Below are 137,023 nucleotides of genomic sequence, written 5' to 3'. Positions count from 1 at the left end.
GTGTCCCATGGCATTGATACGAACAGCACTGTTCTGGTTCGTGCTCTTCATGTCTTGGGCTCTTGTGTAGAATGTGTACCCATTGAACTCATATCCCTGGAATGTCGCGATCGAGCCAGATGGACCCCTCGCCAGGAAGGCCAGTTGCTGGTTAATCGTCTCGTTACCCATGAGATGTTGTTGCAGCCATGCGGGGAAATTATCAATGTGATGCCGTGTAATCCATGCATCAGACTTACCGATGTTTCTGGTGCGAACTAGAGCCAAGTGCTCCTCGATGTAAGGAGCCACCAATGAAGATTGTTGTAAAACCGTGAAATGGGCTTTACGGAATAAATTGTTGTCTACCGTCATTACTGCTTTTCTTCCGAGAGTCCCCTTTCCCCGTAGTCTCCTTTCATGGCGTGATTCAGGTACCCCGATTAGGCGAAGGTCTTCAATAAATTCTACGCAGAATTCAATGACCTCCTCTGTTCCATACCCCTTGGCGATGCTTGCCTCTGGACGAGCACGGTTACGAACATACTTCTTCAGAACGCCCATGTACCTCTCGAAAGGAAACATGTTGTGTAGGAACACAGGCCCGAGAATACTGATTTCTTTCACTAGGTGACAAAGCAGATGCGTCATTATATTGAAAAATGAAGGTGGAAATATCAACTCAAAGCTGACAAGACATTGCACCACATCATTCTGAAGGGCTTCTAACCTATCCGGATCGATGACCTTCTGCGAAATTGCATTCATGAAAGAACATAGCTTTGTTATTGTTGCCCGGACATTGTCTTGGAGGATACCCCTTATTATAACTGGTAGCAGCTGTGTCATCAACACGTGATAGTCATGAGACTTTAGGTTTGTGAACTTCTTCTCCTTCGTGCTTATTATTCGCTTTATATTCGTGGAGTATCCAGATGGTACCTTGATGCTCTCCAAGTATTGAAACATACTTTCCTTCTCTGCCTTGCTAAGAGTGTAGCTGGCTGGACTCAAGTAATGGCTGCCTTTCTCCTTTGGTTCCGGGTGAAGGTCGCCACGTTGTTCCATATGCTTCAGATCATTACGTCCTTCCAGTGTATCTTTCGACTTTCCATATACACCTAGGAAGCCAAGAAGGTTTACGCAAAGGTTCTTAGTTAGGTGTGCATCACGTCGATTGCGTGGCGGACGTCCAAGAATTCCCAATAGGGTAACTCCCAAAATATGGAGTTTTTTTTCCACATCGCCGCGTGACCATCTTCGCACTCTATAGGCTGGCTGCCAAGCCCCTTTTCAAACACTACTTTAAGATCTTTCACCATAGCAAACACTGTTTTCCCGCTATGATGTTTAGGCTTCGTACGGTGGTCTGCCTTATGTTCAAAGTGCTTGCCTTTCTTCCGTACTAGGTGGTTTGCAGCAAGAAATCGACGATGACCCATGTACACAACCTTCCTACAGTGCTTAAGATACGTACTTTTTGTTTCATCCATACAGTGAGTGCAAGCCTTGTACCCCTTGTTTGACTGCCCGGATAGGTTGCTAAGTGCAGGCCAATCGTTGATGGTTACGAACAGCAGCGCTCGTAGGTTAAACTCCTCCTGTTTGTCCTCGTCCCACACGGGGACACCTTCCTTCTTCCACAACAGTTTAAGATCTTCGACCAGTGGTCTTAAGAACACATCGATGTTGTTACCAGGTTGCTTGGGGCCTTGAATAATAATCGACATCATTATGTACTTCCTCTTCATGCATAGCCAAGGGGGGAGGTTGTAGATACACATCGTAACGGGCCAAGTGCTATGGCCGCTGCTCATCTCTCCAAAAGGATTCATGCCATCCGTACTTAAACCAAACCGTATGTTTCGTGCGTCCTTTCCAAAGTCTTTAAATTTTCTGTCGATGTTTCGCCACTGTGAACCATCTGCGGGGTGTCTCAGCATCCCGTCCTGTTGACGTTCTTCAGCGTGCCAACGCATTATTCTAGCATTCCCCTTGTTCCTAAACAAACGCCTTAGCCGTGGTATTATAGGGAAATACCACATCACCTTAGCAGGAATTTTCTTCTTCGTTAACTGCCCGTCAACCTTACCTGGATCATCTCGTCTAATCTTGTATCGTAGTGCTTTATAAACAGGGCATGCTTCTAGGTTCTCGTACTCCTCACCGCGATATAGGATACAATCATTCGGACATGTGTGAATCTTCTGAACTTCCAGTCCTAGAGGGCAGACTATCTTCTTAGCCTCGTACGTTGTCTCGGGCAATTTGTTTCCCTCCGGAAGAATGTTCTTGACGAGTTTCAATAAATCGCCAAATGCCTTGTCACTAACACCATTTTTTGCCTTCCATTGCAAGAACTCCAGAGTGGTATCCAACTTTTTGTGCCCCTGCTCGCAACCTGGGTACAACAACGTTCTGTGGTCCTCTAACATCTTGTCCAATTTATGGGCCCCCTTTTCACTTTCGCAGTCCTCCTTGGCATCCTGCAACATCTGACCAAGATCATCCGCAACGTCGTTATAATCAGCATCTCTGTCCTCCTTGCCCGTTTGATTTCCTTCAAATCCAGCGTACTGAGCAAAGTCTGGAATATTGTCGTCTTCTACTTCATCTTCTTCCATTTCAACCCCTTGCTCTCCGTGGGATGTCCAATAATTATAGCTTGGCATGAACCCCGACTTAAACAAGTGGAAATAAATAGTCCTGGATGCAGAATACTCCTTCTGATTCTTACACTTATTGCATGGACAACAAAGAAAACCCTTCTGCTTGTTAGCTTCGGCCACTCTCAAAAAATAATGCACGCCGTCAATAAACTCTTTGGTCTGCCGGTCAGCGTACATCCATTGCCGATCTATCTACATGAAATGAAAAAAAATCGTACACAAATAATCATTCGTACAATAATTACAATAATGACAGTCATACAATAATGATAAAATAATCACAAACTCTTTCAACAGTCATACAATAATGACATATCATTATTCATATAAAAATTATAAAATATTCCACCAAATAATTCTTATTTATTATTTTTTAATTTTTAAATTCTTTTAATTTTCAATTTAGTTTGTTTTCTTTTATTTAAGATTAACTTTCACTATATTTTCATACTCAACTATTTTATAAAACCTTATTTAGCAAATAAACAAAATTTCTATATATTCTTTCTTTTCCCACACAAATTTTCTCTCTCATCAACTTACAACAAAATTTTGGAGACAAAAAAGTATGCAAAACATAGCTCCAAATGTAATATGACAAAAAAAACATTGGAGGATGAAGTTGCTAACCTTTTAGGCACCTCCGATTTGTATATAATCACCAAAGTAAATTCACTATAAATTTTGGCATGACCTCCCCTCTTTTTTGAAGAAATTGTGAAGTTTGCTCTCGGGCTGGAGAAGGAAGAAGGCATATATAAAGATGGGGGATCTTTAGTCCCGGTTGATGTTACCAACCGGTACTAAAGATCACCGTGATCTTTAGTACTGGTTGGTAACACCAACCGGGACTAACCGGGACTAAAGATCAAATATGCCCGTTACCCTTTTTAACCGGGACTAAAGATCATTTTTAGTCCCGGTTTTTGTTGCAACCGGGACTATTGTAGAATTCGGCCGACTGACAAAAGATGGTTTCTGCACCAGTGTCATTTTTAAAAAAAAACTTGATAAGATAGATTGATATAATATCACTCTACAAATATGTTCAAATTCAATTCTCTAAACTATAAAAAATCTAATTTTTTAAATAAATATTTAGGTGAGATGCAAGATACAATGAGAAAAACTCAATAAATTAACACACTTTCCCACTACATGTAGGGTACTATGGTCCTGGGACCTGTGCTCCCGGCAAGGCAAAGGCATTTGTATGGAAATTCCGTAGCAACTGAATCGGATCCCCCTACTCGGAGACAATAAGACAAAGCCAGCAGCTAGGCAGATTGGATGTGTCGATCGGTTGACAGATTCCTGAACAATTTGTTAGAGATGAACAAATTCGCCAAGGAACGATCGATTCAGAGTAGAATTACTAGGCAGTTCCCGTGCATGGCCATGGAGAAAAGGAGATGAAATTTTCACACTGACTCAGACTTCACATCGATCCGTGCACACACGCACCCATGCAGAGCCAAGCCGACAAAATTATAATGGTCATCAGGATATCATCGAATTGAAGAAACAATATTCAAACGCATCCAAATGTAAGCTAGGGGGATCAAGACGACGACGACTGCAAGCATGAGCACGACCAGGTCAATTAGCTAGTGCTCCTAGCCAGCTAATCCAGTACGGTTCTACTAGTAACTTTCAGGAACTATATACTAATTAATTGACACTCTCAACTCTGAACCAAATTGACACTATTCTGATGAGTCGTCACTCAGTCCAAATCAAGACCTGTCCTTTCTTCTCTAAATTGGTCTCTTGACGAAACGCGTCTCTACTATGTTCTTTGTTACTGCTAGCTTGCATGTACGCATGCATGGCTTGGTTGCGACGAAGACGACAGCGACGAGTCCCTCAATCTTCTTGGATCTGAACGCGTTATTCTTTTTTTTTTTTAAAGAACCCAGCAAGCTGGTTTTATATTATAGAAGAAGTGAGAGAAACTGTACAGAACAGAAGGCAGGGGAGGTGTTTCCGGAGGAACTCTTCCTGCCTGCACTCCCTAAAAAAACAAAAGCCTAATCTCTTAACATAATACACTTCACTACCTTGGCACCTGCCATTTCCCACAAATGAAGCTCATCTATTAGCTTGCTAGCAAGTGCCGATGGTGTAGATTCTTTTCCTCTGAAGATGCGATTGTTCCTTTCCATCCAAATCTCCCAAAGCGTGGTCAAGACTACTGAACGTAGCCCTTTCTATTGCAACTTTTCTGTCTCATCTGTTTGCTCGCACCACCAATTGAGGAGAGTGTTGTCTGTGGTCACATGTAGGAAACGTTGCGGTCTGATTTTGCGACCAATGTCCCGCCATACCTGCTGCGTGAAGGGGCACTCCATGAAGAGGTGTTGTACCGTTTCGAGATTTCTGAAACAGAGTTGGCAAACATAGTTTTTTGGCCAGCCCCTGCATTGCAAACGATCTGTCGTCCATATTCTATTTTACGCCAGCAGCCACGCGAAGAATTTGTGTTTCCCTGGTGCCCAAGTTTGCCATACAAGCTCAGCAGAATCTGAAAACGTTTTGCCCATGAACTGCATGGCATATGCTGATTTTGCCGTATACAAGCCACTGGCCGACCACCGCCAGAGGATCGTGTCCTCAGCCCTTTCATGGATCGCCTCTCCTGCGTTGTGGAGCACTTCCCATACGCATATATATTCCTGAAGCAACTGTATTGTCACCCCTCCGCGGATGTCTTCGATCCAAGCATCATTGGTTATTGCCTCAAGAACCGACCTGTTTTTCCTTTTGGAGTGCTTGAAGAGGTTTGGGGCTAAGTATTTCAGCGGCTGATCTCCTATCCAGTTGGATTCCCAAAATTTTGCCTTTTGTCCATCTCCGACCAATACTTTGGTGGCAGCAGCAAACAGAGCACGATCGGTGTCATCACAAGGCAGCGGGGTTCCTATCCATGGTTTTTCCGGGCTTGTCCACTCATACCAGAGCCAACGTAGCCTCAGCGATCGTGAGAACTTCTCCAAACAAGGTATGCCCAATCCACCATGTATTGTCGGAGAACATACTTGCTGCCAATTCACTTTACATTTCCCGCCCAAGCTTTCTTGGTCTCCGGCCCAAAAAAATTTTCGTCGCGCTTTGTCAACATCATTAGGAATCCTTTTGGTGGTTTAAGAACGGTCAGCAAGTAGGTTGGAATGGCACTGAGAACTGATTGCACAAGAACCTTCCAGCAGAAAGTAGACAGACAGGTAGAACACGTCTGACACCGAGCATGCATGGAGCCATGGAGATTATTGGCAGAGTTCAGTTATTAGTCAGCTACTTACTCGTCCTGTAACTGTCCATTGCTTGGAAGTCCGTCTGTTGGTGGTAGACCGATTCAGAAACCTGCAAAGACATCGCTATATATCTAGGCTGGATTCAGAAATTCTGCTTCTTGTTTCTTTCATATACTCTGTTTCCTGCAAAGTATTCCTTTTTCCTTTGATTGTCTCAAGAGTTTGGCAGTCAAAGCATCCACACGTATGCATGCGTAAGCTGTTCTAGTAGTACTAGTAATTAGAGAGATGGACAGGACTAGAATAGATAGACTAGCTTTCGCCATTTCTCGCTTTCGAGTTCAGATATGCAAGTTCAAAGTACAGTTCACCGAGTAAGTAATTTGACCATGAGTTAAAAAAAGAGAGTAAATTGACCATGATTTTCCTTTGTTGAAGGAATCTCAGCACCATCGATTGTTATTCAGCTTATCAATTGCAACCAAATTTAAAATTTTAAAACTTAATTTTAGAGTTTATTTTAATATTTTTTTTATTGTGGTTTATTTTTACCATTGGTTTTTAAGTTGCTATGAACACATATAAATGTTTTATCCATAAACTAATTTTTTGATCGCTGACAAGCATTATGAGTTATAAGTAGCTGGAGGTGAAACTATCGCCCTGGCAATCTGCGTAGTGAATTCACTTGAATCTCTTGGAGATCTCAATCAAAATAATTCTCTTGAGATCGCATTTTATTACCAATGTTCAACTTTGGACCACTCTTTAACCAATATTTTCACTTTAGGTCAAGTAATCAAACATTTGTTTCACTTTGGATCATCCGACTCTCTTCTCAAGCATATGTTCGACTTTTACTCGTCAATGAACTCTTACAGCTACATATAAGACCACATCTTTAGCATATGATAAAACTACAAATATACTGATGATGCATCAAAAACTACATATTTAAGGTGAAGTATCGTAAACATGCAAATTTAGTAACATTCTTATTACAAAACTACAAGTTTATTGTCAATTTAATCATAAAACTTGTATGTTTATAACTCAAACATAAATTAGTGCTAAGAATTTAAACCCCAAAATATATAATTTTGTGATAATTTTATTATTGAATCTGTAGTTTTGCAATTAGCCTTAAATTTTTAGTTTTGTGATAAATTTACTATGTAGTTTAGTGATACACCACTTATATATGTAATTTTACGATAATTTAGTTAAAATATCTATAATTTTGTGAAATTTACTCGTGAATAAAAAAATTGAGGGTGGTCCAAAATGTTATAAAGGTAAAAATACATGGTTCAAAGTGAAAATACTAGTTAAATGTTGGTTCAAAGTGAAATATGGTTTAAAGTGAAAAAATTAAATTTAAAAGGAACTCCTGGAAATTAATTATGCGTTCCTTCTCTTAATCTATGAAGCAATCACTAGTGGTACAGCTGTTCCTCTGTGGCAACACTCTCATTTTTCAAACCACAATGGAAGAAAGGGCAACACAACAGCGTAGCTCCACTACCAACAAAATCCAACTGTACACTGAGATTAGCTAGACCACCAGCTATCAAAAGTGACTGATCTTGTTTCTGGTCTAACACGTACGTGGCTACGTGTACTATTATTTACCCAGCCAACCACAGAGAGTACATGGTCTTGTGTTCATACCAACATCAGTACTAGAACACCAGAACAAGTCAGGCTTGATACTGATACAAGTTTACCATGCATCCATGACTGAATTCTCCAAACGCTGACATGCATGTGTATCTCTCTCTTCTGGCTCAACCTCAAAGGCTGACTTAAAAGTTCAACAGTCCACAAAACGATCTCCAGACGTTCAGGAGTAAGGCCGAGTTTAGTTCCAAACTCAAACTTTCAACTTTTCTATCACATCAAAACTTTCCTACACACATAAACTTCTAACTTTTCCGTCACATCGTTTCAATTTCAACCAAACTTTTAATTTTGACGTGAACTAAACACACCCTAAACAGTGGGAATAACTGAGAACATATAAGCATCTGCCTTCTGTCCCAATTACACAGGTACAAATGGAGCTTGATGAATCAGAATCCAGAACTATACTACCAGAAGGCCTGGCAACTGTCAAGAATCCTGTAACAAATGGGCTCAGTTCCAATCAAATGGGCTGTCTCTGGTTTGTCCTGCAGCCAAATTCATCGACAGGCTGAAACGACACATCTTTACAGTTACAGCCTTAAAAGCCCATAAAAGCAACAGTACCGTATAAGCTGGGATCTTTCTAGCATAGATCATCAAGCTACCATAGCAATGGACCATAACAAAACCCTTGCAACTAGAAGTGCCCCAAAGAAAAGAGTCCTTTCCCACATAGACCACATGGCCACACAAAGTAGATTTGCATGTTTACTCAGATAGTCTGAATAAAACCTTGATAAGAGAGGATTGATAAAACAATAAATCAAAGCCAGGAAAACACACAAAAATGTGTACATAACTCCTTTATCATAACCACAGACACCCAAGTTTTGGTTACGAAGCAACATAACTACTCCCTCTATTACATAAAAAACCAACTTCTAGGTTTAAATCTGGACATACACAGAAGTTGGTTTTTTATGGGACGGGGGGTGTATATGCTAGTTATTACAGACAGCCCAACATGACAACCAAGGGATAGCAAGAAGTTCTAGACCTATGAGGTGAACTGAGCAGTGAGCATACCATATGTTTCCTTATAGGAATTGTGTTGCTGAGGGGCAATGGTCCCCCCAAGAGTGCTGTCACAACTATTTAGCGCCGAAGGTAAGCATCATAAGCCGTTTATTCTGTACCAAAATATGGTTCAGCTAATTTAAAGAAAGATAGTATGAGCTGGACATCACATGTGCCCATTAAATAATTTGTGGTCATCATCAGTAGTACGTACTACATGATGGAAGATACCTTGCATATTCAGATTCCAACAGGGGAAAAAATCGACAAAACGAATTTATGATGGAATCAAATAAAGGGAGATTATTCCGCTAAAAGAATGCTATTGTTGGATGCAGACAATGAGAGCGAAAAGTAATAGGTCATCGTCGATTCTATAAGCAACCAGAGCAGATAACCTAATCTTGGAGTCAAATAATGCACCTAAATAGTGAGAGGCCTTCTGAAAAACTCCCTGAGTTTTTGATATGTCAGAAGTGACATGCGATTGAGTATAACTGAACAAAGAACAGTAATGCATAGTCAATTTCGAAGAAATTTGCAGCTTTATGGACATTTGCGAATATAGGAATATATAATACCCTAATCTTTAGAACAACAGAGCATTATTGATTTTAGTGGCTGATGAGTACATAAAATGGGGAACTTCATAAAAGATGGCAATGGTATTGTAACTTATCTCAATAGAAATGGCTAGTCAGAAGTGAACATTCAATTAGCTGTTGATGCTACTTCTTCTTTGCCACCAGTGATAAATTCTTAACCCACTTTTTTTTTATTAAAAAATGTTCATCATTTAATGGCATCAGATGTTTGAAGTGACAAAATAAAACAACTTTATTCCCAGGAACATGAGAGCAACTATATATTACTAGCTGTATCTTGATGGAGATAATCCAAGGACCTTGTGCACTGGAGCTATTCATTACTACTAGTAATACTTTGGTAGCGTTGTGGCGGTCCTTGTGCCTAGACAAGTGTGTAAAGGCAATGGGATTCTTGTAAATAATCAAGGATGGGTGCATCTTGGGGGTGGGGGAATATCTCTTTTATATCTGATCCTGGAGAAGCCACAAGAGCAGATGATTCCACATTTCCACAATAGTACTAGGATGCAATGTAGTGGTTCAAGATTTAAGTATTCTTGGTGAAGGACCACCAAAATACTGGTGCAAAGGAGTTCCAGGGAATCTGAAACTATGAGTTTAAGATTGAATGTGTTCTTCTCGAGATGAACTTTGGACATAAACAATACTCCACTTCCTATATTAATTGCACCCAATTGATTTGACCTACATGCTACTTGCCCCCAAAATCCACATGAACATAACCATTGCACAAATAGAACATTGATGATCAACCTCAATTATTAGGTTTCCATGTGACCTTGTTCCAAATGGATTTACATTGATCCCCTCCTAAAACTAGAATCCGAGACAAAATTTGATACTAACATCTCTCCTTATAGTTGGCATTTTTACCACCTTTGATAAGCACCTAATAAAAATGAAACAAAATCGCACAGACTGGGTTGCACTACTGAGCTGAGATTTCCACCCCATTAGCTAGAAATGAATATATACTACGGCAACTTTGATCTAAATTTTACAAATACGTAGTATGTGATTTAACAGCCAAAGACTATACACAAGTAACAAGCCTATGGTATCAACTAAACCACAACAACCCAAATTCATCAATTCCTAATCAGTCACAAACTCACAATCTCCGTGCCAGAACACCACCAACAAAGAACCTAATAATTTCAGATTTTTTGTCCCCACCATCTTGTGGATCAATCACTACGACAAGCTTGCACCTTCGTGGTGATTACTAATTAGTGATTAGACCGAAGTTGCACATAAGCACTAAAGAGAACATGGTCCACAAGAAGCAACATTTTGTATACCGCCGCAACCACTAATGCTTTGCTTCTATGCCGAAATTTAATGGTTCGCAATTTCTTTCGACAAAAAATATTCACTTTTCCCCAAGATTGGCAGCATACATACAGATTGAACAGATGTAAGGACCAAAATTTTCATATAAGATTGTGATGGAATGAATGTCATATGAAGTATAATATGCCTCGCTCACTCATCTCACCTCACCTCATCTCGTTCAAATCCCTTGTTCATCAAGAGAAGAAATCAAAATAGCCGGAAACATAAAAAGGCGACTCGAAGGGAATGGAAAATTGAACACGAAAAGAAAAAAAGAGTTCAAAATTTCATCGCGAAGAGCAGACTGAGACGACTCGCCTTCGCCTCAGTCGAGGAAGCCGGTGCGGCGGAGGACGGCGTTGCGGACGCGGTGGAGGTCGCGCCCCTTGAGCGTCCTCCCGGAGCCCTCCAGCACCGAGCTGTGCGCCGCGGCGCGCCGCGCCACGATCTCGTGGGGCGGGACCATGGCCGCCTCCCCGTCCTCGCTGCCCGCCTGCGCCGCCCACATCACCCCCCTACGCGCCGCCGCCGCCTCCGACGGTATCCTCACCGGCGCCGACTTCGCCATCGCCGCCGCGGACGACGACGGGACCAGGGTCAACGCGGCGGTCTCCGGGATAGGCCGCGCCGCGGATCGGACGGCCACGCTCCCGCTCCCGCTCCCGCCGCGCTTCCTCCTCCGCTTCCCGTCCTCCTCAGGGAGCGCCGCGAGGAGGTCCGGGGCGCGGGAGGCAGGCCAGAGCACGTCGAGCTCGAGGAGGTCGCCGTCGGCGGTAGCCGCCGCTGCAACGGCATTGGCAGAGGTCGGTTTCGGGGGCCGGAAGTGCAGGAGGCGCTCCATGGTGGGTTGTCCGGAGGATGATCACCAGCACGGTGAGTCTCCGGCGAGGTGGCGGCGCTCCGGCATCGGCGAAAGGGGAGGTTGGGGTGGACGTGGCCGCGATGCCGGCGAGCGGAGGCCGCCGCGGTAGAGCGGTTATAGGAAGAGGATGTTTGCCTCTTTTGTGGTTAAGCCCTTACAGTTTTACATATTTGCAAAAAACTATGGATCCCAATCGAATTTGATATACACATGTTGATAAATTATTAGAATTATTAAATGTAAATATAATTGCATCAAAACTATTAGTATGTAACTTGTATATAGATTTTTGAATCGCTAGATTTGCTTCAAAATTTATGCAAACGGGAAAGGAGAAAATCATATTGTTTGTACGGATCAGGGTATTTCGTCCCGAGACATACACTTTATAAAAATAGTGTGTTACCATGGGATTGTTGAAAGTAGCTACATACAAATTATATTCCCTCTGTTTTGTATTATAAGACGTTTAACTTTTTTCTAAGTCAAAGTTCTTTAACACTGACCAAGTTTATAGAAAAAATAACAATATTCATAATACTAAAAGTTTTATAATATTAAATATTTTGATAATATGTTTGTTTTGTATTGAAATTGTTAGTATATTTTTCTTTCTATAAACTTAGTCATTCTTAGAGAAGTTTTAGAAAACCAAACGGTTTATAATATAAAATATAGGGAGTAATTAATTACTTACTATACCATAATACTATATTCCCGTCAAATTTTCATCGAATTTTGGCCCGAGGCTTCTTTTTGGCCCATCAGAATTTTGGTACTCAACCAATGCTGGCGGTCCTGCTAGGCCCATTGAAACTAGATCACTGACAGCCTATGTTGGCCCATCAGAATTTGTGGCCCATACTAATCCGTCCATTGGTGGCGATGAAATTTGGACTTGAATCAGAATGACTACAGGCCATTAGTGCCATTTTTAATCATACCATTGTTTTCATAAAATTCCATACCATTATCTCTACTATTATAAAAATTAAATATGTTTTTATTGGTATTTTGGTATGTCATCCGTGTATGGGTCGGTTTTTAAATTCATTTGCTTTTGGAAATACATATCCGTATTTGAGTCGGTTTTTAAAATCGTTCACTTTTGGTAATATAGAAGGAATCATATAAAAAATCTATTTAAAAAAACTCACATTCTAACTTGAGATGATCGGACTTCTAACTGCCGCTCATAATTTTCTAAAAATATATATATCCAAGCGAACTCCCACAATGAATTTCATCTTATCTAAACTATATAACAATAATAAGATTAAAATAGATTTCACCCGTGGCTACACATGGACATTTTTTCTAGTTTTAATAAAATCGACAAAGATATGATTGTATTTAGTTTGTTGCCAAATTTTGGTAACACATGTAAAATTTTTGCACAACATATTTGTTTCATCCTATCAAAATTTGGCAATTTTGTTAACTTGCTAAAAATTTAACATTGTCAAATTTTGGTAAGGTTGATTTTGGCAATAATCGGAACAGACGCCACAACTCCGTGAGGCACGCCTTCGTTTTAGCCTCCCGAATCGAAAGCTTTCGCGATCAATCTCACATCGCCATGGGCGTCGCTGCAAGCAACTGCGGCTTGCAGCGCCGCCGCCGCCGCCGCCCCTCGTCGGACGACCGTCTCGAAGGCGAGCTCGGGCGCAACCTTGTCGGAGAAGTTGTTGCGGTGCCTCCCGCCGGCGCCGGCGACGACGACGACGGACGGGGATCGCCATGGTCGGACCTGCCGCCGGAGCTCGCCGGGATGGTGTTCTGCCTGCTGCTGTCCCACGGCGACCGCCGCCGCTTCCGGGCCGTCTGCAGCGACTGGCGCCTCGCCGCGCGGGAGCAGGTAGCGGTAACGACGGGCCCGAGCTCGTCGTCGCTGCAGCTGCCGCCGTCTCTGCCGTGGCTCGCCCTCGATCGCCGCACCTACCAGAGCCTCCCCGACGGCGAGGTGCACCGGTTCGCCGACGGGCCGGGGATTATGGTGTGCCGCGGCTCGTTCGACGGCTGGCTCCTCTACCACCGGAACGGCTACCGCGACATCAGGAGCAGCTTCCTCTGGAACCCCTTCTCCGGCGCCGTGCTAGACCTGCCGTCTCGCTGCGACGACGCCGCCGGCGGCGAGCCCATGTGCTTCGTCAACGCCACCAAGCGCAAGATCGTCGTCTGCTCGCCGGACCTCGTCGCCGCCGCCGTCGAGTACACCTCGCTGATCTTTCACCTGCCGAACAAGCACTCGTCGTGGGCGAGGACCAACCCGAATATTTGCTGCCATGACATCGCCTTCCACCACGGGAAGCTCTACTCCATCAACAACAACGACGAGCTCTTTGTCCATGAATTCTTCACCACCACCGCCGCCGATCGCGGCGGCGGTTCGGCGAGGGTCACGGCATCATCGGATTGGGCGGCAGTGACCGACGCGCGGCCTCCGAGGGAGCACCTCGGCAACCACGGGTACCACCTGAGGTTCACCTCCTACCTCGTCGCGTCGCTCGCCGGCAAGCTGCTGCTGGTCCGGTGGAGCCTCCCTGACGAGCTGTTCTCCGGCGAGGGGGGGGGGGGCGCCTCGCCTTCTCCCTGCTGAGCAACCTTATCACGGTCAGGGTGTTCGAGGCGGACATGGAGGCGCGGCGGTGGACGGAGGTGACGGACATAGGCGACGACCAGGCTCTCTTCGTCAGCGCGACCTGCTCCAGGGCACTCCGATTGCCGGACAACAATGGCGGCGGCCGCCATGGATTTCTCCGAGGCAACCGCGTGTTCATCGTGGGATCCGATTTGGGCCGACGCTGCGGCGGCGGCGGCGGCGGCATTGGCTGCTGCTGCTGCTCATGCGGTGTGTATGACATGAGCAATGGCAGGTTCAGCACGGTGTCACTGAAGAGATGGCGAGCTGGACATGAGCAGAGGTCGAGGGACACGAGTGTGAATGAAACGATGAGATCTGAGTGGTTCTTCCCATCTGAGTTATGATGAGGCTGCAATGGCTGTAGTGCGATCGTTAGGTTTTTTTTTTTATAATGGAAGAGCAAAATTAAGGAGACATTTTCGGTGTCACATCCTAAAAATTTAAAGTTTAACATGTTATCTAAGGTTATCAATAGTGAAAATATAAAAGTATGCATCTCTATTATAATATATAATTAGAGCACAGGTTCCTCCAGCGAGGAAGAGTAGCACCCCCTTTGGAGATTCGGTCAAGGAACGGGCGTGTGGATACAAGCTAAAGATCACGAGATTAACTAGTATTCCCTCCATTTCATATTTTAAGCTGTTTCACTTTTTTCTAATTACGCTTCTTTAAGTTCAACCAAATTTATACAAAAATATAGAAGTATTTTTAACTTAAAAACAAATATATTATCAAAACATATTTAATGTTAGATTTAATGAAACTAATTTAATATTTTTAGATGTTGCTAATATAAATTATTTTATAAACTTAGTTAAAGAAAATCAAACTGACTATAATATGGAAGAGAGACTGAAACTAAAACTGATTAAGTTAAAACGAAAGCAAAAGAACGGGAGGAAGGAAACCCTACTCCCAACAGAACCCCTAGCCGCGGGCCGGGGAATTCGACCTCTATTGTGGAACCTGACCCCATATATCTGAGGCATGGTTAGTTCCTAATTTTTTTTCTTTAAACTTCTAACTTTTTTACACACATAAACTTCCAACTTTTTTGTCACACCGTCCCAATTTCAATCAAACTTCGAACTAAACACATCAATTCCAATCTCCAATTCCAACAGATTACAGATGGAATCAATTCCAATCTCCAAATACGATTCGATCAAGCAGTCGCACACCGCGCCTCTCTGCATACGTACGTGTACGTCTCGAGACGATCGAGCTAATTAAAATCCGATACACGGACGGACAAAAGAGAAGAATCCATCGTCGTCCGCACGTCCGGCCGTACGTCGACGACGCAGAGCGCCATGGACGACGCGAAACTCGACCAGGAAGTCGTTGTGCTTGTACCTCCAGCCAGCGGCGTGGACGAACGCGCCTCGTCGCCATGGCCGGACCTCCTGCCGGAGCTGGCGGGCATGGTCTTCTGCCGTCTCCTGTCCTACAGAGACCGCCTCCGCTTCCAAGCCGTGTGCCGTTCGTGGCGCCTCGCCGCGCGGCGGCAGCACCCGCTGCCGCCGCCGCTGCCCTGGCTCAGCTTGGACCGCGCCACCTACCAGAGCCTCCCCGACGGCGAGGTGCACCGCCTCGTCCCCGACCCCGACGACGACGAGCTTCCCGGCACCGTCTGCCGCGGCTCCTTCGATGGCTGGCTCCTCTACCACCGGCCGCCGGAGCAGCCTCCGCCGCAGCCGCAGCGCCAACCCGAGTGCTTTCTGAGGAACCCTCTCTCCATGGCCAAGATTGCTCTGCCCAACCACGCTCCCGTCGGGCTCTGCCCCGGCGGCTGCTACGACGCCATGTGCTTCCCCAAGCCCAAGGAATTCATGCGCAAGATCATCGTGCGCTCGCCGGACCACGTCGCCGCCATGACTGACTATTTCATCCTCCTCCACCTTCCGCCCAAGCCGCCGCAGTTGCCGTACTGGTCATTCACGGCCGCCACCATCTCCATCGACGACGGTGGCCTCTTTACCTCGCACCACTGCTGGCGCGACATGGCCTTGTACCACGGCAAGCTCTACTCCATCAGCACCGGCGAGGAGCTCTTCGTCCACGAGTTCAGCAGCAGCGAGGCCGTCTCGTCGCCGTCATCGTCGACGACGACGGCAACGCAGCATAGACCTCGCTACTGCCGCGGCGAGGTCGTGATCGACACAGCTCCTCCTCTCGACGACGACGAACAAGGTTACTATTGGGTGCGCAACCTCCACCTCGTCGAGTCGTGCACCGGCGACAAGCCGCTGCTGATGGTCCGGTGGCGGTGGCGCCTCCCCGCCGTCTACGATTACCGCCATTGGTGCGCCGACGAGCTGAGCAAGGAGATCAAGCTGGACGTGTTCGAGGCGGACATGGAGAATCGCCGGTGGTCGGAGGTGGAGGAGATAGGTGACCAGGCAATCTTCCTCGGCAACACCAACTCCAAGGCAGTCCCGACATTGCCGGATCATGGGAGCTCCATATTCTTCTTGGGATCCATTGTTACTGACTACTGCTTGGATGGGATCATCGATGGCATCGGCGACTGCGCCTACGGTGTGTATAACATGAAGAACGGCACTTTCAGGTTCGATAATCCGGTGTCCATAAAGAGGGATAGGGTGCCTTTAGGGTTAGATGATGATGGATACCCACCTAAACGATGGAGACCTCGATGGATAGCTGATTGGTTCTTCCCGTCTGAAGGACTAAAATGAGAAGCATCGTGCGGCACCGCCATAGAAATAATGGCTATCGTACTTGCAAGTGTATACGATAGCCATTACGCTCAAGTTTCTTGTGCATATATTGAAATAATGGAAAGTACATCTGCAATGTTGTTTATTTATCTTGGTTTTCTCTTTTTCTAGTGTATGGTTGCATACAAATTAACGGAAAAAAGATATTTTCTAACATAAATGTTGACTAGAAATAGCTATATGGCATATTAAGTAGGCCTAAGAATGATTTTAAGCCAAAACAAATACTTAAAGAACTTGTATGAACAAAATGAAACTTGAAGGATCAAATTGAGTCTTTGGTGAAATTTGAGGGACTAAATTAGCTATTTACCCATGTAATTTCATTAAAAGAGATGATGAATATGGAAAGTGTTTTCATTTCTCATGACGATTTGTTGCATGTCATATAAATAGTTGTTAGATTTTTTTTAAAAAAATGATAAAATAAGTTAATATGAAATATATCACTTTAAAAACATACAAAATTAATGAGTAAATTATATCAGCAGTACACGAATTTGTCAGGTAGGTGCAATCTAGTACATGAACTTGTAAAACGTTTGTTTTAGTGCACGAACTTGTTTGGTGCGTGCGAATAAGGTCAAAATCACACGGCAAGATTAATCTTGTTGATTTTGATTCTGTGTAAACACGTGTCTAAGAAGGATAAGCCTATAATAAGACATAATGATTGCATAAAAAATATAAAACTGAGCAATGATGTAAGGGATAGAAACAAAAAAAGATAAAGTGGAAACTAAGTTTACAAATATAACATTTCTACTATGTGCACGCACGTCATCTACTAGTTTATAATTTATAATGTCCAACATAGAAAAACCAGCCTTATCGTGCCATTTTAGCCTTACTTTGCATTTATCAAACAAGTGCATGCACCAAAACGAGCATTTTACATATTTATATACTAAATTGCACCCACTTAACAAGTTCATGTACCGCTATTACAATTTACTCAAATTTAAATTTAACTTTTACAAGTTGTAACAATAATTAATAATAATTACAAATGTAACCACGAATGTACATTAACTAAGTTTAATTTATTCCTTTTTGTTATAAATTATAAAAGTCGAATTTGACCTTACATATTTTTTGATGATATATCTCATATTGATTTATCTTGTCTTTTTTTTTATTTTTTTATAACTACTCAGATAAATATACACGAAACGAGAGGGATATCTACTCATGAGATAAAAATCTATATCCCGATGAATATGTGCTTGGGAAAGTCTGTCTCTATAAAAGACATTCTCTCCTTTTTTTTTTCCATGTCGTACAAAAAGTAGTGTGAATAATGTGTACTATTTGCAGGTCCTATATCACAAAAGAGAAGGTATTGTTATTTCATAATTCGATTCTTACGTCAAATCATAAGTGCTTTATAATTCGCAAGTTAGTTCTTGTTTCAAAATCGCAAGAGATTTGCAACTCCATGCGTATACAACGTCTGCAACATGCAAAAGGAGAAAACAAAAACTTCCGTTGCCGGGAATCGAACCCGGGTCTCCTGGGTGAAAGCCAGATATCCTAACCGCTGGACGACAACGGATGTGTTGACGTATGTTATCCAATTATTTATTAGTATATTTATCTAGGCTTTTATGTGTTTTCTTTTTCCTCTATAGTTTCATGGAGTATTCTGGCAATACAATCCAATACAAATATATTTATGTACATCTCCTGATTGAGAACTACGCCGAACTAAAAACGAAGAGGGTTTTCATTAGTGTCAGGTTTGCTTTGGCAACTTTCCATTGCTAAGAAATACATCAAGTGCATAGAATCAATCTAACATAATTCTATTAACTTTGGAGCAGTTCAAATAAATGTCTGAAAAACACTTCAAATGCTCGATTCAGAATTTTACTGAACCCACAAGTTCATAGCTGAAATACAATATCACCATAAGAGCCTTCATTATACTGAACTCACAAGTGTCACAGCTGAAATACAAGCCATAACCCCATAAGAGCCTTCTACTCTGACTTAAAGTTAGTAGTACAGACAACGAAGCTGATATGCATCACTGAAACTTCCTGACAAGTTCAAGTTTGCGAGCCTGGAAGAACTTGCAACGGCCTTTCCCACTTGAGTCGATCTCCTCAGACTTCCTTTTGAATCCAGTAAAGCCTAAGCTTGATAGCTTGACCTGTCTCTTAACACTACCGTTGCTACCTGCATCTTCTTCAAGTTCATCGGACTCCCTACATATGATTGCATATGGCACAAATTTTAATTGTCGCGAGAATCACAGTTTGCGGCGTCTTATGAAACGCACAGTACCATAAGGCTTCAAAATTAAAACTCACCAGGTAACTTCAATTGCGTCATTGAAGAAGGGCGTGCAAGTTCCCCAGCTAAAACGAACCAAAGACGGGAATCCAAATATCGGATGTTTGTGATCTTCTAACCATTGTTTAGTGGCAGGATCTGCACCATTAATTGAAGGTCTTTAACAAAACAGTCTTTATGACTATATACATTGATAATAGATCACTTACAATGATGAATACATTACCTCCTGGATAACCAGACCCAGTGTTCATGTGCATATTCTGAGCCGTTTCATCAAATACCCAGTTTCTCAAGGCTCTGTCTCTGGTAACCTGCACTAACACATCAAGAGGTCACAACTTTATAATTGGTTTACACTCAGACAAGTTAATGTTTGCTGCATAAATTGTCTACATACATGCATGTCTAGTTTACACATTAAAGTATAATTGGTGGAAAAAAATCATATATGGAATTACCTTCGCAACTATACTTGCTCCACTAACAACTGGGAAAAGGCTATCAGCCTTCTTGGCAACCACAAATTTGATGCCTGGGAACTTTTCAGTCAATTTGATCCTGTACTTCTCCGCATCTCCAACCGTATCAATGTAGACCTTTGCAAGGAGGTAGACAATTGTTGAAACAATTTGTGAGTAATTTTTGGGTTTACAAAGGTTAACTGCATATACAAGATAAACTTTTATCCAATAATATAAGCTCATACCTCTGCTAGTAGAACTCCCATGTCAAGAGCTCTTTTGACCAGACCCATTGCAGAGTTATGAGATATTTCATTCAGGTTAACTTTCGATCTGAAAACAAAGAAACTATTAGTCACAGAACAAAGATTTGCAGTTTAGGTACAAAAGTCAGATACACCTTTTTAACATTTTAGCAGATAGCTCCTTTGGGCATATGACATCCACTTCCCACCCAATTGAACTATTGTCTTTTAGACTTTCAAACAGCTCCTCCCTTTGTTCTTCCTTCAAGGTCTTAGAATCTGCCCAGGAGAAGAACAACAAACTAAGTAAGTTCACTGGTGGTAAAATTCTCTACGTGGTATGGCTGACTGCCAACTTATGAGTTACTATTCATGTTTTACTCTTCATATTATCCAGTACTCAAGGGAAGTCACATTTCTTTTTACCAACTATAGGATTTGAATATTAAATGCAAACATGATGGAATTACCAAAACATGTTCGAGATTTGACTGACTATTGTTTAGCATTCATGCATTATGACAAAATAAAAACGAGATTGTACCACATATAAGCGACGCTTGTAGTGTTTTGAATTAATAGGGTGGAAGTATGTGGAAATGAAAGCAGTTAAATCTTACAAGAATGAGATGAAGGGGAAGGAGAAAATTTTATGAGATAGAGAACCAAGAAGAACATAACAACTATTATCAGCAGAAAAGGTGAGATGTTTGTATCCTATAGTAGTATATTCAAAAGTCCAGTTCTGCACAGACTTTGTAAGAATTAGTATCAGGCTCTTAAAAGAAAAGATTATTTCCATCCTTCTGGCCAAGTCAACCAAAGTTCTTATTCCATAAGTAGGTCATAACACATGATGAGGCACAATGCTGGTTAGCCTTGTATAGTTGTATGTGTTCCAACTTCCAAATCACCACTTTGTATGTTGATGAAACTAAAATTATGTATCTCGGAATCTTATCCTACTTCATGAGTTAATAGTAATGTGCAGCGCCACCAGCAACAAGGCGAAGTGAAGTACTACTAAATATATACTAAGAGACAGGAAAACCGACATGAATACCTGCAAATTTAAGGGTTGCAAGAGTGTCTTGGTAGGAACGAGCGCAGTACATGCAGCCATACACCATTGGACCTGAGGCAGCAACATCACGGAGAGGTCACGATTTCAGTCAAATTGCAACATTTCTGCTCCAGACGAGCAGATCCGAGTTCAGTTCAACACAAGTTGGGGGAAATGTCAGAAACGGAACGTGCCGACACGAGCTAAGATTTCAAGAAAGATTCAGTATTTGCTTGAAACTCTACTTACTGCAGATTTGCGTAACAATAGCTTTAAGAAACAACACAAAGCGGAGCAACACATCAACAAGGAAAATAGGGTAAAATTTCATCGAGAGATACAGTACAAGAACCTATGCCCAACCGAAAGCTAAAATTAACAGAAAAATCTTAGGAGAAAGGGTGGTCACCGAGAACGGGGCCGCGCCCAGCCTCGTCGATTCCCATGAGGCAGGGCTCCTTGGTGGCCCACTCCGGCGCCACCGCTGCCGCCATCTCGGCCGTCTGCGCGGGCGAGCGAGGGGCCGGCAGCTTGGCTTCGCGGGCTATCTAGGGGCCGGAAGCTTGCGGCGCCGGGGAAAGGATGGAACACGGCGGCCGGCGGCGCGGGAGAGGAGTAGACGGCGGCGGGCGGCGGCGCGGAGGAGAGCGGCGGGCGGGGCGGGGCGAGAGAGAACGGAAGCTCATTTCGGCCTCTATTTGTATGGGCCTTGTCTTGCCCAATTATGTACTGTATGGGCTAAATTTCAGCCCATTTGAGATTTTATAGTGTGTTTGTTTAGGGCCTGATACACATTGATGGGATGGAATTTCATAGCGGTTGATCACCTGTAGTTGAAGAGGGAAGAGTGATCTTGCGGCAGGCCTAATCATGTGTATGGATGCAAATCACTATGAGTTCATAACTTTATACTATTTCCTCAATTTCACATTATATGTATTGAGTTTATAACTTTATACTACTTCATCTATTTCACATTATATGTATGTGCTTCATATGTGTCTAAATTTGTATGAATGTTAGTGAATTTAAATCTTATAATGTAGAAGGGGGGGGGGGGAGTACATCCTAAGAACAAACAATTAATTTCTCTGTAAAAAGACAAACAATTGATAGCAAAACTGCATTCCCACATTAATAGCAATACTAGGGCTAGGCAAAAAGCTCGAAGCTCGTGGCTCGGATCGGCTTGTTGCAGGCTCGGCTCGAATCGACTCGAGCTCGGAGTCTTAACGAGCCAAGCCAAGCTAGCTATTTTGCTCGTTAAGCAAACGAGCCGAGCCCGAGCCAGCTCGCGAGTTACTCAATAGGCTCCTTAAACTCGCATAGCTCAAAAATCAGACAGGTAGCCCAACCCAATAAGGAAGCCCAACTGCCCAGCCCAACAACTCAAGTGCCCAGTAAAAACCATAGCTTTGACCGTCGTCAGTTAGCCGAGGCGCCTCTCTTGTGCATGCACCGTCGCAGCCTCGCAGGCTCCCGCCGTCGCCTTCTCTTGCGCCGCCGCAACGCTGCCTCGCCCTTCTCCTTGCGCCGCCAGCCCACCACAGGTTGCAGCACTGCCCTGCCCACCGGCCCCTCCTCCCGCAGGCTGCAGCCGCAAGGGCCGCAAGGCCACGCCGACGAGGCGACGACTCCGGTCGCTCCTCCCGCAGCTGTAGCGCCACGCCGACGATGCCAACCACACCGCTCCTCCCGCCGCAGCCACCGAGCCACGCCGCTCCTCCCACTGCAGCCGCCGGGCCACGCCACTTCTCCCGCAGCCACCGCAGGGCCTTCATGGATAGGGAGCACCGGTTGGTAAGCCGCCGGGCCACGCCACTTCTCCCGCAGCCACCGCAGGGCCTTTATGGATAGGGAGCACCGGTTGGTAAGCATTAAGTTAACGAGCTAAACAAGCTCAACGAGCCAGCTCGCTGAGTCGAGCCGAGTCAGCGTTCGAGCTCGTTAGTCTTAACGATCCGAGCCGAGCTGGCTCGTTAAGGTAATGAGCCAAACCGAGCCGAGCCGATATCCTCCCCTAAGCAATACCAATGAAGCATACAATACACATACCATCATACACTTATATGGGCTGTTTGCATTGAGGAATGAGATGGCCAATTGACTCACTTGATCCTAGTTTGTTCGGTTGGAGGGATGGGATGTGGTTAGTCCATCTCCTCATATCCCCCACAAAAGTACAAACTACTGAAGAGATGGTGAATGGAGTCATTCCACCAAATCCACCCTAGATGGGTTTATTCCTCGAACCAAACAGGCCATGGGCTAATCACATATCAGGCATAGCAATCAGAGCCACAAGATAACGATCATGTGCATTCCATTCAATAGAAGAGCCACAAGATAAAACAATCACTGCATTCCATTTAATAAAATAGCCAGCTTGTTGAACATTGAATTTCAGTGAAGATAAGCAATTTCATGTTGCAATTGTCATGGGAATCAGAACTCCCAATTTTTTTTCTTCAGGATCTCAAGATCAACAAAGATCGTACAATACGATTTTTTTGGTTGCGAGTCTAGACTGATTATGTCCCAAGCTTTTTTTTTTAGTGAAAGCTTATGCCTCAAGCGTTGGTGGCTCTGGTGTAGATTAGCTGGCTCGAATGTACAGACACCACCCTGATGGCGCCTCTTGACTCAAGATCCTTGATGGCCTGTCGAGCGAGCGACCCATTGATCTGGCAAAACATTCAATTTCAATTAATACTGTCAATGACACATCTGAATAGCAGTTTATTCTACTGATAAACAAACTACGTCAAATTGAAGAAGTAGCATGACAACTTTTAAACTTAATTGTCTAATCAAACAATTTTAACAACAGCTTTATTCTCATTTTGCAGTCATGAAAGAGCAAAAAGATGATCCGAGGAAGAAAGCCGTGGAACGTAAAGTACAGAGCAGTGTACATCAATTTCGGGTAGAAGTAATCCACAAGAAAAGAAAGATGCAACAGGTGTAAAAGATTGCTGTGAAGTAAATAAAAAATAATGTAAGAATGTAGATCACATAAAAAAAAACAATATGCCACTTTCGCTTCAAACAACACGCTATATGCGCTGGCATCCTATTATATTACGAAATTTAAGAGTGAAAAAGAATCAAATGTCCTATACTATCTTGTAGTTTCTAATACAAAGAAGAGGGTTTAAGTGTTTTTCCTGCTATCTGATTAGACATTTTTATCACTTAGATCAGTTCCACTGTCAAACTTACAAAAAAAATACCAATTGATTCTGCAAATAAACTCACTTACCTATGATCATGTGAATTCTGATATAGCACAGGTCATGATATCTTGCAGGACAAATATGCCAACCTCTAAACAATATAGTGTTGGTATACTAGTTGCCAGTTGTACTACAATAATACTATTAACCTACACATCTGAACAACAAAACTGCCAAGATCCACCATACATTCCTAACAAAGTCTACCACTGAGCTCCTAAAATGGATAATTGGATCCATGCCATCATAAATTTGCCCATTTCAAAAAATGCTATTACAATGTCTAATTGGAATGATGCCATTATAATTCTGTTGAAATTGGAGATATGCCACTACATACCCCTTGGATGCACTGAGATTTTATTTTGGACTAAATTGCCCCTTATCTTCTACCTCTATCCTCTCCACTCTTCCTCCCATCCCTCTCGATCCCCAAGCATCATTCCCAAGCCCCGCTACCGCCTGTCGCCGGATCCAAACTCAACACCTTGCATCCATCCCAACAAAACCAAAACCCAAAGCGATAGACTTCATCAATTGATGATAAACCCAACAAAACATTATTTGTCTCAAGAAATTTCTGTCCTCTTTAAAAAAGAATCAACTTTTGAGGGATGAATATAGACAAATATTTGTCCACATTCATCCCCAAAGTTGTTTGTTTGGATAGTGTATTACCTAGATGATATATGAATGTCACATTAAGTTATAGTCAATACTAAAATATATACACCATGTTAGGGTCTTAATGACGATAATCTGGTATGCATAAGCATCAAACCTAATATACAGGTATCAAGTCTGGTACGTACCAACTCTGATTCCTGTAGGTACCGAGATGTCATTGTCAAAAGTGGGTTACACTGGAATGCCATCCCGCAAATGGGTTTCGATAAAATACCACTCTCAAATATAGGCAACACGCTAGAATGTTTTTTCTTCCCTTTTGGTCAGTTTTTGCATTTTTTTTACATAGCAAATGGACATAAATGCCCTTGGGCTCTCCTATTGAGGAACAGAAGAGACGAGAAGGGGATAGATCCACCTTGGGTCAGCTCACCACCTGCACATCTGCCGCGTTAGCACCACAGCACACCGCTACAGCTGCTAGCCTGACGAGGAAAGCGGTGCATGAGCTCATGGTGGCCTTTGCTGTGTGGACCTCGATGGGATCGGTGATGAGCGAGATGAAGACGAAGTGACAAGGGTGCATCCACCTCAAATCTCGTCATTATCTTCGTCTTGGTGAGGACATCATTGGCTCGGATATAGCCATGCTTATGTTACACATCAAGCTAAAGGTGCATATGTTCTGTATTAGATTTACACATTATATGTTTGAACAAACGTTACTGCACCAAGTGTTTTGTATATTCTCATTTCCAAAAAATTACCTGCGTGGGTGAAGTAAAGAAGAGCGGGCTCACGAAGTAATTGATGATCAAAGAAGTTGATTGAAGACCAAACCGAGATCTTCCCCCAAGTCTACCTCTACATAACCACGTCACTTCTGATCCTTAGAAGGCAAGAGATAAAGTTCTGCACGTTTTGGATTTGGATTCGGGATAAATGACATCAACTTCAAACGAAACTAGCCACTGATCTAGAAGGAATCTTGGGGCTCGAGTACTTATTGGAAAGCTTATAGAGCCTACTTTTAGATGGTTTTTGGTCCCATGTGAAAATTCCTACTAAGCTATCGGGAATCTGCAAAACAAGCCACGTGCCTCATCCAGCCCGAGTTTGATTTGGGCCTTGAAACTTGTAATTGTGTCGTGGGCTAAACCCAAGGAGGTGGCGCCCTAGGGCTAATCTTAGGACGTCCTTAATCATATTTGTTGAGTAGTCGCCATAGTTTAGAGTTGAGTTTCGGTTAGATTATTTCTGCCATTGCAATTTCACCACTAGTTCGGTTTGTAGAACCCCAACTTCGAGTGCTAAATCATTCATCTGCAATTGAGCTACAATCTACCTTTTTCTTGCTTGTATTCTTCGATTCGCATGCAAGGATTAGCCTTCTCAGTGAAGGCCAATCAGATTTCGGCACGGTTGGTAACTAGAAAAGACATGGTGCTGAAATTGCAAGTTTAGATCGTGTTGATCGAAAGTCAAATCATGTGTGACAAGTTTTCGCCAAATCAAGAGTTATCTTTACCTGATGGAAGATCGAGCATCCTGTTGCCATCAATTGCAGATGAGTGATTAATCAAGAACTCAAAGATGGGATTCTACAAACCGAACTATGAAATAATCTAAGCAAAACCTGCACCACCCCCTTGGGCTTAGCCCACAACACAATTATAAGGTCCAAGACCCAAATCAGACTTGGACTAGATAAGGTACGTGGTTTGTTTTACAGATTCCCGACAGTTCGGAAGGAATTTCGACATGGGACCAGAACCATATCAAAGTAAACTCCATAAGCTTTCCAACGAGTACTCATGGGCCTCAGGAGTCTTTTTGGAAAACGACTAGGTTTACTTGAAGTTGATACTGCCAGGAAGCCCAAATCCAAATCCAAAACATGCAGAACTTCATCTCTTATTTTCTATGGACCAAAAGTGATGTTGTGATGTAGTAGTAGACTTGGGTAAGATCTTAGTTTGGTCCCCAATCAACTTCGATTATCCAAGCACTTAGTGAGCCCACTCTCCTTTACCTACGCAAATATTTTTACAAACGGGAAGACACAAAACTCATGGTGCAATAATGTTTGTTCAAATATAAACTCCCTCCATCCCTAAATATAAGGGATTTTGGTGGGATATGACACATCCTAGTACAACAAATCTGGACATAAGCATGTCTAGATTCGTTGTAACACGTAAATCTTACATAGAAAACATAGAAAACATGCACCTTTGGTTGATGAATAAATAATGTAGCCATGATCATATCCAAGTTAGTGATGTCCTCATTACATCTCCTCCCTCACGTACCAAATATTGGATTCCTCCTTAGTCGGCATAATGAGTGGTTGTGGAAGGATTAGACACCGATGGTCGTGAGCGGCGCTGAGAGAAGAACCGATGGTGGCCAAGCGGATTGGCTAGGGATGAGGCTTCATGACCAAGACATGGCTTGCGATGGAGATGGAGAGGGAGGCCAAAGAGTTGTGGGAGTGAGCGACACGAGCGAAGAGGAGCCTATAGCAGTCACCATTGGCGAAGCCATAGCAAGTGAGCAACGTCACGAGGACAATTCTAGGCTTCATGGCGGCGGGGCCATCATAGAAGCCACACCCACACTGACGAGACACGATGCTCGCAGTCGTCGTCGTCATTGTGTTCTTCCTCCTCATCACCTCTAGCATCAAACTCCTCATGTGGCCTCCTAGTCACCTCCAACCTCAAGCAAATCCTTTGCACGGCTTGGATTTGCACACTGTTTCGTCAATCGTTAGCCATGTGTTGGGATGGAAGCACGGAGAGGAACAACAAGGAAGAAGGGTGCCGGCGGTTCGTTGATGATGGCTAAAAAGTGAACAAGTCAGAGAGAGAGAGAGAGAGAGAGAGAGAGAGGAGATAGGAAAAGAATCCAGAGGGGTATTTGGGTCAGTTCGTCAAGAAAAACAAGGCACACCTCATTCAATTAAGAAGAAATAGCATTCTAGTGTATTGCCCCGTTTGATAGTGGTATTTTAGCGAAACCCATTTGTGGAATGAAATTCCAACGATACCCACTTTTGACAATCACAAAATGCCAATTTTCTCGTAGGTACCAAACTTTATAGTTGAGTACCGGAACTAATACCTACAAGTATATGAATATCATATAGTAGTTGCTATACCTATGATTGTTGGAACTCTAATGTAATAGAAAACTAATCGAAACAAAGATAGCAATTATTTTTTACTATCTTCTCCTTTATGTCATGACATTAATTTCACTTTTTTCATGATTCAAACAGTTGCTGCTACTACTACTGGATACTCCCTCCGTCCCAAAATAAACAAATCTAGTACAGGATATGTCAAACACATAATGTACTAGATTTGTTCATTTTGGGATGAAAGAAATACACACTAGTAGTCCTCGTGTAGGGTGAGTGAGAGTGACTTAGTACTAGTACTACTGCATGGGACTAGTACTATTAGTCATACTACTGCATGCCATGCTGTTCTGGCACAAGATGGGGCATGTGACTCCACCGCATGCGACAAAGGTGCACGATGTGACATTGGGGCTCATGTAGACGACAGGGCTATGAGGAAAGGGTGTGTGAAAAGGTGATATATGAGAGACAGAGATTGTCTCATTACACTATCCCATTCTAAGGGTGAAGGATGAGATATTGTCCTAACTGTATTTCTGATTTTTAATGGCATCGTTCCAACTAGACGAATTGTAATGACATTTTTTTTTCAAAACAGGCAAATTCTTAATAGCATAAATCCAATTAACCCCTTCTAAAAGGAAAAAAAAAAGGAATATAATCATCGCATTGTGAGCCTGTGAAGCAATTCAGAGACAACATGGTTTACGAACTTCCAATGACTCGATTCCAAATTGTTACAGATACTGCTACAGAATCATGGAGAGGAAGACAAAGGGGGGATACATACCCTGAGCCTCTCGGAGAGGACGGAGGGGGTGATCTGCTTGTACTTGGGCACCTCGGAGAGAAGCTTGTCGTAGGTGGCCTTGTCGAACAGCACCGAGTTGTTCACCTTCTCCTTCTGCTTCCCCTTGCTCCACTTCTGCAATTACGCACCACATCCCCAACACACAGATCCAAAAAGGACAAAACAAGTGAGCGTTTGAGACGAATCGAAACAAGCAGTAATTCACAGGGGATCTGGATGACCTTCTTCTTCTGCTTGCCTCCGCCGGACTTGGCCGGCTTCGAGGACGGCGGCGGGGCCTTGTCCTTCTTCGGCGCCTGCACATCACATCACAGAGAAAAAAACAAGCACCCATTACTAACCAATATGGCGAAATCTTCATAGGTGAGGTGGAGGAAATGTTGATTCTCACCATGGGAGGAGGCCGGGCTGGTTTAGGGTTCCGGCGAAGTGGCGGTGGCGGCGGCGGCAAACAGGTGGTGAGGCGTTTGGGTCTGGAACCCTGGATGGAACGAGGCTTTATATAGGAAGGGGAGAGTCATTTGCAGCCGTCGGATCGTGAGATCTCGCGGCTCGCGTTGCATGTAGATGGCCACTAAAGGCGGAAATCTTGAGGGCGTATCAGTTCATTGAAGGCGCTCTTTGACGACAAAGCCATGTATTTTCTGAAGGGAAACAAAGCCTGTATTTTCTGAAAGGAAAATAGAAAAAAAAACACTGAATTGCTCCCATCTCGCTGGTATTTATATAGAAAAATTATTATTATACATTGAAATGGAGAGCAGTTTGTATGTTCCACTTTGCCACCATTTGCGAGTTTCAGCTAGAGATCACAAAAAATGGGCAAGGAACACAACTTATGAGCTAAATTGATGGCCAAAAATACAACATATACCGATATACTAGTACGTCTTTTCAAAAAAAAAAAATTACAACAGAAACTACATGGTGATCACAGCAAACCAGTAGCTCCCCAAAAGCATCCAAATTCTCGCTTCCTATATCTGAATGTCTGAATCCAAGGCAAGTTCTTACACTAACATACATGTAACTGGCATCAAAACACTTTGGTTCAGAAAGAGCCAATGAACATTCATCGTCGACGGAAACCGCGCATTGCATCCAGGTCTCGCCGCCTCAGATTGCCATACTTTCTCCTTCGCTTTCCAGTACCAGCGGCAGCCTGAGTAAAATACAGTATCGCAAACACATATTTCATCAACAGAAGAACAAATGAACATGCCCCAAGGCCCAAGTAATTGTTCTGAGAAAAAAAAAAGCAGCAGAACTTGTTGGAATCTGTGATAGAGGAGGTGCCTTTACCTGCTCTTCTGCCTTGATGGAATCCATGAGGCCTTCCATATCAGGGGTGTCTTGCCCTTGCATAGCACCCATCATTTTCTGCATTTGAGCACGCATTCGGAAGAGCTGCGCAACCAATTGGCTCACCTAGTAGTGCAGGGGGCAGTCAATTGACGTCCATGGGGTTCAGTTTGGTTTGTAGTAGCGCAGACAGATATGGAAATGCTGATGAGATTAAAAAAAGAGAAAAGGTTAAGAATTGAACCTGTCGTTCGTTTTTTCCGGATTCCTTGGCCACTCTTATCCTCCTCTCGCGTGATTCAGCAAGTAGCTCTGGTCTTTCCCTTTCCTCTGCACAAAGGCACGATTAACATTATCAAGACAATATTCATGTAACAAACATCCATCACTATTATGTTCTACGCCATTAGCATCAAGGTGTTATTTCAGTGGCAGGCCTGGATCGCTTGATACAGTCCAAGCTGAAACACTAATTAGATGATGGATTCAGATTTTCAAAAATATCAGTTACATTTGGAACACTACACTAATATTGCAAGAGAATGGGAGGAACAAGCAACAGGATATCTTCAAGATGCCTGTCATTGGTAGACTATACATACCAGGGGTCATTACGTTGATCATGGACTCCATAAATTTAAGGTTTTTCTCCGCTTCACGAATTTGAGCAGGGGTAACCTATTCAAAACACGGAAAAGCTATGGTCTTAATAACATCAAGTATGAAGCTGAAACATAAGCGCCAGTGTACCATAGTGTGAAGATTAGTTCCAAAGTAAAGTGATAAAGGAGCCAATGAGTTCAACAAGTTCATGTTTGCACCTTGTTCATGCCTGGAATCATGCCAATTATACGACTAAATGAACCCATTTGTGCGATAGCTTGTGTTTGCTTCAAGAAGTCATTGAAGTTAAATTTTGCACTCAGGATCTTCTTCTGTAATTCCTCAGCATCTTCTTGACGCATCTACTTGTACCAGTAGATTACACACTATGAGTATCAAATTGTTCTTTAATTAAAGTAAAAAAAGAAAGGAATATTTCACAGAAGCCTGCCTACCACTTCCTGTGCCTTTTCAACAAATGAAAGTACATCTCCCATTCCCAAGATTCGTTGTGCCATACGATCAGGATAGAAAGGCTCAAGATCTTCCATGCGTTCTCCTCGCCCTACAAACTTGATGGGCTTTCCAGATACCTACAGATTCATCATTTCTTCATATTTATTATATGCTACCAGCCAAGGGAACACAAAGTAAAATTGCTGAGAAATGTAGGTGTGACAAAAGTACCAGAATAACATGTAAAGATACAATTGGAAGAGTCACAGATACAAAGTCAAATAACATATAACCCTATTATGGACATTTTTTTATTAGACAACAAATTTGTCAGGACCAGTTGAACTCACACAACCAAACTTTTTTTTCGGTAAGCGAGGAATCTAGGAAGTGGAATCCAACAAAATGAACCGGAAACAGTAATTGTTGCGCCTTCTTAGCAGAATTAATACATTGTTCAGGACAGAATTGGTTTTTATTATTTCACAAAGAACTCTGAACTTGTTCGAGAAAATAAAGAACTCTGAACTAATAATTAGATGGAAAAACAAAATGATGGACATTTGTTTTTCACATTCAACAGACCTCTTTGATACTTAGTGCTGCTCCACCTCTGGAATCACCATCCAGTTTTGTCAGTATAGCACCAGTAATACCAATCTCAACATTGAAGGTGCTAACCAATGCTGGCCATATCAGAAAAGAAATGCGGGTAAGTCGTAGGGCAACTATAGCAGATGATAACGAGTTCAATATTTGATTATCATGAGGAGCAAGCAATAAAATGAACATGATATTGATACTTGGAACAAAAACTTGTACGTGAGGCAAAAATAATATGGGAACAGTATTTACTAGATCCCTATACCCCTGGAAGAACAATGAGTGGTAGCTACGTACATGCAGCTTCTTGTCCAGTCATGGCATCCACCACAAGTAGAACTTCTGTAGGATTTACTGCCCTTTTTACCTCTTTCAACTCACTCATCATGGCTTTATCTACCTAACCATAGAAGGACTAATCAGATGATCTTTTACAAGTGGAAGTACTATGTTAAGTTTGAAACAAAGATAAAACAAAAATTTGTAACTACATAGAAGTGTAAAGTGTAAACTATTGCAATTTAATCACATACATGAACATAAGGCATAACTAATATTTTAAAGTTCAAGATGATCAAGATCTGACATTATAGATATTTTTATGTGAGATGTCAACTGGTAAAAACTAGCAAAAACAGATCCATGTTCTTTTAGAATCATAGCTGAAACAAGAGGAAAAAATTAAAGAAAAAATAAGAATGACCTGCAGCCTTCCAGCAGTATCCACTATGATTACGTCAGTTTTCTTGCTTTTTGCCTCCTTTATGCCATTCTTGGCAATTTGTGAAGGTTTAGCTTCAGTTCCTTCAGAGTAAACTGGAACCCCAACCTATGAAAGTTGAAATGTATTTCATTAAAAAGCGCATCACAGCAATACACTTAAAAGAAGCTGTCATTTTAACTTCAAACAGGTAAAATATGCAGAGTGCGGCAAATTTGAATTTTTGTGTTTGAGTTAAAATTAGTAGCTAGAAAAGGTTTCCAAGACAATACTACCCTGGAAAGAGTGTTGTCTTCAGAATACCTGTTTCCCCAGAATAGTGAGTTGATCAATGGCAGCAGGCCTGTAGACATCCGCAGCAATCAGCATGCAACTCTTCCCCTGTAACCTGAGACTGGTCTATAAGCATTCAATAGTCTAGGAATCTTAGAGTATGCTTAAAGTAGAGGACTAAGGAAGGCACCATTTTCTTTAGATAATAGGCAAGCTTTGCACAAACAGTAGTTTTCCCAACACCTTGTAGACCCGCCAATAGGATAACTGTTGGGGCAGTTTTTGCAAACACCAAATCTGATACCTCCCTACCCATCAACTGTACAAGTTCATCATTCACAACCTGCATCGTTTTTTTTACGTTAGTCCAACCGGTGCTAGAATTACACAGTAATATATCTGACTCTTGTTTCTCTGAAGTGAAAACAATGCATGCTGAACTTATACCACAACATGCACTAATATCTAGTAGATTAACACAGACTTAAATGAAGAAAATTAAGCCTAAAACTATCCAGAGCCATAATGTCATTGTTTAGTATACCTTCACCAGCTGTTGCTCAGGCTTGACACCTCGAATCACATCAGTGCCTACAGCTTTTTCAGTAACGGACTCAATAAAACTTCTCACTACCGGCAAACTCACCTGCAAAGTAGGTAGTGAATTAGAACGAGAAAATGTAACAAAACCATGTAAAGAATGACACCACATACATCTGCCTCCAAAAGTGCTCTTCTGATATCCCGCATTGGTTCAGCGATGTTGTCCTTCGTCAGTTGATCTTGAACCAATAAAGACATCTCCTTGATTCATTCATCTCATTGACAACAAATTTACAACTTACATGAAGAAAAATTGCGTCAAAAACAAAAAGAAACTCACCTGTTCCCCGCAGCTTGTTCCACGCGGACTCCAGCCCGGTCGTGAGCTGCCCAAACATCTCTGCCCGCACAACCAGCCCGCTTCCCCTCTTCCTCCTCCATCCCTGAACGCATCCAAGACAAATCAGCAAAAGCGAAATTTCTCCGGGGCGGAAGAATTGAAGAAACCAAGAAACTAGCAGTTGGGAGGGACCGGGAAGCCGGGTGAGGGGAGGGCGCGGAAGGAGGGGCCGGGGACCGCGCGGAGGTGAAGGGCGGGGACGGAGGAGTGGCGCAGGTGGTGGGAGGCGACGATCGCCTTCGCCGGCGAGCGGCGGGCGGCGGCGGTGGGCGGCGAGGAGAGCGCTAGTGTAGTACTACTGGTGGCCTCCATTTTTGGTGGCGTTCTGCGGAGGGGAGGGAACCAACGGGGAGGATAAGAGAGAGAGGCGATTGTTGAATATGGGCCCTATTGGGCTTTCGGGCTCGCCGATGTTGGGCCCACATATGGGCCTATTTACACTTCAATGTTTTCCCCTTCAACTTTTTTTTTTTAATTTAGGACTTTGCTTTTGTTTTTCTGGGTATGGTAATCCCAACACAGTCAGTACATTTTCGATTTTCCGCATGAATCAGAAAATTCTTGAGTTCGAATGGACATGGATGGTGAAGTTTTGAAATGAACCTGATCCTTCTACAACATATACATTCATGATTAATGTAATGTAAAAAGTCCGAGCATTCGAGTGAACCGATTGCATTGCTGAGTAGGACTGGCTAAGTAACATTACAATTTGGTAGGAAATTACTGTTTCCTATGAACTTCCTGCAGATCTCCTACGTACAAACTAAAAAAGGTAGCAAGACAACATTTTTTTTTCATCTCTTTTTTCTCAGATCCGGGTCTCTGAAGCAAAAGAGCAGTAACTCTGAACTACAACGCTCACCAGCTCAAGAACTAGGGACTGCATCCAGCTCCCTCTGCCTCGTCTTGCTGTGCCTCCTCTTCCGCCGTGCAGTGCCAGGAGGTGCCTGAATGATCATGATGCACAACAAATACAGGCAACCGTAAGTAACCCAGCCAAACTGTAGTGAACCAAATCACCCACACCACCCGAGGCATTGTTAGATTATCACCTTCTCATCGGCGTTAAGAGATTCCATGAGATTCCCCATGCCTGGAAGTGCTTCTTGTCCGGTCATCACACCCATCAGCTTCTGCATCTGAGCACGCATTTGGAAAAGCTGGGCAACCAACTGGCTCACCTGATAGTGAAAAACGGCAATGTGTGTGTGCGTGTGCACGCGTCAGCTCCATGGTAACTGGAATGAGCAAAAAATATTGTGATTGTTTTTTAACAAAGAGAAGACAGAAATTACAACTGAACCTCTTGTTCACTCTTTCCGGACTCTTCAGCCACTCTTATCCTCCTGTCACGTGATTCAGCCAGTAATTCTGGCTTTTCCCTTTCCTCTGCTCATGCCAGAATACATGCAATTAGGTGTCTAGATCTATTACCCATGGAAACAACGTAGTAAGCTTCATTTGGTTGTATAGCAATTAGCAACAGTCCTAGAATCACGAGTAACATACCGGCAGTCATTGCATTGATCATAGACTCCACAAATGCAAGTCTTTTCTCGGCTTCTCGAATTTGTGCAGGAGTAACCTATTTAGAATCAGAACTGATATCAAGTTCTGCCATTTTTCATTTGAAATGTAAACATAATGAAGTGGGATATTGTCAGACTTGAAAGAATAAATGAATTCCTCAGATTCATGTACCTTGTTCATGCCTGGAATCATTCCAACTACACGGCTCATGGAACCCATTTTTGCAACATTCTGTGATTGCTTTAGGAAGTCATTGAAGTCGAATTTTGCACTCATGATCTTCTTCTGTAATTCTACAGCATCTTCTTGACGCATCTATGTGCAACATCATATAAACACCATAGCATCATCACCTTACTGATTAGGACAAGAAATTGAGGGGGGATTTTACAGGAAGCTACTTACGACTTCTTGTGCTTTTTCAACAAATGAAAGTACATCGCCCATTCCCAAAACACGTTGTGCCATACGGTCAGGATAAAAAAGCTCAAGGTCCTCCATTCGTTCTCCACGCCCTACAAACTTGATGGGCTTTCCAGACACCTGCATGGTCCGTTAAGCATTAATATTCGTTGAAGGGCAAAGCAGCAAGCATGCAAACATAGCTTACTACGAACGATTTAATGTTGACCGTATATACATTCAAGTAGGTAGCCAGATGATAAACACTAGATTTTTTTTATATAAATACAGCATAAAAGTGAGAAGACTAGTGCGGAGATTTGCAGTAAATTGTCAATTGATGAAAGAAGCATGTGGACAATAGGAATTTGCAGTTTTGACCAACATAGATGCAGAGTAACTTCAAAGCAAAAATATAAAAGTGGCAGAAGCATTTGTAGATATGATGGTAGGAAAGTTTTCTGGCAAATAAGGACCTCTTTAACACTTAGTGCTGCTCCACCCCTCGAATCACCATCCAGTTTAGTCAATATAGCACCAGTGATACCAATCTCAATATTGAAGGTGGTGACCAATGCTGCATCTCAGAGAAGTATTGTAAGTGGCTGTTGCAACTCTATCAAACAATAGTACTTCTTAAGCTCGTATAAATATAGCAGATAGAACATGTCGCGCTGTAAGAATTTGTCATATAGTAGAATTTGAGAACCGTTGAAAAAATTCTGGTTGTTCGTTGCATTTCTGCTATACGAACAAATAGTGTTGGCCTTTAGTAGCAAAAAGAGGGACTTAAATAGCAAGTGGAACAGTTGCATACCTGCAGCTTCCTGTCCAGTCATAGCATCAACAACAAGCAGAACTTCCGTAGGATTAACTGCCTTCTTCACTTCTTTCAATTCAACCATCATTGATTTGTCAATCTGAATGGCATAGCAATGAGATAAAGATGCTAGTTAAATCATAGGAAGTTCTGTTAATGTGAACTGAAACAATTGTATTGCTATTTTGTGTAAATATATAGTAGCTTAGAACTAGGTAGATCAAAATTCTGTACAAGGTAGTGACATGTCAAGCTATCAACTGAAAAACGAGCAGGCAATGCACAGAACTACAGAAGACTGACCTGCAGTCTTCCAGCAGTATCCATTACAATGGCATCAATATTCTTTCTTTTGGCCTCTTCCACGGCATTCTTGGTTATTTGTGCAGGTTTGGCTTCTGTTCCTTCTGAGTAAACTGGTACACCGACCTGATAAAGCCCAAAACGTTCCCACCTCAGGAGTCAGGACAAACTATAGTAGTGCCCATTCAAAAGAAAATTGTGGCATGATGGGTTTGACTCTTCTTTAAGTATCAGAACGATCTGGGGGACTGTGGTACATGTTATACAGCTGCTATGCACAATTCTTATATGTCAAACAGGCAGCTCATTGTAGTAGTTAAGGGTTCATCAAGTACCTGTTCACCAAGTATAGTGAGTTGATCAATGGCTGCAGGCCTGTAAACATCTGCAGCGACCAGCATACAACTCTTTCCCTGTCACCTAACTCTGGCATAAGTATCTATAGGTTGTTCAGAATATATATCCTACTAGATGCTTGAACTAGAAAGCTGAGGAATGTACCAATTTCTTCAGGTAAAATGCAAGCTTTGCGCAAACAGTAGTCTTCCCAACACCTTGCAGGCCTGCCAGTAAGATTACTGTGGGGCCACTTTTTGCAAATACCAGATCTGATACTTCTCCACCCATCAGTTGTACAAGTTCATCATGCACAATCTGCACCACCGAGTAGGTTATTTGTCCTGTGCTAAAAGCACATAAATTAGTCTAAGAAGATAGTCACCATGTTCATCTAGCACAAACTACAATTAATAACTGAACATTCTAGGGAGAAATTTGTACGCATGTTATGGTTTTGCTTGTGCCAATGCTTTTCATTATTCTTCCTGAGATAAAACGATCTTGAATACGAATACTTTGTTTTAGATAACATCAAGATCAAATATTGATAAAACCTTCATTTTTTATAAAAGTTTCACCCCGAACAAAAACGGTCTGTTAGAATCCAGCCCCTCTGTCAGATTCTGAACAGCATGACATACCTTCACCAATTGCTGTTCCGGTCGGACTCCTCTTATAAGATCAGAACCCAGAGCCTTTTCACTTATAGACGAAACAAATCTTCTCACTACAGGCAAACTAACCTGCAGAAAGCAGGAGCTGCATTAGGACTATTAATTCAGGTGCAAAATGAAACCATACTGAAAATGCAAACCTGTAGTTAACACATTGCACACTTACATCAGCTTCCAGAAGTGCTCTTCTTATATCCCGCATTGGCTCAATGATATTCTCCTTTGTTAGTACATCTAAAGTAAGAAGAGATCGCATTAATTCTTGTGAGTGAGTACTGAATAATACTAGTGTGCATATGAACAATTAAGTACTGAATAATTAAGTACTCCATCCGTTTCACAATGCAAGACTTGTCTATATTCATTAGCATCTATATGAACGTGGACAATGCTAGAAAGTCTTACATTGTGAAATGGAGAAAGTAATAAATGTATGAGTTAATTGCACTTTGGTCCACCTTTTGTTACCAAAGTTTCACTTTGGACTATCCTCTAACCTATATTTTCACTTTGGATTAGGTAAGATTACCTTTGGTGCACTTTGGACCACCCCAAGTCATTTTCTGTAGCTGCATCTACTCTATAATGTTGTAAAGAATTGTCCGTGTAAGTTGGAAAAGATTACCGGTTTACGGGTTGCTGATGTGTTTAAAGTTGGAAATGTTATTTATATATTCCTAAAAAGTTTATGGAGTGGTCCAAAGTGAAAGAAAGGTAAAGTAACCTAGCCCAAAGTGAAAAAATGTGTTAAATGTTAGTCCAAAATGAATCTTTGGTAACAAAATGTGGCCCTAAACGCAATTTACTCTAAATGTATTAACACGAAATTTTCTTGAAGAGAGCATCATCATACGAGAGAATCAAAAGGAGCAGGGTCACTCACCGACGCCACGCAGCTTGTTCCAGGCGGACTCCAGGCCGGTGGTGAGCTGCCCGAACATCTCCGCCCGCACCACCAGCCCGCTCCCCCTCCTCCGTCTCCTCCTCGCCCCCTGCAAAACCCCCCATGATAAATAATCACACAACATGGTATTAGGGAAACAATGCGACCTTCCTCGGAAGACGAGGCGCGCGACACGAGCTCTCCCCCAAAGGAAATGGAGCAACGCACCGGGGAGGGGGCGCGCAGGGAGGCGCTCTGGGCCGCGCGGAGGTGGACAGCGTGCGCGGAGAAGCGGCGGCGGGGGTGGAGGGAGGCGAAGGTTCCCTTCGCCGGCGAGCGGCTGGCGGCGGCGGGGCGGGAGGAGAGCGTGAGCGCCGTGGCCTCCATTGCCGATGAGCGAGCGGAGCGAAGAGAAGAGAAGACGCGAACGCGAGGTGGAAGATAAGAGAATCAACTGTAGGTGGGCCCACCCGGAAAAGAGGAGAACTAAGCTTTTGGGCTTACTGGGGCTGTGTGCTTTCCTGAGAAAAGAAAGGCTTTTCAGGCCCAAAACTATCTGGGCTTGTTTAGGCATATTTATCAGACAGAATTTGGAATTTCTAATCTTAAATTTGAAGTTGATTTTGAGGTTTTTCATCAAAGTTTATATTTCAGTATTTTCTTTTATATCGTTAAGAACACGTATATAAAAGTTTTATTCACATTTTTTTTAAATATGTCGTTTCGCTTATTCCCTGAATAATGCGAAACGATGAGGCCGTTCTATTCCTTCACTTTTAGGTCATGTTCAGTTAATATTTAAGAGGTTGGGATTGTCACACATACTGTGGTGTGAAATTATTTCCCTTCCATTCCCTCCAAACATAACAAGGTTTTATGGGGGAAACATAACACATGGAAAAAATCCACCCCACCTAATGTTTTCACTTTTCAATCCTTTCAGTAGCTTGCTGAACAACCATGGAAAGTTTCATGTGTTTTTCTTAATTCTTAAGTTTGCACATATATTTCCATAATATTCCTAAGGTTTTTTTTATTTCTATATTAATTTTGAAAACCCTACGAACCGAACGAGCCCTACTTTAAGTTTTTTTTCCCTATTGTTGTCTGGTTTTCTTTCCATGCCTTCTCGCTAATAAGACAATTAAAAGGTACACTTAAATTGTTCTTAAAAGTCAAACTTTAAATTTAAGATTGTTTTGGTTATAATCCAAAGAAGGGAATAATTTCATCACCCTCTTTTCAAACGAACAATCTCATCTCTTTCTTTAGATACAGCCATGGCTACAATTAAAATATATTAGAAAACGATCAGCAAATAAACGATAAAAACGATAGATCAATCACAGAAGACACGAGATTTAACGTGGAAAACCCTCCTAAAGCAGGAGAGAAAAAACCACGAGCATCAGCCAGCAAAATTTCTTTATTATATCGGGTGAGGTTACAACGCCGAACGATGGCTTACAAGAAGTACATATAAAGGTGAAACCCTAAAAGGATAACGATCCAAACCTCCGCTTCACTCCGTCCGAAGTTGGCCTTTATACGTGTGTAAATGAATTTGGATCACAACTCAATAAAATAGACTAGGTTGGCATTTGAAAACTTGTAAATAATCTGACTTTCATGTAGCATTGATCATTGCTTTAATCCATTTGAAGATCACACCAGTAGGGTGTCTTTTTTATGATATATTTTTGCCCCTCGATTTCTTTTAGCCTTTGTCTTTTTGAAGAAAGAAACTTGACCAATGACCATCGACTCAAAAGTCTTGGAATCTAATCCTACATTGGTGTGAGTAGAGTGGACCACAAATAGGAATAAGTTAAAAGAGCCAATCAATGAGCATGTATAAGAGAGATCATGTGAGACCATGCATGAGTTTGTATTGTTTATTTAGGAGTAGCCGCAAAATCTATAAATGATAGAAAAAATAAACAATATGTGCGTCATGTTGTTTATTCATAATGTTCATAAGTAACTGTAAAATCATTGATTCGTTAATAAATGAAAATAATATTTGTGAGTTTATGTTATTTACTTAGGAGTAGCCGTAAATTAAAATCATTCATTCATCAGAAATGAAAGAAACAATTCCAACATGGATAATGTTTATATGCTCTTGTGAGATGTATTGTACGACAATTTTAATTTTCTACCGTGTTTCGAAATCTTAGGATTTTTTTTTTTGAAAAACGTAGAACATTCACCCATATAGATATTTCGACATGCAAGTATTCCACCGACAAGTGGACATGCCTCTTTTCGGAGGAATGGCAATAGCCCACCAACGTACCAAGATTCGGAATTCTTGGATGTTGGCATTATACTCACTTTGATACCCCCTCTAATTAAAAACGATACATATTCTTTCTTACTTTTTCAAATAGAAATGGACGCACTTTTGAACCAGTAAATTACTTTTTATTATTCCAGTGTGCTGCAATTGATTTATAAAACAATATACAAAAAATAATGATTTTTCTATACAGCCGACATAGTTTAGAAGGAAATATGTCGATATTTTTTACTATTGGATGTGTATTGAGATTCGTGCATATGGGAAATGGGCTAACAATTCAAAGCACCATCGGGATGGTGCGATGTGGAGGCTGCTTTCACACATATCTCCCCCGCCCCGCTAAGCTATAACACTCTTATATGACTTATATTGATTATACTACAATTATATTTGATGTTTTCTGAAAAAATTTCTTCATAGATGTATAAGATAGTCCAAAAATAATTATTGAAAAAGGGTAATATCTATACTATCTTGAAAAAATGCTAGTGGTAATGGTTATGCCACCCGATCTATTTGACAAGTGGGAGCCACCATCTATCTTGGGACTTGTGTACTCATCATTGTTAATCAACAAAGTACTAGAGTAAGGAGCTCTATTTGCTTCATGCGTACAACACAATCATACCATCGTTAATCAGAGCTTGAGTGTGATGATTTAGTTTTAATCAGCTCATCTAATATAATTAGAGCTCGCTACAACGCACCAGTATTTTACTAGTGATATAAAAAAACAAATTTCCACAACAATAGTCGCACCATTTTTTACATAGAAGCCTACTTTTTTTTTTAGACACAATACACATCATACGGATCCACCACCCAGCAACCATGGACAGACGCACAATCGAATTGAAATGTTCCTTATGAATTGGAAAGAAAATTTCATAGCAAACACTTGATATAACAAAATTTATCTAGCCTCTTAAACTTTTTTTAGATCTTTCACTGCTTTGATATTCAGGTCAGATCGTACATTCTTATTGTACAGAGCGACATGTTCCTATGACCTGACAAAGTATTGTATGTATATGAAATCATATATATGCATCACAAGTATGTTTAATTCGTGCTTCTTGACCAAATTAGTTAGCACAAGATTAATAGATTATAATAGGAGTTAATTAAGCGAACGTGTCGCCGCCTACGCATGCTGCTGCTTCTTGTCCATGCATCTCCTCGTCGTCGATGACGCCGACGGCGGCGGCGGCGGCGGCGAACTGCAGCCTGAGGCGGCCGCCCTCGCGAGTCGCCCGCAGGAGATCCTTCCCGGGGATGACCACCTCCATCAGCACGAACCTCCCCTCCGCGCGCACCGACCGGAAGCACACACTCGGCTTCCCGCCGCGCCCGATCGACCGTATCGGCGGCGGGAACGACGGCGGCGGCGGCGGCGGCCGATTCTCCTTCCCTCCGGCGCCGAAGGCGTCGTCGCCCGCCACGGCGGCGGCGACGTCGCTGGCGTCGTCGTCCACGTCCATCCCGCTGTCGACGACGGCGCCGCTGCCGTCGCCGTCCTTGACCATGTCGTCGGCGTCCACGGTGCTCTCCGACCCGAGCCCCTCGGTGCAGAGCAGCAGCGACGTCGAGCTCTTGAGGCAGAAGCTCGCGCTCCGCTTCACGGTGGCGCCGCCGCTCGCCGGCCTGGGCGGCTTGAGGAGGGCGTCGAGCGAGGAGTCATCCTTGCTCTTGTCGTTGTCGTTGTCGGCGGTGGCGGCGTCGGTGATGTCGAGCCATGACACCGTGCGGCGTGGCGGGGGCGGAGGCGGCGGCGACGGCGAGGGGCGGGCGGCGGCGCGAGCGAGGGAGTCGACGACGGGCGGCTTCTCCTGGAAGTGGAGCTCGCCGAAGATCTCGGTGAAGGACGCCGGGTCGACGAGCTTCTTGCGGTGGGTGTGGTTCCACGCCGACAGCGCCTCCAGCAGCGTCGGGTTCTCCGGCAACGGCTTCTCGAACAGCCGCTTCAGCGCGCCGCCGTCCGCCGCCATGCGTAGTCGCCGCCGGCCAACAAGGTGTTCTTGAGGAGTACGCGTACTAGTAGTAAACTTTACACTGCAAAACTAAGCAAGAAAAGTGAGCATTTGTGTTATATTTATACTACCAGCAGAGACCACCGTAAAAATTATCACCAAAAAAATCATGCCACTTAATTAGGCCATGTTTGAACTTTGAAGTAGGAAATTTCACACGAAATAGTTTAACTTTAGTATAAATTTTAAGAAATTTCCCCGTGTTTGTATTATCGAGGAAAAAAAACAAAGAGAATTGAAGTGATTGAAAAATGAGTGTGTGATGTACTTACCTCCAAATTACTGCGTCACTCAGGGTGAAAGGATGTGCAAGACAGTTTAGCTCTGGTAATTTTCTGTGCTATCCTTCAGAGTGAACAAGTTTGTGTATATATAGTGAGAGAAATCATCGAAAAGAATAAATGTATAGTGATAGAAAAGGAGGGAGGCCAACCCAGAAAAGAGGCAGCGGTTTCTGTGGTTGTGGGATGGAATATTTCTTTCTCCCAAGTGGAGTTGATACTGTATGCAATTTGAGTTCCTACCTTCAAGTTCCCCCTAGGTATAAGCTGGCTGATTGCTTTGTGTAAAAACTCTTTTCCTGCTAATATATTGACGTGCAATCCTTTTGCGCGTTCGCAAAAAAAAATGTATGCAATTTGATGAGGCCTGTAATTTTGCATTATCAGTTCTGCATTCCTTTCAACACTGCTCTGTCAGTGTCGCATGAATACCGAGTGTTCAGAAACTACCAATATGGATTCGAGTCTCTAACTAATATTCTTTTAACTGTAGATGATGCACTCACCGATAATGAGATGTTATGTGGTAATTTCATCAATCTTAACGTATGTTGGTCTGGTTTATTGGAGGTGCTCATAAAGATATGGTTATGTGTGTTCATATGGTACGTGCGCTTATGTATTTGAAGATCTACATTTGTTTTGTGTTTAGAATAAAAACTCTTAGTACTGTCATACATGACATGCTCACATTTTAGGACTGGGAATTTTTCAGGTACCTGAGATAGTAGCCTTGATTTGTGCCTGAAATATTTCGTCAGTGTTTTGGTGATTTTTGATGTGTCTTTTGGTGTAGCCTGGACAGGCTACAGGTTAGGATAGAAATACAGATAAGATTTGGTCAGTGTTCCATTCTGTCCGCCCGAACAAATTCCGATTTCACCTGTTGCAAGAACTGGTCGGCAGGATGGTTTTCGTTCTCTGATCATCTGTGTACTTGTCAACGAGAACTAAGAAGTACAGTATTTACCGACAGGGAATAAAGATGTGAGTGTCACAACACCAAAGGGAGATTTCTACCATTTATAGCTGAGCAATCAGAGAAAGCAAGGTGAAAAAAATCTGTATTTCCTGACTACACCTAATTGTCTGAATTTTGTTTCTGAAACACACCTAGCTGCCTGGATGAAATGACAACTTGTTCTTCGCCACTTTTGTGGAAACCGAAAAATCTTGCAAAGGATTCAGGAAACGAAAAGGAATGAAGGAGAGGAGGTAGAATTCTTTCGTATCGATTGATTGGCAAAGCTCTTGCACTTTACTCTGTTTTATACAAAAAGGAATAAAATCTTTTTTGTGCAAAACTGAAAAAAAAAATCTTGGAACAGATTCAGCAAATGAAAAAGAATGAAGGGGAGAAGATAGAATAAAGCTTTCTGATGCAATGAAAGGACATGCATACGATGTATGAGAGCTCAGTTCAGACACTTCAGTGTTGGAAAACTGTATTTTACCCTTAAACTTGTTCACTTTTTTCTTCCTTTGCAAAATATATACTCATGGGATGGATTGAACAAATGGAAAGGAGAAATAAAGTGCAAGAACAAGCGGTTTTCAATGAATAAAAGTATAGACAATTAATCCGAAAGTTCTTTTCACTTCAAAAGGAACAGGAGCAGCTCTGAAAGTAACACATGATGTGAATTCAGCGGAGTTGATACATTTCATCAGAATAATTTGACCCGTAGTAATATAGGACAGGATTGACCAATCCGAAACAATTCATTGCAAGAGCAATGCGAATAAGCACAGCATATAACATTCCTGAACTTCCATACACCTGGCAATAAAGAAATGTACTATGTACGAAGGAATCAAAATTTCTTTGTTGCATTCACAGACAACCTCATGTACTCACAAACAAGACAAAATAAGTTAGCCGTATCAAAATAACATGATCATGATCCAACAAGAAACAATAAGCATAACAAAATTGAAAAATGTGCAAGAACACCGAACTCGGTCTTAAGGAAACATTGGGTAATCGATTACATGACAATAAGGGGGGCAATAACAATTGATTTCACCTCCATGCTTCAATTCGTTCAATCTTGGAGTTTATCCGGCTTACAATGCTCGTGCCTTTTGATTTCTCAGCTGAGGAAGTGGCACTCGTTCCAGACTGCCCTTTGCCCTTTCTTGTCCTCCTACTATTCAGGCTTCGGCTTCCCTTTCGTTGAAGCGAGTTCGCAGCTTCAGCACAGACAGGATCAGCAGTAGCAGGCGGATCAGTCAGAGAAGGTCGGGAGCAACTACTGGAGCCCTCTATGATCGTCTGAACTTCACTTGTCTGTGCAATGGAAGCAGCAGTTTTTCCTTGGACAGGATTAACCTCAATAGGATTGTAGCCGGTGCCATGTGCGGGACTGTTCAGAATGGGCTCCTCTTCGACGAAAGAGGGACGCCTGGATTCTTCCTCGAGGAGAGACTCAAGTGTGAGACAGGGTTTATGGTGTCCACTTTCATCAGATGGGTCCTTATGGGGCAGAGATGTGTCCTCCAGATTGGACTCTTGTCTACCCTTGAGGGTCTTCTGTATTAGCATCTTGAGAAAATTCATCACTTGCACCGCATACATCAGTGCGGTCAATGGATCTGACATCTGCATTACATATGTGCACGACAGTAAGCATCGACCACACTTAAAATCATAAGTTTATTATTAGGACAGTGCATTACCTGAGTCATATTTGGTGCAAAAACCATAGCAATGTTGCGAGCATTCATCTTGTTTATCTGTTCTTCTTGGACAACATCAGCCATTAAATTAACTGCCCACTCAAGTAAAGCTGCTTCAGCTGGTGGAAGGCATTTGGCGACTCGAGCACAATCCTCTTCAGATTGGCATTGCATCACCTGTTCAGGTGGGATAGAATCCAGCACCCCACTCGGCAGTTCCCTAAACCAGGCCTGGCAGAAAAGGACAAATAGATGGAATGAGATCCCTATAGATTTTTTATTTTGTGTTATAAAATTATTTCGCTCTATAGAATATGTGTGTTTCCTAGTTGACAATTCTCAGGGACACAAAACTAGTAACTTCCAATAAGTTGACTGCACCCCTTAACTGCTTCTATAAGCAAATCAAATTCACAACAGAAACTTACTACATAGCACCCAAAAAAAAAAAAAAACTTGTGGAAATATATCTGGTGTGAAAAAAGAGAGGGAGGGAGAAGATTGAGTTCCCTTCAAAAGCAAAAGTGTGGGTTCTCTGGTAGGTGGTAGCTGTTAATATGAAACTCTATAACTGAAGATGAACACATCTGCTAATTAATAAGTTCCCAAGTGAAGAACATGCAATGCCCTAACACAATATATGCGACAATGAAGATAATGCAGTCAACAGATTCACGTAAGATACATGACAGAAAGAGGCTTACTTTGATTAGACCTGACAAACAGTGAATATCAATGCCATCCGGCACAATTCCACTATTTAACTGATCTCTCACAAACTCCTCCTGGCTATTCTCTGCATTTATACGAAAAATACCTTCTGCCTGCAAATTACAAACAAGATAAGATTTCCGTCAAAAATACAAATAAGATAAGAATTATTTGGTCAGAACAAAGCTACAAGCCAGTGATTAAAAAGATGTAACTATAAATGCTTAAAAATCACACCCGAAGACCGCCTTGTTCATATAGACGTCTTTGCATCATCAAGAGAATCGTTGGTACACTGTTTCCTCTGGAATCGTAGGAACATTGCATTGATTCTGTTGAAACGCCAAAGACACTTGCACTGCATTTTAAGTTTTGATCAGCTGACAAATACCAACAGCTGGTGTAAACATGAACAAGAACTAAATTCTAGAGTATATTTATCAAAAGTACAGTGTCATTGCCAAACACATGCATCTTGCAAAAGTAGGATAATATGATACCACCATATGAAAAGGAAAGCACATCGCCATCAGCATCAAAGATTTTTTTCCTTTCTTTTTTTTTTTGAATCAATTCAAGCATATTGTAAATTGTAATGAACCGTCTTTTAACTGTTCGGGTGGTGCAAAGGAACACTTTGAATTCTTACAAAAGTTATACCAGGATTCCTGCAAATCTTTGCATGGTTAAAAGCATGGCATCGGTATAAATATGTGAACAAAATTCACATTATTATTTTGGTTCTGAAATAAATATACTGGTTTGCTAAATGCTAACTCAGATGCTCAATTGTCCTGGGAAATTATGTTTTCTTGTTATTTCAGAAACTTTACTCATTGCAGAAGTTATCCAACCGTTAACTGACCACAACTCATATGCTGCAGTTTCATTTATCATATAGCAGCAAACATTCAGTTTGAAGATGCATTATAGGTGTATGTGCCACTTTATCTTCTTTTGGAGGCACCGTGCTCCCAGAGTCCCATCCTTCTATAAAGTAGAAACTGATAACCGTTTTTATCTATTCTTTATAGATAACCTAAATCTAATTGCTCACGTCCTGCAATTCCCGATATAAAATAATATACAATATGCGTATGCACTTTACTTAAGCCAGAAAGGAGCTCAACCCAGAAAACTTTTATTTTCAAGCTCCTAAAGTGTGATCCAAAATGAGTTTGACAATGACAAACAGTCCTGAACAATAAGGCATCATCCAAAGCACTAGATGCAATGCTGTGATATAAGGTAGTAATAGTTGATAAATAGTATTTTTGCATAGCAGGCATAAGCATTTGCATGAAAAAAAAGCCAATAGGTGATATAGCTGAGATAAATATAAATACCACAATAACTTCACAAAAGGCATGCTTTTTTAAAAAAAATTCTGAGAACCCATATATTTTAACACATGATATTGAAGATTCTTTTGGTTTCTTACAAATAAAAACAGGATTGGCATTTAGAGGACCATGAATGAAATACTTTTACCAGAATTAAGCAAGTGAACAAAATAGCTACTGTTACCCAAATGCAGAATATCAAAATAATTCAAATGTATGACTGTCTTGTTTCTGTATCAAATATTCAAATTTATAGGCAATTATGATTTCCGTAAATGTACGCTTCAAATTATAGCTAGTCCTCATTATACAGACCTCATCAGGCTCATATGGAAGCGAAATCCATTTTCCGAATCATAAAAAGGTGACCGGCATAATTATATGACGTAAGACACTACAGCAAAATTATGCGGCCATATCAAATACCAGACCATAGAGAAACATGATTGACTAATTATTAATCAATGAAACATGAAGAAAATGCAATGCCACCAATTTCTGCAGACTGGTGGTGCGAAAACCTACTCATCATGAGAATATACAGTTCAAATTCAGGTGAGGTTACAAAGTTTAAAACACAACAGAACTGAAATTCACATTATTCAAGAGGAATCTAATACCACCTAGTAGAAAACAACGGGAAAAAAACTGCTTTTATATGAAATTTCAAACCAACCCATCCTTGAGGTTGCAATGCGAATAGATGTGCCATACCAAAACACTGAACTTCAACAACCAACAGTTCTATTTTCTTATAACTGAGCAAAACACAAATTTTCCTATAGCACTTCATATCAAAACACCTCCAAAATGCAATCGGGAGTGAAAAGGGATTCACATTTCCACAGAAATAGACTTCCAACTGAAAGTCTGAAACTGAAAATGAATGTTCAGAAACCATTGGATTCAGAACAACAACCACATTGTTCAGAGCTTCGAGCCGAATACCTCGCACTGGGAGCCCGGCGGGGAACCTCGGGCTCGAGCTCCACGGGGAGGCCGAGGAATCCATGGAACCTGTCGAAGGTGACGTGCGCCACGTGCTGCACATCCGTCGGCCACCCAATCTCCATCCCGCACTCGCCGCCGCCCTCCTGCACCGTACTGCACCGGAGCAGCGACTTCCGCAGCAGCTCAAGCAGCAGCGCCAAGAACGACCACCTCTCCTCCTCCTCCTCCTCCTCCTCTTGGAGTCCTGCAGGGCTCTCCTCCTCGCGGCTGCTTCTCCTTGGGAGCGAGACATCGCTGTCGCCATTGGCTAAATAGCGCAGGGTGGAGCTTGTGGGGGAAGCGAGGTTGGTCGGGCCACGGAGGAGCGCCACCTCCGTCGTCATTGCTTCCTCTTTATCTCTCTCTCCCGATGATTATTGCTACGAGCTCCGATCTGGCGCGGGTAGGGACGAATTCAGGAGGCGTTTCTTGGGTCGTCGTGGTGGGGAACTGGGGATGCAGCGAGCGAGGGAGCGAATGATTGGGGGGAAGCTCTCGTAGTGGAGTTCTTGGGTGGATTGCAAATTTAGAATCTTCCCATCGGAGATTGGGATCGTTCTGGATGGGGATTGGTTGCAGCGTGGTCCAAATCCGCGACGAAATGGAAGCAAAAAAGGATAGGGGATTTTTGATTTTTAACTGGAAAAGATGGAAATTTTCGAGTGTTTGGTGGATAATGGATAGGATTTTTGTGGAGGTGGAGTTGGATTGAAGGGAGGGTTGGGTGATGAAACCATCATCATCATCATTGTCATCTCATTTCTTCTTCCTCCCCTTTTTGGCCATGCAGATGCAGACATGGTGGATGGCCATGCTTCTCTCTCGCTTCCCGTTCACGCGTGCGCTGCTCTCCCTCCATGTCTCTCTATATTTAAGCGTGCCATCAGAAAAAAGAAAAGAAAAAAGTCTACGCATTTCTAAATAAATGTTTTTGGGTTTTGGATTGGATTCGTTGCTTGCTCCAAGTAGTACGGATTTTACTGTGAGAAAAATGAATTGTTGTCGAGTTCTTGTGAGCTGTTTCTTAAATGGATGACGTGATGTGCAGTACGGTTACAGGGATCGAAGCCAAAAAAAAAAAAAAAACAAGAGGACGAGGAGTGAACAGTGGAGTAGTTGCCTTCAAAATGTAATTGTGTTTGAAAGGGAGGATTAGCTCAAGTGGAGTAATTGCATCCCATGAAAAAGAACTCCTTTTTTTGTTTCAGATGGATTTGGATCCCACTATTTTACTTGTTCTTTATCTAGGCTAAGATGATGCAAGGTTTAACAGTGATATGTTTGCACCAGACTTGATTTGATGGTGTAAGGTTTAATATTTGATATAGGCCGAGTTTAATTTCAAATTTTTTCTTCAAACTTTCAACTTTTCCATCACATCAAAACTTTCCTACACATACAAACTTTTAATTTTCTGTCACATCGTTTCAATTTCAACTAAACTTTTAATTTCGGCATAAACTAAACACACTCACAGCATAAAAAAAATTATAAGCTTATAGCTAGAGTATGACTTTAAAAACAAGAAACCACCATTTACACTAGAGTGAAGTAATATTCAGTTCCATTGTTTACTCTTTAATATTCATAGTCATACTCAAAATTTAAATACTACAACTTAATTATAGAGTTGTCTTTTTTTTTATCATAGTTTATTTATCATCATTGATTTTTTTAAGTCCCTAAAAAACACACACACACACATATATATATATACATATATACATATACACATATATATACGTATACATATATATATATATATATATACATATACATAGGACACTCATATGGGGCACCATGGTGCCCGGGCACCATGGTATCTAATGCACAAAATCATTCAAATTTTTTAAAATTTTTAAATTGTGAGTATATATCTAGTTATAATAATTTGATTCATACCTATACTTATCAACAAAACAACTCAAATTTAACTTTATTTCACAATCCACGTTTACATACCTAACTAATTATATGTATGGATGCTATATACCTAGAATCAAAATCTAACAAAAACAAGTTCAAATTCAGTTCAAACTTGCTTTAAACTAGTTAGTAAAGTAGTTAATGTTAATAGCTAAGTAATTGAAAAAGTTTCATACTCATTTGAATTGGGTATATACTCAATTTCAACAATGGTGCCTGGGCACCATGGAGCACCAAACAAATTTACCATATACATATACATATATATATATATATATATATATATACATATATATGTATATATATATATATATATATATATATATATAATGTTACAGCTTTTAATCACATGTATGGCTAGAGTCAATATACTGGTTTTCATACCGTCACCCCTAAAGTCTGACCGAACTGCCATATATACTCCCTCCGTCCCAAAAAAAGTCAAACCCTGGGTTTACGTGTTCAACTTTGACTATCCGTCTTATATGAAATTTTTTTATAATTCGTATTTTCATTATTGTTAGATGATAAAACATGATTAATATTTTATGCGTGACTTGTCTTTTTAATTTTTTTTATAATTTTTTTAAATAAGACGGATGGTCAAACGTTGGACACGGAAACCGGGTTTGTTTTTTTTTTTTTTTTGGACGGAGGGAGTATGTTCGATGCAAACATTTTCTTGCCCAGTGTTCAGTTGGTACGCCATCAGTACCCTTTTGGAGCCTACCAAACAGTGATATTGCATTCCAGCCGGCAGCACATGCTCTGGTGTGTTCCTAGTACTTTTCATGGAAACCTTGTGAATTGTGAACATCAATTCACAGTTCTATCCAAAACATCTGTGCTCTTGAATCTTGATAGTTACCTGACAGATTGTCAAGTTAATTTTCTATAGGAGTACTATTTTAAATGGTTCTACTCCTATTGAATAGCGATGATGTTCGAGACTGATTTCAATGCCACAAGTTGACATGTAGGCCATAATATCTCCACACGTGAATGCTTTTGCTTTGGATATGACATTATCTAATTAACTATGCTATATAGACTTATAATTTTTTGCTTTTTATCTCTTATACTAAGTAATATTTTAGCTAGTCTAGAGAACATGTGCAAGTATGGAGTTTGAAATCACAAAATAAAACAAGTTACCTAGGAGGAAGCAGGTGAGACTTAAGGAAAACACCAAATTTGATTCCAAACTGATCCATCAACAAGAATAAAAGCTACTGCCTGCAGTTTTGTCCTTCTGATTTGCGTGGCATGGCCATGGTCAAATTTTGCAGGTGGGACTCAAGGATAAAGGCATAATGCAGTAAAAAGGTTCTTAGAACAAGTAATCAAGCACCTGCTCCATCATGATTAGTTTAGTGCCTGGATTAGCCATTGACGAAATGAAGTGATACATACTCAAAGCAGTCCATCCAGCATAATTAAGAAAACGCATAATCCAAGTTGAGAGAGAACCCTTTTCTTGATAAATTCCACTCTGAACATCAACTGGTTAAGCTAAACAAGGGCCTACCCGCCATGGCGTATTATTAGCACAACTTTTCTGATGTAACAACTAGAAGGTCAAATTGCAAGCGCATTTCTTCAGTTTTCATCTCGCCATTCGTTTTCTTTTGAATGATTTCATCCAAGCATTCACAATTTCAGTTCAGATCCATGCCATGCCATTCATCATCTGACAAAATGAGCATCTTCAGGCCAGAGACAAATTAAAGATAATACACAATGTATGCATAGGACTGCAGTGAAACTGTGAAAGGCTATCCCATTATGCTGCAAAACTTGCAAATTAAGAGGGTGTGTGGGAATTAGGGACTAAACTTTAGTCCCTCTCTCAAAACTATAAGTCTCTCCGCCCCTCTCTCTCAAACACCCTCTAAGCTAATCAACAAGAGAAATGAAGAAAAACATAGGGTTCGTCTTCTGCACATCACGTGGTATGTTGCTTACCTGAAATTGGCAGCGGCTTGAACCCACAGCAAAAATGAGTTCTTGATTGTATTCAACACAGTCGACGAAGCAACCAGCAAGAGGTGATGGAGTAGTAGTATGCTAGCTTGTCCAACTATTTGGCTAATTAAGATGCCAGCAAATTGTAGCTCATGCATTTAACCCTTGCCAAAGAAGCATCTACGAGTGACAATTAAGCTGAAAGAACATTCCTGCTGGTAGCCTGCAGGAAGGTTGGCTAGCTAAAAAGTTAATCAAAAAGTTTGTGGCCGCGCGCGAGTATTCTGTTTGGCAGTTAAAGCTGCACGATAAAATGACCAACTGTTCAATGTTGGCCGTGTTTAGTTTCTTCCTATTCCCAACTTTCCATCACATCATATTATATTAAAAACTTTCCTACATACATAAACTTCCAACTTTTTTTTCAAACTCCCAACTTTCTCTGAACTTCTAGCTTTTTTCAGGAACTAAACACATCCGTTGTTAAGCTTATTCAATTGAAATACTAGTACTCGACAGCACGACAACAGCATAATTCTCAATTCTTTTTTTTGGAATACGCAAAAGAATTGTGTACATTTGTATTAAGAGAAATAAAATTTACACAAATAACAAAACAAAGAAATGAAGGGGGATTTGGGAAGAAAAATAGAAAACAGAGGAAAACGAAGACTTATGCCTATTCTCGCGATTACAATGGAACGACCAGACAACGTATCACACTAAGAAGACAGCGTTGGCGACAGGGGATGGGCAAGATGCCAAAGGGCGGCCTTTTGTGCCATGCTTACGACCACCTTGGACCAGAGCCAAGAACAGTTGTTCAACACGCAATTGTTCCGTTCCTTTCAAATAGACCACGCGCCAAGAGTCACGACCATGTCGAATCCACGGCGATGCTCCCTCGGAACTTTGAGTCGGCAGGAGCAGTGTCACTCGTGGAAGGAAACAGGGAAAACAATATGGGAAGCCAAGGCTCGAGAAGACGGTCCACCATAATTGGAGGTACTTGGGGCACCTAATTCTCAATTCTCTTATTTGCCTTTACAGATATGATGTTTATCTTATTATTGCTTACAAGTAATTACTGTAAGTTGTCTTGAAGTAGACGGGACACGTTTCTGAAGGGCATTCAGGCCATTACAATGATGCGATCTAGACCACGAAAATATCGGCTTAGCTGTTCCAAGTAACTCGAGTTCCTTCTGCAAGCGTGATTTTCAACTCGATTCTTACAGAATTGAAGGTACAATATGTCAATATTGATGTGAGATTCAGTTGCTCAGATTTTTACTAGACGGTTTGTGTTCTGTCTGTATCCGTGCACACACATGATCGATGTCAATCTGAACCCAAAAGGAATGTTCTAAAAAAAACAAAGGGAAACGTTTTCAACATTACCATCTGACGCTGTGGTTTCTGAGACCAATTGGAAGGCATGCACAAGAGAAATACACACTTCCTAATCTTCTAGACGGTACCTATTTTTATAAAAAAAATAATTCTTCCCTAATTTCTTACCTTTTCCAAATCAACTTTTCAACCATATATAGCATTATTATTTAATTTCATTGGTTAGTGTAACTCAGTAAAGTTGAAAACCTGCAGGTCTGCATCTAGCTGGAATAAATATCCCGGCCCACAGTTTCATAGGCCACAGGCCCACGGCCCCATGATAAGGATGCAAACGGGCCAGTAGCCCAGGACCCACCGATGGAGGCCCATGCTGCGGCCCAGCACACCGTGTCCGAGGCAGCCAGTGACCTGTAATTCCTCCATCTACTAGAAGCTGTCATGCGTTTGGCGTGTAGCTTAAGCCAAAGGGCGCGATTGCGTCAGCGCAAACCTTCGCAGCCTTGTCTTTTTCCCGCACTGTATTGGCCGGTCCGAGTGGCTTCTAGAAGCTTCTGGACCAAATGAAGGTCTTCTCTACTCCTAGGTATTGTAACACCTCACGATTGGTGCAAGTAAGAGCAAGACGATTTGACATCTACTCCAGTATATCCATAGTTGAAAATCGTCATCAGGGAAGTAGCCAGCCATGTGGGTCCATATAAACCTGATCCGGCAACCTATATGCCTGTTGAAGGTGATAAAAGATGAAGATTAAATATGAGTATATAAAACGAGAAAATCATTAGTGCGTGATTAGCTAGTTGAATTTCATTTTCTTCGTTCTAAAATATTATTATCTACTACTTCAGTCTCAAAATATAAGTATTTTTTATTATGAATTTGGACATACAGTTGTCCAGATTCATAGCTAAAAATGTTTATATTTTGGGACGGATGGAGTAGGATGAGATCTGATTCATCGTAAGACCATGAATCTGTACAAAATGACATATTCGCTCATCCTAGGTAGCTGAGACGGATGCAATAATTATTTTAAACTTCAAAATGAATTTATATAATAATTTAAAACAAATTACATATAAAAAGTTTTCGTACGAAATGCATCGTTTATAGTTTGAAAAACGTGTTAACGAAAATCAGGCTAGTTGTATAGTATTAATCCTTTCATCCAATGTATATCTTTTGTCACCAAAAAAAATCATCATGCATTTAATAAAGATTAAAAACTATATACATGCATATAACCAATAAGTATTAAAATGGTTACTTAGGCTACAGTTAACATTTTAATCTAATATTGTAAAATAAAAAGATAACCTCTTCGTTTAAGTCTTAGATGCATGAAGACTACAAATATACAAATATGCTATCTTATTTAAAAAAGAGAGAAAATGAATTATGCTTAAGAATTTTGGACACAGAGAGTATAGCACAAGAAATAGATAATAAAATAATATATATAGTTTGTTCTATAAGTTGGCTTATGGTTAACGCAATATCCTCAGTTGTCATAAACATTTGATATTTCGGATAAGATTCGATTAAACTACCAAAACTTTATCTTTCAAGGTTATATTGTACTCCCTCCGGGTTGATAATACTTGTCGTTTTGGACAAGGGCACGGTCTCCAAAAAAAACTTTAACCATTATTTTCTATTATAATATGTATAAAAGTGTGAAAAAATATATGATTTTATTAAAGTACTTTTTAAGACTAATCTATACATGTAGTCACCATATTTGAAAGACAAATATTTTAAAAATGATTCATAATCAAATATTCTAAAGTTTGACCTCACCCTTGTCTAAAACGACAAGTATTATCAGCCCGGAGGGAGTAGTAGTAGAACGAGTCTTCCTGTATGCCCAAAATCTTAAAAAAAAATGTAGAAGTAATAAGTTGTGAAAATATTACTGTTGAGAGATGGAGTCGTGAGTATGTAATTTCACCTATCAGGTTCAAATTCTCGTATCGACGAGTATGGTTGTGCGTAAGCCAATTTTTATTATATTATCTAAAAATAATCTATTATATTTACGATGTTATGGTGATAGTTTTTTACGAGATTACGATATTAATTACCGATAAGTTTACTTTTTAAAATATTTTTTTCTAAAATAAATAGATGATTCATGATAGTAATTCACCCAATTATTTAAATAAAAGTAGTTGAGCTTTTTGGAACAGGACAGAGAAATGCTCTGAAGCTGTACTAGCATGACGCAACAGATGAACCAACAACAGGCTTCTAAAACGGTGCTCCAACCTCTGGTCTCTTTAAAAGCAGGGCGGATGATTAAATTGATTAAACACCTACACGCAGTTTCATCAGCCAACAAAGTTTCTTATAATTCGGCAGCTAACAAGACGTGGGTACAACTTTCTGCAGACAAATCGATCGATAAAAGAGAGAGCATAGCACTACTCATGCTTTCAAACCCTGTATCTGCTGGTCAAGCAAAGCAAGCGTTTGCTTTTGCCGTAAAATTGCTTTTTTGCAGTGTGAACTCTTGCTCTCTGAATCTTCCACTCTGCTTTGTTCTTGCGGTCAATGCAGTGTTACCTTTGCAAATTCTTTCGGCGTCATCCCGATGTTGACATCAAGGTCAGGCTCAGGCGTTTTGGCTGCTATGCAAGTCTATCGCCTGCGTTGATTGGTAGAAATTGTAGTAGTAGTAGAAGCATGTGTGCCCTGGTCAAAAGATGGATGCTTAGGATGAATTTTCCGCATTCATTTTTCCAAATGGAACCCTGAAGATGACAAAGGTATGATGATGAAACGGCCTTTTGCGATGAAATGTGATTGATTAATCAGAGCAAGAAAAACAACATCACTATAGGTGATGCAGCTAAGAATTTTAGGAGTAAGCTGGTCACCAGCTTCGTTGGAACATTCTGCGATCTTCAGTAACCTGTTGCCAGTTAAGCTAAAGCCAGTAGTGATGTCGTCAGAGGCAGTGATCCTGCTTGATACCAGCTGGATTGCCTGGATTACTAGTAGCAGTCATATGTGCATGGAAGTCAGAGTGTAGTATCAGCAGACGTGATGGGCAATCAACGGCACACAGCGAACGATCGCGATCAGAACAGTAAGCTAAAACTCTCTACAGAGCTTTTGCTTGCCTGTAAGATCAAGAAAGATATGGCGCTGACAGTGACAGTAATACAAACTACTACTGCTCATACTGCAATTGTTTGACCACCTGAAATTAAACCTGACGAGAACTTGCTCTGATCATAGCAAAGCAAGATTGTGATGATCAGCTTCATCAGCAGTAGAAGAGAGACAGTTTCTGAAAAGAGGAAGACGATGGCAGAGAAGGTTCGGTTTGAGGAGAGCAAAGAAAGAGGTTGAGTTGCGGGGAAGCGGGAGCAGCACTGTAAAACGGAGCAAAGTGCAGAGTCCAAGGGTCAAAAAAGTCCGAAACCGCGGGATTTCGGGGTGGCTGGTCGGCTGCTGCATGCCTGCATCCCTGCACGACTGCACTAGTATTAGCTTGGAAAACTGGGCAACAGCAGCTAGAAACGTCTCCCAAAACCTGTCGTTAGTCTCAAGGTAAACCAAATACCCGTATTATACTTGATGCTGTCTCCTTCCCTACCTCTTCACCTGAGCATGGTTCAATAGACCAGCTGCAAGTAGTAGTAGTACATATTTAGAAAAACACTGTTCATGGGTGGCTTGGCCGAGCGAGGGTCTATTGGTAGAGATTTAACTCCTAAATTTAGATTCAAGAGTTGGATCTGGAGTGAGTTGTGGAGCGGACTAAACCTAACTCTACTTCTCTGGTTTATTTTGTGAGAGAGCTACACTCCTATTTTAGGTGGAGTTGAAATTGTTTAGCTGAGCTCTAGATTCATAACAGGTGGAGCTGGAGTTGGAGCTATACCAAACATGCTCTGAGTGTGATATGTCAAGTACTATTACTAATTTATCATGCTAAAGGCCCCTTTGATTCTGAGAAAAACATAGAAATTTTGGAGATTTTAATCCTATAGGAAAAACTCCTATGAATGGCTATGAATGAAATGATTGAATCCTATCCAATCTTGTGAAATTCCTATGAAATGGAAAATCATATAGATATCTTGGATGACACTTAGCAAGAGCTCAAGGCTCTTGGAAAATTTCTAATTTCTAATGAGTTTATCTCTCTCATCCAATTCCTGTGTTTTTCCTACGGTCCAATTAAATAGTCATTCCTGTGTTTTACAGGCATATGTCTTACACTTCTATTCCTTTTAGCATTATGTGCTCTTTCTATTCTTTCATTTTTTTTATTTCATTATTGCGATTTAAAGGAGCCCAAAAGAGTTAAAGGAGTGTCAGTTAATGCGAACATTTGTTTGCTAAGAAGAAATCAAGGTAAAATATTAAATAATCTAACTTGATTTGTTGTAACATCTTATAAACACATGGTTTTACAGGAATCAGTTTAAACCCTACAAAAATCACTCTTGGCCTCCTTTGCAAGGGATTTTCTTTATGAATTGTGTGGGAATTAAATTAAACCTATATAAAAGAATTCATGCGTTTCTTTATAGGAGCCATGTAAACCAGGTTCACCTAAATCCCACCTTCCTTGTTTCAACTCTAAATCGTTTACTAAACCAAGAAATTACAAAAAAACATACTCCTAGAAAATGACAAGTCAGCCTCTTGCAATCACACAACACATAGCCATCCATCCATCCAAAACCATACCAAACTTGCACAAACTCCTTTAAAACCACGCCACCCGCCGCCGACGACGAGACCCTTTCCCTCCGTTTCCACACACCTCTCTCTCTCTCTTCTTCTTCTCCGATGGCCTCCTCCGCGCGCGACCTCTCCGGCGACCCACCGGAGTCCACCCGGCTGCGGATCGGCGACGACATCGCCTGGTCGGACGTCGGCGGCGTCTACGACCGCGACGACTCGCTCAAGGAGAACACCAACCCCAAGTGCATCCTCAAGAACCACCTCCCCGGCGCCCACAACGGCGGGTCGCAGAGGTTCTCCGGCAACCTCAAGCCCACGGCGGCGCCCATCATCGGGATATCGGGGAAGCTCGGGCAGGGCGGCAAGAACCGCCACCACCCGCCGGCGATGTTCCCCAAGAAGGTGGCCGTCACGGGAGGCGGCGGCCGCAACCCCAAGGCGGCCGTCCCCGAGCACGAACCGACGTCGCCCAAGGTCTCCTGCATCGGCAAGGTCCTCTCCGACCGTGAGCGCGCGCGCCGGGGTCGCCGGCCGGCGGGGCGGATTGTCCCCGCCGGTGGCTGCTGCCCCGGGCTCGGCGGTCTGTTCCGCCGGAGTCACTCGCGGAAGAAGAACGCCGTGGAGTGCGTCGACCAGTCCCCGCCTCCGCCGCCTCCATGGGCGTCGAGGCGGGGAGAGCCGAAGGAGGTCGAGGAGGCGACGCCGGCGGCGGCGGCGGCGATGGCGCCGGGGTTGGGAGGGATGATGCGGTTCGCGTCGGGGAGGCGGGCGGCGGATTGGGCGACCGAGATGGAGCCGGATGGACGCGTGGCGAGATCTGGGCCGTTGTAGTAGAGGACTATTTGGGTTTGGTACGAGTCTCTGTTGCTGTTAGTTGGTGCCGGTGCTTTCGGTGTAGTTGAGATGTGTACATACTGCAGTTAGGACACATTTTTTTGGGCTCCTTCTCCATTTAATTTTGGTTTAATTTTTTTGGCTTGTTTTTGTTTGTTGAGATTTGAATAGTTTGTTGGGTGGAGTGTTGTATGAAAACTATCAGAAGATTTCGTATTTGGATTGATTATACTAATTAGTTTCCATGGTCTTCGATGTTGGTCCTGCTTGGCATAACTTTTTTTTTTCTAAAAAGACAAAGTTTTGAAATGTGATTTTCAAAATAATCCTATGTAGATTTTTTGATGGTCTCCTTAGCAATCGTGGAAAGAGGGTTGAGGAATGGAAGCATGGAATAGAAAAACGTAAAATTTATTTTAGGGCTTGTCCACTTTATTTTTTTTTAAAAAAATTGGTAAGGTAAGATTGTGTCATGTTTAGTTTGATAACTTACCAAATTTTAGTAAAAATTGTGATAGTAGAAAGTTCTGGAATTATATATCAAAAATTAGTAGGATTGTGTTGGTAATGTTATGTCTAGTTTGAAAAGGTTGAAAATGCTAAAAAAAAAAACTAACAGCATGCTCTTAAAACCGAATTGTAAAATTCAAATCAGCTCTAATTATTAAGAAAAAGACTATCTATGCGACAGGCTAATGTTTGAATGAAAAACAAGTGCACATGTGCTCGACTTTTAAAAGCCTAATTCCAAGTGAGGATAAGCAACCATGTTTCCAAATCCTAAAATTAAATTCATATACATATGTTACTATACTATAGATAAGGGCCTATCTAAGCAACAGTACATGAATTTTTTTCTCCAGAAACAAGAAAAATCTCAAAAATTGAGATCCTTCAATCAATTTCAGGGCCCGTGCAGCCCAATGCAACCCATATAGTATATATAAATGGGCCAAAGCCCATTGGGCCTGGGGCTACTAGACCTTGAAGGAGATGGTGCTGTTGGGCGGGTTGTAGAACTGCACGGTGCGGCCGTTGAGCGGCTGCGTCGGCCTCGCGCCGCCGGCGGGGAGCAGCGCGGTGATGAGGGCGACCTGCTCCTGGCTGATCTGCCTGATCTTGCCGACCACGCTCCAGATGACGTCCTCGGTGCACGGCGGCGCCGTCAGCGAGCCGGCGTAGCGGAAGTAGCTCCCCGTCCGCTTCTGCAGCGAGCGGAGGTGGACGAGGCCGAGGGCGACCTGGGCGTTCTCCTCGCCGAAGCTGCATCCGTCGGCGGCGAGCTCGGCGAGCTTCCTCTTGAGCTGGAAGTAGAAGGAGTCCGGGGCGCCGTACTTGTAGAGGATGGCGATGACGGCGAGGCTGCCGTCGGCGGCAGCGTGCACCATCTGGAGCTCCAGCGGGTGCTTCTCCCCGTTGATGGTGTGCTCCGACGGCGCGTGCCAGTGCACCCGCCTGAAGCTGTACACCTTGCCGTTCACCGTCACCGTACCCACCTTGTCTGGCTCGAACGCCATCTGCGCCATGGTTCGATATGCCAATCAATCAAATCTCTGCTAGCTAGCTCCATTGGATAATGCAACAATGAAGGGGAAGTGGATTTTTGTCCCTCGGGGGATATTCTCTCGTTTTGTGCATGACGTTTAAAACGTTATCGAAAAATTAAAAAAAATTTCATCAAGATAGATCAATATATGATATATCTTTTCGCAGACATGCAAGTTAAAATTCTTATACAATTCGAAACAAAAATAATAAATTTGACAGTGAATTACGCGTTCTATTCATAGTCAAATTTGTTATTTTTGTTTCTATATGTACAAGTTGAATTTGAATATGTATGTTTGTAAAGAGACATATTACATATGCTACTAAATTTTTTCAAAATTTTTAATGACTTTTTAAGTGACATGCAAAAATAAGGGGATATCTCTTGAAGGGATGAATAGAGTTTTCCCAATGGAGAATTTTTTTATTTTTTTTCTTGAACTTTTCTAAATTTTTTTATTTCAAAAACAAACCCTTCTTAAATTTATTTCCAAAATCTGAATCTTTTGGCCACGCCAACCTGCCTACCATGGTAAAATAACATATCACGTCACCTAAAACCAGCATGAAAATTTATTTCTACCACACCGTGTATTCAGACCGACATGACAGTATTATTTTGCCACGCCAACCCATGGTCAAAAGGTTCAGATATTGAAAATATGAATGAGAAATGTTTGTTTTTAGAATTAAAAATAAAAACAAATTCAAAAAATATCCCAATGTAGGTAGGTCTAGCTAGTTAGGTTAGATGGCTTGCCAAGATGTCCTTGCCGTTGTTGACGAGGGTGCCGTCGGAGGCGGTGTAGGTGCGGTTGAGTGAGTCGAGGTTGGGGTTGGAGATGGCCTGCTTGGTGACGATGTCGATGGGCGACTGCTTCTTGCCGTCGCCGCACAGCTTGTACGCCGGGCTCAGCTTCCCCCAGTTCTCCGGCCCCAGCTTGCTCCCCGCCGCGTACCCGTAGTCCGCCGGGTACCCGTAGTCCGCCGCCACCGCCGTCATCTTCGGCGCCGCCTCACCGTCTGCACCGCCACATTCTCGCAGAGATATATCAAACTGATCGACCGGAAGATACTATACAGACATGCATGCACGTACATGAGAGGAGCGACGACGCGGCGACGAGGAAGAAGACGATGGCTGCATGGGAGGACACCATTGCTGCTAATTAATCTGAAGTTCTTTTCCGGACATGTATGTAATCCCAATCTCCTCCAATCTCGCGGTGAACGTAAGCTGATATATGGCCATGGATGAGTGGACAGGAGAAGCTGGGGTTGGAGGACGGCAAGCCTGCGGGCGGAGATTGGGGGTGAATAATTTAGCCATGCCAAGAATAGTGCTAGCGATCTGTGATCATGTGGGAAGGCTAAACCAGAAAGGAGTAGGAGCCACCAAAAAATTAAAACGGTCTCTAAACACAGGCAATTACCAACCAACACATGCAATTATCAAATCAAACCAACAAAATACGAGGAATGGCAGATCCGGATCGTCTGACTTACTGAAGTACGTAACTTCCGAGAATCCTAATTCGCGCGCATGCCGGCAGCGCGCACTCCCAGCCCATACGGCCCACGCGGCGCGCGCACGAAATCTAACCACTGCTGTTTTATTTTCTGCTTTTTTTTCTTCCATGATTATTCTTTCGCTTTCCTTTTTTTTTTCTTTTTTCCTGATTACTTTTTAATCTTCCAGCAGCAAATGTTTTTTTTTGAAAGTTTTTAAATTTTGACTTGAAAATTTTTAAATCTTAATTTAAAAATTTCAAATCTCAAGTTGAAAGTTTTTAAATCTCGAGTTGAAAGTTTTTAAATCCGAGCTGAAAGTTTTCAGATCTCAAGTTAAAAAATTTTAAATTTGAGTTGAAAGTTTTTAAATCTCGAGTTGAAAGTTTTAAAAATTTTTCTTGCAAATTGAAAATGTTCAAAGTTTGAGTTGAAAGTTTTTAAAATTTGAGTTCAAAGTTTAAATCTTAAGTCAAAAGTTTTCAAATGTAACTTAAATTTTTTCAATCTATTAGTAAAAAAAATCTCCTAATAAAATAAAAAATCTATTGTTAATTACTGTCATTATCATTAACTAGTTAGGCTACCGTGTCCTTCTAAGAACGTGCGGCGCGCCGCGTGCGTGCTAGTTATGCTCGCGGCGCGTACGCGCCTACTGGGAACTCCCCGTAACTTCACGCCTTCACGGGCGTGCAGTTCTACCATACCCAAGGTCCATTCCCATCCTACAGCTCCTGCTTGCTCTCTCCTTGCACAGGCCCATTGGGCCTCCGCCGATCAGCGATTTATTTTTGTGGTGTCTACCTACCGCTCAAGAAGTGAAGATGAAAGGCTCCTAGTTCCTACTTCCTAGTTCTGAATTGAGAGGATATACCTTTCCCTTTGATTCACATCAACTTCTGATTAAATTTGCAAATATAACATTAAATTTGATTTAGCATCGTTTACCGTCAATAGAATTGCATCATAATATATTGTCCCCCAAAAGAAAAGGTAGTGTTTTGGTTCATATTTATTAATAAAACCCCTAAATCGTCTTATTATGGAGTATGGGTGTTAATAGCTAGAGTCCCATATAGACTATAAATGATAATAAGCTATAGTATTACGCATAGTATCTCACTTGTTTTGTGGTATAATTATAGACCAAAAGAGCCAATAAAAAACATAAAGATGGAGTAACATGTTTAGGGTTGGGCAACTGTTTACTATTAAAAATTCTCTTCATCTTGATTTGATCATCATATTTACAAATGGCACTAAGACCAAGGTAATAAAATATCATTCATTCTAAAGTTAAACCTCGTTGATCAAGGTGTTGTTTTAGGCATGCTTGTGGGCATGCAACGATGTTATTTACTCCTGTATGCACAGATAAACAAACAGACATGTTATGATAGTTTTTTCTTCTGCTCATATAAACGAACAGATATGCAACGATGCCATTAATTTACTTATGTGTGAATAAACGCACAAACACCTGTTAGAAGATAATCAATTTGCAAAAACCTCAAAAATCTTAGGGCCGGCTGGCCGGAATGATCAAATTAGAATGGACGGAGTATTACACCATACTTGTCATGATAATGACCCCTCCGCCCTAATTAGTGTCATCTTCTAGATATGACCAGTTTTGGTTTTATGTACAGAGATCTGATTGAAGATCTTCGGAATCAGAAACACTGTAGATCCGCCCTTGTACCTCACACAAGTCTTTTCCATACGCCTTTCGGCTTACCAACTCGAAGAGATCTTTCTGCTGATAACAGAGTGACAGACACGGCCGGGGAGGCGCTACATATATACACGCAGGGAGACACAGCTTGCTTAGGTGGTGTTTGGATCAGGACTTAACTAGTCCATGTGTTTAGACACTAATTTAGAGTATTAAATATAGACTACTTATAAAATTAATTATATAAATGAAAGCTAATTCGCGAGACAAACTTTATAAGCCTAACTAATCTATAATTAGAGGATGTTTACTGTAGCATCACATAGGCTAATTGTGGATTAATTAGGCTCAATAGATTCATCTCGCGAATTAGTCCAAGATTATAAATGAGTTTTATTAATAGTCTACATTTAATATTTATTATTAGCGTCTAAACATCCGATGTAATAGGGACTTAAAAGTTTTTAGTCCCATCTAAACACGGCCTTAGCCTGCTTGTCTATCAGTAACCGGATATATGTGGGACCTAGCTAGCTAGCTTAGCTTTTTTTTTAAACGCCCACGTACGCACGCGCGAATTAACGCGCTGCATGCAGCTGCTAGCTGGGCCCGAGAGCGAGCGAGCGCGTACTACGACGACGACGATCGACAACGACAAGCATCCATCCATCCATCGATCCATCGTCGTCAGCCGCATCTATGTCGGTCTCTAGATCGACAGCGACGCACCCGCACGCGCATGTCGTCGTCGTCGTCGACTTCGCATGCGCGCGCGGCATTGCGGCGGCGCCGCCCCACTAGCTACCTAGCAGCTACATCATCGATCGGCAGCCGCGGCCGGCCGTATCCCTCACGCTCGGCTCGGCTCGATCGGCCGCGCGAGCGATATGGAGATCGTCGTTGCAAATGCACCTGGCCTACAACATCTCGATATACTCTCCCTCCGTTTCTAAGTACTTGGCACCATTAACTTTTAACACATATTTAATCGTTCGTCTTATTTAAATTTTTTTAAATATGTAAAAGTATATGTGTACATATAAATATATTTAACAATAGATCAAATGATAGAAAAATAATTAATAATTAATTATTTTTTTTATAAGATGAACGGTCAAACATATTTAAAAAAAAATAATGGTATCAAATATTTAGAAACGGGAGAGTACGGTTTTCTCACGAAAGAAATAATATAATTGGGAATGTTCGGATCAGAACCAGACAAGCTACTCCCTCCATCTAAAAAAGACAAACCCTGGATTTCCGTATCTAATATTTGACTGTCTGTCTTATATAAATTTGTTTATAATTAATACATATTTTCATTGTTGTCAGATAATAAAACATGATTAATACTTTATGCGTGACTTGTCTTTTTAATTTTTTTCATATTTTTTTTAAATAAGATGGACGGTTAAACGTTGGATACGAAAATCCAAAGTTTGTCTTTTTTTTTTTTTAACGGAGGGAGTAGGTCGGTTCAGTTGGTCAATCTCCAGCACTGTCAAAAAGAGACGTACGGCGACAAGTTCAACGCGTCACTATAGCTAGCCCAGTAGCCATATCTACCCAAAACAGAGGGGGTTCTGGTAATTGCGTTGCACTTGCACCAGCCACCGGCTAGCTACTAGTACTAACTTACCACTCTGCTAGGCTAGGGCCAATTTGTGGTTGTTAGCTTGTGATTGTTTTTAAAGTTGTTGTGGAAACTAAAACCTACTCTTAATACTAGTACTTTGTTTTATTGATTGAATTATGACGATGTAAAATTGCTCTCCAACTTTTATATATAGTTCCCCCGATTGTTATCTCTAGGTTGCCATGTCACTAGTTCATTTTCTGGATTAATTCCGCATCTACCCAATCTTAAATAATGCATGAGAATCTTAATTGTTCAGACCATCTTCAACAGCATCTTCAAATCTTACTCTCCAAATATGCATTTAGTCAGCTTGCCGAAAATTCGGACAATCAAATTTGCCTTTCACTCCAACAACTTCTCTATTACAGTTCTCCACTATACTAGTGAGTCCCACGTGTCAACCTCCCTAGTTATTTTTCACCCCTTCTCAACCCCTCCTCTCTCTCTCTCTCCTTCTTCTTCTTCTTCTTCTTCTTCTTCTTCTTCTCTCCTCTCATCTCCGCTGGCCGAACCTGTGCGGCGGAGGGCGTATTGACGTCGGCAACAGCGGCGAGGAGGATACGATGAGGTTCCGCCACCGCTAGAGATGTGGGAGAGAGAAGGGGAGACGGGAGCACGGAGACAAGGGAGGGCATTGGTCGAGACGCAGATGGAGGCGGCAACCGGAGCTCCGGACGGCGGATCTGGCGGCTGCACTCCTCCCTCAGCGGATGGCGGCCGCAGCGGGGGACGGCAGCGCCGGGGTGAGGCGAGGTGGAGCAGCAATTTGGAGGGCCATTGCACGGCCAACGTTGGAGAAGGGAAGGCGAAAGCGAGGGAGACGGTCGGCCGGCAGGAGCGGCGCAGGCGGCGGAGGCCGGCGACAACGACGCGGGCGGTGCAGGTCGATGGCAACGATAGCGCGATGGAGGGATGGTGCCGGTGGCGCGCTCGATCGAGGAGATGGCGGATGGAGAGAGAGGGCAGCGCGCTCGTTTCTCCCAGAAACGGAGAAAGGGGAAAATGGGTAGGCCCTATATGGGGCCCACGATTGGCAAGGCAATTTTGGCTGGCCAACTTTGGCCAGCGAGGGAGGAGCTTGGCCATCCGGTTAGCAAGTATCTTGGAGTGTGTTTTTCATCCAAAATTGTCAAACTTTAACTTGGGGAGTGAGATAGCTATTCCGTCGGAGATGTTTTTAGGGATCTACAGATTTTCTAAATAGTTGCGATTACCAGAAGATTTACGAAATGGAATATAAAGGAAAATCAATTTGCCAATGAAACTTATAAAAAAGCAGCTGAACCAAACGAGACTATCAGAGTCAGTGCCAGATAAAGGCGTACGTTACCGCTAGAAGCTATTACCTCCATCTTAAAATATAATAACTTATGGTTATATAAAGTTGCTATATTTTAGAATGGAAATATAAAATATTTAATCCGTTTCATCTTGAAAATTATATTCGTGTTTAGCATAGGAAGACATAAAGATATAGGCATCCCAATTAACATGAGGGCAACAATGTAATTAATAATTGTTGATCAGTCTTTGAATAGCTCCAATTTTGACTGTGGCCAAGTTAGTGTCGTAGTGCGCACGTCCCTTTTGTCTGTGATGATAATAGACCTCTTCCAATGTTGCTGAAAAAAAAGGGGTCCATAGTGCGCACTACGATCGAGCGTATAGCATGTATATCTATAACTAATATAAATATTTAGATTTTTCTGGTCGTCATAACAGTGACCGCGTATAATTTTCGTCCGCCATGGCGCTATTTTTTTTTTCACAACATCCGATTTCTCAATCCAAATCGAAATCGGAATCATCCCACAAAATAACTGAAACTTGAATTCTCTCAAAATAACCCAATCTTGTAAGCATCTGCCCCCAAAGCCCCATCCACGATTACAAATTATGAACAAGAATTGCACATGCACAGGTGCCCAAATCCCCATCCACATTCATAGACAATAAACCTAATACCATGCACTCCCTCCGTTTTAAAATGTTTGACACCATTGACTTTTAGTACGTGTTTGACCATTCGTCTTATTAAAAAAATTTAACTAATTATTTATTCTTTTCATATCATTTGATTTATTGTTAAATATACTTTCATTTACACATATAGTTTTACATATTTCACAAATTTTTTTAATAAGACGAACGGTCAAACATGTGCTAAAAAGTCAACGGTGTCAAACATTTTAAAACGGAGGGAGTATTTCCTCCCTCCCAATCCGATCCGGCAATACAGAAAGTCAAACAAAGGCAATCATGTACTCCCTCCATCCCAAAATATTTAATGCCGTTGAATTTTTTAAAAATGTTTGACCGTTTGTCTTATTCAAAAAATTTAAGTAATTATTAATTCTTTTCGTATCATTTGATTTATTGTTAAATATACTTTCATGTATACATGTAAGTTTACACATTTCATAAAAGTTTTTGAATAAGACGAACGGTCAAATATGTTTAAAAAAGTCAACGGTGTCAAACATTTAGGGAAGGAGGGAGTATGAATTTGCTGGCAAACAAAAGGTAGTAGGAGGCACGTCGGGTTGCAGGCGACGTGCGGCGGCGGAAGTGCTTGACGCGGTCGTCGGGCTTGTGGACGAGCTCGACACGGGGCGGCGGCAGGGACAGCACCAAGGCGACCGGCGCATTTGGTGGCGGCGCGGCTCCGGAGCCCTTCTTCCCGCTGGATCTGGCGGAGGGATGGCACCTCCGGGCGGCCGCCGCATGCTGCAGAAGCCGTCGTACGACGCTGCCATGGAGGGGAGAGCGCGGCCATCGCCGTCGATGCCGCCTCCCACCGCTGCCACCGCTGGACCGCACCGTCTCCACCCGCCGCCGCCGCCTGTCGCCAGCCGCATCCCCTCTTGCGCCGTTGCCTACCGGCTTAGCTCCGCCACTCCAAGAGAGAGGACCGAGAGAGGAGAGAAAACGAGAGAGAGAGAGAGAAAATCAGGGAGCTCTCGTCCTTATCACCTCGGTCGGCTCCGCCGGCTTGGTTCCTTTCGATTGCTCGCCAGCTAGCCTGCTTGGTCTTACTATCTCCGTTGTGGATGGATGGATAAGGCAATGTTTAGACCTCAAAACAAAAAATTTCACGCCGTCGCATCCAATATTTGACACATAAATATAGTATAAAAAAAACAATTACATAGATTACATAAATTGCGAGACAAATCTTTTAAGCCTAATTGTGCCATGATCTGATAATGTGATGTTACAGCAAACATTTGCTAATGATGGATTAATTAGGCTTAATAAATTCATCTCACAGTTTCCTAGTGGAATCTGTAATTTATTTTGTTATTGGACTACGTTCAGTATTTTAAATGTGTGTCTGTATATCCGATGTGATAATCAAGCCAAAAATTTTCCCCAACTAAACATGGCCTAAGACACTGTTCGGTTTTTTAGGTGCCGATAATATAATATATTATAGTTGTCGATTTTAAATTAGCTGGCACCTATAATATTTTATAAGTGTTGGTATTTTAAAACAATGGCACTGTACCTCTTATCTTATCATAATTTTAATTAAAAGATTTGTTATTTTCCTTTCGTCACCACGTCCGTTAACGCGTTAATTTTTTGTCAGTGTCCTTAAAAAAAATCCCTCGTCCACAACATCCGAGATGAGAGTACAAGATAAAAAAAATCATCCAGAGTCCACAGCAACAACCAAATGCACAAGCGATTCAGCGAAAATTCATTGCAAACATAGATACAAAATCCAATAGAACAATCAAGCGAAAGAGGAAAAAAAAAACATCACCGAAAGCCGCCGCCACCTTCGTAACCGTCGGATCCGATGCGGGAAGAAGTTGCCGCCACCACCACGCACATAGCCGTCGTCACCGTCGGATCCACCGCGGGAAGCCGCCGGTGGATCGGGCCGCGGGAAAGACCGGCGCCGTTGATGCCGCCGGATCTACTAACAGGAAGCCGCCACACTAAGAGGCGCCACCAAGAGGGGAGGAAAGGGGGAGAGGGAGTAGCGGAGAGGGGGCGACAGAGGAGGAGCGGCGCCATTGGTCGGGAGAGGGGAAGGGAGGGAGAGAGGCGCCGCCAGGAGGGGAGGGGAGGAGAGTGGCGGAGAGGGGGCGGCGGAGGAGGAGTGGCGCCGTCGGTCGGGAGAGGGGAGGGGAGGGGGAGAGGCGCCACCGGTCGGGGAGGGGCCGAGCGGAAGGTGGAGCTCGCGGTCGGGTCAAGGTGTGATTAGGGTTAGGGTGTTGATGGATTTAGAATCAATCTGAGCCGTCCATCAAAACGAATGGCTCATATCGATCCCGTGTTGGGCCGGCCTCCGTATCATGCCACCGCACCACGCGCGATTCTTGTGCTGGACGCGTAATAGCAGGGCCGATAGGGTCTAATGGGCCTTTTTTTACAACTTTTTTTTTATTTTTATAAGGATTTTTTTTAACAGCTCATATCATAAAAACTAAATTCTAATCATCTAATATTTTTTTCTATTTGTTATAATTTTAGTTTACACGTTGCAACGTACGGGTATTTACTTATTAAAATTGTTTAAATAATAAAAAAATCTTGATCTGTCCCCTCTGCTCTTTTTTTCTATGTCCTTGTCCGCTCTTTTTTTTTAATTATTTTTCCCTCATTTTCTAATCTTCTTAATTACAATTTCTTCTCCTTAATTACTCGGGATGGCGACATTGCAAGAGATTAGCTAATGCTATACTCAGCTAGCTGTTAATGTAATTGATTAGCTCTTTATAATCAGTACTGCACACTTGCATATGCATGCTGCTGTTGGATTTATGCGTGGTTTCTTATGGTGGATTTATGTGTGGTTTCTTATGGTGGAAGTAGTCAACCTGGATTCAAATATTTAATTTGACATGGGTGCTCGAGACATTCGTGATAACATCGTCAATCTTAATGCTCACGTTGTGAGCGCGTTTATACTATGTGTTTCCAAAAAAAATTATATTCTCGCAATTCAAAAAACATTGAGTACAAAAATTCCACTCGTATATTATTACACTTGCCTACATAAAGAATAAATATTTCCGTTCATGATACAAATTTCCATTCGTCGTCTTTTGAGCAATGACAATCGCATTATTCGTCCATCTATTTTCTCTCATGCTACAAATCATCCAAATTAAACATCATATATATTCCGCAAATATATAGCAGATTATTTATCCAAAAGCAAACAATTTTTTTAGCAGATTAGTTGTCTAAACCAAACAACAATTTTTGTCACTGTACACACTTTTTGTCACCCGATGCAACGCACGGGCACTTTTGCTAGTATAAACAAAAAGAGGTAAAGGTGAAGAAAAATTACATGACAAAAAAGGGGAGAGGATCTAGTGGGGCTTAGAATGTGTGAAAAGGCGTTTGATCGACAATGACACGCTTTTGTTCCACTTCACTTTGACCATCGTAGTTTGCTTACGTCACGCTAACGAGAAAAAACGTTGCAAAAAATGTTTGTATATATGCGTCTTCATGTAAAGAAAATAAGTTAATCTAAGTCCTTTGCAGCTTGGATGTTTTTTATTTTAGATATTTCGGTCTTTTGTTGTTTATTCGCATTTCATTGTCAGTTTTCTTCTCACGGATCATTGTGCTCAAATTAGAGGGAGAGAAATAGGATAGTTGAGAAAGAACTATAATATGTGGAGTTATATATCGTTGCATAACTTTACGTACTAAGATTTGAATTATGCCAACAAATATTCGCACACGTGGGAGTATTGTTAATAAGATTTTTAATAAGCCTATGCATTTAAACGTGTGTGTTGCATAATACATTTGCAGAAGTCGATCTTTCATGCATGTAATAAACAAATAGAACAATATGACAAATAATTCTTGTGATGTAATAAAAACACACACACATAGAAAAGTTGAGCAGTTAGTATCGATCGATCATGAGTACACGCATGGGAGAGGGATTTTATTTCATTTTCAGTCGCAAAACTGACGGGATGCAAATGATTCTTTGCACCCACTACTTTCTAAAAGCTAGCAAGCACAAACATATATGGAGATTAGGCAATGCTGCAAATGTTGGGCCCACATGCATCCTAATGTTTCGTGATATCATCCTTACCTCGGTATGTTGCTTGCCGACCTTTTTTTCTCTCCAGCAAGCCCCTCCCCTCAGCCCCACATTCCCTATTCTGCAATTAGCATTGTTCGTATGATTATCACTGCGTTAACGCCCTATTGTTTCGTTTAAAATTTAAATTTTAAAACTTAACTTAGTGTTAATTTTGTGTTTATTTATATCATAATTTATTTTATAGTTTTTTGCTTTTATATAACTAAGGATACGTATATAAATAGACAAATAAGTTGTAAGAACAAACAAAAACATAAGCGTAATAATAGAGTGTAAAGTGTCTAAGAGCCTGGCATGCAGTGATATTTTTCTTTGGTAATACCATGGTGTAATACACTGGTTTTCGATATATTTACTAGGTCATTTTGGGACATGGATGATAAATATATAGGGGTAAGGCTTATCTTCTACTACCTCCATCCTATAAAAAATCCAATCTTAGATTTGAATTTAAACATAGTGTATACGTCTAGTCTAAAATATAGCAATTTAGGATCGAATTATAAATTTTCTAGTACATGTTCAATCTTATTATACTAGAAAATATCTAATCATGTTCTAGGTTACTATATTTTGAGACAGAGTATGTAAGTCGACTAATTGATTTTTTTAACATGCGAAAGCTTTGTGTGTCGGTGTATCAAATTACATTTTAAAAATTAATATACGTGACAATATACTAAAAAAATAAAATAAAATAGCGGGTAATAGGGTGCACACGCGTGCGCGTTCAGTGGGACGACACGTTTCCCGTGCACTGAGGTCTAGTGTCTTCAATCTCATTCCTAGTGTGTGTTAGGAACGCGCACGCGTGTGTATCGTGGTATGAATGTGGTGTGTGTAAGTGTGCGTCCTGAGTTGTACCCTCCAGCGGAGTCACTTCAGCGGGGAAATGAGTGGAGTCAGCCAGTGGCATTAATGAAATATATTCTTAAATGTATGGCCATTTCATGAGAGCTTTCCCTTTAAATACTTCGCTCGGCTCCTCTCTCCAACCCCTCACTCTTGGACACTTTGAGCTAAGCTCTCATCTTTCGTCTAAATCTTCTCAGAAAATTCACAACACAATAAATCTTCTCCTTGATTTCAATCTCATCATCGCCATGGGCAACTGCCTAGTGATCCAAGACGACAGAGACAAGGAGATCAAGATCATGGGAATGGACGGCGGCGAGATCCTCAAGCTGCACCGGGATGCCGCCGTCTCCGACTCCGACGGCCCCGCGGCCGACATGGCGAAGGCAGCAGCTGCTGCCGCCGCCGCCGCCGCTGCCGATACGGCCGGCGGCGTCGTCCGGGTGAAGCTGGTGATCAGCAAGCAGCAGCTGAAGAAGATGCTGCACAAGGATGGCGTCTCTCTTGACGACATGGTTTCGCTGATGCAGAGAGAAGCAAGTGAGCAGGAGATGATCAGCTGCAGAGGGTGGCGACCTGCCTTGAAGAGCATACCAGAAGGCAGTGATTGTTAGCTACTAGTACATAATTAATTAATTAATTATACTTAACTAGTTCAATATATGTACAAGATATATTAGCTAGACTGCTAGAGTTATACTAGTAGATGTTTTGGAATAAGTGAAAGAAATATCTAGCATAGGACCATAGGTATATATATGCTCAACAGATACATGTAAATATGGAGATAGATATGGTGTACCCACTTAAAAAAAGTTTTGAGAGATGAGGATTCTCTTTATCTTTTCTTTTTGGACACATGCACATGGATGCATGGTTGTAAAGAAAAGGCAAAGATGATCCTAGAAATTAATTAATCAAGAAGCTCATTGTCTTAATTATATATAGTTCATCCTTTGTCGGTTAATTCAATTCAAGATTATGAAAAGAACCTGGGATAGTAACGTACTACTGCCTGATCGTGCGTTTAATCTTAATTAATTTGGCTCTTTAGCAAATCTCATTTCTATGTGCCTTACTCTATATTTGATTTGTTCTAAATTAAGATATTGCTTCTGATCTGTATGTTGATTTACATATGTAATTGAACTAGTTTAACTGTTAAGGAACACGATCCCTACTCCTAATTTCTTAGAAAATTTGAACGAAGAGAAACCAGAGGGTGTTCCGGCAAAATGAGATAGCCATGATGACCTTGTTAAAATTAAAGAAGAGGAAAAAACTTAGGTGATGGCAGGAGCAGGGGCAGATCTACAGTAGAAGGGCCGGTGTCAGGTGACACCGATAACTTTCGGCAAAACCTATAGTAAAATTGTTTATCCATATGTTATAACACCATGATATAAGTATAATTAACATACTATGACACCGATAGATACGTTATGACACCAACGAATCGATTCTCTAGATCCGCCACTGGGCAGGAGCATGCAAAGTGCCTAGCGGAGATGTCGTCATAGGCAGCTCGTAGCCTGTGGACAACGGTAGTGGTGATGGCCGGCGGCGGACTTCCTCTCACTTCAGCGTCTACCCCGAATTGGTGGGTTTGCTAGGGTTTTGTGTGGAAGTGCGTGTGCACGACAAACGTTGGTTTGCGTGCCCGGCCAACTCTCCTTTTTATTTGACGCTGCGTGAGAGGGGCCCACAGCCATGTATCGCGGCTAGCGCCCTCGATCAGGGCGCGTGCAGAAGAGTGGGGAATTGGGAAACCGATTCCCCGGAAATTGTAACTAACACTCCTCCTTCACTGGTAATAGTCATATTTTTTCATGTTATATTCAACGAAATTGATATGCCGATGCCGGTTCGCTAAAAAAAGAACTAGTCTTGCCATGGCATGCAGTTAGAAACAAGATTTCGCATAGCAAAGCATGTCTTAATTTCCTACGTATTGCCTGCTATATATACTTAAAATCATATATATATATATATATATATATATATATATATATATATATATATATATATATATATATATATATATATAGACACACACACACTGATGACACAAAATCTGAAAAAAAAATGAAACGCGTGAGCTCTCTCTGCTGCAATGTGTCACACACTGATCGAAGCCCACTATTTATTGAAACACTGCAATATTTATGGAACTGCAAATGAAGATTAATTCCAAGAAATTAACTAAAATTCAGAACACGTTGATCTGACGGGACGAGTGCAACAAGGATGAGGTAGTGGTTTAAGTTAGCTTAACGAACAACATCTGCACTAATTGTTGTACTGAATTAAACTCCTCCGAGAACATGAATAATCCGACAGAGTAGAGTAATTAATTAAGAACTTGAGATCCAATACATCATGACTGACACGATCGATCGATCGAGCTTGCATTTTTTTAATATTTTGCCTTATTCAGAAATTAAAGCAAATCTATATCATTGCACCATCTGTCACCTGATCTCGATCGCTTTCCATTGCTTAATCATCATCGCGGAGAGGGACGCACGTTTCAATTCTAAGAACACATAAATATCTGTCTATCAATCTAGCTAGGTCTGTCATGTCGGCATTAGTTCGCATGCAGATGCAGGCCAAGAACACGATCGATCGATGATGTTCTAGAAAAGTGACTAGCTAGAAATGGTTATAAGTAAACTTGAGTGAGGAAGATATTTCTCCATGTTTGTGATTACTTGTCCATGGCCAAAATCTGGGTGTAATCATACCAGATGGATCTAGCTAGCTAAGTGCTAAGTCCACTTAGATCAGAGAAAGCGACTCAGCTCTCAACCATCTTCTCGTTGGTGCCTTAGCTAGACAAAATATCTCTGCATAAACTAAGTAATGAAAAGTGTAGGTGTCTTAATTACTCTCTTTGGTGTCCTATTTTAAGTGCAACCATAAGTTTCCGCGTCCAATTTTTACCGTTCGTCTTATTTAATTTTTTTTAAAATTAGTATTTTTGTTGTTATGAGATGATAAAACATGAATACTATTTTACTCGTGACTTATGTTTTTAATTTTTTTCAAAAATTTTTCAAATAAAACGGACGGTTAAAGTTGGGCGTAGAAAATTATGGCTGCACTTAAAATGGGATGGAGTAATATAGTATACTTTAATTTGATGTCCGGCCGTACACAATACTCCCTCCGTACTTGTAAAGGAAGTCGTTTTGGACAGTGACTCGGTCTCCAAAACACAACTTTGACTTCTTGTTTCTATAAAAATACTTGTTGAAAAGTGATATATATATATATATATATATGTATATATATATATATATATATATATATATATATATATATATATATACTTTTATAAAAGTATTTTTCAAGACAAATCTATTCATATAATTTTTATATTTTCAAACTCAACAACTTAGGAATTATTCATGATTTATATTCCCAAGGGTTGACTTAAACATTGTTCTAAATATAACTTCCTTTATAAGTACGGAGGGAGTACATCAATACTTCGTGCTCATATATTGATATATAATATGAACATGTTTAATTATTTGTGGTGTGCCAAGTAATTGTGCTGATTTAATTTTTAAGTTGTTGCAGAAATGTAAATCTGTTTTCACTTTAATTTGTTTCATAATTAAATCGATCGCGAATTAATTTTGGAGCAAATTTGTGTTGTGCTTTTAACAAGCTAGTAATTTATTGCACAGAGCAAGATTATATATGACCTCACGATATATAGATCCTCACATCGCACAAGAACACATCTGGTCCCTAAACACGCTATTTTGTGCACTCACAAATTGGTAGACAGTAGTGCTGTCTAGAGTCTGAAAACCATTGGACTTGTAGTGTTGCATGTGCATGCCTGGTCATCTTCCAACTTACTGATCCTAACACATAGGGATATATATTATATATTCTCCGCGTTAATGAATATTTGTCGGTTTTGATCGAGAGCAGATGAACTTTGACTGTTGTTTTTAAGCGTGTGAAAGAGGATAGAGCTGGGTGGCAGCACCCAAACAAAATCATATATTTTTTAAGTATAATTTTACTTCAAATTTATTAAATAGCTATCTAGCTATCTTATTGTCTTTAAGACTTTGAAAGACCAAACCTTATCATCTTCGTGTTTCTAATTATATAGTTTTTAAAACTCACACCAGTTGCTACCCCTTATGTCGTCTCCTTCTTTATTTGCTTGCTTGATCTACCACTATTTCTATTCATTCTTCTTGGAACCATTAAAAATTGGATTTTATAGTTTTTAGAGCTTATTGTCACGTTGGGTTTCATTTTTATAATTTCTAGATGTACCGTCAAACGTTGCCATTATACTCCTCTACGATCCATCCACTGTCTCTTCTCTTTGTTGTCATTGAAATTTTAAAAATCGAATAAAATTATCGTTTGGATTCATTTTTTTACTTTCTAGAAGTCCCGCCATACCGTCAGCGGCTTTGCCATTATACCCCTTTACGGCTCACCCGCTGCCTCCCTTCTTTATCGTCATTGAGATTTTAAAATCGAACATGATTATCATTGGTTTTTTTTTTTACTTTTTAGAAGTTCCAAACCTTTAAAAATTGGACTTGTAGTTTCATTTTTTTTATAACTTTTAGAAGTCCCATCAAACGATGCCACTATGCCCCTCTACAGTCCGTCCGTCACCAACTCTTTATTGTCATTGTGATTATAAAAATCGAACATAACTATCGTTAGAATTCATTTTTTATTGTCTAGAAGTCCCGTCAACCGTCGGCGGCTCTGCAATTATACTCTTATACACCCCGCCAACTACTTCTCCTTCTTATTGTCATTGAGATTTTAAAAATTGAATATGATTATCAATGGGGTTTTTTTTTTACTTTCTAGAAGTCCCGGCAACCGCCTTACTCATTTGCTTCACGGCCTGCCTGGCGTCCCTCCTTTTAGTCGTCATTAAGATTCTATTTGGTGTTTTATTAACAATTTTTATATCTCGTATCAACCGCCACCACTCTACTCCTTTATAGGCATATTACTTAATTTATCTCGTCATGTGTTTTAGATGGTCTTTTCTTTCAATAACCTTTATATAAAAAATTTAGTTTTTTATAAATTGTATTCCTAATTGAAATCTTATTTTTCTTTTTCTAATTTCAGATTTTTTTTAAAAAAAAATAGTTAATATCGTATTGTGTTATTTTAATGTTTTTATTTTTTATTTTTAATTTCAGTTGTTTCAAAATTGTATTCCTACTTGAACTCTCTTTTAGTTTTTCTAATTTTAGATATTGTTTTATTTTTATTCTAAATTTTAATTAATCTGATATTGGGTTCTTACATGGATTCTTCTTTCAATATTACTTATTTTTAATTCCGAATTTCAGCTAATTTTAAATTGTACTCCTACTTGAACTCTTCTTTTAATTTTGAATTTATTTATTTTTATTCCGAATTTTAGTTAATCTCGTATTGGGTTATTATATGGACTCTTATTTTAATATTTCTTATTTTTAATTCCGAATTTCAGCTATTTTTAAATTGTATTCCTACTTGGACTCTCATTTTATTTTCTAATTTTGGATTTTATTTTATTTTTATTTCGAATTTTGATTAATCTCGTATTGGTTCTTATATGGAAACTTATTTCAATATTCCTTATTTTTAATTCCGAATTTCAGCTATTTTTAAATTGTATTTCTACTTGTACTCTCTTTTTTTTCTAATTTTGGATTTTATTTTATTTTTATTTCGAATTTTTATTAATCTCGTATTGGGTTCTTATATGGAAACTTCTTCCAATATTGCTTATTTTTAATTCCGAATTTCAGTTATTTTTAAATTGTACTTCTACTTGGACTCTCATTTTCCTTTTTTTCTTTTTCTCCAATTAATGTGGGAATTTCTAGCTCCCACAGCGAACGTAGTGCCTCCTTTCAAAGCTGTTTTAATTATATAATAGATATATTAGAAAAATATTTTTATTACACTTACAAATTTAATAATAAACACTAAATAGTAAGATATTGTGAACTATTTTTGCAGTTTTATAATAAAAGAATTATAAGTCCTTTTTTTTAATTCCTGGACTTAAAAAACCAGCTGTTTTTCACTCTCAAAGCAGTTAGATGAAATGCAGATCAAATCCAACAAACTAGTCAAGTTTCCCAGCCTAAACGAGAAGAGAGCACCAGAATAGAATCTCCAAACAAAAGGTCCAATGAGCCTAAATGCGAGAGTACCATCAATGATGGGCCTAAACCAAACTTAGGCCCAGACTATTTTAACTCGGCCCGTATGAGGGGATTGATCGATCTGATGGGCTTCCTACTCAAAGTCTCACGCAGCCCAAATTCTCCTTCCCAAATGAAGCCCAACGATCACTGCCGCGGCACCGGCCGTCGGGCGGAGGCGCCGCGACGGCGAGCGGGGTGGCGCGCCGCCGTCGCCGTCGCCGTCGCCGTAGGCGGCGGGGCACCGATCGAGCCACCGACCAGCCTCCGCCCCCGGAGTAGATGCTCTTAGGCAAGGCAGGGGAGGCGGGGAAAGCGCTCGCCCCACTGCGCGAGGCGGTGGGGAACCCTGGTAGGCGCGGCGGCGTCGGGGGACCACCGGCCGGCGACGCGCCGGTTCATCGCCGGCAACCACGACGGTGTGCTCAGGTGAGCGCTGCCTCTCGGTAGACAAATCAATCGGTAGCCCTTTTCGTTTGTGCTGATCCGATTGCCAGCTTTGCGACTATGATTGCGTTTTTTTTTTCCTTTTGGGATTGTGAAATGCGGAATTCTGTGGCTCATGAAACTTCGCCGGTGTATATTATACTGCTCAAATTAACACCACTCACCAGAGGTGTCCTTCTTAAGAAATCAGAAGAAAACTTAAATTCTGCTGCATTAAAATTGCATAATGAGCTTGTCTGTTTATGCCATTTTGTGGCAGTTTCCAGCAGCAGGAATGTCGTAATCCCAATGTCTCGCATGAACTGAACAGTGTACAACCTGGCTGCTAATTTTCAGATGTTTCCATGATTCTTAGTAAGACTAGTACTGAACTACTAATCATAGAAACTATTAGTTTAATCTGGTTCTTATATAATGCAGGCATAGTACTGCTAGTTTAAGTTAGGAAGCACCCCTCATGGTTCTAGAATTGATATATATAGAAGCTAAGAGAACTACTTCAAATCATGCATATATGAGGTTTCAACCACTGTACCAATAATGTTTAAGCGTGTCCATCGATCTAAACATGCTGTTTGAATATTGCGATAATGCAATTATGCAAAAAGATAGTATAAAAGGTCACCTCTCTGCTAGTAGCAGCTAGGTTCATCCATCACCTAATCCAATCATATAAATTCTCTTTTGTATTGTATTCAGCACATTTTTGTCCCAATCATTGGCAGGAAACTAGTGGGTGAGGGCAGAAAAAAACAAGGCTTGATAGGCGCTGCATAAAGTAGTAAAGTACTTTCATTTTCCAAATGTAAAAACGAAAGGGACATCCGTTCTAATACTAGCTAGCTGCTCTTCACCCTTTAAAAAATGTTCTATAGTTTGTTGGTAAAAAATGGTGATAACTGGCAAGAGGGCGATCAAGCATAGTAGGATAACACTTACAGACCATTGATAGATGCATCTGATGTGGAATCACACAATAGTGGAGTTCTCTTTCAGTTTATTAATCATGGTGGTAAACCATATATAGTTTTCACCAGTGTAAAATATAGTGTGCAATACATCAGTCCAATTGTATGGCCAGTAGCTCAGGTGTAGCTTTAGGGGTAAATGGTAAAGTCAGAATATATAAATAAACAGGTATGCAGTGTTGCTTTCAGTTGCTGTCTAATTCCTGTACATGGAGATGTGAAAACATATACAAATTGAGGAGTCCCAATCTAACACATCAATAACAAGTGAACGTATGCTAGATAGCAAAACAAGCACATTGATTGATTAGACTTAAGAATCGACTCAGGAATTTAATATGTTACCTATCCATCGTGGAAATGAATATTATTGGCGAGGTGTGGGTTTAGGTGTGGTTTGACAAAGGCATGGATGTTGACACATTAACAGGGGACAGTGTCAAGCAAATTAGAATGATGAATAATTAAATACTACAATATAAACCTCTCCATGTGATTTATTTTTGCTTTCTTACTGCATAATTGGGCATGGCATACTGAAAAACATTTCAAATTAATGGCACTTACTAGTAGATATAAGATTTTTTTTATCAAGATTTTGGTTGATTGCTGTGGCTTTATCTAAAGATATTTCTTTTAGACTATTCTATCTTTAATTAGCAAAAGATTATACACCATCTTTTCACAAGCTTGCATTTCTAGCCTGAGGTGACATATTTGCAGTGGATGTCGTGGGGCCAGGGGGTGTGTATAGATCAAGGTACTGCCTCCGTCCCATAATATAAGGGATTTTGAGTTTTTGATTGCAGCGTTTGACCACTCGTTTTATTCATTTTTTTTTTGCAAATATAAAAAACGAAAAGTTGTGCTTAAAATAATGTAGATAATAAAGTAAGTCATAAATAAAATAAATAATAATTTTAAAAAAATTTGAATAAGACGAGTGGTCAAACGTTACAAACAAAAACTCAAAATCCCTTATATTATGGGACGGAGGGAGTAGCATACAATGGTTTTGTGCAGTAGTTTCTAACTTTTCCAGTTATCTGATAGTGTAGATATTATAATGAACTTCATATAAATCAACCAGCAATTAGTAAGGTCAGCGGTTTGAATCAAAGAAATACCAATCATGAATTAGGTCATTTTCATGCTCAAAATCTAGATGGTAGAAATGGCCTGAATTATTGAAAATACGGAACTATTGTACCAAGTCTATGATCTTACCAGTGTGAAATTGTATATTTTTTCTACTACTCTTAAAACTGATAATACTATAACTCATGGGTGAACATGAAATAAAGAAATAAGATTGCTGGGGCCAATGAAAGAGAACAGTCAGTTCCAATGTGATAAGAGTGCAGTCAGGGATTCCTGTGGCTTCATGACAAAAACCTTCGAGTGAAGACAAGACCCTAGACCGTCTCTCTCTCTCTGACCAAGGCTAGCTAGGGAAGGAAGAACAAAAACAGCATAGGAAGGACAACATCTTTCTCTGAACTGTGGGATTAGTACGCCCAAGAACGTGAAGCTATTACACCGTCAGATATATCAAGAAGCTGCAGGCGGAGCAAGAGCAACTGCGCACAGAAACGGTCAGGCATGCCTGCTCTCCCTCCTGCTTGTCGTAGAAGGGAAGCCACAAGCTGGTATGTTTTCTTGACTCAAATCTTCTTCGTTCAGATGTATGCTTGCTGAGAGCCTGAGATAGGTGTATTTGTGTAGTATCGATCTTTGATGTTTTTCCTTCTTTTTTTGTGCGTTTTGAGCGCAGAAGCCAGATTGCTAGAAGCTAGTTCTTGAGGACTGAAGCAAGGTAGAAGAACTTGAGCTTCTGGTTCGTGTGGAGCTACTGGGATAAGTTGGCTGCTGATTGCTGAAGATGGGAGAAGCTAGCAGTAGTTCAGGACATCCAAGGCAGAATCCTCATGTTCTTGGCTATGGCTTCCATGGAGCTATGCCCAACTCCTTGCCTTCTGCAAACTTGTTGTAAGAGCTCTCTCTCTCTCTCTCTCTCTCTCTCTCTCTCCATGAGCCTTCTTTTCTCTTTTTGTGATTCAATTTATGCAGGTGCACCAAGAAACATGATCTGCACCATGCACTTTCTTTGCAAGTTTTGCCTAGCTAACCATACATATTTACTGGCTAAATCAAATTTCTTTTACTTGTTTTGACGTATGCTTGTCAACTTGACTTCTTTTTTTTTTACTATCTACTGTTCTTCATGCTTCGTAATACGTACACAAGAATCTTTCTGTAGACCATTTTTGCACAATTTTCCCCCAATAAGCTGTTGGTCTAATGCTAATACAAATTAATTACCCCTATGCATCCCTGACAGCGAGCAGCAAGGAGGTGCTAACTATTTTGGAGAACTAGAAGAGGCTCTGATGCAACAGGTGGCCACACTCAGGAGGACTCAACAAACTGCAACCACCACCTCCACCCTTCATCATGGAGACACCACCCGTACGTACATCTCTCTCTCTCTCTCATGTGTGTGTGTGAGACCAGTTGAACAAGACCAAAAACACACAACCTTGTGAGGCACTTTCTGGAGAGGTTAGGGCATTGTAGTCAAAAGCAGCCATGGGAGAGCAGTAGAAGTGGTGGCAGTTGTCCTGCTTGTGCTGTGTGCAGTACTACCTTGGCATGGCCATGGCATGAGAGTGTGACTACCTTGTGACTCCTCTCCATCTCTCTAGGGGGTGTTTGGGTTTAGCCCCTCTCTCAAAAACATAAGTCCCTAGGGGAGGGACTTATGTTTTTGTGAGATGGACTAAAGTTTAGTCCCTAGTTCCCAAACACCCCTAGGGAGAGAGTGTCTACCAACTTTCTGCCTCCCTGACTGCAAGCACAGCTCAAAGAGAATAAATTCCACTGACTTTCACTGTGACAGGGACCCCACACCTTGTGATCCCAATGCAGCCTTTTCACCTCTGGTGTATTGCCATGCATTTCTTGATCTCCTTCTCCCCTATGATATCTTCTTGCAGCCTTCTCCACCACTGCTACTGCTGCGGCTACAGCTAGGCCTCCTCCTACACTGGACATCTTCCCATCCTGGCCTATGAGGTCTCTCCACACACCCAAGGTATGCTTTGCATCTACTGTCTACTGTACTGCCTATTGGTTGTATCAACGACATGTGGTTTTACACAAGTATTAGCTCTGGTAAATATTCATGCTGCATATAAAGTTTTTTACAGCTGTGGTCTGAGCCCTGGCTTTTGCTTTGGCATGTTGTAGGAGGGTTCAAATGTGACAGCAGACACAACAGACTCGGAGAGCAGCAGCAAGAACAACAGCAACCAAAATGCCTCATCAGACCAGCATGTGCTAGTAGGAGACATGGCAGGCCAGTTCGACCAAATTCCACAGCAGGAACAACACAAGGTATGCAATGCATTGCTGTGATCTCGTATCACTGTTGCTTGATGCATCGGTGGTCTGGTATTGTTTCTGTGCTTCCCGTTTCTGTGCTTTGATCTGTCTTGGTCATCCTTATCATGCAAGTGCAATGGTATTGTTCCCTAGCCTGGCGTCATGCATGTCCCTAGCTCCACAACTTCCAAGATGCTCATGTAGATACATGCTCCTATAGGTAGAACAACCATTGTTCAGGGGCATTTAAGATCTCGCTGCTCCCAAGATCGCCAATCCCAACACGTTAGGTGAATCATTTGGCCCTATAGAAAGTTCCAACTAATTTCCCTGATGCTTCTTCCATGGGACCAGTGTTTTCTACCATCAGACGCTACTAATATATTACTACTAGATAGAGAATATTAGTCAGTCATCTCTTTGCATTCTTAAGAAACAAAGAAGTCATCTTCAATTTCTATTGGGACGATGCAAATCTTTATTTGACTGCACTTATTATCAGGAGTATGGACAATCTCTTCAGCAAGAAACAGTCGTTCTAGTTGATCTTTTATTGTTGGAATGGATAAGTTTAGAGGGTTTGGATATGTTAGATTAGTGCATGCTTGTTCATGTGGTGGCTGCATTTCTGCCATTGGCCTGCTGCAATAAGTGACAAATGAGCTTTCTTACAATATTGTCTCTATAGCTTGCAAACCTTGTGCGCTAATAATAAAAATGAACTAATCGATAATACAAATGATACTTTGGGTCAGTGGTGCTTTAGTTGTTTTCTGGTCAATTGATGAATTGCCAATATATAGGATGAATAAATAATCGCATGGACTATTTAAATTCGCTCATAACCGAAAGAGAGCTCTACATATTAGGCCTCGACAGCAACATATAAAAAAAAAGCAGAACCAGTTTTTGTCTGTTGTTAGAGTGGGTGGCTTCCACCAAATGTACACGACTGTTTTTATTATTGTGCTTGATGTAACGTGCTGTAGAAACCATACTATATTGCTTACACCATAAACGCATACACATAGCATTGCTCTACCATTTATCCCCTAGTTAGTGTGTAATTACACATTAATTTGTGCACAGGTGTAGTAAATTCCATATTCTGATTTGTTCATGTCCACTTGGCATGCAGAAGATGGCAACTAACAGTCCCACTCATAGCAGCAAGACTGGCAAGGCGCTTGATCCAAAGGTCTCTTATCTTCTTATTAGTTTGATGCTTAGAGTGTGCTGACGTGTGCTGTGTGCATGCATGCATGCCAAGCAGATGCACAGAGCCATGCAGTGCAAGCTAATGACCATTTCGAGGCAGTATTTGAGATCGAGAGTTTTTTTTTTTCTCTTGGTGTCATCAGACGATGAGAAGGCTCGCCCAGAACCGAGAAGCAGCACGGAAAAGCCGACTGCGAAAGAAGGTGAATGTTGTGACCGATACTCGGCACGCAGCAGTAAATTTTCCATGTTCTAACAGTTTCGTGTATGGATCATACAGGCTTACATCCAGCAGCTTGAAAGCAGCAAGCTGAAGCTTGCTCAGATGGAACAGGATATCCACAGAGCTCGTTCCCAGGTAACTTTCTTTCAACACATCCATAATTTTATAATCGAAAAATTGACTATGTGTTTAGCTTAGTTATACAGCGTAATCTGATTTTTTGAGCTATGTTTAGGGCTTACTGCTTGGAGCTCCAGGTGGAAACACCAGCTCAGGTGAATATATTTGATATAAACTTATCTATGAACTTCAGCTGGGATCTGCAGACGGGACTATGGTTCACAGAAACTGAGCTGTATGACTGACATTTATTTCCAGGTGCCGCAATGTTCGACGTGGACTACGCCCGGTGGCTGGAGGAAGACAGCCGGCGCATGGCTGAACTGCACGGAGGGCTGCACGCACATCTGCCGGACAGCGACCTCAGAGCCATCGTCGACGACACGCTAACCCACTACGACCACCTCTTCAACCTCAAGGGCATGGCGGCCAAGGCCGACGTGTTCCACCTCATCACCGGGATGTGGGCGACCCCAGCTGAGCGGTGCTTCCTCTGGATGGGCGGATTCCGGCCCTCCGAGCTGCTCAAGGTATGGATGACCTTATCTCTGAACAAAACATCAGTCATCAGATTACAGCGTCTCTTGTATTTGCTGAATTGAGTCTATGGCTAATTTGATCAGAAACATGACACTCACTTCAGAGTTGAAAATGAAAAATTCTCTCCAACAAATTCTTCAGGAAGATGAAACCAAGCTAAAATCTGAGCTCATCTTTCAAGTATACATATACAGTTCTCCAATCTCACTGCATATTTTTTATGTTGATGCAGACATTGACACCCCAGCTGGATCCCCTGACTGAGCAGCAAGTGGTTGGTATCTGCAATCTTCAACAGTCATCGCAGCAGGCAGAGGAAGCTCTCTCCCAGGGCTTGGATCAGCTGCATCAGTCATTAGCAGAAACCGTGGCTGGAGGGTCCCCGTTGGATGACCCCAACGTCGGGAGTTTCATGGGTCACATGGCTATTGCCCTCGGCCAGCTATCAAATCTTGAAGGTTTTGTCATACAGGTAAAGATTTCCAGTTGTATCTGCTACTCTTCAATATTGATCATCTTGTCATTTTGTCAGATAAAGATAGGAGTTGCACTCTCTCTTTGTGTGACTCAACTTCATAAATGAGCTAGTAACTACGTAAAATTGTTGAGTGTAAAATGTTGCTGTGTTCAGTAGAATGTTTATCTGTCTAGCCACTGCCCAGTAGCCAAAGCTGTGTCCTAGTAAACCTTAACAGTGCTGCCAAAAAATGTATTAAAAATAATTAACTAGTCCATATGTAAGAGAATATATCATGTTATGGCTCCATCATGTAGAGATGTTACTGTATCTAACATTGTACAAAGAAAAGACTTTCCAACTAAAACAAGTAGCAAAACAAATTTGTACTGCCGGCAACTTTTAGTTAGATTCCAGGAATGGGTTTTACTGGAACACACATAAAACTAAGGCCGTGTTTAGTTCGTGTGCCAAATTTTTTTTGAAGTATACGGATACATATTTGAAGTATTAAACGTAGACTAATAACAAAACAAATTACAGATTCCGCCTGTAAACTGCGAGACGAATTTATTAAGCCTAATTAACCCGTCATTAGCAAATGTTTACTGTAGCATCACATTGTTAAATCATGGCGTAATTAGGCTCAAAAGATTCGTCTCGCAATTTACATGTAAACTGTGCAATTGGTTTTTTTTCATCCACATTTAATGCTCTATGCATGTATCCAAACATTTGATGTGATGGAAATTTTTGGAAGTTTGAAGGGAACTAAACACTGCCTAATGTGCACCACATTGGATTTCCAGGCTGATAATTTGAGGCAGCAGACTATCCATCAGATGCACAGGATTCTGACAGTCAGGCAGGCAGCTCGATGCTTCTTGGCCATTGGAGAGTACCATAATCGCCTCCGTGCCCTGAGCTCACTTTGGGCTTCTCGCCCTCGAGAGTAAACCCCATGCCTGTAGTTGATTCTTTTTTTCCTATAAAAAAGGGATATTCTCCTGCTCATAGTTATTGTAGTTAATATTTTTTACTTTTACTAGATAATTTTGAAGTATGATTGAGCCATGAATTAATATAGGCGGGAATCATCTAAATAACTTATCAGAGATTGAGCCGTGCACTACTAATCAGGTTGAAATGGACCTTCCTCCTAACAGGAAACAAAAGTCAGAAAGCTTATTTTTTAGACCATGTCACTTTCTCATTCTTAAGGTTAAGATGCCCCTAAAGGATTGCCCCAATTATATTAAATTTAAACGAGTATAATTTACACTTTAACATATTCAGCCTTGAAAGTATATGATTCTCGTACCCTTAAAAGAACATGACAAAACACAGTGCATGTCATGGTGTACAAAATAAGGACACGGTTTTCTGTGGCTTCTCTGTAGATTTTTCAACTATTTCAGCGAACTAACCAAATTCTATATGTGAAACAAGCCACAAAGTCAGCAGCTGTGACAGTACGTCCTTTTTTATGCATTTCTCATCTTATTTGCTGGTGCCTTTCATTGCTTGTAGGATACTGGTGGCAGATGAAGGCAATTGTGGAGAGCTAAGCATTGCAGCACATCCATCTGAGAGCCAATATTCAGCCTTCTGAAATCCTGTTTCAAATGTATTTTGCAACTAACCTTCAAAGTAGGGAGCAAAAGCTTGTTTTTTAAATGAAATCTAGCACTCTAGCAGATATGTGAGAAACTCAGAAGAGAGTTGGGAAACAATGGAAGGCTCCAGCTGCACTAGCAAAATTTTCAGATGGAATGAATGGGATTGCATGATTTTCAGTTACTGATCATAAAGCTCTGTTCACGTCCTTTCCTGGATGATATTTTCAGCATCTCTCCAGTTTTCAGCAATGCCCAGTTCTACTAGAACTGCTCACATGACACAGGCACTTGTTCTGTGACCTGATGTAATCAATTAATCATGCACACAACATGATACCAAACATCACATGATGTTCACAAACAATTAGCAAACACAAATACACAATTATGTGCATATATGTAACTAGATCATCAAAGTACAGTCAGTAATATTGATCGTTCACAACAAGTGAAATATACAAAGTAAATTAAAAGATGTGTACATTTTTTACCAACCAAATGCCCATTGTTATCTGTTACTAGTTTACTACTAGTATATAACTGAAACCTCTTATTGGCACAGCGGGTGAAATCTGCAAAGATTGTTATACATGAAAGATCCATCTTTTCTCTTATGCTCATGCTTAGAAAATGTAATAAAATTTAAACACTAAAACTTAATTTTGGAGTTGATTTAGTGGTTTTTTTCATCGTAGTTTATTTTACAACATTGTTTTTAAATCGCTAAGAACAAATATATAAAAAATACCTATAAATTATTATTTAATTGATAATTATCCGCACATATAAGCATAAACAAAACGATGTGGCTAAGAACTCATTTCCGTACCTTTGGTAAATTAATGAGTAAATTTCAGAAAACTACAACGACTATGCCGACAAAACTATTAGTTTGCTACAACATTAGTGACACACTTTTTTTTTAGGTTAAGAGAAACTTTATTGATGACTAAATAATGGGTTACATTCCTGGTTTAACAAGTCTAGGATTGATGCGGGAGTGCACAACCTCCACTCCCCACACGACCTAGTACTCATTGCCATTTGTGCTAATACATGAGCAACCCTATTTGCTTCTCTCTTAATATTTGCTTCTCTCTTAATCTTGTAACCTGCACCTGTTGGATACATTGTATCACATCATTGATTTATGCAATCGTCATCGCCCAAGAGGATCTTGAAGCCACCTGCTTTGTTAATGCCTGAACAACTTCAGCGTTATCTAGTTCCAGAATAATTGGCATCTAAATCCACTTCATTGCTTCTTTTAGCAGATTCTGCTTCAGCCGCTGAGGTACACCGTGTAGAGTTTTATACACAGCCAGGAGTACTAGCCCCCTGCAATCTCAAATGATAATCCCAACGCTTGCTTCACTAGTTTCAGTTCTGTAAGTTGCGTCCACATTAGCGACACATTTTAGTTTGCTACAACTTTTATGATAACGTGGAAAACTATCACAAAACTACAACTTTTATGTGGTATGCTGCTACAGGACATGTAGGTGACAACAGTAAGCTTATGTCATGCAACAATAAGTTTTATGATAATTTCCTATGCTATTGTCGTAGCAAACTGAAATATGTCGCTAACGTTGAATCAAACTGATATATTTGTCGTTGCAGTTTTCTAAAATTTACTCTAAATTAATTGATCAGTCTACTATAACAAGGCCTATTACCAAATGGGCTGTGCATAATGGGCTTCGCGGTAATTAATTAGAAGGCCCAATTTGGCCCATCACTCCTAGTCTCCTACCCCCACCAACTCGGCCATCTTCCCCTTCATTCTCTCTCTCTCTTCCATTTGTTTCCCCACTGCTCCATCCATCTCCACCGCCACCCATGGCTTCCTCGCCGCGCCACCTCCTCCGCATCTCTTCCCCGAGGTGAGCGATCTGCCTGTTCTGTCTGCCCATCGCCTGGAGTAGGGTTGGGTTCGAATTGGATCGATCTCCTCTCTGTGGTTACTTAGGTTTCGCTCTAAACAATGTAACTGCTTAGATTTTACTCTGCCTATATAGATTTACCTCGGATAGATAATTTTTTGGAGATACAGATGCTGTCATGTCATTGGGAAGGCATTACAATTGGCTGTGTTATTACTGGTGTGATGATGATGATGAGATTTGAGATGAATGTATAGTTAGATGGCGTCCTAGCTCCTAAGTCTCTAAGATGATGTTCAAATTATTTTTTTTTCACCGGGCCGGTGGATGGTGTTCAAATTATATTTAATATAAATTGCGATATATATATCTCACCATCTGTTTTTTTTATTCTTTCACTTTTACAGTGTTACTTGCGCCTAGTTTCACTCTTCGTGTTCAGAGATCCCGTGGTGCCACATTCAGGGTTTTCAATTTCGATTTCGGCTAAAATTTCGGTCATTTCGGTAGAACCGAAATTCCCAAAATTTTGGCATTTTTTGGGCCGAAATTTTCTGAAAATTTGACACAATTTAACTGATTTTGACTAAATTCACAAAAAGCTGAGAGAAACCGAAAATTTCGGCCAAGATATTGACTTGCCCGGGGGGGCGGGGGGTCCGAAATTTCGAAACGTAATTTCAATCCCATGTTTGAACCAAGAGATTTGAGGAAATGTGAAATTGGTAGTGGAATTATCTCTGTTTGATAGGATGCTATTGGAGGCTGAATGATGAATAGGATGAACATTTCGCTAAAAAAGTTGAATAGAATGAACAAAAACAAGTATTTTGATTATTCCAAGGCCTGGTTGATTAGGAAGGACAAAAACACTACGCAGAGAACTTATGCTGTCTTCTGTAATTTTGATTCAAAATCTTGCACAAAGTAACTCTTTCTTTTATTTTCCTTTTTACCTCTTAAGGGCTATTTCTTCAATTTTAAGATCTTCGCGCTCAGCAATGAAATTGTGACATACAACCTTGGAAAAACCAATAAACTCAGCTAATGTGTTGGGTGCTTCTTCAACGGTATGTTCAAACAACCGTATCACTAATAAGACCAAACTTTTGTGGAACACAAGGAGCTGTACACTGCACTGCAGTATGCCTCAGCCTTGCAGTTGTGCTTTCAAAACTGTAGTTCCTTAGAGTCAAATCACCTTCCTGAGAACTAAAATCTGGCTTAATTACCATTCTCCAACTAGGTCTCGCTGTGCCATTAGTTCATCGGAGTGCTCTGAAGCAAAATTCCTTTGGTGTAAAGGCTTCTCGTGCAAAGAGTTGCATCACATTTTAATGTTACATATAGCCTAATAATATATTCATCCATTAATATGATTAACCTGTGCTTAGAAAGTGTACTTTTGTTTCTTGCATGTTATCTATCTATTTTGTATGCTGTTATTCCTTTGTTTGAAAACATATCCAAGTGACTGCTAAATGGTACGCTCTTTTTTGTGCTTTTTCCCTTTTTTGGCAGACATCTGATGATGCCGTGCCACAACCAGTTGTCCTGAGATCATGATGCAACCATTGTGCAGCTAAGTTTTGGAGACCGTCTGAGGGCACTCCTTGTACTTGATATGGTATGATTTTCCTATGCTGAGAATGCATTTTTGCTTGGTCTGGTCCTGATTTTGAAATGTTTTGCTTTTGTGATTTATGAGTTTTGTTGTATCAGAAAACTATTTTGTGCTGGCATTTAGTGTTTGCAGATGAAGGCACTCAAGGACCTAGTAGACCTTGATGTGGCGAAAGCTGAAAGGAAGTGTGGCAACTGATTCAGCTGTCACACAGACAAGTTCGACATCATGAGATTGTGGGTTAATGCCAATTCTTGTTGCTTTGAATGCAAGTGCAACTTGTTAATAAAGACTAACATATATATAATTTGGAATTGGAGATGCAATGACATAATTCTGTTAAACAACAAACAGCAAGCTTTCCCTCAGTCTTATTCCTTACCACAATGCTCACACACAATTTTAGATATGATCCTAAATTCTTGCCGGTTTTCCTAGGCATGGCTCCTGCTCAAACTTATTTCATACTAGCCTTTCATTTCAAACTATATTATTTTACTCTTTCTGCAACTAGTTCTGTGGTACGATTGAAGCAGGGATTTCATTTACCTTTGCATCTTGTATCCTGACAGCTTTTTGCTGGAGTGGGTGATGGTAGTACAGTACGGCTTGTTCATGCGTGAAGAACTCCTGTGAAGGACTGAAACTCTGCAAAGGACGAGGCTTAGTGGAGGTAAGCAGAGATAAGATTTGCTATGTTTATGCGTGGTACAAACGCCTCGTCATTTCTCAGTTCAGTGGATGTGGAACAGGGGGGTTGGATCGGAGGCGTGCGACTGATGCCAGAAATTCTGATCGAGTCAGATGATCATATTACTAGTATAGCTGGCTAAACAGACGAACAGTACAGTGTTTTCGCGTCCATGATCTTTGATCGATGAGAGCAATAGCATCATCGTGTTCTTCGCCGGCACGTGGTAATGGGCAGAATCTCCTGAAAAAGTTGCCATGCTCATGCACAGGTAAGAATTGGATTGAAAGGAATTCACAGTGGAAAAGAGTGTTTTTGAGCCATGTGATGTGTTTGTTCTCCCCTTTCCAGCTTGGTTTACACCTGTGGTGAATGAATGTTCGATAGCAGTATTACCATCATGCAAGTTTCATTGAAAGAAATCACCCAAGAACCCGGACAGAACATTCATAATGCTCAAGAACAGCCCTGGTGCCTGAATTCTTGATTCATACGCCTATTTGAAGTTTTTCGGATTCTCGTAGAATTTAAGTTGTTTGCTTTGAAAGGCCTGATGGATCCTAAAATGTCAGACCGAATAACTCTTTCATCATACTACTACTAGTACATGAAAATATACGAGTTGTTTTAACGAGCAGCCAAGATTAAACTTGCGAGACATTTCAGCAGCAACTTTAACCGTCTGGCATTCAACAGGGTAAGATAAGATATATGCTACTTCATGCCAAAGTTAGCTCATCAGGAAAGGCTGCAAATAACAGTGACCAATCTTGGCAGTTGTAGGTAGTAAACAATTAGATTAAGCTTTGAAACATTTTCCACGTTTCATGAACCAACACTCAATAATGAAGATGAATCTAGTGTAATCAACCCCTCCCCCTAGAAAGAATTATTCATTGAATTTGGAATCGAGTACAGAAACTCAAATTGTCATCAACTGGCCAATTCACAGAGAACTATATAGACAAGTAATAATTCATTAACAAAACAACTCTGAACCTGTAGTATGGGTATGAGCATAAATCCCTCCATTGCAATGTTGTCAGCGTTCATCGATTTGACAAAAGAGTGCTTCAAGAAGGATCAAAGAAAACTCACATTTCCACTAACTAGCGATTTTGTCGTCAAAAGTGGGTAAAATTTTGATGCTTCTACAGCTCCTCATGCATCCATGAAGTGAATCCATAGTTCCACAGGGATCTCAAGGCTCAAAACCACAGTCAGCACCTAGATTCAACCGACGGCCGAGACATGCCGAATCACTGATTCATGGATATTCCATTGGGTCATGGCAATCCTCCCTCCAAAGTCTGCCTGCCATCATCTGAATATCTTTGCTGCCTCCCACAGGTTGCCCCCACAATGATCCTCCCATCAACATGCATTCAACTTACCACAGCTGTCATTTTGAGGGGCTGACGTTTGGTGGACAGCGCAGTTTCGTCGAGGCATTTCGAGGTGTCGAGTAACGACGGTTTCGACGGCAAACAGGAAGAATCACCATCTGCATGTAAGTGACAAGTGGTTATTGGGGACTTGAGGGATATAATATAGAAGACAATAATGAAGAAGAATGTTGGTAATCAAGGTAAGGTTCTCTCGTTACCTCATGTTCTTGTAGAATACTCCCCCTATTTCAAAATATAAGGCATATTTGTTTTGTTAGAACAAGGCTTTGACCAACAATTACTTTACTATATCTATCATTTATATGGCACAGAAGTATAATAATGAGAAAGTATTATTGAATACTCCCTCCGTCCCTTAATATAATGGATTTTGAGTTTTTGCTTGCAACGTTTGACCACTCGTCTTATTCAAAAAATTTTGAAATTATTATTTATTTTATTTGTGACTTACTTTATTATCCACGATACTTTAAGCACAACTTTTCGTTTTTTATATTTGCAAAAAAAAATTGAATAAGACAAGTGGTCAAATGTTGCAAGCAAAAACTCAAAATCCCTTATATTGTGGGACGGAGGGAGTATGTCACAAAAATTATGTTACAATGGAGTGATTGTTAGTCAAAGTCTTGTCCGAACGAAACAAAAGTACTCCATCCGTCCCAAAAAAAACTCAAATTCTAGAGTTTAAATTTTGTCCCATAAAAAACCAACTTCTACTATCCTACATACCCTCAGCACGTAAAGCGAGAAGTTTTATCTCTTCAATACCCTTTACCTACCTATCACTCTTACAGCTTTTTTCAATGATTAAGGGCATTTTAGTCATTCTTCATCTCCACTAACTCCACCTCGGGATGCTAGGAATGGATTTTTTTTTGGGACGGAGGGAGTATGTCATATTTTGAAACAGAGGGAGTACCAAACCAGGCTGGCAAGTACTGACTACAGACGATATTGCCCGAAGCGTAAATCCTATCCTAGTCAGCACACAGATGAAGAAAAGTCTACATTGCAGAGCTGAAGAATTTGCTGTACAACTTTTAACACGTGCCTAGTATGCATATGCATTTTTTTTAAACACAGGTTGGTTTGCTTGCAAGATACACGGCTTTGGCCCATCTTTCAACTAAAAGTTATATTTCAATGGAAAATAACATGAAGTTAACTGAATAAGTGAAGATAATTTCGTCTGAAAAACTGAAAACAATTTGAAGCACAAAAAAAAGAAGTATCCTGAAATGCTAAGCAGGAGAAAATTTCCCAAAAACAAGCATTGAATGGAACAGCTAGGAGATTCCACTACTTCAGCTAGGTGTCAAGCAATTATCATGGCATTAGAATGGAGCCGGAAAATGTCACAAGCTGTACTTGGCTCCACTACCTCTACTTGGCTAGTTGCTCAAAGTGTCAAGTAGGCATGATGGCATTACACCAGAACAGAGGAATGCATAAAGCTGTACTTGGCTCCACTACTTATGGAAATATAGAAAGTTTTTTTAATGGCTCAATTAAGGAGAACATATGATCTTTAAACATTGAAATGACATCTGAGCACTAGACAGCACCCCTACACATTGAAGTGGTGGCAGCACTGCGTTCCCTTCCTTTATTCTCTTCCATGGTGTTTTGCCATAGTCCTCCAAAGAAGAGAATAAACAGATAATAATGGTAATCCAAGTAGTATCACAGTTTGGGGAAAGATTCTAACAGCAATTAAACTCATCAAATTCTCTTTTCCTTATCAGAAAAAGAGGACGCTGAATGGGGCTTACCTAAATAAACAATGTGTGCAAAGATGAACATTTGAGGGCGCAGACACTTCCACGCAGGTGGTGAAGCATTTTTTTCTGCTAGATAACAAAAAGAATAATTAGAAAATAAGAGGATAAGAATATCAAGCAAGGCAAGCTTTAATGTTTAACAAGTAATCACCAAATCGAACACGCAAAAAATGAATTGATAGTTTTGGCAAATATGGAATCACTTGAAAGTGCTAATATTCCTTTTTTTTTTCTTTTGCCCTATAAGGGCATGGTTCCCAATTTTTCACAAAAAAACTCCATCAAGATGTTAACATTTCATATTAAATTTTTTTAATTGCCCTCTCCAAAAACTAGATGTTACTGTAATGCCATTATAAATGTTACAGAGTAATTTCTGTTTTTCATTTAGAAAACCATAGGATGATACATAAAAAAAATCATAACATGCTAAAGAGTATATTGTCATGCAGACTCTGCAGATCGGCAGACAGGAGGACGAACACTGTTTATTGACCGATAAGATTGCTCAGCAACGTAATCTTCATAGATCCACTTGCCTCAAGGTTTCTTATGTTTCAGAGGAATAGCATAAATCTAGTGATCTATAATATTTTTTGAGTAAACTACTGTGGACAAACTATCAAACTATCAACTTGAAAAAAAAAAATCATATCATTGAAAAAAAATAATGGTCTTCTACTGACAAAATGTTTGTATTAATAACCAAAAAGAAAGGCCCTGAAAAGAGGTGTATTAACACCTCCAGAGAGTTCAATAGCACTGGTGACTTGCATCTTTCCCACGCAAACAGTTCTTTTAAGGGGGGAAAAACAAATGCAGAGGGATTATCCTTAGAACTTGATGGAAGATGCATGAAGTACAGCGTCAGCGTGTATAGATTCTATTGCAAACTGTTATAGAAGAAAATAAGACCCTTGGTTGGTTATGCTGCAAAAGTTGTTAGCTACTTTCTGTAGCCTTTTCAGTTATTTTCCACGGCATACCTGACTAAAAAACACACATACTACTCATGTCTCACATTGTCCGTTGAGGTTGCAAGACACTTGGCCAGCAGGCTGCCGGGCACTATAAATAGAGGCTCGTACTACCATTGCCAAGCAATCAGCCCACAGCTCACCGAAGTGCATTAGCTCACCACGACTAGCTAGAGCACTCATTGGTGTGCAAAATATTACTGTCTGCTCCTCTAAACATGTCTAGGTCTGTGGAGCCTCTTGTTGTAGGGCGCGTGATTGGGGAAGTTCTTGATACCTTTAACCCATGCATGAAGATGATAGTGACCTATAACTCTAACAAGCTTGTATTTAATGGTCATGAACTCTACCCATCAGCAGTTGTGTCTAAACCAAGAGTTGAGGTCCAAGGCGGTGACCTGCGATCTTTCTTCACATTGGTGCGGAGTACTCAACTTCATCCTCGGTGATAGTTGGCTTATGATTTTTTCCCTGGTTAACCATAACTCCTCATGTTTCAGGTTATGACGGACCCAGATGTGCCAGGACCAAGTGATCCTTATCTAAGGGAGCACCTTCATTGGTAACCAACCATGAACATTCGTATCTAAATACTATAATATATTTGTTTCTTGTGGGTGGTTACTGATTAGCTAGACATGTTCTAGGGAAGATAGGACAATTACTTTAGCTTTCATATGTGTACAAACAACACATAATCTGACTACTCTTAAGTCTTAACAAGAATAGTAATGTGGCTAAATTATCAGCAAATCTCACCTTAACATTTCCGCAGGATTGTTACTGATATACCTGGGACAACGGATGCTTCTTTTGGTAGGTCCTTCCTCTAAATTGTGTCAGTTTTTTTCCCCATCTTATTCATTGAGTTTCTCCTTGTGAATAAACAACTGTCACTTTCTGATTGAAGGGCGCGAGGTCATAAGCTATGAGAGTCCAAAGCCGAATATTGGCATCCATAGGTTCATTTTTGTGCTCTTCAAGCAGAAGCGCAGGCAAACTGTAATTGTGCCATCCTTCAGGGACCATTTCAACACCCGCCGGTTCGCCGAGGAGAATGATCTTGGCCTTCCTGTGGCTGCTGTCTACTTCAATGCCCAGAGAGAGACTGCAGCCAGGAGGCGCTGAGAAATGCAGCTCCAATTGTCCCAAAATTACGACTCTCTGAAATCAAACCTTTTCTGCCATATTACTTTCTCATGAATCAACGTTCTTCTGCTACATCAGCAGCCGGTATATCTGCGAATAAACCAGATGCATTTTGCAGCATGTATTAGTATTAGATTTCTTTCCGTATCAAGAACATATTAGTGGATTATTTTGTAAGCAGTAAGATTGATAGCCATGTTGGCAAATTCCAGTGCACTAATATGTAAACCACGTTATTATTAATGTTTTTAAGTCATGTATAAGCCAATTCATGCTGGTGGACAAACCCAACTGGCAGAAAGGGCTTTTTATCTATTTGTATGTCGCTTGGTGGCTCCACATGGTGTGAGCCTTTTATCTGACGTGCAATCTCCTGGAAGTGAACTTTGCTAGATTTGGTTGTGACGTTGTGTCACCTTGTGAACGGTGAAGAAGCTCCCCCTAACTGTATTGCACTGCTCCTATATTCTTATAGGCTTTGGATACAATCATATATATCCATCTCTTCTAACTGCTAAAAGTAGGGAGTATAGTCATGTGCACATATATAGTATTTGGACTTTCCCACTTTGGCACTTTGCCTTCCCATCTAATATATATATTCTCATGTCCTTTACACCAAAAAAAAAAAATAATCCAGCTTTTCATGTGCAAATTCATCCACATTGCATACTACTATTCAGGTTATTAACTTGTAGTAATAAGTGACACGGGGAAAAAGTGCAGTAGTAAGTAACAGCAATGATATGATAGGAATCCAGTTTTATTTTTGTACAAAATTCATCCACATTGCATACTAGTAGTACTATGCAGGTTATTAACATGTAGTATGTGACACAATGGAAAAAAATGCAGTAATTAACAACACTGATATGATGGGAATCCAGCTTTCTTTTTTTGTACAAATTCATCCAGATTGCATACTACTATGCAGGTTACTATTTATTAACATGTAGTAGTAAGTAACACATAAAATCGGCTGCGTACATCCGGATGGATTTAGAGGCCCGGTTTATCCCATTTTCTTAAAAAAAAATTGCAGTAAAAGACAACACTGATATAGTGATGATATGGTGGGAATTTGTAGCACAATCCTTTGAATGATCCACGAATTCCCGCACAAACTGAAACGCGCGAGTGGAATTAAGTGAAAAAAAAATTACTGGATCCCAGCGGCGGCTTGCGGAATCAAAGCGAAGCAAGAGAGAGCATATCGTCATAGGGGGAGGGGAGAACAAAACCCTCACCAGGCTCGCGGCGGGCCCCGTACGTCCCGCCGGAAGCGATCGCCGGACGGAGGAGCCCCTCACCGGCGGCGGCGGAGAGGGGGGGGGGGCGTCCTCCTCGCCGTCGCAGGGCAGCCGCTGCCGCCCTGGCGGTGGCGGCGCCATCGCCGGCGACCTCGCCGAGGATGTGCGGCGAGTGGGCTGACGACGCCGCGTACACACCGTAGCCGTATTTCTACGAGTACTTTTAGTGGGCCCAGATGGCCGTAATCCGTTACCCAGGCCTCTCGTTAGATAGGGGAATAAGTTCATCTGAGGTCTCTTAACTTGTCAACGAATTCGGTTTTCGTCCTTGAACCCCAAAATCCAGATATAACGGGTCTCTCAACTATTAAAACCGGTGCAGATAAGGTCCCTTGGCGGTTTAGATGGTGGTTTGGCTGACGTGGCGTCTACGTGGCGAATTTGACTCGGTCTTCATCTGACGTGGCATTGACGTGGTGCTTACGTGGCAATTCGACCAAAAAATAATAATAAACCCCATGGGGCCCACATATCAGTTTCGTATACAAATTAATAAAAATGGCGGGACCCACGTGGGCCCCACAAGTCATTCTCACCCCTGATCTTCTTCCTCCTGATCTCTCCCCATCTCTCGTCGTCTTCATCTCTCTCCCCTCTCCTCCCTCCTCTCGCTGGCAGAAATAAGAAGCGGCGCACGGGCACCGGCCGGAGGGAGGAAAGGAGCGGCGCGCATGCGCAGGAGGCGGCCGGCGACCGACGAGAAAGGAGTGGCGTCCTCCGCGAGGAGAAGGACGCACACCTCACCATCGCGGCCCCCGCCACCGTTTCCACTGTCTCCCGCGCCGCTCACTGACCTCGACGGCGTCCTCGTTATGGGCGGTGGCGGGCAAGCTCCCGCTTCTCTCCACCTGCTTTCCCACCACCGCTGTCGAAGACGACAACGCCGATGGCGACGGGTTTGAGGAGGGCACCGGGCCACCGATGCGGCGATTGGGTGTCGACGGCGCGGGAGCAAGGCGGTGGCGGCGCGCAGGGCCACAGGGTGCAAGCAGTGGCGGTGTCAAGGAGGGCGTGGGCGGCGCGCGGGGCCCCAGGGCGCAAGCGGTAGTGACTAGTGACTGGCGGCGGTGGCGCAGGAGCGGGGCGGCAGGACGCAAGCGGCGCCATGGAGGAGGGCGTCGTCGGCGTCGGGCACCCTTGATCTGGTTGGCCGCCAGCTTCTGGAAGCAAACGGTTAGCACGTCGCCATTTTCTCCTTCTCCCTTCTCCAGTCTCCACGACTTCACAGGGATTGGAAACTGCTTGCTACAGTTGTTGTTCGATTCTATTTCTACAATTCAAGGACGAAAATCGGATTCGTTGACAAGTTAAGGGACCTCGGATGAACTTATTCCTTAGATAGGACACATTTGAGTTTATTACAAATACAGGCCCATTCGGCCCGGCGAAAAATAAAAATACAGGCCCTTTTGTGCTACTAAACCGAACCTTTATGGGCCTGCGGTAATTGGGCCCACAAGGCCCATATACCACTGGGCTCCACAAGTTGACTCGTTGACTTGTTCGATTCTGTTCGTTTCAGCTGACCTCTAGTACCTCTGAAAGTTTCCCATGGCGGCGTCGAGTCCTCTCGCGGCGAGCCAAAACCTCGCCGACGAGTTGCTGCCTCTCCGCACTAGCCTCCTCCCTCCGCCGCCGCGGCCGTTGAAGAGGAGCATACTCCTGGAGCCGCCGTACCGGACGGCCGGAAGGAAGGTAGAGGCTGACGACGAGCTCGCCGTCGTCGTCGCCGTCACGGGCACCGCCTTGCTCACCGAGCTCACCGGCAGGAGGCAGTTGGCAAGAAGAGCGTCGCCGCCGCCGCCATCTTCGTCTTCAGCTTCATCGTCGTCGTCGCGTCGTCGTTGGTGGTAATAGTGGCGGTCGAGCAAGGCGATGTCGATGTCGAACAGCTCGTCGTCGTCGTCGTCAACGAAGACGACGGCGGCGGCGCCCTTGACTCCGTCGCCTCCTGCCATTGCCAATTTCATGGTGCTAGTAGTGGCATGTAGTATATATAGCTCGCCGGCTTGCCGTTGCGCGTGCGGAGGAGGCGATCGATCGATGGCGATGGAATGCGAATGCGATCAAGGTGGTTTAAGTTTGTTCTACGTTGGTTGAGAATAGGAAGGGTGACCGTTCAAAAAAAAAAAGAAGAGGAAGGGTGGCGACGGTAGGTTAGGTGGCATAGTAGGCTGCCTACCTGATAAACATTTTGCTACTAATTGAGCCTTGTTTTTGCGGAGTAGTAGTAGTTCGATTTAAAATCGATTAGGGATGAGTATTATACTTTGACTAGATAATCATGCCTTGGCGAGAAACTGAGGTGAATCCTACGGGGTCAGAGACACACGTCTATCTGACTTAGACCCTCCGTCCTTAAAAAAAAACTTAATCTATAATCTCTAGGTCTTGTTCGTTTCTATTATAAGCACAGGATTAAATTTTGGATATTCGTGGCATGCTTTTTAAACTACTAAACGATGTGTTTCGTGTGAAAACTTTCTATATAAAAGTTGCTCTAAAATATCAGAACTAATCTATTTTTCAAGTTTATAATAATTAAAACTAAATAAATCACACGTTATTACGACCTCGTTTTACGTGAAACACTTAATCTTTATCTTTATTTTTATCTTCAGGAGATTCAAACACCACCTCTAATGAAATTGGATAGTGGTTGTCCAGATTTGTTATAGTATGAGGGTGACATCTTCATCTAGATTAAGTTTTTTTAGATGGAGAAGGTATGTACTCCTCAATCACATTTTAAGTGCAGCCATGATTTTCCATGCACAACTTTATCCGTCCATCTTATTTGAAAAACTTTTTAAAAATATTAAAAGCATAAGTCACGTATAAAGTAATATTCATGATTTATCATATCATAATAATAAAAATACTAATTATAAAAAATAATACGGACTAAAAGTTAAGCGTGGAAATTTATTGTTACACTTAAAATGGGACGTAGGGAGTAGTTATGTTAGAAGAGTCTTATCGTGTTTGATGAAGAGTCTTATCGTGTTTGATGAGGAGTACATGACGTAGTTTGTTAGTGTGATCCTGGTTTAATGCAACTTTTAATCTATATCTTCTCTACAACTTGGTCCTGAGATTGAGAAAAAGAGGAAACTACTTCCTCAGTGCAGCCCGCACGCGTGGCCCAAGTGGTTTTCTGTTTTCTGACCTTACAATATGTTTGTTGATCACCCTTATAATTATAAGGACTTATTCACCTTTGAACCATAATCGTGATTTAATACACTTTAGTGTTATTAAATTTTAGTAGGTTGGATACATTTGATTTTAAGCCTTACCAAATTCTGATATGATCTTTTAGTGTGAAAAATTTTAGAATTACCAAAACTTCTAGATATATACGTGGTCATTATCTTCATCTGGGTTTCTCCCTACACCCACATAATTTCCCAAATTTACTTCCATATTTTCAGGGAAAAAAAGAGAGAGTGAACTTTCAGAAAAATCTAAACCCAAACTTTTGGTACAATGTTTTTTACTCCTATACTATGTGCACTTGTATTAGGACAGAAAGTATTAAAACAACCATTCTTGTGGTTATTTTTTATGTTATACAGTTCTCTATTTTATAATTGTATTTCAGCATCAAAGGAGGCACAACCTACCAATATGATAGTTATATATTCGTCATACAATGTGCATTTATTTGTCATTTGACAGTGCATTAACCCCCCAATGGTTTTAAAGAGCAGAAACAGTCTATCAGTCACACTCAATATCAATTGTGTTAGTTGAGGTGGATAGAGCTTGGGAAATTGGAAATAGCACGATCGAGTAAATGCATGTCACAAGAGTGATTAATTTAAGCTGTGTGCGGCAGAGAGATGCACGATGATCTCGTAGATGCGACGGGGGATCGATAAGACTTGGGTTCACTCGAGTGCAGCAGATGACGTCGCCTGCAATGCATCGTGCGATGATGTGCCTACTAGCTGCAGTTCTTGCAACAGTAGTTTTTTTTAAGAACTAATAGCATCTTCAACAATATCTTTAAATCGGACTCTTCAAACACTTAACCAGCACTCTAAATAATTTGTCAAGCCAAACTCATTTATCACTTCAACAACATCTCTATCTACACTCTCCATTATGAGTGTATAATACTAGTACCCACACGTCAGTATCTGATACACCATCTTCCTCCTTTTTCTCTCCCTCTTCTTCTCCTCTCGTTACTCTTCCCGCACGAACGGAGGCGGCGGCGCTGGATGCGGCTGCGCGAGGAGGCGGCGGCGCCTGATACGGCCGAGCACGGCAGCGGCGGTGGCGGCGGATGCGGCCGGGCGAGGAGCCGACGGCGCCGGATACGGCCGGGCGACGTGGCGGCGGCGGCGCCGGATGCGGCCGGGCGAGGAGGCGGCGTCGCCGGATACGGCCGGGCGCGGCGGCGGCGGCGGCACCAGATGCGGCCGGGCGCGGAGGCGACGATGCCGGCAAGGAGGAGGGGCGACGACAACACCTCGCCGCTGTCACTCCCTTCATGCCCTCGACCGCGAGCGGGAGACCTTGGCGACGCTCACCGTCGTGCCGCCCCACCGCCGCTTCTCCTCCGCCTATCGACCTTGCTTGCGATCTCCGATCCTCAACGTCTCGTTGCCGAAGATGACGGGCGACAACACTGGAAGGGCTATACCGGAGCTGGGATGTGTCGCCACCGCTGCACAGAGGGGCATCATCTTCGTTCTCGTTGTTGTTTCCGCTCCGACGGGCGATGGCGGAAGGGGGACGACAGGGGAGGCGGGGAGAGGAAACGCCGGCGCGGCAGTGGAAGGGGCTGGGGCGGCGTCGGAGTGTACAGAGAAAGGGAGACGGGGAAGAGAAACGGTGTGGGCCCCGCGGTTGGCCAGCCGATTTTGGCTGGCCAAGTTTGGCCAGCAAAAACCAGTTTGGCCAGTTATATAGCTTGAAAAGTGAGATAGCTAATTCATTGGAGTCTTTTTTTTAATCTAAAATTGCTAAATTTTAGTTTGAAGAGTGAGATAGCCATACTGTTAGAGCATCTCTAACAATGGAGTATTATCTCTTGCGACCAAAATTGCTGCAGGACAGTGGCTCTAATACCAAAATAATCTCGGTAGTTCATAATCGAGTAGCATTTTTTCTTTTGCAAAAACGGTAATGAGAATTCATCCTTTTCAGTTAATTTTTAGGACGAAGTGATAATGAACTACTCCTATATGGCCAAAACTAGCTTGCACCTTGCGGTTTTCTGCAGGTCTCTCACTCTATGAAACATTGCATGGGTGTGAGAAACGTTGCACACATATCAATATTTGTGTAAAGATCCGAGAGTTTAAGAGCTGTTCAGATTATAGCCAAAATAAACCTTATCAAATTTTGGCAATACTAAATTTTGAGCAAGGTAGCAATATTGTTAAAATTTTAGCAGGATTTCTTATGTATTTATAAAATTTAACAACAAAGTAAACAATATTTTTTTTAACTTTGCTAAAAATAGCATGGTTAAAAATGGCATCAAAATAAACAAGCCCTACAGTGCCAATGGTGTAGGTATCCGTAATTTCCTTTTTAATAAAAAGGTCTCTCTCTCTCTCTCAAAGCTAGTCGATCAGGTGTCAGTACTCCTGCTTACGATCAGTCGATCACACAACATTGGTGCACAAATCAAAGGAAGTCCTGGAGTTAGCATTAGCGAGCATATGGCCTTCTTTTTTCTTTTCTTTTTTTTTGAGAAAGAGAGCATATGGCCTGTTTGTTATGCACATGTAGAAGTACTTATAGCTAGCTTGCAGTTTTCAGGTCTCACTCGCTGAAACATTTGGCTGAGAATGCCGCATATAGATCATTAAGACCGCATTTTGTGTTAAATCTAAAAGTAGAGTTACACCATTTCTGTAGGTTATCCATCATTTGAAGAACAATAAGTACGTATAAAGGTTTTCACTTCCATAAGGTGCAAAGCACGCAGTATACTAGACTGGAAGTGCTAGAGCTGGAGTTAGCACATTGACCATCTCATGATACTGGCAGCAGGAAGATAGCAAATACTGGACTAAACACTGCAAGCTTAGCTAATAGCTAGCTTAATTAGTCCAAAACGACGCTGCTCTGGCTACCTGGTGATCATCTAACACTCGATCGTTAATGCTCCATGATGCATTGCATGCTAGTAACATCAAATATGCTAATGTACTTAAGCTAGTGCAACTAATTACAAAAGATCCACGTCATCATCTCCATGCATGCTCGAGCTAGCTAGCTGCATCACTTGGTCTTCTTCCCGCCATAGGACGACGACGGCGCCGCCGCGCCGGCCTTGACGACGCTGGCGGCCGCCGAGGCGCCGGCGTCTGGCTGCTGCTGGGACGACGGCGAGGAGGCGGCGGCGGCGGCGGCGGTGGAGGGGTTGTTCTTGAGCTTGAGCTTGGCGAGGAGCGCCTTGTTCTCCTTGTCCAGCAGCTGCGCCTTCTTCCTCAGCCGCTCGTTCTCCTGCATTATGCACAGGTTCTCCAGGTACAGGTTCGTCACCCGATCCATCGATCCTCTTCCTTCCCTTCTGCTGCAGCATCGATCAACAAATGAAATTCAGACAAAAACATTTATAGTCAGAATGAATTTCGATCATTTCAGAAAAGATGTTTGCATGCTAATACTAGCTAGAACTATGATGCTTGTAAGTATCACCTCTAATCTCTGAAGAGTAGCGAGAGAGAACTTGAAACGGAACTTGTTCTTGGCTTCTTTGTGCTGTGGAGTTTGGGTTTGAATGGGGGTGCCTGTATTTATAGGCATGGATCGGAGGAGAGTAACGTCAGTATTCCTCTTTCCTGCAGAAGAACAGCAGAAATGCAGGCACAACTGAACTGCACAAGGGACAAGGCCTTAACTCGATCTCTGTGGTAAAGGAGGGAGGAGTAGCTAGCTGTCAAGAAAATGTGGTCATGATGGTGATGAATTGATGACGCAGTTCACGTTCAGTCCAAAGATACGCAATCGATGGAAATTCTTCTTCTTCTTCTTCCACATCCTAGATTGCCTTTACTCTCTCTGATCATGAGTACTAGTACCAGCAATAACTTGATGTGAGATGTGTTGAATTTCTGTCTAGGAGCAGCTTGCTGATGAACAATGCAGGTTTCACAACTCTTGATTTCTGAACTTGCTGTGATTTTGTTTTGAATAGTCGATCAATCATGCTTCATATATACAGTAGTATGATTTTATTCACATACATATCGGAAACCCTCATTATGCAGATACTAGCACTCTGGTATTAGCAGTGAGTTCCTCATTTTATGGCCAAAACATCAATACTTCATCAGTGGCAAACTACTCTAGGAGCAGCTTGCTGATGAACAATGCAGGACACAGCACCACTCCTGCACTAGTGAAACAAATCCTACCGTGAAATTGAAACTGCTTTCAAATCAAGTTTGACTAGAGGCTGAACAATGCCCATCCTAACAGTTAATACTCCTATTTACTGTTCAATGATGAAACCACAGGCAGCTAAGAGCAAGTTCAATAGTATAGCTAACTACTAACTCCAAATCATCTATAGCCAATGTAATAGCCAATTCGTACAATAGTCGCTTACTATACTATTAATACCTGGTCCTACCTGTCATACACACATTACGTCTTGGAGTCCATACTGCAGCTGGTTACAAATCTGTAGCCCGCTGCTTTTCTCTCTCTTTCTTTATCTTTTTAAAATATATTTATAGCTGGCTTATAGCCTGCTACTGTACCTGCTCTTATAGCCTATGGGTAGTACTATAGCAGCTAGCTTGACGGCAAAACAGAAAGCAGAACATTTAACACACTGTTGAGTTTTAGTTCCAACTCGAAATGCTCTTTGCTGATCTTTGCAACAGATCTCTTACTGTCCCAAGGCATCAACAAATGATGAGGCAGCATTCAAGTGCATGTCTTCTGTTCGTCAATGACCCTAGTATGGAGTAGGAGTAGTAACAGCAGCAACGACCATCATGGCATATCTCCTCGGAACCAAGATCTGATGTGAAACATTGCATCATGGCCTTCTGTTTACTGTTCTTTAAGACGCCTAAAATTTTCAACCTGTCATTTAGGCTGTGTTTGACTCAGGTTTTTGACTCACAGTCCTTTACAAACTTTGTGTCTTTCGTGAGGCCATGATACAATGAAATCTTTTTGGCTCCTGTATTCCTCCTGTGTATTTTGACTTGTGATCCTCCTCCTCCTCCTCCTTCTCCTGGATCACCTGAATTTTCAGTTCTTGCCGTTTTCATGATGCGGTCTGGTTTAGTTTCTAACTTTTTCTTCAAACTTTAAACTTTTCCATCACATCATAACTTTCCTGTACACGTAAACTTCTAATTTTTTTCTTCAAACTTTCAATTTTGACGTAAAACTAAACACACCCTGGCCGTATTTAGTTCACCCCCAACTACCCCAAACTTCCAACTTTCCATCACATCCAAAAATTTCCTACACACATAAACTTTCAACTTTTTTTCAAACTTCCAACTTTCCTTAAACTTCCAACGTTTTTCAGGAACCCTGACCGGCCTAAACACAGCCCCTGCATCTTGGACTGCAGTTAAAACGAAGATACTCCTACATGAGAGATTGGCAGCAACCTGCAGAATAATCCTGGCTTCAAGATTTGGATTCTTCAAGTCTGATCTGACGTGTTGACTTTTGGAAGTGATCCTGCATCCGTATGGGCACAGTGACAGTGTGTACAACTCCGGTCAGGAGGACGGACGGACAGAGCGAAACTGGAGTGTGAGTTGCCGTGATCTTCCTCTGAAAAGGCATGCATTTGGTAAACAGGAAATGATCATGCCTACTACTCCAGTGTTGGAGCAGCTCCATTTTTGTGACAGCAACATGAACAGGGACAGGATGGAACAAGCCTTGGAAATGGTTGTGCTGCAAACACAGCTAAGCTTGCCCAGTGTTGCAGTGTCAATAAGCCAGGTACAATAGCAGGCTATAAGTCAGCTGCAAATATATTTTAAGAAGATAAATCAGGAGAGAGAAGAGCAGCGGGCTATAGATTTGTAGCCAGCTGTAGCACGGACTTCAAAACGCAGTGTTTCTATGACAGGTGGGACTAGGTATTAATAATGTAATATGTAATTATTGTATGAATAAGCTATTAAATTAACTATAGATAAATTAGAGCTAGTAGTTGGCTATACTATTGAACTTGCTCTCACCGTGATGAGTGAGCTGGGGCAGTTAGGAATGTCAATTTTGGTGCAGGACATTGGGAGCAGAGAATGTGAGCTCAGCATCAGTACTCTAGCGGGCTGCAGTTTCGACTATCATCATGTCTGACCTAACCTGTGTGCCAAACCTACCCTCATGCACTGTAGTAGTAAATGAATTTTAGTAGTAGCAAGTTCTTTAATTAAAGGCTTTTGGAGCACGGGATTGAGAAACACAGAAAAAGAAAAAAAAGGAATAAAGAAGAATGCATACTCATTGGATTTCTATAAGATTTTGAAATGAAGAAAAGTTTTAAAACTATCGTTTAATTAGCACAAATGAAAAAACAGGAATTATAAACACAAGAGAAAAACATGAGATGGTCCTTATACTTATTTTTCTCCAAATATTATTCTAGAATGTTTCATTTCATTGAAATTTTGAAGGAATTGGTAGGAAACAATTATTTGTTTCAAATGGTTCCATAGGATTTCTATGGGATAAAATCCTCTGAAATTTCTATGGTTTTTCATTTGTTTCAAATGAGGCTTAAAACTAATTTAATTTATGTGAAATTACTCTTAATGATATATATCCTCTCTTCCAAAGGTGGCCTCAATAAATTGAGGCTCTGATGTGCTGGAAATCTTTTGTGCAAGAATTGGATTGTTTCATATAAAGTTGCATATAATGTAGCACATAAATCGACGAAATTGTACCACCAGAAGCAAAGACCTACAAGCAGGCGACAAGCAAGCAATACACCGTTGAACACATTAACCGTTGTTTTAACACACAAATTGCTCGAAACTGGAGCATAAAGCAGGGGATCGAAACTGGGCCGGTCCCATCGAAGCCCATGCATTCCGCTCCTTGGGCCTTGGCTAGTTAGGCCCAATAACTCAAAGCCCAATTATCGGCTGCAGCCGCCAGTGGCAAACGCCTCAAGCAGCGGGGGCGCCATCCATTATTTCACGAGCAAGTTCATTTCCATGAGCCAGAAGCTGAATAAACTTCTAACATTATTACAGATATTAAGTTAGTAATCTATTATGTTAACGACTAATTTAAATCACAATACTGATATGCTGTTGTTTAATTACACTGGCTGGACACAAAAATCAAATTACCTTGTTGATTTCTTCAAATTCCTCATCATCATCGTCCTCGTCCTCATCCTCCCAGTCAACCATGACTCCAAAACGTTAAAAAATATTGTTGTCCTCCTTTGCACAAAAGCACAAAAGTGTACAATATACCATATACCAATAATTAATTTGATTTTCAAACCAACTTCATTAGAATGCGTACGTCACATCTCATTTTAGATTAAACTAGTATGGTGGCTCGCACAAATTATGCAGCTAGCATCATTATATTTCCTGTCATATAATAACATATATGTTTTTCTAATTATTTATTCAAATATATTAATAAAATGACAACATAATTTTAAATTTTGTACTACCTTTACGAAACTACTAATGTATAATATTCATATTGTATTTTATATACGTGTTAATTATTAATTATTTTTAATATCAAATTTTAGTTATTTGTAAATTATATTCCTATATGGACTCCAGGCTCTTCTTCCAATATTATTTATTTTCAATTATGAATTTTATTATTTCTAATTGTATTTCTATGTGGACGACTCTAAACTCATCTTTCACTATTCTTCAATTTTTAATTTCGAATTTTAGTTACTTCTAAATTGTATTCTTATATTGACTTTAGACTCTTCTTCCCATGTTTTTTTAAATTTCGAATTTTAGTTATTTGTTAATTGTATTTTTATACGAACTCTAAACTCTACTTTTAATTTTATTATGTTTATTCCGAATTTTAGTTAGTTTTAAATTCTTATATTGACTCTATACTCTACTTCTAAAATTCCTTATTTTTAATTCTGAATATCTATTATTTCTTAATTGTATTTTTATATGGACTCTTTACTCTACTTCTAATATTCCTTATTTTTTATTCCGAATTTCTATTATTTCTTAATTATATTTTTATATGGACTCTATACTCTACTTCTAATATTCCTTATTTTTAATTTCAACTTTCTATTGTTTCTCAATTGTATTTCTATATGGACTTTAGTCTCCTCTTCCAATATTCATTATTTTTTAATTCCGAATTTCAACTATTTATAAATTGTATTTCTATATGGACTCTATTTTTCTTTCTCTCCGATTAATGTGGGAATTTTTAAGCCGTGAGAGCAAACGTGGAGGCTTCTTTTTTATTTATTTAATAAGTTCATAGATTATTTTGGGATAGAGGGAGTATATCGTAGAAACAGAAGAATCTAATGTCATCGTTTCTGTCAATATGAATAACGTGTGACACTGAACTAGCCACTAAAATCAGAAGAAAAAAAATGACAAAGCAAACTTAACGAACTAATCATGAATACTTACATTGTGAAGGTCTTGATCCTTTATTTCCTCCAGAATTTGCTGATTTACCATCTCCAGGTACACTGGGCACAAGTGCTCGCCATGGTTTCTCGGGTTTGGTGCCAACCTTTCATTCATGCATAGCTGCAGATGATGAACAGATGCAACCAATTAAGCCAAGAATTAATTATTATAATGATGAATAGTGATCAATCTCAAACTGTGCTGCAAATGGAGACTGTCACACAGTAGATATCATCACCTCACATGTTCCTTCATCTTCCTCCTCCTCATCATCATCACAATCCACGTCGCCTAGGGCTTCAGAACAATCGTCAATTGCCTCCAGCTCTTTTTCCTTCTCTTCGTAGAACTACATGCATCTTAAGAAAGATCATGCATATATACCAATTGTGTAACAGAATGGAACACAAAAATGATCAGAAAGAAATGCAGTACAATTAAAAATCATGTATTCATACGAAGTAATATATGCAATTAAAGAATCGGAGGATGGAAGATACGTGCGTGTATATATGCAGGCACAATCAAAGCAAAGAAAATCAAATCAAAGCTTCTTGGAGGCTTCGATATCCTTAATTAATTACCCTCAAAACAGCCTGTTCCTGTTCCCTTTCCTCATCCGATCGATCAGAATGAGCTCTCCACACCTCCGAAGCCTCTGAGAAGCAGTAGTCAGGGAGAGGTTTCGTATCGGAAACGTCAAAATCCAGATTAAGGTAATTACGGGCTGCAGCAGCCATGGCGATGGATGAGAGAAGATGGCGGCGGCGGCGGCAGGGATAAGAGAGGGTTAGGGTTTGCCGGTTGCGAGCCTCGATCTGGTTTACCAGTTTCGTTATTATAGCGAGTATTTTGCCATTTCTCAATGATCGCCCCCGAGATCATTAACCATCTCCGTTCGTCTCGGAATGAACGTTACAGAGAGAGATTGCAACAAGTAATTTAATTATCAGCATTTTACGGTGTTACTTCCTCAAGTTCCATAATTATTTGACGTTTTGGGAATTAATATAATTTTCAAAATATATTTTGACTATATTTTTTAATTATCATATATATAATAAATAATTTATTTTTATTTTTAATTATAGTACTCCGTAAGATAGATAAATTTGTATATGTTGTTATATTATCTTTAAATTAAATATTATTAAATATATTGATGATTAAAGTCATAAACATTGACTTTAATCTTGTTTAAAACGTAAAGAATTATAGAATTGGAGAAAGTAGAGTAGTTAGGAAAAAGTGTTTGTGCCTGTCGCTATTAGATTTTCAAAACTTTTTATATAAGGATAGTGTGTTCTATACTCCTCTCTCTTAACCGTACTCTCTTATTTTTCACGTGCACCCTTCTCAAACTGTTAAGCACTGTGATTTTTGTAAGAATTTTCTCAAGAAAAGTTACTTTGAAAAGTTATATTAATCTATTTTTATTTTTTTCTAATGCTTAATTGATCATACGCTAATGATTTAACTCGTGTTTGGGTTTCTATCATAAGAAAAACAAATCAGTATGAGAGGCTCACATCTCGTTCTAAGTTATGTGACAGATAGAGTATCTTCTAACATACATAGAACTGTAGAAGTACTAATGCTAAATTTCTAATTATCGATATCAATGCAATAAATTAACTTATATAATTCATAAATCTGTTTCTGCTACATTCTGAATTTCTGATGGATTGATGGGGTCACTTGTTGCAAGCCGGGTTGGAGGCGAGGCTGGTGATCCAGGCCTGGTCGGCGACCACCGCCTCGTCGTCGTCGTTCCGGTGCCACGTCCACAGCGCGTGTGTCGCGTTCACCACCTCCAGCCTCCCGTGCCCGAAGCTCGCCTCCCGGAACGCCGACGCCGCCGGCTGCGGGTCGACGTAGCTCCCGGCGAGCCCCTCCCGGTTCCCGCCGTCGCCGATCGTAACGTGCACCGCGCCGCACGGGTCCTCCTTCCCGCCGTACACCCGCGCGAACCTCTCGTACGCGTGGACGTGCCCGGCGAACACCGCGTCCACGCGCGCGCCGCGGAGGAGCTCCTCCATGGCGGCGCGCATGTCGTCGCCCTCGCCCCGGTGCGCTTCGTTGCTGTTGTACCACGGCGCGTGCACCAGCGCCACCACGAACGCCGCCCTGGCGCGGTCGACGGCGGCGAGGTCGCGGCGCAGCCACCGGTGCTGCGCCGAGCCGGCGGCGTAGTCGGCGTAGGAGCCCAGCATGATGACGTGCACGGCGCCGCCGGCGACGTCGAAGGAGTAGTAGAGGTTGGACCCCGACGGCGACGCGCCGGCGTCGAACGGCATGCGCCACCGCGCGTTGTACGCCTTGAACGCGTGGGGCTCCACGAGGGGGATCTTCTCCACCTCGTGGTTCCCCTGCGTCACCATCCATGGCCGCGCGCTCGCCAGCGGCTCCACGAGGCGGCCGTACGTGTCCCACCTCGGCTGGTACAGGTCGGCGTACGACAGGTCGCCGGGGAGCAGCAGCATGTCGTAGTCGTCGCCGCCGATGTGCCGGAGCGTCGACTCCGTCCATCCCGTCTGCCCAAGATCACCTGGAACGTCCGCCATGAGAGACATGTCAGTGCTGTGTCTAGATTCCAACTTTTTTTTTCTTCAAACTTCCAACTTTTCCGTCACATCAAATGTTTAGACACAGGTATAACATCAAATGTGGATAAAAAAGAAAAACTAATTGCACAGTTCAACTGTAAATCGCCAGACGAATCTTTTGAGCCTAATTACGTCATGATTAGCTGTAAGTGCTACAGTAACCCACATATGCTAATGACAGATTAATTAGGCTCAAAAAATTCGTCTCACAATTTACAAGCGGAATTTGTAATTTGTTTTGTTATTAGTCTACGTTTAATATTTAAAACGTGTATCCATATACGTCAATATTTTCTTTTGACAATGAACTAAACACGATGTCACGAAGCTCACACAAGCATTCGAACACATGCAGTGCAGCTAAGCTTACCGGCGACGACGAACTTGAAGGGGAGGCTCGCCGGCGGCGTACGGAAGGAGAGCTCGCGGGAGGTGTCGTTGCTGCAGCGGTAGAAGTAGGTGGTGCTGGGTTGCAGTGGGCCGATGACGACGTCGTGGATGTTGCCGGAGTGGTAGAGGACGTAGGAGTAGGTGTTGGTGCTTCCGGTCGCCGAGAACGGGTACTGGCCGGAGGTCGTGCCGTACTCCAGGGTGGCCGGCGCGTCGCCGCCGGTGATCCATGTCACTCTCATCTTGTCAGAGCCTACTGCTGATATGTGCACCTGAAAATTTCCATCCAAAATAGGAAGTTTCTTCAGAGAGGTCGTCAAGCATTTCAGTTATCTGAAGAACATTTCAGTGGAATTCTGGTCCAATTCAGTGAGAATCTGAACTGTACACCGAGTTCAGGCTACCTTTCGAATTAATTAGCACATTTTACTTGTCATATTTTTTTTTTACCATCTTGCTGAAATGAGATTCATGGATTGCATTCTACTGACATGACTGTATTTTTTGACAAGATGAGAGTGACATGGATATATCCATGTAACTTGATGATGCCTGTATTGTCAGTAGATGAGAGTGACATGGATCAAAAAATACAGGCATCTTGCTGAAATGAGATTCATGGATTGCATTCTACTGATAAGTTGTATTCATCCATGTAACTTGATGATGCCTGTATTTTTTGAAAATTTGATGATCCATGAACAAGACAGTAACCTATATTGTAATTTAAGATATCCATGTTTGATTAAATCATAGGTGTACATCTGTCTAAACATGAAGTAATATGTGTACATCAATAAGGACCACTGTTTTAATAAATTATTGTACTGACTAAATCATGAACAGAATGATAAATTGAGGTGAATAAATAGGAGCACATAGTTTCGTGTTGACTTTTGTTCACTGACTCAACATTGGACAGAACATTGGTCCAACCTTGATTTGTTCTCTTCTCTGTCAGTACTAAGCCATGTCATACAGTACTGACAGTGACTAAACTTGGGAAGCATATTTTTTGCTTCTTGCTTCATGCAACTGCGTAACAGAAACATCTAGCATTTCTTCACCAGATCGACTAAAACCGGACCAGCCACCTCACTATATAAACAGGTTGTTGAAGAGTTTGAAACATAAACTCCCAAGGCAAAAACGAACAAGAAACGTTATTGAGTGTTAGATTTGGAGTGTTTGGTTAGGCCACCTTTACCATTTATGGCTTGAAGAAAAAAAGAGCAAAATTAAAGTCAGCATCATGACTGAACATATCGTCTTTCTCTTCTTGAAATATCTGAATTTTGCAATTGCTGCCTGCAACTGTCTACAGGATATACTACCAATGACTTTCTTTCTTCAGCTTCTATATTGTTGCAGTGTTTTTATTCCTTTTCATAAATACTTTCTCTCTTCTTATCTCGAGAATAAATACTTTCTTTCTTTCCTACAACCATAACTTGCACAAACACAAAAGAACCCTTATCTAATCTCTAATGCAGACAAGAGTATTTTTAAGAGTGCCTCCTGATAGTGTCATGAGCTGTCCCATGGCAGTACAGTGGAGTAGTATGTTTGCAATAATTGTTTCCACGAGGACCATACTGAAATCTGACACGTACGCGGGCGGCAGGCCAATTGAATACTCCTACTAATGGTTTAATTTGCTGGAAAAAGAAGAAAAAAGATATGGAGAATGCATGGCTCAAGAGTTTGAAGCCGTGTCAGTGGTGATTAATTGCAGTATCAGCAACACTAACCACCGAAAGGGGCTCGTGATCATGGAGCAGGAAACAGCCAAGCACTAGATAACACCTCGGCCGAACCAGCATGCCGACATGGCCAGAAATGATAAACAACAAGACGAGTGGGAAAGCAAGAAACCCAAAGGAGCTTCTTGTTCCTTGTGTGTTGTCGCCTTATCGATCGAGGTGAGATTTAGACTAAACAGATGCCGATTAATTAGTTGGCAAATTAATCGGTTTCTTGTTCCAGGATATACTCCAAGTTGGTAAATTTAAACTATGAAGCATAATCCGTTCCTACTTTGCACTTTCCTAGGTTAATATAATCCATAATCACGAGGGACTCCAGGCTGTGTCACATGAATCTCAGGTTTTCCTTAAAAAAAGAACAGGTTGCTCAACATGAGACTATGGTTGGGTGGACTCTTGCACCAAAGATGACCAAACCATTTCTTTCACTCAACACTGAATCTTGAGTTAGACGGCCAACAAAGAGCAAAGCCACATAACCATGCAAATTTGAGAAATATTAAGAAATTGAACTGACGCATGAAAATTATTTGAAGATTTCAAACTCAGTACGGCCAAATCCGTCATCAAAAACATAAAAAACTCAGTACCTGCTCCGGCTTCCGGCCGTCGTCGTCGTCCTTGAGCAGAGACAGCGTGGCCCTCGGCTTGGGGCGCACGTACGGCGACGTGACGGCGAGCGACGGCGGCGGCAGCGAGAGGAAGGATGCGGCGGCGACGAGGAGGAAGAAAGCCAATGCTGTGTTCGTCATCGCCATCGCCATGGCTGGTCTCGCCAAATCTGAAATGGGGCACTGGGGATAGATATGAAATGAAAAAGGGCGGTTATGGCTAGCATGGAAGGGTGGCGTCGTGTATATATAGGACAGCCTTGCCAACGCAAGCAGCTAATTAATGATTAATGATGATTGATAATGTGCCGTGGAGGAATCCAGTTTCGGATGCATCTGATTTCAGGTGCGAATCTGGGGATTTGGATATGGGGTTTAGTCAACTTTAGGTGATATGTCACATCGAAAGTTTGATCGGATGTTGGAAGAGGTTTTCGGATACGAATAAAAAATACTAATTTTATAATTCATCTGTGTCTAAAGATTCGAAATGATGTTTTTGGTAAAAGAAAATTTTGAGGAACTAAACGGTGCCTGGTTTTACTGTACTCTGTTCCAGCCTCTCCAGTCTGAACTCTAGAAGAAAGAAACAGAGAGAGAGAGAGAGGTTGCGCGTTGTTCGGCGGGCGGTTCGGTTTTGCGCGAGGAACGAACCGCACGCATGCTCAGTTGATCGACACGTACCAATCCAACGGCGGTGGTGGCTGCCTGGCTCTCATCAGTCATCACCTCGCCTGGCCCCCACATCTGCTAGCCACGGGCCACTGACAGGGCCCACCTCCCCCTGGGTTCCATTTTGGCATAATAACGGATTGCTTTTCTTTTTTTTTTTTGGTCCGTGAAAATTGGTGTACGTCTTCGTCTCTGATCTGTTCTGTTCTCTTCGTTCCAAGTCCTGGCTGGCTGCGCAATCGACTGGTTTCTCGAGTTTCAGGCTTACAGCAGTCCATGCGTGACTTCGTCCAGTGGCGGAGCAGAAGAAAATCTAAATCCCGGATAAATATAGCTGCATTTTCTCATGGAAATGGAGTCCGACAGGAACGTATTCCTCCGGTTCGGCGTACCATGCCCTCTTCATAGGAAGGAACCGTTTCCAAGAGGCGCCAATTTGAAAGTCTCTGGCCCCTCCTCGCTTTCTCTACTTTCTTTTGGTTGGTCACAATGAATAGGTGTTAGACTGCTGATCGTTTTCGTCGTCGTGGGCTGCCCCACCCCGTCCGATGTGTTCTATGCGATTAACAGGATGAGTATAGATCACATCTTGGTTGGCTGCCCTGAATCCCGTCAACTCGATCTAGTGGTGGGCATCAGGGGTGGAGCTAGAACGAAATAGAGGAATGTGCCTCTTGCTTAATTTACTCCATCTAAAATCAAGTTTAAGTTGATACGTGTGCCTACGCTTGTATTGAGGGGGGTACAAACATGATGAAAATCTGTGAGTTAAAAAATTTACTTGACCGGGTTTCTGGGCACCCCCCTCCCATACTCTACCTCCGCCTCCGGTGGGCACTCTCAGTGACCGGATTGCCTCCCCTGCAAGAGGCTTCCTTCCATCAGTGGCTCTGCCTTAGTAGGAAGAAAGTCTTGAAGGATCGGCGTCGGGGATTCGACACCATTGCGACCTTGGTAGAATGGACGATCTGTAAAGAGAGGAACAATCGGGTGTTCAATCTCCAGCAGCGACCTGTTAACGACCAAATTTGGTAACATCAGTATTGGAGACGAAGATTAGATCGAAGTGGAATTAAAAACGAAGATCGTTGTGGAAACAGAGTAAGAATCGGCTGGAGTCCAAATCGGCTACAATCGGGATCGGCTAAGTCCGAGTCAGACTGGGTTAGACGATACAGCCAATTCCGACAATACGACTTGGTATATGTCATCGGGTTGAGTTGATATGCTTCAAGATGATTGCCATGCATGGATAGAGTCTTGAGAAGGCAATTGTATCTATTAATTAGAATATTTTATGTAATTTCCTTAGAGATATGTTATGGCAAAAGTCTGCCGCAAAAACTTATGGTATCTTAGAGTTTGTTAGAGATAAGAGTCGTGTCCGATATGGACATATTGTGTAATTCTCGGGTATAAATAGACCCCGAACCCCATGAAAAATTAACACACGTTCAATACAATCTCGGCGCATCGCCACCCTTTTTTGCTTTCGTTTTATTTCGACGAGTTCTTGCTTTCGGGTTGAGCTGCATCGGTTTCGATCTTCAACAAGAGGTAAAACTTGTTATGGCGGCTTGCATTCTCGGGATTAGTGCTTCCATCTTTATGATACTCTAATCTTGTTTATGTAATTCGTCGAGTTATCGTATATCTTATATAATCTATGGCAATATCGTCATCTAACCTACAATCGGCTGATTAGGTTAAATATCGACGTTGGTTTAGATTATATATGATATCTACCACTCTATGAAACTTTTAATGGCTTGATTGTCTAGATATCGTCCTTCTTTTCATACTTATAGCTGCATCAGTTGTTTGATCTTATGAATCGTGATTAGAATCTCAATCTCTAGCCTGCTTCTTGGTTGCCGATTAGGGTAGTATCGGAGTTTCAGCCGATCTTACCTGATTTAACTACCTTTTATCTTATGTGCTTCGCTGATATGTTGAATCTACCCTTTATGTTAAGATCTTGTTGTATTTAAGTATATTAGGCTTTTGTTTGATATATTCTATTTGCTTTGATATCTTAGTATAGAGCGGTATCGGAGTATTAGCCGATACATGCTAGATCTATCTAATCGGCTATGCTATGAACATATATAATCTTATTATTAATATATATTTCGATCTAAGTGATTTATACTGTCTCGGCATGGCGACCGACCTATCCCAATCACTTGATTTAAGTATATATATCGATATAAGAATTATATATCGTTAATATCTACAGCCGATCGAGTAGATTTAGTTCTGTTTTATTTATTAATGCTTGCTGATCGATGCATATATGACATCGGCTCAAAGATAAATGATATGTCATCGGCACCTAACCGATCGGCTATCGTTTATAGATTTAACCGCGGTTTCTTTGTCTTTGTTTCTTGTTGATTGCAGGATCAAATCAACTGGCACGCTAGTATACCCGAAGGCGAGTTTTGGACCTGCACTGGAGCTAAGCAGATTTCTCAGGCCTCGTGTTTTTACATCAACATGACCCTGGGCGGAAATTGCAAGAGCTATAACCGCGGAGGCGGAGCTGTGGCGCCTACCAAAGGCGACAGTTTTGGCGCTTGGTCTCTAGTTTCTAGGGTCGCTACGTCGTTCACACGTTCAATTTGGTTGTGAGATTGTACTCTAAGTCCTTGTTGCATTCTAGTACCCTGTTCTCATCTTTAATCTTGTATTTCTCTTGTAAATAACGTTTATTCCTCTTAATAAAGATACACTTCTAGTGTATTCCTAAAAAAAATCTAGCTGCATTGGGTCATGCTTTGCTACCAAAATAATATTACTTCCCATGTTTTATATTATACAAATTATTTTGATTTTTTTCTAAGTAAAAATTATTTAAGTCATCCAACACTAAATTAGTTTTATTAAATATAACACTAAATATATTTTAATAATATTTTCGTTTTATGATAAAAATATTTTATATTTCTTCTATAAATTTGATCAAAGAGATTTATCAAGATAAAACGGAGGAAGTCATTCAAACTTTATGCTGTTATACAAAGTAATAAACATGGTTGTTGTGGACACATACCCAATCCTAGAACAGGGAAAGGTTCGTACTGACAAACGCCTAACTACATTGCACTACTATGATAACGTTGGTATATACCTCTTCGATCGTGATGCCTCCAAACTCCAAAGCTAGCAGCTTGCCATGTTCACCACTCTTTCAAAAATACACCAGAAGACCTCGGTGGTGAACTATTAGAATTCTCGAAGAAAAGAGTTGAGCATTTGTCGATATAACTTTTTTTTCACCGGGCCGTATTTTTATAACTTTTTTTCACCGGTCCAGCAAAAGCGGACGAAAATTCATTAAGATGGAAGGAATAAAAGGGTAACAAAGCAACATGCAGGGCTGTTGAAGAAAACACAGTAAACACTTCTCCTGACACTAGAAGGGAACTTAAAAAATATGGAGGGAGTATATATTTACACCGTCATCCTCATCAACCTAGCTTCGCCAATTCCTTAACTATTTCATAATCCTATCCGTAACAGTACTGGATGTAGAATGATACCGCCTGAAAAATCCTTGCATTTAATTTCACTCATTCCAAATGAGCAAAGTGACCAAGAAATCAAGCCCTACACCTGGTATAGCATGAGGACAATATAACATGGAAGCTTACTAACCACAACAAATATATGGCAGCGTCGGCCTACAACGGATAACTCCTCGGCACCACTGCTACCAACTTCAACAACCTAATTTAGAAAGCCTGGACACCACGTAAGTGCAAAACTTCACCGGGATGATAATCCAAAATAGAGTTTGGACCTCCGACAAGTTGGTGATTAGCAAATTATATTTTGGGACGGAGGAAGTATTAGAGAGGTTAAAAAAAGACACACTCTATAAAATCTTTTAAGTTAGAGCATAGCTCCCATCCAGCAGGTACCACGGTACCAGCCAGGTACCAAATCTCAGCCATTCATTCAGCTCGATCGGATGGTGGAAATTATCTGGTACCTCCAGGTACAAATTTGCCCATGAAGTGGTACCGGAATAGAAAGAGGAGTGGAAGGGTAATATTGTCTTTTCGCGTAGGGATGCATCCGGTGGGTGGTAGCGGTGGGGTCTCCATCTAGTGGGTGGTGGCGGCGGCTCCGCTTCCCGTCCCGGCGGCGGCAGCGGCTCCATTTCCCGTCCACAACGGCGGCCCATTGCAGCAGCATCTCCCCATGCCCGCCGCAACGGCGGCTGCTCCGGTTCTCGTCGCGGCGGCGGCCCATCGTAGCGGTGTCTCCCCTGCCCATCGCAGCGGCGGTGGTTCCGCTTCCCGTCGTCGCAGCGGCCCATCGCAGCGGCGTCTCCCCTTCCCGTCACTGTTGTGGAGCACCTTCATCCCGTTCCCGTCGCAGCTGCGGCTCCACATCCGCTCAGCAACAACGAACTCCCCGGTGACAGAATTCCCGAGCTCTGGCCCCAACCCATTGCCGAGGAGCATCCATATATCCTTGAGGAAGTCAAGTCACGGTACCAGCGAGCAGAGCGCCTTCTTTCCTGCCTGAATCAATTGATGCAATGTCATTATCTGGTTTGCTAGAGCTGAAGCATGCATGAAGGCAAAGAACCACCATCTGCTTCTCCTGACATTGCATGCGGGGCGAGCGCGCCGTGAGGTATTCTCCAGTACTGTGGCCACCGACAGTAGATGATGGGGATCAAATCGGCCGGCGGGAAAACTGCTCCGTTTCTGCGCTCGTAGGGAGGAACAGATGAGAAAGAAGCGATGCGGGGAGGGAGGAAAGAAAGAGCGCAGGGAGGAAAGCGGCGGCGCGACTCCGGAATTGTTCCGCTTCTCTTGCTCTTTCTGTTTCCAATAGTATCCTTTTAAGATGGAAGGCCAGATTTGATCTTGTATCTCCTGCCGGTACATGCTGCCTGACGGGAGTAAATCTCTTTTAAGTTAAATGAGAATTTATACTGGATAAGACAAACGAGCTACCAGTATCTGTTCATATCTCTTGTATATAGGCTTTCGATCGAATAGGATGTTAAGAGGGTGTTTAGGAGAGAGAAACTAAACTTTAGTCCCTCCCTAAAAAAAATAAGTCCCTATTTTATAGACTTATTTTGTGGAGCTCTCTCGCAAACACCTCTAAAAAAAAAGAAATCCAGTGATCATCCAAGCTCCATACCTGCATAGAACCCACATCCGTTCAGACACGGCACGCATAAAAAACGTACGTGCACGCATTCTGCCATGGGCGAGCATCGGGCGTTCACTTTGTTGCAGGTTTTGCTGCTTTCCTTTTCAGTTACATCCGGTAAATCATGACAAACGCATGTATTAGCCATTTCAGTTATCCGGTAAATCATGTGTTCAACAATAAATTAGCAAAGCACACGTTTCATGATCAAGATGGCTTAATAATATACTACTACTATTGCTTCCAAACTTAGATTTTCTCAGCCACCCAAAACAGCATCTGATAATATTCCGTTCAACCATCAAAGGTTCAAAAGCCCGTAACCACATCCCTGTCAGATGCACCTAGAAGGCTGACGTGTCCACTGCCAACTTCACAAAACCGTGACAACCCCTATCATCACAAATCGATATAGGCACTGTTCTTTTTTTTTTATTTTTTAATTAAGATACAAATTTTATCTTTATTTTCGTTAAAACATTTTTCATACCGTTAACGATGTATTTTGTATGAAAACTTTCTGTATATAAATTCTTTTAAAACTATAAGATAAATCTAATTTTTAGATTTGTAATAATTAAAATTTAATTAATTATGTTAATGGTTTCTTATTTTCCCGTATCTTATAACTTTATTAAAAACGAAACACTACCTATAGAAGGGTAAAAAACAGAGACACCACACACACAAAGTGCAAAAATCCCTGCTTCACGCAGCAAAATGCCAACCCCAGCCTACCTATCTCCTTCCTTCATCCTCCTCCCCACCTCCACCACCACCACCACCGCACACGGCGGCCTCCTCCTCCTCTCCGGCAACCACCGCCGACGATGTCGTCCACGCCACATGCCAGGTGCACGCACGCACGCACGACAGCAAGAGAGAGAGCGGCAAGAAACACCATGGCATATCTCCGAGGATATGCCCTAATCCAAAGTCTTCCTAATTGTTATTAAAATCCTAATGACGTGCAATTATGCTCTCCTCTCCCAGGTCGTCTCCTCCTCCGGGCTCAGCCCAGGCTGGCCACCGATGATGATGGCGACGGCCGCGATGGCGGCGAGCTCGTGCGATCGAGGCGACACGCGTAAGAAGCTGCAGATAACTGTAGTTTTCCTCGTCCGCACGCTACTGCTCGCGTGTATAATAGCCCGCGGGGTGCTCGCGCTGATACGGGTTGCGTTCCGCGTCGCCGTGGTTGCTCCGGCGAGAAGCCTCGTCGCCGTCGCGGGCGCCGCCTTCTCCGCCGTGAACGCGCGGTGCGCGTGGTGCCTGGAACAGGCGGCGCTCGGGCGGAGCTGCACGGGGACGGTCCTCGGCGACGCGGTGGTGGGCGCCATGGCGAGCTCGTGGAGGCTGCTGCTGCAGGGGATCACGTCGCTGGTGTTCCTGTGCGCGCGTGGCGCCGACGAGTACGTCCGGCCGCCGCCGAGCCCGCTGGTGCTCACGGCGCACGGCAAGCCGGCGTCGCATCCTCAGCAGGTGCGGGTTCATCTCTGGGTGTTGCAGACTTGCAGTGTGCAGAGTCTGACAGATTTTGGCACTTGGAGTTTTCTTGTTCTGAATGCTTCATTGCTTTTCCCGTCTTTTTTCAATAAAAAGTTCATCCATGATCCATCCCAAGATTGAGCAGTGGCAAACGAATTCTGTTTGTCTCATGATTTCATCATCATTCTTTGCAGAGTTCTTTTATGCTTGAACTCTGCTTCTTTTTTTTTTCTTCAGAATCAGAGGCAAAGAGTGTCCTTTGTTTACAGTAACATATTTTCAAACTTTCATAATCAGACACAAATACAAATTGACACCTAGTACAGTAGTACAGAAGATTTAATTCCACGTTTCCTACCAACCTGTCAACGTTACAATGTGAAGTACAGACAACAAAATTACATTGCAGTACGACATAGTAGCTGGGAGCTTTACATAAGTTTTAATCAAAGAGAATTTGCCGCTGAAATTATTATCCAGCATAATTCTGATTCCTAATGTTTCGGTAATAACTTTGACATGGTTGCCAATGATAATCAGGTGCACATTTCGATGGTGGGGGAGAAGAACATGAGGATTTCATGGGTGACCGACGACCTGAACGCGCCGTCCGTGGTGGAGTACGGGACGTCGCCGGGGAAGTACACGGCGTCGGCGACCGGCGACCACACCACGTACCGCTACTTCCTCTACAAGTCCGGCGCGATCCACCACGCCACCATCGGCCCGCTCGAGGCGAGCACGACGTACCACTACCGGTGCGGCAAGGCCGGCGACGAGTTCACCCTCAGGACGCCTCCGGCGAGGCTGCCCGTGGAGTTCGTCGTGGTCGGCGACCTCGGGCAGACGAAGTGGACGGCGTCGACGCTGTCCCACATCGGCGGCGGCGGCGGCGACTACGACGTGCTGCTGCTCCCCGGCGACCTGTCGTACGCCGACACGCAGCAGCCGCTGTGGGACACGTTCGGGCGGCTGGTGCAGCCGCTGGCGAGCGCGCGGCCGTGGATGGTGACGGAGGGGAACCACGAGATCGAGGCGCTGCCGGTGGTGGGGATCGCGCCGTTCGCGGCGTACAACGCGCGGTGGCGGATGCCGCGGGAGGAGAGCGGCTCGCCGTCGAACCTCTACTACTCGTTCGACGCGGCGGGCGGCGCGGCGCACGTGGTGATGCTGGGATCCTACGCGGAGTTCGAGGAAGGGTCGCCGCAGCGGGCGTGGCTGGAGCGGGACCTCGCCGGCGTCGACCGGCGGCGGACGCCGTGGCTGCTGGCGCTGGTGCACGCGCCGTGGTACAACACGAACGAGGCGCACCAGGGCGAGGGCGAGCGGATGCGCCGCGCCATGGAGAGCCTCCTCTACGAGGCCCGCGTCGACGTCGTCTTCGCCGGCCACGTCCACGCCTACGAGCGCTTCGTAAGTCTTAACACTTGCATGATGTTAATTAATGGTGAAGTATTGAGCTCTTAATCATGGTGATTAATGATTTAATTAGACGAGGATCTACGACAACGAGGCTGACAGCCGGGGCCCAATGTACATCACCATTGGCGACGGGGGCAACAGGGAAGGCCTTGCTCTCAAGTAAGCTTCACGATATCTCGAGCAGATGTCGGAAAGGGGTTTTTGGACACGAATTAAAAAACTAATTTCATAACTTGTCTGAAAACCGTGAGACGAATTTTTGAGCCTAATTAACCGTTATTAGCACATGTAGGTTACTATAATACTTATGGCTAATCATAGACTAATTAGGCTCAAAAGATTCGTCTCACGATTTCCCCTCTAACCATATGTTCAAAGCTTCGATGTGATGTTTTTAGGAAAAAAATTTGGGAACTAACTATGCCTTAATTATTTATATCTGCGTAGTTGATAACGTTAATTATATGTGTGATTAGCTTAGTTAATTGAACTTTGATTAATTAAATTTGATGAAGGTTCATCAAGGGGCACAAGTCGGCGCACCTGTCGGAGTTCAGGGAGGCGAGCTTCGGGCACGGGCGGCTGAGGATCCTGAACGAGACGAGCGCCGTCTGGACGTGGCACCGCAACGACGACCAGTTCGCCACCGTCCGCGACGAGGTCTGGCTGCACAGCTTGGCCGCCGGCGAGCCAGCTGCTACAGTAGCCTCCGCCGGCGGCGGCGGCGGCGGCCATCCGGCCGACGAGCTGTAGGCTATATATATCTCACACTGTTAAGAATGAATGGAAGAAAAGGAAACTTCACCACATTTAGCATTGTCTTTTTTTTTTTTTCTTTTTCATCAGCCATAAACATTGTCTATTTGTCCTTGTAAATCAATCGTGATATCGTGTGTTTCAGCTAGTGTACAGTGTTTTTCTTGTGTTAGACACGTGGTGAAATAGAATTGTATGCTGCCTTTTCAGTGTACAAGGCCAACACTGATGGGCTCATCTTTTCGCTTAAACTATTTATACTTATCATCTAAAATTTGAAATTTCAGCTTTCAATTTGGAGTTGATTTTGGGTCTTTTCATCAAAGTTTATTTTTTAGCTTTTGTTTTTATATCGTTAAGAACATGTGTATAAAAAAATTATTTATAAATTATGTTTCATCTGTAAATATGACATTTCACATAAGCGAAATGATGGGCCGTGATACTGTAATTACCACTGTGTATTTTGTTTTGTTCGTGTAACTTTTCTCCTCATCCGTCCGATCGAGAAAGAACGGTCCAGATCCAAACACGCCACAATATACCATCACTGCGGCCGCCGGGGCGCACCCTCTCCGGCTTCCGCCGCCGAGCAGGGCTGCGCCGCCGTCGTGCTGCTTCCGCCGCAATCCCGGTGTCCGGTGAGCATCCATCCCCGTTTATGCGCATCCTCTTCCTCATCTCTCTCTACCCACGCATGCGCTTTTTTCCCCCTCGAATTCGCGTTAAACCCTAGCCTCTCTTCTAGATCTGGACCCCAATGTCGCAAGTCAGATCCGCCCCTGAGCTGGACAGCCGTCGCCGGAGGCGGGACTCTGACGACGAGAGCGGCGAGCGCGACCTCGACACCCGGCGCCACCGCCGCCGGAGCCCCAGCTCAGAGTCGTGTTCGTCCTCCGGCGATGATGACCGTAGCCGTCGGCCCCGCCATGACGAGAGCTCCAGGAGGCGGCAGAGAGACCAGAGCCACCGCCGGGACAGGGGTGGTCATGATGAGCGGCGCCGGAGGAGCCCTCAGAGGAGGAAGGAGCCGACTCCGCCGCCGCCGCTTCTACCGGAGATGGTACCAGGGCGCACAGGAGGGATCTACATCCCGCCTTTCCGCATGGCGCAGATGATGAGGGAGGTGGAGGACAAGTCGAGCGCCGAGTACCAGCGCCTCAGCTGGGACGCGCTCAAGAAGAGCATCAATGGCCTGGTGAACAAGGTGAATGCTACCAACGTAAAGAATATTGTGCCGGAGCTGTTCGCCGAGAACCTGGTTCGTGGGCGGGGGCTTTTCTGCCAATCGTGCATCAAGTCGCAGATGGCTTCACCTGGCTTCACCGACGTGTTTGCTGCGCTCGTCGCCGTTGTGAATACCAAGTTCCCTGAGATTGGTCGCCTGCTTCTTGTTCGCGTCGTGCTTCAGCTCAAGAGAGCATATAAGCGAAACGACAAGGTGACCTTCCTCAATTCTCCTTTTCAGCTTGACATGTAAAATACTGCTATTGCCTCAGTACAACTAGTATCATTTGGAAAATACTTGGTTAATTTTTCACCATGTTAAGAGTAATGCATGTTTATTTACCTATTTGTCTTGTTGATTGCAGCCACAACTGCTTGCAGCAACCAAGTTCATAGCACACTTGGTTAACCAGGTCGTTGCTCATGAGCTCGTGGCACTGGAGCTTCTTACTGTACTGCTTGAGAACCCAACTGATGATAATGTTGAGGTGCATATCTTGTTTCTTATGTCCTTTTATGTTGATCATGTCTTCATTTATGCAATATCTGAAGCATATGGATATGTTTCTTATCTGGTAGGTAGCGGTGGGTTTTGTTAAAGAATGTGGGGCAATGCTTCAGGACTTGTCTCCACAAGGGCTTCATGGTAAGTTTTTCAGATCAGCTGTTACCATAAGTGCTTATTATGACTTTTGAGTGAATGACTTGTTAAACCTTTTGACTAGCTCATCTGTATTCACGACATATTTTTGGACTTAGGCGGTTTCATTTCATCTGTGGAATATTGGATGTGTGAACCTTAGTGCAGGTCTAGACCCTTTTTTTTACACTAGTATTATGTTTAGCTTTACCTGGATGATCTGGATTTTGTCTGAATCAATACACTTTCTTTGGGATACAATTTTCTGGGGATATCTTTTTGTTCTATATTTGTCTGTCTGCTTAAACTGTGATATTTGAACACGTTTTCTGTTTCTAAATGTAGCTTTTTATTTGTTTCAAAGTTAACTAACATGAACCGTTGGTTATTTGTTTGATCTCCTTATGACTTCTCTATTTTTCTTATTTTGTTCCATTTTCATTCTCAATGGATTCGCCTTCTTAATCTATACAGCTATTTTTGAAAGATTTCGAGGCATTCTTCATGAAGGTGAAATAGACAAGCGTGTGCAGTTTCTGATCGAAGGCCTTTTTGCAATTCGAAAGGCTAAATTTCAGGTAAATTCATATTTTTCCTAATTCTTTACCTTTTCTATGCATTCCTATAACAAATTCTGACAATATGATATCATATCTGTGAAGGGATTCCCTGCTATACATCCAGAGTTGGATCTTGTGGAGCAGGAAGATCAATTTACTCATGAGATATCCCTTGAGGATGAGCTAGACCCTGAGACTAATCTAAGTAGGGTTTTATTTCATATGCAAACATTTTTCAGTTTACTATATTTATGACATAAAAGCCTCAGTTATTTTGAAATGTTGGTATTTTAATGGAATTTTAAACACCAGTTCAGTTCCCATAGGAATCTGGAAATTTTCTTGCATTTACTATGTATCTTAACACTTCCGTGTTGTGTTGCACTTACCTTTACCAACCTGCAGATGTTTTCAGGGGAAATCCAAATTTTGCTGAAGATGAGAAGGCATATGAGAACCTAAAAAGAAGCATCCTTGGAGCAGAATCTTCTGATGATGAAGAAGGGTCTGATGATTCTTCTGATGAGGATGCTGAAGAAGAATCCGATGATGAAGAGGACGAAGAGCAGATGGAGATTAGGGATCAAACTGAGACCAATCTCATTAACCTTCGAAGAACCATTTACTTGACAATCATGTCAAGTGTTGATTTTGAAGAAGCTGGTCACAAGCTTCTAAAAATTAAACTTGAGCCTGGTCAAGAGGTAAGTACTGTAGGTTGACTTTTTTTCTGTATTATAATATTGTTTTTCAATTTCTATGGTATTTTTAAATTTCCTTATTTTTGTGTTTTATTTTGCTTTCTTGTACACAACACCTTCTGTGAGCATTACGGTTTGTTAGAATCTATTTTCCAATCTTTCAATTCATGAACAAACTAGAACAAATTTTTGTGATAATGCACGGAATGTTGTGTCTCAACAGCGCAGTTACTTGCCATTCGAATAGTTCTGGTGCTGGTTTGTATATCAAGAATATTGTGCACCAAGTTATTAGATTAACAAAAGGCACCAATGGGTAGTTATTAGTTAATGCATCTGTTTTACGAATGGTCTATAATTACCGTTTTCTTTATTGTGCTCCTTTCATGTGACTTAGCTTCATGTGTACAAGTAGCGACTTAGACTACTGTTATATGTACTACATGGTCATTTGTCATGTATCTTTCAGGTTCAGTTACTAAACTGATTAAAATTATCTGCTAGTTTTCACATATTGCATTGATAAAACCTAATTGGTAGTTCAGTTGCTAAACTTATTTGTTAGTTCTTTGAATTTCTGAAGTCACTGAAATTGCACAAGCTATTTTGAGCTTCTAGAAATTCTTGAAGTGAAGCAAAATTACTTACCTCATTCTAGATCCTATTACTGAACGACATGCAATACAAAAAATGATGGTGAAGAAACATTCTTATGCTAAGACAGGCACATGTTTTGCACAACACAATACTCGATTTCAAACAGTCCCTCTTCAATTCATATAATCTGATTGCTTTCTTTGGTCCTTCAGTGCTGAGTTTGCAAAATATAGTGATTTTTAGCAAAGCTAACTGTTTATTTCATTTAACAGATGGAATTGTGCATCATGCTGCTTGAGTGCTGCAGCCAAGAGAGAACATACCTGCGATATTATGGATTGCTAGGGCAGCGATTTTGCATGATTAACAAAGTTTACCAAGATAACTTTGAGAAATGTTTCGTGCAACAATATTCCATGATACATCGTCTGGAAACAAACAAACTGAGAAATGATGCTAAATTTTTTGCGCATTTGTTGGGCACCGACGCGCTTCCTTGGCATGTTTTAGCTTACATCCGTTTGACAGAGGAGGACACCACGTCATCTTCTAGAATTTTCATAAAAATACTCTTCCAGGTATGCTGTTAAAATTATGCCTTTTCTTTACTACATATGTCGATTCATCTTTACCAAAGCAAGCAATTGAAGGTTTTGTTTCTTGTTATGCAGGAATTATCAGAGCATCTTGGTATTCGTCTACTCAATGAAAGACTAAATGATCCTAACATGCAAGATTCTTTCGATTTGATCTTCCCAAAGGATCATCCGAAGAATACCAGGTTTTCCATAAATTTCTTCACTTCCATTGGACTGGGTGGTATCACAGAGACTCTGAGAGAGTATTTGAAGAACATGCCACGGCTAATAATGCAAAAACAGAAGCCTGCCTCGTCTGAATCAGACTCAAGTGATTCAGGGTCTGGTTCAGACAGCTACAGCTCAGAATCGGAATCAAGTTCTGATGAGAGTGACAGGAAGCGAAACAAGAGGCGGAAGAAGTAAGAGGTGGAAGAAGATTTTCATGTAAATTCTACCATGGTTCTGGGATTCTCCTGTATTTTTATCTACGTGCAGTATCTGATCTAGCTGTTGGTGCTTACTAAATTGAGAACCCAATCATATTAACCGAGATATTGGTTCCTACTTCCTACCTTCAGATCATGTGAGAGACCGAAGTATGTTGTTAATAGTGCAACTTCACTATGTTAATTCATCCTTAACAAAATCAGACAATTGAAGTATTTTTTTTCGTGCTATGCAGGATTTATCAGAGCATATTGGTATTGGTCCAACTCTAAGAGATTGGATGAGCCTAACATGCAAGATTACTTCTTTTCTATCTTCCCAAGGGATCATCCAAAGAACACAAGTTTTTCTACAAATTTCTTCACTTCAATTGGTCTTGGTTGTATCACTATGACCATGAGCGAGATTACCTGAAGAGCATTCCTCGCCATCTAATGCAACAGAAACCTGCCTCATGTATTGGTATCCATGTGTTCTGATCCTAACTGTTTTGTTTTTGTTGGATCTCCATGTGCAATATAATCAGATCTTAGATGCTGTTCAGAGGGCTTGTTGAATTCAGGACCCAATCATAATTAGAATCCCCAAATAGGGTTTTATAAGATATCAGCAGAGTACCAGCTGGTAGGAACGTATCCATGTGCAATAATTAATGGTGAATCCTTTGCTCAGTTGAACTTTTTCATCCAAATTCAAAGTGGTTCATTTGGGACTGGAGATTGGAAGGGGAGAAAAACGGCCGGGCGAAAGCGATTTATGCAAGTTGAAAGTATTCCTTGTCAAATTGGGGGGAAAACTGCAATATTTCCTGAATTGCAAGTTGAATATATTGGTTTGAAATGGTCCCCACAAATTGAATGAAAAAGGTCAATTGAAGGTTGAGGATGAGACGTGGAAATTAATTACTTCCTCCGTTTTATATTATAAGACTCTCTTGTATTGTCCATATTCATATATATATATATATATATATATATATATGTTAATGAATCTAGACACAGATGTGTACCTAGATTCATTAACATCTATATGAATACAGGCAATGCTAGAAAGTCTTATAACCTAAAACGGAGGGAGTAAGCTGGAAGGGGCAGCAGTGGTGAAGATGGCTGATGGAAGGTGATGGGGGCAATTACATAGTCTGCATCATAGACATCACACACCCATGTTTCTTACATTTTGTAACGTCATCCATGTTGCTGTGAACAAATATATACACTACAGAAAAACCTAAATATCCTAGAAAACATTAAAAAGGACCAAATATATAATCTTTAAATGGAAAAAGGGCAAAGATACATAACAACAAGTTGAAAATCTTGTCGCCCAATCACTTTTGTGTGAAGGCAATAATACTATAATGTTGCTTTACAGCAAAAGCAATGTGCTTTTGTGTTTATTAGCTGCAGGTGGTTTTTATCATTGACCAAAACGCTACAAACAAAAGCATAATAACCATAGGTTGAATATATAATCAATCCTGGCCAAAACAATCGGATTAATCTGCCTTTTGGGCGGTCGGCACTTGCTAAACAATGGAAATCATCAACAAAAGCACTCAAACAGGACAGTGACATGCTCTAATTATATTTGAAGCTGGACCTCACGAATCATGCTGCTCTTGGCCAATAAAACCAACAGATTAATTAGGAAGATAAACAGGGAGCAGTTACTGGATTAGGAGACACTTTGTTGAGGTGCAGGTGCAGAAGAGGAGGAGACAAGGTGAACATGGAGAAGGTAGGAGGAGATGTGAGGGTTCTGAAGCCACTGATGCACCTGCTGCTTGGACTGGTCATGTACTGGGTCGCCGAGGAGATGACGGTGCCTGTGCTCGTCGACGTCACCACCCGAGCACTCTGCCCCGGCGCCGACATCGCCTGCCCGGAGGCCATCTACCTCACCGGCCTCCATCAAACGGTCAGCTCTCATTTGATCATCTCCCTCTTCTGCAGTGGTGTCCCTCCTTTCCTGTAAGACATTATTGTTGTTCAGTGATATACATCGTAGCTATGCAGAGGTCGGGAGTATTATCGGAACAATTGTACCACCTTGGTGTAATTAACTGAGTTCGCTAAAGTTTTCATTATCTGAAAAATGAAATCACATGATGATGCCTAAATTCAGTTTCTTTCTTTTGCTAGTTTCAGAAGAAACTTTGACTCGATGCATTAGGGATTATATCACTACTGGTTGCCAATGCTTATGCTATATGATTGATGCATAACATTTTCATTGATGAAAATGGAGTTGACCATTTTCTTGATTTTATCTGAAAGAATCAGTGTGCAAGTGACAACTGAAAGTGAACAATTGATTGGAAACTCTTGTGTTAATGCAGGTGGGAGGGATTTTCAGGGCTGTAGGATACACTTTGATGGGGCAGCTAGCTGATGAATATGGCCGGAAGCCTCTCCTCCTACTCACTGCCTCAACTTCCATCATCCCTTATGGTAGCTATACCTGTTCTATCTTATTTTGGAAGCTTATATCAGTTAAGTGTTAGTCTCTCTGCTTGCAGGAATTTGACATTAGAATGTCAAGGTTTTCATGAGTTTCACAGGATATTAATCACATGTCTTTAATTGGTGTCATATTGTTTATTCCTGCAGGTGTTCTTGCCTGCAACAAATCCAAGATTGCTGTGTATATCTTCCTTATTCTGCGTACTTTGTCATTCATGATAGGCCAAGGAACCATAACCAGCCTCGCAGTGACATACACGGTGAGAGCAATTGCAGATGCTAACTCTTGGTTTCACTTTATCCAAGTCGTATAATTCTCTCCTTGAGCCTGGAAACTTAAACCAAATTGGACAAACGGCAAATTGACAGCGTTTCTTGTTATTGCATAGCTATGCACAATGCGGTTTGAGAACAAGTAGTCATGCACGTTGCATGCTGGACAGTTAAAATTCCCTTTTCTGCTAATTTAATTAGGCCGATGTGGTTGATCCATCAAAGAGAGCATTTGCATTTGGTTGCATAACTGGGATACTATCTGCTTCGCATGCTCTGGGCAATGGCTTCTCTAGGTTTCTGCCCGAGCGGTGGATTTTCCAGGTATTATATCATGAAGATTTCTTACAGTTCATCAACAATGTTATTTTTCAATTTTTATGCTAATTAATGTCATTCTTACAAGTATGAAACCACGCATTATCAGGTCTCGGTTGCTTTGTTGATCTCTTCTGTCCTCTACATGAAAATATCTCTGGTTGAGACACTTCAAAGAGCTTCTTCTGGTTCGTTTGAGCATATGTCGTTCTCATCTTTGGTTATCAGGTTACCACTGCGGCGCTGGGAGTCTATCAAGGAGAATATTAACATAATCAGGAGAAGGTAATGTTCCTCACCAGACTCCTTTATGGTCTAAATAATTTAATGGTGTAACGATTCATGTCAAAGCACAAAGAAAATTAATAAGTATCGGATTCACGGATAATAATTCTGGAAAAGAAAGCCTGATGAGACTTCTGTATTTACACTTGACCAACATTTGAAAATTGCAAATGCAAATTTTGTTGATGTCAAGAGATACCTACTAATGCAAATTTTGATCTTCTCTATCTTCATGTTTTGTTAGTGAAACACTTAGCAGAATCACATACATTTCCTTCTTCTACGAGTTGGGCATGATCGGCATTAGTGATGTCCTAATGGTAACCATATGTTCAGATTTATTTTACGACATTGCGTTCAAAAGAGTACTGGTTATTTCATTCTTCGCCCCTTTATTTGCAGTACTATCTGAAGTCAGTATTTGGTTTTGACAAGAACCAGTTCTCTGAAATTCTTATGGTAGTAGGCATTGGTTCAATCTTTTCGCAGGTAGTACTTAGTCTATAATAACCTTTGCTTGATGTTATATTCGAAAAAACAATCATCCTTTAAGTGCCTTGCCTGATTAACAAAAAAAAATTGTAAAATTGTAGATTTTGGTACTCCCTGTTATTATCTATACAGTTGGTGAGAAGGGAGTCCTATGCGTTGGGATACTTGCATCTGTTGCCTACGTGAGTGTATCACATCTCTTTTTGCTAATATTTTTGTTATCACTTTTACTGATATCAGATGCAGAACTAAAACCTTTTTTTTTTTCTCTAGGCTGTCCTGTATGGTTTGGCATGGAGTTACTGGGTATGTATTTGGGCGCATAGTTCAGTAATAAATTTTAAGTCCAAAAAATGCTGCAGTGACTAATGTCGTTACTGAACATTTTTGTTTGTTTTGTTTGACACTGATTATGCAGGTTCCTTATCTTACTTCCTCATTGGGTGTCATCTATGTTCTGGTCAAACCAGCTGTAAGTGATCACCATGTCTATATACCTGTAACTTTTAAGATCTGTGATATATGAGATATCTGAGTATATTAACTACAAAATAAAACGCCAAATGTACAATGTTTGCATCATTAAAATCAGGAATCATGTTTTGTGTTTTGTGTGCATTTAAGTAACAATTATACACTTGAAAAATCTTTGAATACACTTCAAAATTGTTGAACATGTGCAGACTTATGCAATCATCTCTGGGGAAGTGGACTCATCTGACCAGGTAAACTCAGGAAGGGAAAAAAATATTTCTTGATTTGTAAATCCAATCTTGATATCCCTTAGCTTTATTTACTCAGTTACTGATCAAAGTTTGGTATAAAATTGACTTTACTTTTGCAGGGAAAGGCACAAGGATTCATTTCAACTGTGAAATCCACAGCTGTACTGTTGGCACCATTGTTCATGAGCCCCCTGACCTGTAAACAAGCAATTTTTTTTTTGTTTCATCTTACAAATGTCGCATTGCCATGTCGCCAACTCCACGTAGTATTCTGAATGTTTGATTTCTCCCTTTTCTGCAACTCTGTTTCAGCTTACTTCATTTCAGAACAAGCCCCCTTCAACTGCAAAGGTTTCAGTTTCCTCGTTGCCGGTTTCTTCTTGGTCAGTCCTATTAATTCTTCCATGTGTGTTCATGAATCTAAATAGTGCCTATAACTGCATGACTTGACTGAATACTTCTGCAGGCAATATCTTTGGGCATTTCTTTCATGCTTAAGCCAGAAGCCAAATGCACAAGAGTTGCAGTTCCAGATCAGCTTGATCATGAAGCAGTGCAAGCACCACTATTAGCTCAACCATGAACAAATTGGCAAGGAACTGAACTTTGTACCTGTACATACCATTCTACCTGGCAAACATCTGAACTTTGAAGATTGCATTGGTTGTAACGCCGCAATCTTGAAACTCATGTTGCCAAAGCTGATATTGGGTTTATAGCAAAGATATTAATTGTACATATAGCGGATGTTAATGTTATGTCTAGTACTAATTAGTTACGTTTTAGATTCAATAGTAGCCAAGTGAAGTGTGTGTAAGAAGGTAAAGTTGCAGGTAACTTTATCTCCGACTTAAGTTAGGTGACTTTAATATCACTGACATATGGGTCCATAGCAATGGCACGGTATTACAAAAGTGTGCCTGCACTTTATAGTTGCAACTGACTGAACCAAGGCTGTTCTCGTGAAATTAATATATATAGCACTTGATAATATAAGTACATTTTATGAGACAATATTGAGTTTTTCAGTTGAAGTGATTATCTGAACTTGTCACTTCATACAATACTAGAACTCTAAAACCGAAATATATAAAAAACGAGATTTGGCGGGAGAAATGTCCCTCCAAACATTTTTAAAGAAAGAATTATAAAAGTGTCGGGGATTGAACACGATACCTTGGGGTTGAAATCACACACCTCTTACCATTGCACGATCAATATTCAGTTTTGAAACAGGTGAGCTGTTCATAGTGTTCGTATGGCTATTATCCACTGCCTGTTTCGTCAGTCGCAACTCGGTCATCGCTTACGCAAGTTTGATGCTTCAACAAACAGTTTTATATCGGCATCTTTCTCCGACAGATAATCAAGTCACTGATGGAGCTAGAGAGACATGATAGGGAAGCAAGTCAATATTTAAACACAATAGTCGACAACTTGTTGCTCATAACGTGCGCAAGCGCAATCGTCTTGATTATGTATTATTGGTGGTCACAAGAATGGGAAGAAATTTTGGGGCCAACATGTGGCACACAAACAGTTCGACATAAATGGATTGGAGAACATCAACTCTGAACACGCCCAAAGAAAGTGACATTTTATATAGGCCTAATTTAAAATAGATTATTCATCAAATTATTATCACGAAAAATCCACTTGATTATATGGATGAATTAATTATTTTAAGAAATAAACTTAACAAATATCTCAGAACAAATGGTCTAAGCAATGAATTAGATAAAAGTATCTTAAAAAATAATTTTAGAGGTATGGAGTCCCATAGAAACCGTACCTAGAATTGAGATGTGATTAATCCCGTACAACGAATCTGGACAGGAGCAATCTAAATTCGTTGTACTAGATTATATTTCATTCCACTTCTAGGTTAGTTTTTTTAGACGGAGGAAGCACGTGACAATAATCTGGCGAAGAAGGTTCATGACGTGAGTGCTTACTGAAACACAGAATAGTTGCTCAGGATTCCTTTTTCTTTTGTGTCCATTTCGCATGAGGAGAAAGCAAAGACGGATAGACGATTGCTTGATATGGTTGCAGCACCTGTGATTTGATCGGGAAGAAAGCAAAGATGGCCACTGTTTCGCAACTCTCTGAACTACTGCAGATATATCTTGTCTGTTTGTTTGTACTACTCGTAACCATTATGGCATTCTCCTCCTTTCTTTTTTTACATCAGAAAA

The 137,023-nt window shown here is 41.7% G+C and overlaps 19 protein-coding genes, 2 long non-coding RNA genes, 1 other non-coding gene and 1 pseudogene across 29 annotated transcripts; 10 read left to right on the top strand and 13 right to left on the bottom strand.

The window, feature by feature from the left end:
- Window positions 1-10,537: 10,537 nt before the first annotated feature.
- LOC127755240 (uncharacterized) lies at window positions 10,538-11,562 on the bottom strand. Its single transcript, XM_052280899.1, has one exon. The coding sequence runs from the start codon at window positions 11,387-11,389 to the stop codon at window positions 10,874-10,876; it is 516 nt and encodes a 171-aa protein (XP_052136859.1). The 5' UTR covers window positions 11,390-11,562; the 3' UTR covers window positions 10,538-10,873.
- A 1,427-nt stretch (window positions 11,563-12,989) lies between these two features.
- Window positions 12,990-14,398, top strand: LOC127754621 (uncharacterized; annotated as a pseudogene).
- A 972-nt stretch (window positions 14,399-15,370) lies between these two features.
- Window positions 15,371-16,759, top strand: LOC127754620 (putative F-box protein At4g17565). The gene has a single exon (XM_052280195.1). The coding sequence runs from the start codon at window positions 15,371-15,373 to the stop codon at window positions 16,757-16,759; it is 1,389 nt and encodes a 462-aa protein (XP_052136155.1).
- A 1,525-nt stretch (window positions 16,760-18,284) lies between these two features.
- Window positions 18,285-18,356, bottom strand: TRNAE-UUC (transfer RNA glutamic acid (anticodon UUC)). Its single transcript has one exon. It is a non-coding gene; the product is annotated as a tRNA-Glu (tRNA).
- A 234-nt stretch (window positions 18,357-18,590) lies between these two features.
- LOC127754073 (ribonuclease H2 subunit A) lies at window positions 18,591-21,549 on the bottom strand. Its single transcript, XM_052279536.1, has 8 exons — window positions 21,281-21,549; window positions 20,872-20,943; window positions 19,964-20,087; window positions 19,809-19,896; window positions 19,561-19,698; window positions 19,326-19,413; window positions 19,117-19,237; window positions 18,591-19,011 (listed from the first exon to the last, which is right to left on the bottom strand). The coding sequence occupies exons 1-8, from the start codon at window positions 21,363-21,365 to the stop codon at window positions 18,831-18,833; spliced, it is 897 nt and encodes a 298-aa protein (XP_052135496.1). The 5' UTR covers window positions 21,366-21,549; the 3' UTR covers window positions 18,591-18,830.
- Window positions 21,550-23,218: 1,669 nt separating this feature from the next.
- On the bottom strand, window positions 23,219-29,194 carry LOC127754706 (40S ribosomal protein S25-like). Its single transcript, XM_052280278.1, has 4 exons — window positions 29,085-29,194; window positions 28,915-28,989; window positions 28,673-28,807; window positions 23,219-23,555 (listed from the first exon to the last, which is right to left on the bottom strand). The coding sequence occupies exons 1-4, from the start codon at window positions 29,085-29,087 to the stop codon at window positions 23,442-23,444; spliced, it is 327 nt and encodes a 108-aa protein (XP_052136238.1). The 5' UTR covers window positions 29,088-29,194; the 3' UTR covers window positions 23,219-23,441.
- A 198-nt stretch (window positions 29,195-29,392) lies between these two features.
- On the bottom strand, window positions 29,393-33,911 carry LOC127754702 (signal recognition particle 54 kDa protein, chloroplastic-like). Its single transcript, XM_052280273.1, has 15 exons — window positions 33,727-33,911; window positions 33,535-33,637; window positions 33,366-33,433; window positions 33,196-33,297; window positions 32,842-32,994; window positions 32,682-32,759; window positions 32,361-32,486; window positions 31,955-32,057; window positions 31,640-31,740; window positions 31,054-31,191; window positions 30,817-30,960; window positions 30,598-30,673; window positions 30,240-30,325; window positions 29,996-30,121; window positions 29,393-29,855 (listed from the first exon to the last, which is right to left on the bottom strand). The coding sequence occupies exons 1-15, from the start codon at window positions 33,904-33,906 to the stop codon at window positions 29,766-29,768; spliced, it is 1,674 nt and encodes a 557-aa protein (XP_052136233.1). The 5' UTR covers window positions 33,907-33,911; the 3' UTR covers window positions 29,393-29,765.
- Window positions 33,912-34,249: 338 nt separating this feature from the next.
- On the bottom strand, window positions 34,250-38,979 carry LOC127754703 (signal recognition particle 54 kDa protein, chloroplastic-like). Its single transcript, XM_052280274.1, has 15 exons — window positions 38,777-38,979; window positions 38,549-38,657; window positions 37,832-37,899; window positions 37,633-37,734; window positions 37,154-37,306; window positions 36,988-37,065; window positions 36,653-36,778; window positions 36,347-36,449; window positions 36,006-36,106; window positions 35,533-35,670; window positions 35,299-35,442; window positions 35,107-35,182; window positions 34,901-34,986; window positions 34,650-34,778; window positions 34,250-34,544 (listed from the first exon to the last, which is right to left on the bottom strand). The coding sequence occupies exons 1-15, from the start codon at window positions 38,933-38,935 to the stop codon at window positions 34,464-34,466; spliced, it is 1,653 nt and encodes a 550-aa protein (XP_052136234.1). The 5' UTR covers window positions 38,936-38,979; the 3' UTR covers window positions 34,250-34,463.
- A 2,778-nt stretch (window positions 38,980-41,757) lies between these two features.
- LOC127754705 (protein FAF-like, chloroplastic) lies at window positions 41,758-43,263 on the bottom strand. Of its 2 annotated transcripts, none has more exons than XM_052280276.1 (2): window positions 43,156-43,263; window positions 41,758-42,905 (listed from the first exon to the last, which is right to left on the bottom strand). In XM_052280276.1, the coding sequence occupies exon 2, from the start codon at window positions 42,839-42,841 to the stop codon at window positions 41,978-41,980; it is 864 nt and encodes a 287-aa protein (XP_052136236.1). In that variant the 5' UTR covers window positions 42,842-42,905; window positions 43,156-43,263; the 3' UTR covers window positions 41,758-41,977. The 2 variants fall into 2 exon arrangements, with proteins under 2 accessions (XP_052136236.1, XP_052136237.1); XM_052280277.1 differs by having other exon boundaries at window positions 41,758-42,913; window positions 43,156-43,231.
- Window positions 43,264-44,869: 1,606 nt separating this feature from the next.
- On the bottom strand, window positions 44,870-49,738 carry LOC127754704 (rho GTPase-activating protein 5-like). Its single transcript, XM_052280275.1, has 5 exons — window positions 48,846-49,738; window positions 46,792-46,912; window positions 46,548-46,667; window positions 45,844-46,074; window positions 44,870-45,766 (listed from the first exon to the last, which is right to left on the bottom strand). Exons 1-5 carry the CDS (start codon window positions 49,229-49,231, stop codon window positions 45,188-45,190), a joined length of 1,437 nt encoding a protein of 478 aa, XP_052136235.1. The 5' UTR covers window positions 49,232-49,738; the 3' UTR covers window positions 44,870-45,187.
- Window positions 49,739-58,768: 9,030 nt separating this feature from the next.
- LOC127754990 (uncharacterized) lies at window positions 58,769-59,922 on the top strand. The gene has a single exon (XM_052280608.1). It carries the CDS (start codon window positions 58,944-58,946, stop codon window positions 59,667-59,669), a length of 726 nt encoding a protein of 241 aa, XP_052136568.1. The 5' UTR covers window positions 58,769-58,943; the 3' UTR covers window positions 59,670-59,922.
- Window positions 59,923-60,335: 413 nt separating this feature from the next.
- On the bottom strand, window positions 60,336-62,456 carry LOC127755195 (alpha carbonic anhydrase 7-like). Its single transcript, XM_052280852.1, has 3 exons — window positions 62,320-62,456; window positions 61,981-62,243; window positions 60,336-61,189 (listed from the first exon to the last, which is right to left on the bottom strand). Exons 1-3 carry the CDS (start codon window positions 62,378-62,380, stop codon window positions 60,650-60,652), a joined length of 864 nt encoding a protein of 287 aa, XP_052136812.1. The 5' UTR covers window positions 62,381-62,456; the 3' UTR covers window positions 60,336-60,649.
- Window positions 62,457-73,152: 10,696 nt separating this feature from the next.
- LOC127755160 (uncharacterized) lies at window positions 73,153-73,936 on the top strand. The gene has a single exon (XM_052280804.1). It carries the CDS (start codon window positions 73,244-73,246, stop codon window positions 73,607-73,609), a length of 366 nt encoding a protein of 121 aa, XP_052136764.1. The 5' UTR covers window positions 73,153-73,243; the 3' UTR covers window positions 73,610-73,936.
- A 5,551-nt stretch (window positions 73,937-79,487) lies between these two features.
- On the top strand, window positions 79,488-88,361 carry LOC127755457 (transcription factor TGAL4). Its single transcript, XM_052281137.1, has 14 exons — window positions 79,488-79,633; window positions 81,924-82,268; window positions 82,394-82,608; window positions 82,961-83,088; window positions 83,616-83,713; window positions 83,869-84,015; window positions 85,142-85,201; window positions 85,365-85,424; window positions 85,502-85,579; window positions 85,680-85,719; window positions 85,823-86,094; window positions 86,337-86,576; window positions 87,371-87,513; window positions 88,092-88,361. The coding sequence occupies exons 3-14, from the start codon at window positions 82,502-82,504 to the stop codon at window positions 88,171-88,173; spliced, it is 1,455 nt and encodes a 484-aa protein (XP_052137097.1). The 5' UTR covers window positions 79,488-79,633; window positions 81,924-82,268; window positions 82,394-82,501; the 3' UTR covers window positions 88,174-88,361.
- A 1,621-nt stretch (window positions 88,362-89,982) lies between these two features.
- Window positions 89,983-93,309, top strand: LOC127755533 (uncharacterized). Of its 4 annotated transcripts, XR_008013034.1 has the most exons (6): window positions 89,983-90,066; window positions 91,588-91,693; window positions 91,814-91,926; window positions 92,263-92,363; window positions 92,443-92,652; window positions 92,733-93,309. It is a non-coding gene; the product is annotated as an uncharacterized LOC127755533 (long non-coding RNA). The 4 variants fall into 4 exon arrangements; XR_008013035.1 differs by having other exon boundaries at window positions 91,823-91,926; window positions 92,443-93,309; XR_008013033.1 differs by having other exon boundaries at window positions 92,443-93,309.
- On the bottom strand, window positions 93,310-97,464 carry LOC127755534 (uncharacterized). 2 transcript variants are annotated; one of them, XR_008013037.1, is made up of 3 exons: window positions 97,308-97,464; window positions 95,563-95,637; window positions 93,310-93,885 (listed from the first exon to the last, which is right to left on the bottom strand). It is a non-coding gene; the product is annotated as an uncharacterized LOC127755534 (long non-coding RNA). The 2 variants fall into 2 exon arrangements; XR_008013038.1 differs by lacking the exon at window positions 93,310-93,885 and adding an exon at window positions 94,725-95,427.
- Window positions 96,663-98,082, top strand: LOC127755532 (CEN-like protein 2). The gene is made up of 4 exons (XM_052281209.1): window positions 96,663-96,967; window positions 97,049-97,110; window positions 97,324-97,364; window positions 97,459-98,082. The coding sequence occupies exons 1-4, from the start codon at window positions 96,767-96,769 to the stop codon at window positions 97,674-97,676; spliced, it is 522 nt and encodes a 173-aa protein (XP_052137169.1). The 5' UTR covers window positions 96,663-96,766; the 3' UTR covers window positions 97,677-98,082.
- A 7,171-nt stretch (window positions 98,083-105,253) lies between these two features.
- LOC127755936 (protein LITTLE ZIPPER 3-like) lies at window positions 105,254-105,723 on the bottom strand. The gene is made up of 2 exons (XM_052281545.1): window positions 105,674-105,723; window positions 105,254-105,548 (listed from the first exon to the last, which is right to left on the bottom strand). The coding sequence occupies exon 2, from the start codon at window positions 105,524-105,526 to the stop codon at window positions 105,254-105,256; it is 273 nt and encodes a 90-aa protein (XP_052137505.1). The 5' UTR covers window positions 105,527-105,548; window positions 105,674-105,723.
- Window positions 105,724-108,852: 3,129 nt separating this feature from the next.
- Window positions 108,853-111,420, bottom strand: LOC127755587 (uncharacterized). Of its 2 annotated transcripts, XM_052281266.1 has the most exons (6): window positions 111,347-111,420; window positions 111,207-111,280; window positions 110,861-110,971; window positions 110,620-110,742; window positions 109,321-109,416; window positions 108,853-109,206 (listed from the first exon to the last, which is right to left on the bottom strand). In XM_052281266.1, the coding sequence occupies exons 1-5, from the start codon at window positions 111,360-111,362 to the stop codon at window positions 109,396-109,398; spliced, it is 345 nt and encodes a 114-aa protein (XP_052137226.1). In that variant the 5' UTR covers window positions 111,363-111,420; the 3' UTR covers window positions 108,853-109,206; window positions 109,321-109,395. The 2 variants fall into 2 exon arrangements, with proteins under 2 accessions (XP_052137226.1, XP_052137225.1); XM_052281265.1 differs by having other exon boundaries at window positions 111,207-111,417.
- A 685-nt stretch (window positions 111,421-112,105) lies between these two features.
- Window positions 112,106-116,201, bottom strand: LOC127754318 (probable purple acid phosphatase 20). The gene is made up of 3 exons (XM_052279798.1): window positions 115,975-116,201; window positions 113,599-113,890; window positions 112,106-113,170 (listed from the first exon to the last, which is right to left on the bottom strand). Exons 1-3 carry the CDS (start codon window positions 116,146-116,148, stop codon window positions 112,317-112,319), a joined length of 1,320 nt encoding a protein of 439 aa, XP_052135758.1. The 5' UTR covers window positions 116,149-116,201; the 3' UTR covers window positions 112,106-112,316.
- Window positions 116,202-122,547: 6,346 nt separating this feature from the next.
- LOC127754317 (purple acid phosphatase 22-like) lies at window positions 122,548-125,765 on the top strand. The gene is made up of 5 exons (XM_052279797.1): window positions 122,548-122,701; window positions 122,842-123,330; window positions 123,877-124,749; window positions 124,829-124,917; window positions 125,274-125,765. The coding sequence occupies exons 2-5, from the start codon at window positions 122,881-122,883 to the stop codon at window positions 125,509-125,511; spliced, it is 1,650 nt and encodes a 549-aa protein (XP_052135757.1). The 5' UTR covers window positions 122,548-122,701; window positions 122,842-122,880; the 3' UTR covers window positions 125,512-125,765.
- Window positions 125,766-126,031: 266 nt separating this feature from the next.
- LOC127754316 (uncharacterized) lies at window positions 126,032-130,938 on the top strand. Of its 2 annotated transcripts, none has more exons than XM_052279796.1 (10): window positions 126,032-126,155; window positions 126,263-126,955; window positions 127,107-127,229; window positions 127,321-127,387; window positions 127,856-127,959; window positions 128,044-128,146; window positions 128,347-128,645; window positions 129,512-129,817; window positions 129,911-130,403; window positions 130,503-130,938. In XM_052279796.1, exons 2-9 carry the CDS (start codon window positions 126,275-126,277, stop codon window positions 130,241-130,243), a joined length of 2,016 nt encoding a protein of 671 aa, XP_052135756.1. In that variant the 5' UTR covers window positions 126,032-126,155; window positions 126,263-126,274; the 3' UTR covers window positions 130,244-130,403; window positions 130,503-130,938. The 2 variants fall into 2 exon arrangements, with proteins under 2 accessions (XP_052135756.1, XP_052135755.1); XM_052279795.1 differs by having other exon boundaries at window positions 129,911-130,416.
- Window positions 130,939-131,263: 325 nt separating this feature from the next.
- Window positions 131,264-135,845, top strand: LOC127754989 (uncharacterized). The gene is made up of 14 exons (XM_052280607.1): window positions 131,264-132,187; window positions 132,609-132,720; window positions 132,880-132,992; window positions 133,207-133,329; window positions 133,433-133,608; window positions 133,853-133,928; window positions 134,011-134,097; window positions 134,202-134,282; window positions 134,374-134,406; window positions 134,519-134,572; window positions 134,784-134,825; window positions 134,945-135,023; window positions 135,138-135,208; window positions 135,292-135,845. The coding sequence occupies exons 1-14, from the start codon at window positions 131,999-132,001 to the stop codon at window positions 135,406-135,408; spliced, it is 1,353 nt and encodes a 450-aa protein (XP_052136567.1). The 5' UTR covers window positions 131,264-131,998; the 3' UTR covers window positions 135,409-135,845.
- Window positions 135,846-137,023: the final 1,178 nt, after the last annotated feature.

The sequence above is a fragment of the Oryza glaberrima genome, chromosome 11, assembly GCF_000147395.1.
Source record: "Oryza glaberrima chromosome 11, OglaRS2, whole genome shotgun sequence".
NCBI classification, from domain to species: domain Eukaryota; kingdom Viridiplantae; phylum Streptophyta; class Magnoliopsida; order Poales; family Poaceae; genus Oryza; species Oryza glaberrima.
The sequence above is the reverse complement of the archived record's forward strand: the minus strand, read 5'-3'. Positions and strand labels throughout refer to the sequence as shown.

Excerpts from the sequence above, each read along its gene's own strand:
- LOC127755936 (XM_052281545.1), bottom strand. The coding sequence starts at position 105,526 with ATGGATCGGGTGACGAACCTGTACCTGGAGAACCTGTGCATAATGCAG.
- LOC127754702 (XM_052280273.1), bottom strand. The coding sequence starts at position 33,906 with ATGGAGGCCACCAGTAGTACTACACTAGCGCTCTCCTCGCCGCCCACC. Across the intron at positions 33,434-33,534 it reads GAACAAGCTGCGGGGAACAG|ATCAACTGACGAAGGACAAC; the intron begins GTGAGTTTCTTT and ends TATTGGTTCAAG. Across the intron at positions 32,487-32,681 it reads TCACTATTCTGGGGAAACAG|GTTGGGGTTCCAGTTTACTC; the intron begins GTATTCTGAAGA and ends CAACTTTCATAG.
- LOC127755160 (XM_052280804.1), top strand. The coding sequence starts at position 73,244 with ATGGGCAACTGCCTAGTGATCCAAGACGACAGAGACAAGGAGATCAAG.
- LOC127754620 (XM_052280195.1), top strand. The coding sequence starts at position 15,371 with ATGGACGACGCGAAACTCGACCAGGAAGTCGTTGTGCTTGTACCTCCA.
- LOC127755532 (XM_052281209.1), top strand. The coding sequence starts at position 96,767 with ATGTCTAGGTCTGTGGAGCCTCTTGTTGTAGGGCGCGTGATTGGGGAA. Across the intron at positions 97,111-97,323 it reads CTAAGGGAGCACCTTCATTG|GATTGTTACTGATATACCTG; the intron begins GTAACCAACCAT and ends ACATTTCCGCAG. Across the intron at positions 97,365-97,458 it reads GACAACGGATGCTTCTTTTG|GGCGCGAGGTCATAAGCTAT; the intron begins GTAGGTCCTTCC and ends TTCTGATTGAAG.
- LOC127754318 (XM_052279798.1), bottom strand. The coding sequence starts at position 116,148 with ATGGCGATGGCGATGACGAACACAGCATTGGCTTTCTTCCTCCTCGTC. Across the intron at positions 113,891-115,974 it reads ACGGCCGGAAGCCGGAGCAG|GTGCACATATCAGCAGTAGG; the intron begins GTACTGAGTTTT and ends GGAAATTTTCAG. Across the intron at positions 113,171-113,598 it reads CTTCAAGTTCGTCGTCGCCG|GTGATCTTGGGCAGACGGGA; the intron begins GTAAGCTTAGCT and ends CGGACGTTCCAG.
- LOC127755195 (XM_052280852.1), bottom strand. The coding sequence starts at position 62,380 with ATGGTGTCCTCCCATGCAGCCATCGTCTTCTTCCTCGTCGCCGCGTCG. Across the intron at positions 62,244-62,319 it reads CGCGTCGTCGCTCCTCTCAT|ACGGTGAGGCGGCGCCGAAG; the intron begins GTACGTGCATGC and ends GTGGCGGTGCAG. Across the intron at positions 61,190-61,980 it reads ACAACGGCAAGGACATCTTG|ATGGCGTTCGAGCCAGACAA; the intron begins GCAAGCCATCTA and ends ACCATGGCGCAG.
- LOC127754990 (XM_052280608.1), top strand. The coding sequence starts at position 58,944 with ATGGCCTCCTCCGCGCGCGACCTCTCCGGCGACCCACCGGAGTCCACC.
- LOC127754989 (XM_052280607.1), top strand. The coding sequence starts at position 131,999 with ATGGAGAAGGTAGGAGGAGATGTGAGGGTTCTGAAGCCACTGATGCAC. Across the intron at positions 134,826-134,944 it reads AAGTGGACTCATCTGACCAG|GGAAAGGCACAAGGATTCAT; the intron begins GTAAACTCAGGA and ends TTACTTTTGCAG. Across the intron at positions 135,209-135,291 it reads TCGTTGCCGGTTTCTTCTTG|GCAATATCTTTGGGCATTTC; the intron begins GTCAGTCCTATT and ends ATACTTCTGCAG.
- LOC127754073 (XM_052279536.1), bottom strand. The coding sequence starts at position 21,365 with ATGGCGGCAGCGGTGGCGCCGGAGTGGGCCACCAAGGAGCCCTGCCTC. Across the intron at positions 19,699-19,808 it reads TGGGAGTTCTACTAGCAGAG|GTCTACATTGATACGGTTGG; the intron begins GTATGAGCTTAT and ends CTCCTTGCAAAG. Across the intron at positions 19,238-19,325 it reads TGGGTCTGGTTATCCAGGAG|ATCCTGCCACTAAACAATGG; the intron begins GTAATGTATTCA and ends TTAATGGTGCAG.
- LOC127755457 (XM_052281137.1), top strand. The coding sequence starts at position 82,502 with ATGGGAGAAGCTAGCAGTAGTTCAGGACATCCAAGGCAGAATCCTCAT. Across the intron at positions 84,016-85,141 it reads CACAGCAGGAACAACACAAG|AAGATGGCAACTAACAGTCC; the intron begins GTATGCAATGCA and ends CTTGGCATGCAG. Across the intron at positions 85,202-85,364 it reads GCAAGGCGCTTGATCCAAAG|ACGATGAGAAGGCTCGCCCA; the intron begins GTCTCTTATCTT and ends TGGTGTCATCAG.
- LOC127755587 (XM_052281265.1), bottom strand. The coding sequence starts at position 111,362 with ATGGCTGCTGCAGCCCGTAATTACCTTAATCTGGATTTTGACGTTTCC. Across the intron at positions 110,743-110,860 it reads AAGATGAAGGAACATGTGAG|CTATGCATGAATGAAAGGTT; the intron begins GTGATGATATCT and ends CATCATCTGCAG. Across the intron at positions 109,417-110,619 it reads AGGATCAAGACCTTCACAAT|GAGGACAACAATATTTTTTA; the intron begins GTAAGTATTCAT and ends TTTTGTGCAAAG.
- LOC127754703 (XM_052280274.1), bottom strand. The coding sequence starts at position 38,935 with ATGGAGGCCACGGCGCTCACGCTCTCCTCCCGCCCCGCCGCCGCCAGC. Across the intron at positions 37,735-37,831 it reads GAGCACTTCTGGAAGCTGAT|GTTAGTTTGCCTGTAGTGAG; the intron begins GTAAGTGTGCAA and ends TGCTTTCTGCAG. Across the intron at positions 35,183-35,298 it reads TGATTCCAGGCATGAACAAG|GTTACTCCTGCACAAATTCG; the intron begins GTACATGAATCT and ends GATTCTAAATAG.
- LOC127754317 (XM_052279797.1), top strand. The coding sequence starts at position 122,881 with ATGATGATGGCGACGGCCGCGATGGCGGCGAGCTCGTGCGATCGAGGC. Across the intron at positions 124,750-124,828 it reads TCCACGCCTACGAGCGCTTC|ACGAGGATCTACGACAACGA; the intron begins GTAAGTCTTAAC and ends TGATTTAATTAG. Across the intron at positions 124,918-125,273 it reads AGGGAAGGCCTTGCTCTCAA|GTTCATCAAGGGGCACAAGT; the intron begins GTAAGCTTCACG and ends AATTTGATGAAG.
- LOC127754705 (XM_052280276.1), bottom strand. The coding sequence starts at position 42,841 with ATGGCGGCGGACGGCGGCGCGCTGAAGCGGCTGTTCGAGAAGCCGTTG.
- LOC127755240 (XM_052280899.1), bottom strand. The coding sequence starts at position 11,389 with ATGGAGCGCCTCCTGCACTTCCGGCCCCCGAAACCGACCTCTGCCAAT.
- LOC127754706 (XM_052280278.1), bottom strand. Across the intron at positions 28,808-28,914 it reads GAGGCAAGCAGAAGAAGAAG|AAGTGGAGCAAGGGGAAGCA; the intron begins GTCATCCAGATC and ends GCGTAATTGCAG. Across the intron at positions 23,556-28,672 it reads TCCTCTCCGAGAGGCTCAGG|ATCAATGGGTCGCTCGCTCG; the intron begins GTATGTATCCCC and ends ATGTTTTGCCAG.
- LOC127754316 (XM_052279796.1), top strand. The coding sequence starts at position 126,275 with ATGTCGCAAGTCAGATCCGCCCCTGAGCTGGACAGCCGTCGCCGGAGG. Across the intron at positions 128,147-128,346 it reads AGACCCTGAGACTAATCTAA|ATGTTTTCAGGGGAAATCCA; the intron begins GTAGGGTTTTAT and ends ACCAACCTGCAG. Across the intron at positions 128,646-129,511 it reads AACTTGAGCCTGGTCAAGAG|ATGGAATTGTGCATCATGCT; the intron begins GTAAGTACTGTA and ends TTCATTTAACAG.
- LOC127754704 (XM_052280275.1), bottom strand. The coding sequence starts at position 49,231 with ATGACGACGGAGGTGGCGCTCCTCCGTGGCCCGACCAACCTCGCTTCC. Across the intron at positions 46,913-48,845 it reads CGCCGGGCTCCCAGTGCGAG|TGCAAGTGTCTTTGGCGTTT; the intron begins GTATTCGGCTCG and ends CTTAAAATGCAG. Across the intron at positions 46,075-46,547 it reads GTTTGTCAGGTCTAATCAAA|GCCTGGTTTAGGGAACTGCC; the intron begins GTAAGCCTCTTT and ends CTTTTCTGCCAG.